Source organism: Mixophyes fleayi, chromosome 4, assembly GCF_038048845.1.
Source record: "Mixophyes fleayi isolate aMixFle1 chromosome 4, aMixFle1.hap1, whole genome shotgun sequence".
Lineage (NCBI taxonomy): Eukaryota > Metazoa > Chordata > Amphibia > Anura > Limnodynastidae > Mixophyes > Mixophyes fleayi.
This window is the reverse complement of record NC_134405.1, coordinates 39,656,506-39,800,684: the sequence shown is the minus strand read 5'-3', so window position 1 is coordinate 39,800,684 and position 144,179 is coordinate 39,656,506. Positions and strand designations below refer to the sequence as shown.

Here is a 144,179-nt window from a genome sequence, read left to right as displayed (position 1 = left end):
AGAGCGTTTAGCCTCTGTATAATATAATGCCGTCATTAGGTACACAGTACACCGTGCTGCAGGGAAGCTTTAAGGAATCGCAGGTGCAGCAATGGCGCTGAAGAGCGATAAGGGAGGATGATCGCTAGGTGGCCCGCTGCCAGCGGCATGAAGAAAGGGGGGCAGATAACGAAGTCCGTCCTATTTTGTTACCCCTGAGCAATGCAGGTAGCCATTCAGGGAAAGGAGGGGGAGAGACAGGGGGCAGGACAAGGTGAGGGTAGTTAAAGCAGAGGGGGGAAGGAAGTTTATTACACATAGCTTTTCAGTTTAAGTCTCTGTATAGTCTAATGCCGTCATTAGGTACACAGTACACCGTGCTGCAAGGAAGCTTTCAGGACACAATCCTAAAACGGTTAGAAGTGAGTACAAGGTTTTGTCTGTCCTTTTTAACAGGCAGTCTGTGTACGCAAGCCCTGACATGAGTGGGGCTATTGTTAGCATTGGGAGAAGCTGTAATGTGATGAAATCTTTCTGTAAAATGGTCAAACAATGGTGCTTGGATGGAGTCACAGAAGCAGCTACTTCATGGTATCCAGGCCCTGCGCTCCTGCAGGGCCAGATCCTAAGTTGTAAATTATGTGTTTGGCCTTCATCTTCGTTATGTGGCCATGTTTGTCTGTATTATTCTTCCCCAGCTCTTCTCTTTCTCACCCCTCTCGCCCATCCCTAGTTCTAATCTTTTTCCCTATTCTCCAGCATATCCCCAGCTCCCATCTTTATTGCTCTTCCAACTTTTTTTTCCTTCCTAAGTTCCCATTTCTCTCGTCTTTCCCCAGTTCCCATGTTTTTTCTTCCTCCCTACTTCCCATATCTCTTGCCATTTGCAGCTCCCAGTCCTTTTTACCATTTCCCAGTCTCTTACTTCCCCGGCTCTTAGCTTTCTTATAGATCCCCAGATCCCGTGCCTCCCATGACACAGCTCCAGTCTCTCTCACCCTCCATCCACCTTAGTCTCTCTCACTTGTCCTGAAGTCTGGTCTCTATTCCCTCAGCTTGTATCTCTTCTCACTCTTCTATAATTCCTGTCTCTTTTTCCCCAGCTCCTATCTATTTCACTCTTCACAACTACCATTTGTTCTCACCATTTCTCCAGCTCCAGTTTCTCTAACACATTCCACTGGACCAACCTCTCTGAGCCTTCCCAAGCTCCTCTCTCTTCCATGTTTTCCACATCTTTCATCACTGTTATTCTTACCAAGTTCTTGTCTGTCTTCAACTCCATCCGGCTTCTGCAACTCCTCTTTCACCTTTCCTCAAACCCCATCTTTTACACCTTAGTCCAGATGATTTCTCTAGTTCTAACCCTTCCTCATCTCTTTCACTCTTTCCCAACATCCTTGTCTCTCACTCTTACCTCCCAGCCCTCTCTCCTTTAACCAGCTTCTTTCTTTATCACTCTTTTCCCCAGCTCCTCTCTCTCTCTCTCTCTCTCTCTCTCTCTCTCTCTCTCTCTCAAACTCTCAGTTCCCCAGCTTCTGTATTTCTTTCAATTTCTCCTTTTCCCAGCTCATGTTGCTTCCTCTGTCCCCTTTCTCCATTTCCTGTCTGTTTCTCACCCCGCTCTCATGTTCCTCAACCTCCCCCAGCTCACATGTTCCTCACCCTTCCCCAGCTTCCATGTTCCTCACCCTTCCCCAGTTCACATTTTCCCCATCCTTCCCCAGCTCACATGTTTCTCACCCTTCCTCAGCTCACTTGTTCCTCACCCTTCCCCAGCTCCTATGTTCCTCACCCTTCCCCAGCTTCCATGTTCCTCCCCCTTCCCCAGTTCACATTTTCCCCATCCTTCCCCAGCTCACATGTTTCTCACCCTTCCCCAGCTCACTTGTTCCTCACCCTTCCCCAGCTCCTATGTCCCTCATCCTTCCCCAGCTCCCATGTTCCTCACCCTTCCCCAGCTCCCATGTTCCTCACCATTCCCCAGCTCCCATGTTCCTCACCCTTCCCCAGCTCCTATGTTCCTCACCCTTCCCCAGCTCTCTTGCTCAGTTCCCCAGCTTCTATCTCTCACCTCTATGTGACCTGCCTTTGTGTTGATTGCCAATCGCTGTCTGGGGTAAAGGGCTACATAGAAGTCTATATTCACCTTCATGCCGCCTACTCACTTGCTTATTACCCACACCAAACTACACACACATGTATTACTGATTCTGAGAGTGATTTTTTTTGTAAATAAATAAATGATTTGTTTTACTATATGGAAATCTCTTTTCTTTGACCTACGTGCAGAATGATAAATCAAATGCCACACTGCAAAAGTGTCAAAATCAAAAAGTTGCTTATGTGAGGATCTTCTCTAAGGTGATTATTTAATAACACAGGGCAGAGAGTGATGATGTGCTTTAATCTACAGCAACAAATCAGATATCAGCTTTCATTAGTCTGCCTACATTACACAGCTAAAAGTAGATATCTGATTGGTTGCTACAGGTTGCAACATATCAGCTGCATGTCCACCACCGTACATCCGTCCAATCACTGTGCTATTTAGATGAACTGTCCCTCGCCTTACAGTTCGGTCCTCTGAGTGTTACTGGCTGATCATATATGATCAGTGGAAGACCGTGCTCAGGAGCAGAGAGGAACATGAGGGTCTACATAATAAGACAAATAGGTAGAAATGCACCCCTTTGTCCTCCATGTTTGTCATAGTACATAGACTCCTAAGTGTTTACCACAAACCCCCATCCTTATAGATGGATGAAGCTTCTTCAACATTATTGGACAGTGTCCTAATGGGATCTGACAGAGACCAATTAACTGTTGTGACATCACTGACTCTGCCCTGTGTATGACTCCTCCAATTTATGAAGTGCGTTTCTACAAAGGAAGCTTGCCAAGATGTCACTCTAGGTCTGATTTATAGTTGCATGTTATGGTGAAACAAGGGGTTGAACTTTCCCTTCCTTTGATGTACGTCGATTCCCACCTTAATGGACCGTGGGTAAGATACTTCTTGCCCCTTTTGTGTTCCCCAATTGCTCTATGTCCAAGGAAAGCTGGGTACTGGAACCCCTCTCCTCTTCGCAGTCCCACTTATATCTGATCCTGCAAAGACTGTTCTGAGTACAACCTTGTCCAGAGGTGCCCTAGCTGCTGGCTCCTGACGATGTCAGTAGAGGGACTATGCCTTTCAAGGGCCAACTAGACTTCACCGCCAGTGATGGGCAGCCCGTAGCTCCCAATTCTGTAGAATGTCACAAACGGATTAATCCAGGGAGGACGCCATCACTAATGACATCTCCAGTGATTAGGCTTCTTTGTTGATAACTATTATTAGAACCCATTATTTGCAGACATTGTGGAGCCACGCAAGGCTAGCTGGCCTCATATAAATATGGATATGGGCAGTCCCTAGGAGATGACAGCCTCTAATTGCGGTGTCAGAAGTGAGAGTACCATCCTGAAGGATGGGAGCTGGAGACTGTATTAAAGGCTGTGTCCAGAGACCGGAGGGAGAATTCAGCATGAAAGATTGTGGCTGCTCAAAGACCAGAATGGCTGGGGGCAACGGCTCTTAATGGACTACAAGATCGGGAAGCTACAGAGAAGGTCCGTGAAGACCAGAACTCTTCTTCCTTCTACTTCATTCCTTGTGGGTCTTGAGGAAGTGTGTGCCCTCCGAAATCAGGGTGGCATTGAAGTTGGACCATTCCTATACTGGCAGCAAGAGGGAGTGTAGTTGTGTGTCCACCAGACTGCACCTGGAATGGATACACCCAGTCAATGGCTAAAGAGGCCGGTACTTGTATTGTTCCCCCCTGTATGTTGTTTTGTTTTGTATTGTAACTCTTTGTTTAAAAATGCTATAGCGCAAGTGGGGCATAGTTGGTGCAAGTGCTATAGTACTATCGGTGCTTGGATGTGAAAATCTTTTCCAACATCCAGGGGGAGCTGTGCGACAGTCTCAAAGGTAGGGCTGAGGGCTGACTTGGTGGGGGAATCACTGCTGATTAACTCCAGATACAGAAGATTGATGTTGCCCTAGAGCACAATTTTTAACTCTGACAATATATCTCAGTAATTTAAAACCCTTCTAAAACGTTGTGAAGGCCTCTGTCAGACCACCCCACTGTAAGTTAAAGTTGGTCCTCTGGCTGCAAGTAGGACGACCAATTACAATCCGTGATCAAGAGTTTGCAGCTTGTGATTGGCCCTCCCGTTCACACACCCCTCTGCCTCGCCATATAAAGATAGCAAGCTTTAATGATTTGCCAGTCCTGCATTACAGAACCTTCGGCTAGAGGGAAAGGCCACCTTATCGAAAAATATTTCCAAGTGCCAATGCAGCTTTAAGGCAAGATGCCACTTGGACAAAATGTAATCGTGATGGAATGACTTACAAAAAAAATTCCCTTGGCCGTCACTATACTGGTGCCTGAAATATCCACTTAGTTTTTGGACAGTGGATTTAGGTACATATCTTCGCTACTGCTTCATCTCAGAACAGTGGCCATGGCTACCCAGTCTATCTATATGAAATAGCAGAAGAGCGTAAAACGCATAAAAACATCAATTACATATCACACACAATACATAAACACTAGCTACATAGACAGGTAAGTGGACAAAAAGACAATGATGAGCAGGCCAAGGAGGCATTTGCCCAGGGGCCACCAGGAAAAAGGGCCAGAATAGTGTCTTCTATCTCAGCACCCTGGTGTCATGCAAAGACAAGCAACTACTTCCTCCCTTTTAAGCTTTTAAGGGAATAAGGTGATCTTTAGGTCTCTAAAATAAATTACAAAAATAAGACTAAACTTATGTTTAACCTAATAGATAATCATAATAGACTTAGCAGTAAGTGCTAAGTTTGCCCCTAATATTTACCCAAAGACTTTCGGCAAATATTGACTAAGTTTAATGGGATTCCGCTAAGGTGATCTTTGCCCTAGGCTAACTAATGTTTTATAGCCTTTTCAGTTTAATGCAAACAAAACAATATAGAATAGCCTAACTTGCCTTAACAGGGGAAATCAAATTCCATCTTGGCTCCATACCAGCAATCAATTATTTGATTTGAATCCTCCTCTGTATAATTAAAGTGATGCAATTGGTTTCAAAATAAGTACACACACGTTTCCATGACACCCAGGTGAGGTTGTCTCCCACCTGATAGAAACTGTGTTCTAAAATGATGGGATAGAGGTCAAAAAGCTGACACTGCAGTATGTGTTATCACAGTTCCTGTCCTTGTCCACCAATTCACACAGTACATTTCTATAAAGCAAGTGTGGCAACTGGTCATCCCCTTTGTATCTGCTCTGCTAGAGAAGCGCCTCACTTCTAACATAGCAAACTGTTGCTGAGGATTGATAAAGAGCATGCTGGGCTTATTGAGTATAAATCATCCAGTTATTACATGTATATTTTGCAGCTCAGCATTTATTATATTAATATAAAATAGTGCTAAACCCTATGTAATCAATAATTGTCTGTTTTTTTATTGATTCAGTTAAAGCTTTAGTTTTTGTTATTTGACAATACAGAGTATTTTGTGTTGATCAGTGATAAGAATTCCCAAATAAGGGTGTGAATACTTTTTTTTCAAGCAACTGTAAACATTGGTTGCAATATAATATATAATAAGAGAGCACAAACAATACTACCTTAAAAAATGTATTAATAATACTTAAACAAAATGGAATCAGTCATCAATTAGTTAAGCTTCCTGAGTACATACAATAGTTTCAGCATATAATTAGCACGGTCCTATAAGGTAAGTCAGTAAGGTATATAGGTTAGTATTCCGCACATGTATATAGTTCCGGAATCCACAAAGCATTTATATTGTCCGCTATACTGAGAGCTAATTGGACAGTTCGATCTTCTCAGATCAAACGAGAACAGTTGGTCCACTTGTACAGCTGAATACTTTGCCATAGCTGCAAGTGAGTGTATTAATCAGCAACCTTTAGAAGGCTTCAGCAGTCAGGCAAATTGTTCTAATGTAATCCAGGCTGTATACTGAGATAAGGCATCCAAGGGGCCTCTATTGTGAAGTTAAATGTGTACTCAGGCCGCTGATCACAAAAGCACATTCGTTTCCTTGAACGTTTCTCCTCCGTGTCTATGAAGCGGTTTAGTCAGAGGTAAATTCCTCGTAAAATGAAAGCTTGACAAGATTGGTCATTTATTAACCCATATTGGCTGTGACTGATGGCATTATTTTCTACAATATATTATTTAATGTGATCTCTTAAGAACCCTTCAAATGCCTTATATACTATATGTTAAGAATAATGGACACAGGCCTTAATCACCTTTTGAACAGTAATGCCACTTTTCCTTTTTACTAATTCTTTCGAACATATTAGTTGGTAGTGAGTCTTTGAAAAATAGAAATAATGGTCTATAACTGAGCTAAGCTCTCCAAGGACCCGTGGATGTAAGTCTTCTGGCCTTGGTGGTTTGTTCACATTAATTATGTATAACATTTTTAGATCAAGCTTTTTGTCAACCACAGTTGTAAGTACGGTGTAATGAAGATTACTATAGAATATATTAACCCCAGCTTTTATTTTATTTATTGTACCCAGAGGAAAGGAAAATATTTACTATGTCTGGCTTCCCTCTGTCCCCCGACACCAACTTCCCATTTTATTTTTTAAAGACTAACATGCACAGTCCATATTTTTTAATGTTTTTTTTTTAATTTTGGGGACTAGCTTTTTGATTGCTGTTTAATTTTGCTTGCAGATTGTAACTTTTATATGAAGATCCAGCCCCGACTTGTCTGACTAGTAAATGTACCCATTAACGGATAATTATTTCACTAATAAAGTAAACCACAGTGGTTTTTAAACTACTATATTTTTGTACTCGTTCCCCACTGGAATTAATTGATAAGAACATTTTAATTAAACACATTTAAAAAAAAAATCCTTAGAGTCTATGGGCTGGTGGAAAGTAATAGATGCCAAAACTGTAGGTGTAAATTACGTACGTTTAAGATGTGTTATTTACTTACAATTCAGAGCCACTCGTATCTTTCAGTAACATAGGATTAAAGCATATCATTCACTAAGACAGAGAAATACTGTAGATAAAAATAAAACAGCTCTAGTACAGTAAGCCTAGGCTTTTACTGGCAAAATCGGGGGCACGAAAGCGTGGGGACCACTTGAAATTGCCATGGCCAACGGGGTAGAAGTCCCTTGGGGGATTGTGAAGCTAAAAAAAATAAGGACCCTCCCCCGAGCAAAAAACAGCACATAACTGATAGCACTAGGGCTCTTCCCACACCCCTGCCGGGGGGTTGAACTAATAAGTAACAAAAAAATTGTTGAACCAGTAAATTGCCCAGGCCGCCTTTGAGGAACCACAAGTCTCAGCTTCCTGTTCCCACAACGATCTGTAGTGCACCAGGTAAAAGTGTATATAAACATGATTGACCCAATTTATTTCCTCATCTAATCAGAAGGTTGGAATTGGAACCGTTTGTTATCTTCTTCTTTAAATAATCTGGTTTTGGCAAAATAAAAATCTCATGAGCCTCCGCACTACTAGCTCTGCTAAGAACTCTGCCGCACATCAGCTCCTAGCGGCTGTGCAGCAATATTTATAATATAATAAGTGAAGCAGTAAGCTGAGGGGTTTTTAAAATTATGTGTTGGGTCTCTGAATAGGCACTTACCATAAGGGGTTGAGTTTTCTTGCGTTTACATTAAGCCAACCAATAAGATGTCCCTGGGACGATTTATATACTCTTTATAAATTCAATGAGCAAGGAATGCTGGGTCTTTCTGTTCCTGATGGTCGCTGATAGCGCCCACCCACCCTACTTAGGTTTAGTAAGTTGTTCTAACATTTCTTCATTTATACAGAAGACGCGCAGTGGGCGTTAGATCTGTGCAGTCGGCGACTAGTCAAAGGTGCTACTCCTATTGGCCGCTCGTCACTGCCCCTTTCGAAGTAACGTGACTCTTGACCGTTTCTGAGTGGAGGGTCCCTTGACGTGCTTTGTGTGGCACGGAGATGTAGAGTCTAGAAGGGAGCAGTCACGGTGACGCCAGATTAGCACCGGTAAAGATGAGATTCTTGGTTAGTGGTTGAGCGATTGTCCCCCACGGTTTATTGTTTGAAGATTAGTTGTTAGCTGACTGCTACGCCCTTACCGCCACCATGAAGGTTTAATATTTAAATAAATTCCAAATATCTGTGTCTGATTTCAGGTTTACATGGTTACACACACTAAGCTAGGCTGGTATAGTGCAAAGTAAGAAAGACCTCGCACTATTATTTTTATTATATTTATAATAATTTTCCATGCTGTGAGGTTTTCGCTGGTCTAGACAAATTATAGATTGTATCATTGTTTTGATATACAGCTTTCCATTGGTAATATAGTTAAATGAGCATATGAGATCTGAATATAATGGCAGTAACACTTGGCCTAGGATTTATGAAGGTGCCGGTACATATTTTGTAGCGTTTAATCCATTGTTGTGGTTTTCCAGAAAGTCCCCACCCTTCAAAGCTGGGCCTTGCCACCGGTGATCACAGAATGTCTTTCAGGACAATGCTTTGGAACCACGCTAGGCTCTATAATAATAGGAGGACACCTACCTAGGCCCAAGCCACTGCCCCAGGTCTACCTGAGCTAGGCACCTAGTAGCAGCCTCTTCCAAATTCTATACCAAGCATCAGACAGCCTATATAGGAGTCACTGCATGTTTCAATATTCATGTCTGATAAGGTTCAAATATATTCTTCTTGTATGAGATTCACATCTCCAACATCTAATATCCATGGTCCATGTTCCAATTCAGAGAAATCTGTAAACTGTTGTTTGTGAATATGCCGTTCAATTCCGTTCATTGTTGCAGATTGGCTGGAACCCTTGAGAACGTTGACGCAATCTGATATATATTTCAACCTATCAGAGACTTTTCCGCACCATTCTCGAACTTTCACTCTACATTGATGTCCCTCACTGAGTCAGGAGGCCAAATTCTTGTTGACACCTGAGCCCTGGGTACAGTCCAAATTCCCTGACCTAACCAAAACTTCCGGGAGCCAGCCAGTGGAGAGGGGCGTGAGGGGGGCGGGACGTCCAAAATAGCGGCATTTTGGCCCCGCCCCCTGTGACGGCATGACGCAAACGCGTCATTTGACAGCGGGGTGCGGAGCCAAACGGGAATCGCGGCGTTTGGGATCTAATTCTGCCCACTTCACTAGGAAGTGGGGCTCTTCCTAGTGAAGAGGGCAGAATTCGAGAGATTGCCACACTCGCCCGGGAGTCCGGGAGACTCTCGCAAAATGCGGGAGTCTCCCGGACATTCCGGGAGAGTTGGCAAGTATGCTTTAACTATAACATTTTAAAGGTGGGCATCAGGTGACCCTAATAACCAGAATTATTTCACTCCCTTGCTTCCCTTTATAGTAATTCATGTGCAAGAGAGACAATAGTCTATGATTGGATGGTGATGTCTCCTCACCAACTTGACTAGACAGTCATAGTACAACCTACTGTTTAGGCTGTGAAAACCTTTATTCTAATGCTCTAATGCATTTATTAAATGATTGATAACAGGTCATTATTACCGTACTTTCAATGGTAATATACAGCCCCCCTTATGAGAAAAGGACCACTTGAAAATAATATCATGCTGCCCCAACTTTCATATTTAATTGTTACTTATCACAAAACATCTCATGATCAGTTGGAATTTCGTTGCTAGTTTCCATCCTGCCCACTAGAGGGAGCATTGCCCCTTACTAACTGCACTATACATTTCTTCAATGATAATTACAATTATTATAATTATTATTATTATTATTATTATTAATAACATGTATTTATACTGTACCCACATATTCCCAGTGCTTTACAATTGGAAATAAGCACAGTAATAAAACAACAGTGGGTATTAACAAGCAGACACAGATTACATATTGATCCTGCCAGACTGTAATGGGAAAAGTCAAGACCTAGGCATCATATATTATTATTATTGTAGATTTATAAGGCGCCATAGCGCTCTGCAGTCGTGAAAACAGGACATTTATAATACAGGGACATACATCAAACAAGGTCCTACATAAAACAGAGACATACAAGGCAGAAAAAATAAACGCACACATGAAAACAAAGGGTATGGAGGACCCTGCTCATTAGAGAGCTTATATTCTAAGTGGAGGAGGGCACAGCTGAAACAAGAGGAGCGAGTGTGGCTTAGATTGGAGATTGGGACAGGTGTGATGATGTATTAGTGTGAATAGTTTCATCAGGGATAAGGTAAGCTTTAAAATAAGAGATGACTTTTTAGAGAACGTCTAAATATTTGAAGGCTGTGGGAAAGCCTGATTGGGCGTGGTAGGGAATTCCATAAGTGGGGAGCAGCACAGAGAAGTCTTGTAGGTAGGAGTGAGAGGTGGTTACCAAAGACAAAACAAGGCGCAGGTCAGAGGTAGATCTAAGAGGACGGCAGGGAGAGGATTTTAAAATATAAGATTTGAGATATATGCAGGGGTAGCGGTGTTGAAGGCTTTGTAGGTAAAGCTGAGTAATTGGATTCTGGAGGACACTGGGAGCCAGTTTAGGGATTTGCAAAGTGGTGCAGCACATATGCAGCAGGGGGAGAGGAAGATCATTCTTGCTGCAGCATTTAGGATGGATTGAAGTGTGGATATATGGGTGTCAGGAATGTCATAGAGCAGGAGGTTGCAATAGTCAAGATGGGAGATGATGAGATAAGGTTTATCGTCATACAGAGATGTCAGCTAAGTAGCTCAGTTCTTGACAGATTGGGTTTGAGGTGGTGAAAGTCCAAAATATTTATTTTACAGATTTGTTGATATGCGGTTTTTTTTGCCTATTGTACATAGCACATGTCAAGGTCATTGGAACTGGCCATAGAAAATCAATCTACAGGTTTGTGGATACACCTAACAATGCTCATGGTGGAAACAGGGTAATCTTACTTCCCAGTACAATTTGCCAACACTTTAGGCCCAAAACCCTTTTAATCATTTAAACTTTTCAGTTTTTCTCCTAAAATTCTGCTCGATTTAGCCTCAATTAAGTGTTAAATTAATCATGAGAGTGAGGGTGACATTGGGAGTGTCTTAATGCATGTGGCACTTTTCTGTATTTGGAGGATTCTATGACATTGGCCAAAGTGCACTTAGAAACTCCTTATCCTACAGAAGTAAAACTGTAAGGTGCAAAATGTTCCGTATTAACAGAGTATGACAAGGCCAGATTACCTCACAGAAGTTTCTTCGTAAGAGCAAAAATGCTGAGGTCCCTCCCTTACAGCAGGGAACTCCTCCCTCAATGCGTCATCTCCGCCCCTTCCTCTAATTGAAATCGTCTTACCCTGCAGGGAAAAAAAAATCTTGTATTTGAATGTACACCCACTTATTGTACTAAGCCGTACCCAGCGAGAAACGGACCAAATGGTGTCTTCTTGGCCTACAAATCCATGCTCTTCTCTGTACAACCCGGTTCATTCAGGCAAATGTAGGCATACAACATAAAATAAGCATTTGCCCTGCAACCTTTCATAAATGAGGCTGTGTTGCGAACAGGGTCATGACAACAGGAGTGTAGGGTGTGTAGGGCCTGGAGATGCCGGCTCAGAGTGCAGGGCGACTTCCATATGTGCAATGGGCGCTATATTTTACTGTGCATGTGCAGTAATACAAAATGGATTTTTGCAGCCCGAACTTAGGTACAACTCTAAACCAGGACCTATGAATCTTTCAGTGGCTAAACAGATGTCAGGGTTCCGGGTGTTTATAGGTTAGTCTCACACACCAAAAGACAGAAAGTGTACCTTGGGTTAAGCGGCAGAGTCTCCTGCACCAAGTCAGCGCCCATCGGTCTACCTTTCAGCCAACCACTCGCTTCCAGTACCGCAGACGTGGGAAAGTATTTTCACACCCAAGCAAATATCTTAATTGAAAATGCTTCAGTTTATTAAACGCATTTCACCATCAGAGCTATAGAGCTTTTAGGAAAGGGTTATATCAATTTCCAGTGATTAGGCGCTTTTTATAAGATCCATTGTGGGAACTCGTAATCTGCTGATATCATGGAGCCGGCGGCTGGGGGGGTCCGAGAAGGAGATGGGTAGCACCTGTGTTTAGTCCCCGGGACATAAGAGCTTTCAATGAGGAAGACAGAATAGAGAGCACCGGTCCCGTACCTAGAAATAATCATTTTGGGAACTACAGCAGGAATAATGGGCCGTGTCTGGAGACCGGAGGGGAGATTCATCGTTGTGATTGTGGAAGCATCCTTGGTGGATTAAGCCATTGGTGGCATTCTGCAGATTTGCAAGCTCCTGGCTGACCAAGATTGCTAGTGTTGGTCAGCAAAGTCTGGTGGCTCCTCTGTATACTACGCCTCACCAATAGTGATGGGAGTTAGCACTTAGTGCACTCTTTCAGGGATATATTACACTATAAAACAGTTTAATCACTGTATAAATATTATATAAATAGGGGACAAACATGAGTATCTGAAGGAGAGAGGATGCCAGGGGACTTAACCTTTATTTCAAGGTGTCTGGAACCCACCAGGAGAATCTAAAGGGGTAATGAGGAGCAGCAAGGGTACGTCAATCTTCCATTTCACCAGCTCAGGTACAAATAATGTGAAAAGAAGTCCATGGTTTGAGCCCTGCCAAATGGTCCATGGTATTTTGTTTGGAGGTTTTATTTATAGCTCATTACTGCCCCTTCTAAAAGGACCACAATATATTTGATGGATTTCCCAGTAAAATGGTTTATTCTCACTTGGACAACTGTCTTTTGAGTAACTTACTTGATATCACCCACTAGTTTGCTCTAACTGACAGCAGGAAGCACAGAGAGCTTTTGGCACGAGATGACTGCCGTCACTGTGCTTGGGTGATGGGTACACTTTAATTCCTGGTTAAACAATCGTTCCTTTGTCAACTACAGAAACAAAAATATAGTTTAATTTCATAACAGGGCACCTGTTATGCAAAAATAGCTTGGAGTCATTGAGCGTTGGATAATTTCATACAGAGCTGCATTTGAAATCACAGTTTTCCTGCAGCAGTTGGACAGTCATCGAGTCTGACATCGGTACTCTATGATGCCGGGTTCCGTTCCTCCCACAATAATTATTTACTGTTATCTTTTATCATATTTTTCCTGGTGCTCAAATCAAAGTGTGTAACTTGCAATAAAGAAAAAATACTGCATTCAATTTATTGGTCTTTTTGTTGATGGAACTCTTGGACGGAGCGCTCTAAGATCTCTACTGAAGGTTATAAGTGCTCTTTTTACTCGATTGAAGGCTATAAGTGCTCTATGTACTCTATCGAAGGCTATAAGTGCTCTTTGTACTCTATGGAAGGTTATAAGTGCTCTATGTACTCTATCGAAGGCTATAAGTGCTCTTTGTACTCTATGGAAGGTTATAAGTGCTCTTTGTACTCTATCGAAGGTTATAAGCGCTCTATGTATTCTATAGAAGCCTATAAGCGATCTATGTACTCTATCAAAGGCTATAAGCTCTCTATGTACTTTTTCAAAGGCTATCAGCACTCTATGTACTCTTTGGAAAGGCTATATGCATTCTCTGTACTCTATCGAAGGTTACAAGCGTTGTATGTAATCTATCGAATGCTATAAGCGCTCTATGTACTCTATTGAAGCCTATAAGCAATCTATGTACTATATCAAAGGCTATAAACTCTCTATGTACTCTATCAAAGGCTATCAGCACTCTATGTACTCTTTGGAAAGGCTTTACGCATTCTCTGTACTCTATCGAAGGTTACAAGCGTTCTATGTAATCTATCGAATGCTATAAGCGCTCTATGTACTCTATTGAAAGTTATAAGCGCTCTATGTACTCTATCGAAGGCTATAAGCGCTCTATGTACTCTATCGAAGGCTATAAGCACTCTATGTACTCTATCGAAGGCTATAAGTGCTCTATGTACTCTATTGAAAATTATAAGCACTCTATGTACTCTATCGAAGGCTATAAGTGCTCTTTGTACTCTATGGAAGGTTATAAGCGCTCTATGTATTCTATAGAAGGCTATAAGTGCTCTATGTACTCTATTGAAGCCTATAAGCGATCTATGTACTCTATCAAAGGCTATAAGCTCTCTATGTACTTTTTCGAAGGCTATCAGCACTCTATGTACTCTTTGGAAAGGCTATATGCATTCTCTGTACTCTATCGAAGGTTACAAGCGTTGTATGTAATCTATCGAATGCTATAAGCGCTCTATGTACTCTAATGAAGCCTATAAGCGATCTATGTACTATATCAAAGGCTATAAACTGTCTATGTACTCTATCGAAGGCTATCAGCACTCTATGTACTCTTTGGAAAGGCTATACGCATTCTCTGTACTCTATCGAAGGTTACAAGCGTTCTATGTAATCTATCGAATGCTATAAGCGCTCTATGTACTCTATTGAAAGTTATAAGCGCTCTATGTACTCTATCGAAGGCTATAAGCGTTCTATGTACTCTATCGAAGGCTATAAGCACTCTATGTACTCTATCGAAAGTTATAAGCGCTCTATGTACTCTATCGAAGGCTATAAGCGCTCTATGTACTCTATGGAAGGTTATAAGCGCTTTATGTTCTCTATCGAAGGTTATAAGCGTTCTATATACTCTATCAAAGGCTATAAGCGCTCTATGCACTCTATTGAAAGTTATAAGTGCTCTATGTACTCTATCGAAGGCTATAAGCACTCTATGTACTCTATCGAAGGCTATAAGCGCTCTATGTACTCTATTGAAAGTTATAAGCGCTCTATGTACTCTATCGAAGGCTATAAGCGCTCTATGTACTCTATGGAAGGTTATAAGCGCTTTATGTTCTCTATCGAAGGTTATAAGCGTTCTATATACTCTATCAAAGGCTATAAGCGCTCTATGCACTCTATTGAAAGTTATAAGTGCTCTTTGTACTCTATCGAACGTTATAAGCGTTCTATGTATTCTATCGAAGGTTATAAGTGCTCAATTCCCTCCTTACTGGTCTTCCCAAAATCAGACTTGAACCCCATCAATCTATTTTTCATGCAGCGGCTAGATTGATTTTCCTTACTAACCGTTATTCCTCTGCTGAGCCACTCTGTCAGTCTCTACATTGGCTGCCTGTATATCAACGAATCCAATATAAAATTCTTCTACTAACATACAAGGCCATCAACAAAGTTGCACCGACATACATCTCCTCACTTATCTCAAAATATCTCCCTACTCGACACCTCCGCTCTGCACAAGATCTACGTCTCTCCTCCACTCTCATCATATCCTCCCATTCTCGGTTACAGGACTTTTTCCGGGCTGCACCCACTTTGTGGAATTCTCTCCCACGCACAGTAAGACTTTCCTCTAGTCTTCAAACCTTCAAGCGTTCACTGAAAACCCACCTCTTCAGACAAAGTTATGATATTCCTCAACCACCATCTTAATTTCCCTAGATTACCCTATTACCATCGTCTACACTACTAACGCAAGACAACAACCCTCTGACCAACATTGCAACACACACAGCCCACTCAATACTTTTACCTTTGCGTTCTAGCTGGTCCATTGTGCAATATGATGTAGCACATGCCCTTGTGTTTCTAACTCCCATTGTCCTATAGATTGTAAGCTTGCGAGCAGGGTTCTCTTACCTCTCTGTCTGTATGTATTACCCAGTATTGTCTTATCAGTGTTTGTTCCCAATTGTAAAGCTCTACGGAATTTGCTGGCGCTATATAAATAAATGTTGATGATGATGATAAGTGCTCTATGTACTCTATCGAAACCTATAAGTGCTCTATGTACTCTATCGAAGCCTATAAGCGCTCTATGTACTCTATGAAAGGCTATAAGCACTCTATGTACCCTATCGAAGGCTATAAGCTTTCTATGTACTCTTTCGAAGGCTATAAGCGCTCTATGTACACAATCAAAGGCTATAAGCCCGCTTTGTACTCCGTACTCCATCAAAGGCTAAGCACTCTATCATCATCATCATCAACATAAATAACATTTATTTATATAGCGCAAGCAAATTCCGTAGCTCTTTTCAATTGAAAACAAACAGCAATAAAACAATACTGGGTAACTCACACAGACAGAGAGGTAAGAGGGCCCTGCTCACAAAGTACGGGATGTACTCTATCAAAGGTTATAAGCTTGTTGGGGTTTATTTTACTTTTTATTAAAATACATTTTAGTTAAACGGTCAGAAAACAGAACATAATAACGTTCGGAAACAGTGATACATAACATTGAAATATGCAAGGACATTTAATCTACCTAAAAAGGAGTAAACAGTATTCAAAGACAATGTAGGTATCAAAGTAGAGAGACTGAGGGTTCTCATTATTATACACAAAGAGCAACGTAAGAGAAAGATGTGAGAGGGGGAAAAAAGAAGAGAGCGATCAGTAGAGAGAAGAGAAAGGAAACAAGAAGAAGAGTAGAATAAAGAAGGAAGAAAGAAGACGGCATGGTAGAGAACCACCAAGGAATAAGAGGGAAAGGGATGGGAGGGAAGGAAGGGGGGAGAATCTGGTATGTGATTTAAGTGAAGGGAGAATGGTAATGATGAAAGTGCAACCAGGGATCCCACCTTGTTGAAGGTTTTAGAGGTATTGTTAATAATACTAGTCATGAATGCCATATGATGGACTTGCCAAATCCTAGTCAAAGGCCAGTTTGTTCTGGTGTTTAGTAGCTGAGGGGAATCCAAGGGGCAGGAGGAAAAATTCTGGATAATGAATTCTATTAGTGAGATAATTTCGGGCAATCTCACCATATGTGAAGAAACGAGCTTTCGCCAGAGCATAAACGCCAACATCTGTAGGAGAAGTCGGGTAGCATTTTGTGGAGGCGAGCAGGGACGTAACACCAGTGAAACAAAATTTTGTATACATTTTCTTTTATCCGAACACAAATTGAGCAGGAAGAGGCTTTTCTCGAATTTCAGTCCCGTCATCGTCTAGGGTGTCTCCCAGGTCAAGTTCCCAAGCTAATTCGTGAGGGTCACGGGAAGAGTATGTCGGGGAGGTCAATTCAGAGTAGATGGTCAAGATCAGACCAGGGGTTGATGCTCGGCGCAGGCATAATGCCTCAACAGTGGTAAGGGGTGGAGAGATAAGGCGGGATTTGACTGCAGAATGGAAATTTCAGACCTGCAAATATTTATAAAAGTATTGTGATGGCAGCCCAAATGCTGATTGGATGTCGGAGAATTGGTGGAATAAGTAGGCACAAGCGATGTCATTCAGGTATCGGACACCTCGGGAGTACCACGGAGAGAATGCTGCGGGTTGTAAGCCTGGAGGGACCTCTGGAGAATTGAAGAGAGGGATTACTGGAGAGAAACCAAATTGTCTGGAAGATGAATCCCAGATAGCCAAGGAGTAGTAAACCAACCGTAGGATGGGTCAGGGCCTTTTTCGGATGACAAGTCTTTTGGAGCCAGAGGACTAAAGCAGGGGAAAGTAGTCCCAAACCCTCAGCCTCTATGAGTACCCAAAACCTAGAGGATGTGGGACCGTTCCACAGAACACACTGAGGGAGGTGAGCTGTTAGATAGTAACATTTGAAATTTGGGACACCAAGACCTCTGCCCCGGGAGGACCTCTGAAGCACCCGGAGCCGTATACGAGGGCGTCTGCCCGCCCAGATATTGGATGTTTCATATTTGAAGGAATTTGAAGACATAGAGAGGTATTCGGATGAGGAGGGTTTGGAAGAGGTATAGTAGTCGTGGGAGGATGTTCATTTTAACCGCATTGATGCAGCCTATCCAGGAAATGAAATGTTGGGACCAAGTGGATAAGTCAGATTTTATTCGGGACAGGGTGTGAGGGAAATTGGCTTGGAAGAGTTGGTGAAGGCTTTTGGTCAGGAGGAGACCTGGGTATTTTTATTTTCTGCAGTTGCCACGTGAACGGGAATGAGAGGGCTAAGATGGATTTATCAGTCTGCGTAATGTAGAAATTAAGGGTCTCAGTTTTGGCCGGGTTAATCTTGCATTCCGAATAGTAGCCGTAAGTGTCTGGTTCAGAGATTAGAGGAGGGAGAGAGGAAATCGGGTGGGATATGCTGATGAGGACATTGTCTGCATATAGGGAAATTTTGTTCTCCGTAGAACCAACACGAATGCCCGATGTGGCTTGATTGACCTGTATTCTGGTAGGTAGCGGTTCAATTATGAGGGCAAAGATTAGTGGGGAGAGGGGGCACCGCTGACGAGTGCCGCTGGCAATTGTAAATGGAGTACAGGTAAGGCCATTGGCCGAAACAGTAGTGGAGGGGGACCGATAAAGAGCCAGAACCCACCTTAAAAACCTGCCAGTGAAGCCCATCAAACCAAGCACACCACTCATGAACGGCCAGGAGATGCGGTCAAACGCCTTTTCAGTATCAAGCGTCATTATTAAAGAGGGAAGTTTTCCCTCATGAATGGAGTGGATCAGATCAATGGACCTCCTTGTATTATCAGGGACCTGTCTCCCTGGTATAAATCCAACCTGGTCAAGATGGATCAGGGATGGGAGGAGGGGATTAAGTCTTGTGGCTAAAATTTTAGTGTAGATTTTAAGGTCGACATCGGGAAGGGAAATTGACCTGTACCCCGAGCAGTGAAGGTGGTCTTTACCCAGGATAACAGCAATATTAGCCAGGGTGGTGGCAGGATCAAAGGATGCCCCCCTCGAGAATTTGGTTATAGAGGGCCGTCAGATGTGGGGTGAAGACAGCTGAAAATTTCTTATAATATTGGGTCAAAAAAGACATTCGGGCCTGGGGTCGAGGAGGATTTGAGGGATTTAATTGCTGCAGTTACTTCGTCTGAGGTAATGTCCTTATTTGGGGAGAGGAGATGAGGGAGAACAGAGCTAGCTAGATACGACTCCAAGGAGGGTTATACAAGTAAATAGCTGATCCTCAAGAAAGTGGAGGAGTTCAGTAACAGGGAGTCATCCAAGCGCCATCTGAAGTTGCGTGGGTATTGCTGTAAGAGGTCGAGATGGATGTATGCTCCCACATGATCAGTCCAAGAGAACGGCGTGATACCAGCTTGTGTAGTCATGGATGTCAAGGAGTGAGAAGCATGGATCTTGTCAATGCAGGAGTATAGCTGATGGGTTGCGGAGTAACGGGTGTAATCTTTTACATAGGAATTTTTGAAGTGCCAAGTATCGTAAAGGGAGTGTTGTTTTAATAATGCAGACAAGGTTAAAGAGTCCTTAAAAAGTGGAGGGGGTGATTTGTGAGAGGAGAGGGAGGATTTGTCTAATTAAGAATCTAAGATAACATTGAAGTCACCTCCTAGAATAATGTGACCTGGGGCAACTCGCTCAATGTGTTGGAACAGCTTAGTGAAGAATGCACCTTGACCGAAGTTAGGGGCATAAACTGAGGCTAGTGTGACCGTGATGGAGCGTAGAGTACCCAACACTAATAAAAAGCAGCCTTCCGGGTCCGACTAGGTGGAAGAGACCTGAAAGGGCACTTTATTGTGGATAAGAATTGCCACCCCCCTTTTTTTACAATTCGTTGAGGAAAAACCGTCTGGGAGAATTGCATACCCTGGAGTTGTTTGTGAATACCTTTAAGATGTGCCTCCTGAAAGAAGACCAAGTCCACCTTTTCCCTTCTGTAGGCTCCCAACACTATGGAACGTTTGCAAGGGGTATTGAGGCCATTAACATTAATGGAAAGGAGTTTTACAGCCAATCAGATTCTATCTGTCATTTATTTAGTACATTCTACAAAATGACAGATGAATCTCCACTTTTTCAAACCCGCAGCTTGATAAATTTACCCCCTGGTACTTCAGGAATGCAAATTCCCTGAGTGGCATTGCAGCTCACGCATGTCCAGTGGAATTGTTAGTCCATATTTGGGATTTAAGTTCCATTTGGTAAATAAAAAAATGAAAGAAAGTATAAAAAAACACACACACACACACACACATAAAAAAACCATATAATATATAGCTTATATTATACATAATGTTGTTTCTTAACTATATAAACATGAATTAATTTTTTTATAATGTTACTTAAACATTCCTACATACACAAATGAAGAATAAAGGCTTTAGTTTAATACTCTGGATCTGTTAACAATCATCCACAGGTGTTGTCAGCAGGTACTTTTGCATCATTAAATAGGCTTACGTATGAAATATAAAACATAGCGCCAGCAGAAACTCCTCTCCTGTATAGAGCTCCCAGTCTCCAGGTGATGTGGAACAACAAGTCCCAGCAGGTAAAGGGCACGCTGGGATTTGTTCCACTATAGCTAAGGTTTCCTTCCTCAGATTTACAAGCTGAATTATACACTGCCCACGCCTGCTGTTTGAATACATCATTTTATATAACCATATGTAACAAAAGCCACATAACAAGCCAATGACACAGGCTATTTTATTACATCTCATAAGGACAAGACCGTTAAAATATTTATTTGTATGTAACAATGGTTATAGAACAGTCACTAGCACCTCGCTCTATTCCTCCTCCCGGCACTCTACTCTAACTCTATTGACTTAGATTCTTTCTCTTATAACTCCAGTTTTTCCATGACCTACATCTCTCAATTCAGGTCAAACAAGCAGCATGTGACACAACTGAGCGCCAACTAAGTGGAGAACAGCTATCTTATAACAGCCAGGCACGTAATATACTGTGACATCTAGTCTGTAACACTGTACCTCTGTTGTATCTGTGCCCTCTGTGTATTAGAGTGTGAGCTCTGCAGAACAGCTATCTTATAACAGCCAGGCATATAATATACTGTAACATCTACCCTGTAACACTGTACCTCTGTTGTATCTGTGCCCTCTGTGTATTAGAGTGTGAGCTCCGCAGAACAGTTATATTATAACAGCCAAGTACATAATATACTGTAACATCTACCCTGTAACACTGGACCTCTGTTGTATCTGTATGCTCTGTGTATTAGAGTGTGAGCTCTGCAGAACAGTTATCTTATAACAGCCAGGCACGTAATATACTGTAACATCTACCCTGTAACACTGTACCTCTGTTGTATCTGTATGCTCTGTGTATTAGAGTGTGAGCTCTGCAGAACAGTTATTTTATAACAGCCAGGCAGGTAATATAATGTAACATCTACCCTGTAACACTGTACCTCTGTTGTATCTGTGACCTCTGTGTATTAGAGTGTGAGCTCTGCAGAACAGTTATCTTATAACAGCCAGGCACGTAATATACTGTAACATCTACCCTGTAACACTGTAGCTCTGTTGTATCTGTATGCTCTGTGTATTAGAGTGTGAGCTCTGCAGAACAGTTATCTTATAACAGCCAGGCACGTAATATACTGTAACATCTACCCTGTAACACTGTAGCTCTGTTGTATCTGTATGCTCTGTGTATTAGAGTGTGAGCTCTGCAGAACAGTTATCTTATAACAGCCAGGCAGGTAATATACTGTAACATCTACCCTGTAACACTGTACCTCTGTTGTATCTGTATGCTCTGTGTATTAGAGTGTGAGCTCTGCAGAACAGTTATCTTATAACAGCCAGGTACATAATATACTGTAACATCTACCCTGTAACACTGTACCTCTGTTGTATCTGTATGCTCTGTGTATTAGAGTGTGAGCTCTGCAGAACAGTTATCTTATAACAGCCAGGTACATAATATACTGTAACATCTACCCTGTAACACTGTACCTCTGTTGTATCTGTATGCTCTGTGTATTAGAGTGTGAGCTCTGCAGAACAGTTATCTTATAACAGCCAGGCACGTAATATACTGTAACATCTACCCTGTAACACTGTACCTCTGTTATATCTGTATGCTCTGTGTATTAGAGTGTGAGCTCTGCAGAACAGTTATCTTATAACAGCCAGGTACATAATATACTGTAACATCTACCCTGTAACACTGTACCTCTGTTATATCTGTATGCTCTGTGTATTAGAGTGTGAGCTCTGCAGAACAGTTATCTTATAACAGCCAGGTACATAATATACTGTAACATCTACCCTGTAACACTGTACCTCTGTTGTATCTGTATGCTCTGTGTATTAGAGTGTGAGCTCTGCAGAACAGTTATCTTATAACAGCCAGGCACGTAATATACTGTAACATCTACCCTGTAACACTGTACCTCTGTTATATCTGTATGCTCTGTGTATTAGAGTGTGAGCTCTGCAGAACAGTTATCTTATAACAGCCAGGTACATAATATACTGTAACATCTACCCTTTAACACTGTACCTCTGTTGTATCTGTATGCTCTGTGTATTAGAGTGTGAGCTCTGCAGAACAGTTATCTTATAACAGCCAGGCATGTAATATACTGTAACATCTACCCTGTAACACTGTACCTCTGTTGTATCTGTATGCTCTGTGTATTAGAGTGTGAGCTCTGCAGAACAGTTATCTTATAACAGCCAGGCACGTAATATACTGTAACATCTACCCTGTAACACTGTACCTCTGTTGTATCTGTGACCTCTGTGTATTAGAGTGTGAGCTCTGCAGAACAGTTATCTTATAACAGCCAGGCAGGTAATATACTGTAACATCTACCCTGTAACACTGTACCTCTGTTGTATCTGTATGCTCTGTGTATTAGAGTGTGAGCTCTGCAGAACAGCTGTCTTATAACAGCCAGGCACATAATATACTGTAACATCTACCCTGTAACACTGTACCTCTGTTGTATCTGTATGCTCTGTGTATTAGAGTGTGAGCTCTGCAGAACAGCTGTCTTATAACAGCCAGGCACGTAATATAATATGCAGCGTCTCAGGGCAGTAAGTCATTTTCCCAATAGTTCACCTCTCCCTCTATCACTAGTCGTGGTGGCCACATTTTGCCCAGGTTGGTCATTTGGTGTTCAGGCATCACAAGTCGAATAAACAGAGGCCTAGTTAACCCACTTGGTGGATAAAATAACACATTAAAAAAAAAAACATTAGTAGCAACGTCTACATTTAAAAGAAAAAAAGATATATAAAGTCTTAAAGATTTCCTGTAGCCTTGACAATGTGGTGGCAGCCATTTGTGGGCTAAGCCAACATTTAGCCTATCAATCCGCATACAACTAGTGACATCAGAGATTTCTTAGTGAACTGATAGGTTACAAGCTCAAAAAGATATTGGTTAAGATTGTAAAATGTCTGCCACCATTGTGGGTAAACAATGAGTACACATTAAAGTATAAAAAGTCTAACAAAAATGATAATGGGATGCCCCTGTCCCAAAGAGCATTAATGTTCTTTACACTAGAGTGTAAGCTCTGCAGGTCAGAATTTCTTTCTTCAAACTGCTCTTCCTCTTTCTCTCTGGAATGGATTTGAACACTAGAGTGTAAGAATGTCTCCTTGGTTCCTGCTTTTGCTGTGCTTAATCTGCATCCCTCTGTTTACTAGAGTGCAAGCTCTGCAGGCTAGTGAGCCTGAAGACAATAGTCTATTTTTAACAAGTCTATCCCTCCTTTCTTTAAGCTGTTGTTGCTCTCCTTTCCCTCCTCCCTCCCTCTCTCCTCAGCCCCCGTCAGACACACACAGATTGTGACGTTTGGTTATGCAATGTCTGACCCACTAACACACATTTTCTCAGAGCGAGAGGGGAGTGATGGCAGGAAAATAGAGCACACACACACAGGAGGAGGAGATAGAGAGAGACAGACAGCGAAAACAACACAGAGACACAGGCACAGAGCAGGCTCTCATCTATCTGGCAGGTAAGTACACCCACCCAGACACTACACTCTGCGCTACCTGTTGTGTGTGAGGTCTGCAAAACTATACAGGAGATGTTTCCCAACTTTGCCTATTGTGTGCAGCTACTCTGCTGTTGTGTGTGAACTGTGTACCTGTAGTATGTGAACTGTGTACCTGTTGTGTGTGAACTGTGTACCTGTTGTGTATGAACTGTGTACCTGTTGTGTGTGAACTGTGTACCTGTACTGTGTGAACTGTGTACCTGTTGTGTGTCACAGGCGTATTCACCAACTACTGCACAATGTGTTTGAGGTGTGTACCTACTTTGCAAGACCTGTAGATCCATTATTCCTGAGATGTATGCCAGATTGTAGGTGTACCAATGGTGTGAGGTGTAATCCAATTGTGTGGAAGGTGTATATGCCTGACAGGAGTTCCTGCTGGGTGACTGGTTAGGTGTGTACAATATGTGTGTAGGTGTTCTTCAATGGTGTACCAAATTGTTAGTGAGTGTAGTATGCACCAGCTGTGTGTTAGCTATACAGCAGTGTACCTGAGGTGTGTACCTAATGTGGATGAACTGTGTACTACACTGAGCATAGAATATGTACCAGCTATGCAGTCACTATTTACCAGCTGTACATAAGCTTAGCACCACCTGTGTGAGTAAACATGTGAGGTGCGTACTGTGGGAAGTGATAGCTGGACATATGTGAGGTACATGCTAAAAGCATAAGGACTGTACCAACTGTACTTAACGTGTATGTAGTTTGTGTGATATGTACACGGTACAGCAATCCAACACTTGAGGTGAGAGCTAAATGTGCATCAGCTGTACCAGTGGGCATACCAACATTTCTGTGATATGTACCAGTGTATGCCAGGTGTGTACCAACTGTGCACAAGGGAAATACCAACTATATTTAAGGTGAAAATAACCTGGGCTGAGATATGTACCAACTGCATGTAAGGTGTGCACTAACTGCATGTAAGGTGTGTACTAACTGCATGTAAGGTGTGTACTAACTGCGTGTAAGATGTGTACTAACTGCGTGTAAGGTGTGTACTAACTGCGTGTAAGATGTGTACTAACTGCGTGTAAGATTTGTACTAACTGCGTGTAAGGTGTGTACTAACTGCGTGTAAGATGTGTACTAACTGTGTGTAAGGTGTGTTCTAACTGCATGTAAGGTGTGTTCTAACTGCATGTAAGGTGTGTTCTAACTGCATGTAAGGTGTGTACTAACTGCATGTAAGGTGTGTTCTAACTGCATGTAAGGTGTGTTCTAACTGCATGTAAGGTGTGTACTAACTGCATGTAAGGTGTGTACTAACTGCATGTAAGGTGTGTTCTAACTGCATGTAAGGTGTGTTCTAACTGCATGTAAGGTGTGTTCTAACTGCATGTAAGATGTGTACCACCTGCATGTAAGATGTGTACCAACTGCATGTAAGATGTGTACCAACTGCATGTAAGATGTGTACTACCTGCATGTAAGATGTGTACCAAGTGCATGTAAGATGTGTACTACCTGCATGTAAGATGTGTACCAACTGCATGTAAGATGTGTACCAACTGCATGTAAGATGTGTACTACCTGCATGTAAGATGTGTACCAACTGCATGTAAGATGTGTACTACCTGCATGTAAGGTGTGTACCAAGTGCATGTAAGATGTGTACTACCTGCATGTAAGATGTGTACCAACTGCATGTAAGATGTGTACTACCTGCATGTGAGATGTGTACCGACTGCGTGTTAGGTATGTATCTACTAACTGTGTGAGATGTGTACCGACTGCGTGTTAGGTATGTACTACCTGTATGTGAGATGTGTACCGACTGCGTGTTAGGTATGTACTACCTGTATATGAGATGTGTACCGACTGCGTGTTAGGTATGTATCTACTAACTGTGTGAGATGTGTACCGACTGCGTGTTAGGTATGTATCTACTAACTGTGTGAGATGTGTACCGACTGCGTGTTAGGTATGTATCTACTAACTGTGTGAGATGTGTACCGACTGCGTGTTAGGTATGTATCTACTAACTGTGTGAGATGTGTACAGACTGCGTGTTAGGTATGTATCTACTAACTGTGTGAGATGTGTACCGACTGCGTGTTAGGTATGTATCTACTAACTGTGTGAGATGTGTACCGACTGCGTGTTAGGTATGTATCTACTAACTGTGTGAGATGTGTACCGACTGCGTGTTAGGTATGTATCTACTAACTGTGTGAGATGTGTACAGACTGCGTGTTAGGTATGTATCTACTAACTGTGTGAGATGTGTACCGACTGCGTGTTAGGTATGTATCTACTAACTGTGTGAGATGTGTACCGACTGCGTGTTAGGTATATATCTACTAACTGTGTGAGATGTGTACAGACTGCGTGTTAGGTATGTATCTACTAACTGTGTGAGATGTGTACCGACTGCGTGTTAGGTATGTATCTACTAACTGTGTGAGATGTGTACAGACTGCGTGTTAGGTATGTATCTACTAACTGTGTGAGATGTGTACCGACTGCGTGTTAGGTATGTATCTACTAACTGTGTGAGATGTGTACCGACTGCGTGTTAGGTATGTATCTACTAACTGTGTGAGATGTGTACCGACTGAAAACGAGATGTGTAACAACTGTTGTTTAGGGTTACACTACCTGTGCAGTTGTATGTCTGCATGTTATATAAGTATATAGAGAGATAGAGATGTGTACATGTCTGTGACAGGGAGTAATGTTGTGTGCAAGAAACACTTATATTTCCAATATTGGAATATTTGCCTTTAAAGAGCTTACAGTCAAAATACAATTATAAACGTACACATGTAGTTATTACCCAACACTTCCTGAAAATATGACTTACAGGAACAACAATTCCCGTGTAATTAGCAGACACACGTGCAGCTTGATGAGTGATCAGCCTCTCTCACCTCCGCCTTTGTTTAAAAATTCCCTTCCGACCGATGTCATGGTCCTGCCAGTCAGTTACAAAACCCACTAATCCATATAGAATAAACCTACATGACATAGCATGGGAATAATCGCTGAACAACCGCACTGTGTCTTCATTCTATAAACTGTACTCACATTTACATTATTAAGGAGTTTATCAGCTAAAGACCAACCTTATTGGTACTATTTATTTTACTCTATGCAATGTAGAGAAGAAGGACATGTACTGAGAATGGCATCCAGGGCACAGAATAGGAGAAGTGGTACTGGGCAGCTGTCTATACATGCAGAATAAGGACAGGTACTGAGAATGGCATCCAGTGCACAGAATAAGAGAAGTGGTACTGGGCAGCTGTCTATATCAATAAGGATAGATATTGAGAATAGCATCCAGCGCACAGAATAAGAGAAGTGGTACTGGGCAGCTGTCTATATCAATAAGGATAGATATTGAGAATGGCATCCAGTGCACAGAATAAGAGAAGTGGTACTGGGCAGCTGTCTATACCTGCAGAATAAAGATAAATATTGAGAATTGCATCCAGCGCACAGAATAAGAGAAGTGGTACTGGGCAGCTGTCTATACCTGCAGAATAAGGATAGATACTAAGAATAACACACAGAACAAGAGAACGTATACTGTGCGGTTATCTATACATGCAGAATAAAGATAGATACTATGGGTGGCATCCAGCACACAGAGAAGTGGTACTGTGCAGTTGTTTATTCCCTTGAATATTGGTTCAGCCTAAAACTCCGTCATGTAGGTGATGGTTGCACGTTATCTCCCAAGTATTACCGAGCTGGTATCATATGCAGGAAGATTCATGGCCTGTCTTATTGTTGTCCATGCGCTAATGTTGTAACCGTCAGTGAGAAATTCCTGTAAACATTTAGTTATGTTGCAAGTCCTGTAAGGGGAACCTGGCAAGAAAAGTGTTTCCGTCTGGGCTGTATTTACCGTACACGAAGTCCATGTCTAGGTCAGCAGCGATTAGGAGGTAGCATGGACATTTCATTTAATTCAATGTATTTGTATGGAGGGTGAGTGGCGGATAAAGGGACGTGAGTGTGAGCTGCACAGTGTGTAACTTACGTCATACTCACTACACATAAGGCAGTGTGGACTGTACATACAGTACGGCCTGATTTCTGTAACAGGCGATATCCGGGTGTGGAGGTCCCTTAAGAACGTCAAAATCTCAGGAGTCACAATAAATGCAGTTTGAGGGTTAAAAAATGAATCGGATACTGGGGCAGCAGAATCGTAGTCGTGACTAGGTGTCTGGCAGTGAATGGGTCTCTGGCATTGGAGGGCACTAGGTGTCTGGCAGTGAATGGGTCTCTGGTATTGGAGGGCACTAGGTGTCTGGCAGTGAATGGGTCTTTGGCATTGGAGGGCACTAGGTGTCTGGCAGTGAATGGGTCTCTGGCATTGGAGGGCACTAGGTGTCTGGCAGTCAATGGGTCTCTGGCATTGAAGGGCACTAGGTGTCTGGCAGTGAATGGGTCTCTGGCATTGGATGGCACTAGGTGTCTGCAGTGAATGGGTCTCTGGCATCGGATGGCACTAGGTGTCTGGCAGTGAATGGGTCTCTGGTATTGGAGGGCACTAGGTGTCTGGCAGTGAATGGGTCTTTGGCATTGGAGGGCACTAGGTGTCTGGCAGTGAATGGGTCTCTGGCATTGGAGGGCACTAGGTGTCTGGCAGTCAATGGGTCTCTGGCATTGAAGGGCACTAGGTGTCTGGCAGTGAATGGGTCTCTGGCATTGGATGGCACTAGGTGTCTGCAGTGAATGGGTCTCTGGCATCGGATGGCACTAGGTGTCTGGCAGTGACTGGGTCTCTGGCATTGGAGGGCACTAGGTGTCTGGCAGTGAATGGGTCTCTGGCATTGGAGGGCACTAGGTGTCTGGCAGTGAATGGGTCTCTGGTATTGGAGGGCACTAGGTGTCTGGCAGTGAATGGGTCTCTAGCATTGGAGGGCACTAGGTGTCTGGCAGTGAATGGGTCTCTGGCATTGGATGGCACTAGGTGTCTGGCAGTGAATGGGTCTCTGGCATTGGAGGGCACTAGGTGTCTGGCAGTGAATGGGTCTCTGGCATTGGATGGCACTAGGTGTCTGGCAGTCAATGGGTCTCTGGCATTGAAGGGCACTAGGTGTCTGGCAGTGAATGGGTCTCTGGCATTGGATGGCACTAGGTGTCTGCAGTGAATGGGTCTCTGGCATCGGATGGCACTAGGTGTCTGGCAGTGACTGGGTCTCTGGCATTGGAGGGCACTAGGTGTCTGGCAGTGAATGGGTCTCTGGCATTGGATGGCACTAGGTGTCTGCAGTGAATGGGTCTCTGGCATCGGATGGCACTAGGTGTCTGGCAGTGACTGGGTCTCTGGCATTGGAGGGCACTAGGTGTCTGGCAGTGAATGGGTCTCTGGCATTGGAGGGCACTAGGTGTCTGGCAGTGAATGGGTCTCTGGCATCGGATGGCACGAGGTGTCTGGCACTGAATGGGTTTCTGTCGGTACTGGTCACAGTCTCTGGCATGATGCCCTCAGGTCTGTTTATGAAAACCTGACCTAGTTTCCGTGCCTTGCGCTGGCTGGTCACATGGCAGCGAGATCAGGCACGTGTACAGGGGAAGAAGGGAGGGTGGAGTGTGCAGGGTGTGTACCCACATAGTAACACACTGACACACATACAGACAGGGGCAGGCTGCCAGGATTATGTCTGGGGGGCAGATAAAATCACTGTCCTAGATTTCCATCAGCCAGTAACCCTTCCTCTCCCACTGCATATACAGATTTAATTAGAAAAATAATAACCCACAGAAACTTAGAGAACAACTTTAATTTCCAATTGTTGGAAAGTAGAGCTGACTGTCATTATTTATGTTATTGCCATAAACACTTCATGGAAACGCTGCACAGTTTCAATTCCAAGAATCTGTGCTACAGCTGCAGCGGGAAATAATGTCTAAAAAAGTCCTTGTGCCTCTAAATAGGTTACTTAGTGCTTTGCTGGACAATCCATCTTCCCATAGCTACGAATGGAGCATGTTTCAAAGGCTTTGTCACGTCTGTTTCATAATTCTAAGTATTAACTGCAGACAACTGAATTGAACCACAGTAAATGGGCAGGACACACCTGAATGTATGTTTGTGTATATATAGCGCGGTGTAATAACACAACAGATTACACAACACAAATGATTGATGTAATTAACATGTGAGATAAACCAGGTCAAACGTGAGTCTGCGGTATGCCAATCTCTGCATATTATGTAAGGACTGTCGTGGGGCGTGGTAGCACAATATCACTTTCCTAATGTTTTTTTTTTCTCTCACTAGGCGTGTCTAGGTGAGTAAAACCTGGCAGAAGGAGAATCAAAGAATTATTACCTGCCAGGGAAATAAGAGAGAATCATCACCTTATACAAGAGAACAAGGCTCCCGGCAAAGCAGACTACAAACCGGGGCAGCCGGGCTCTCTGACTAATCTGAACGGAAGGGTCGATCCGATAGAGAGCTAGAACCAGCTTCCCTCGTTGACTGACAGAAGAGTAAGATGCCAACACTGCATGGAGAGGTCCACCAAGTGAATCGCTCTTCTATCTGTCATCTCAAGAGACAACGCTCCACCTAATTACCTCTCTCTACTAAAAAAACAAGCATCACTGCCGCACATAAAAAGGAGTATTGAGACCTACGAGAAGAAGACATTGGGACAACATGGAATCTTCTCTCGACGGTTACCCACAAAGCAGCGAGGAACAGAATGCCAGGAGCAGAGCTTCTGGTACCCAGATTGGAGCTGGAACTGGGCGTCGGAAACGGGAGTTCATCTCCAACGAAAAGAAGGATGCCAGTTACTGGGAGAAACGGAGAAAAAACAATGAAGCAGCCAAGAGGTCGAGAGAGAAAAGACGTTTTCATGACCTAGTGCTGGAAGGGAGGGTGGCAGCCCTCGACGAGGAAAACGAAAGGTTGAGGAATGAACTACTGCAACTGAAGCTCCGCTATGGGCTGATCTCAGCTGCCTCCTTCCTAGAGGCAGGGCATGGTCTAGGAGGCCGCAAAAGTGCAGACACGGAAGATTTACTGTGCGATGGTGGGAATTCAGCTTTCTCTTCCTCCTACTTGGGAATGAATTCAGACTCCTCGGAGGCGGATAGTGGAGGGGGTGCGGCAATGGACAGTTATTCCCCCCGAGGCTCCCTCTCTGACCTCTCAGATCAGTCTTCCAGGGGCAGCCCAGTGCCAACTTCATATGGCGAGGGCAGAGCGATGGACTGTGACTTTTCCAACTTGTACCCCGTGGACAACAATGCATCTACGAGATTATCAGTGCCACGTGGGGGGGTGATACTCTACAGAGTCGGAGGGCTCACTGTGGACCCCCAGTACAGACACAGTGCAGTCGGGGACCTTCCAGACCTGGAATCGTTGGACCACCAAGTTTCTGAGTGCAGTGTGGAACCCCTACGCTCCTCCATATTCGTACACGCAGAGAGCTTACAGACTCCATACCAGCAGATGGTGAGGGCAGCTGAAATGAAAGCCACGGGGGAGCTGGTGTCTCCCAAATCTTTCCATTCAGGTTATCAGAGTGAGGACAGTTGTGGTGAAGAGGGGGGATCTAGCAGTTGCCCCTCGGAGTGCTCTACCTACCAGGGACCCTCAGCTGGCGTCAAGCTGCCACATAAATTGAGACTGAAGTCTCGAGCACATGGACCAGAGGGTTGGACATTTGAATAGGGGCAGAACTGATATGTGACTGTATAATGACTGACGCCAAATCATGGGCATCAACCCAAAGGTGCCATACCTGTGACTATTGCATAAAAGACTTGCAGATGAGACATTTGTCATTGTTACTGCTGTAAGCCGTGGGGCACAGTGTTATAGGAGAGGAAAGCTGGCACCGTTACTGTATATATGTAATGTGAATAGTTCAATAAACTTGTATAAATATTTCATAGTTATTGTCTTAAGTAAAACTGAATGTGTTATATACTGTGATCTGTGTACGGGAAAGATGTTATATAGAGTAATAGGATGAGTTATAGGGAAAGATGTTATATGGAGTAATAGGAGGAGTTATAGGGAAATATGTTATATGGAGTAATAGGAGGAGTTATAGGGAGAGGTTATATGGAGTAATAGGAGGAGTTATAAGGAAAGATGTTATATGGAGTAATAGGAGGAGTTATAAGGAAAGATGTTATATGGAGTAATAGGAGGAGTTATAGGGAGAGGTTATATGGAGTAATAGGAGGAGTTATAAGGAAAGATGTTATATGGAGTAATAGAAGGAGTTATAGGGAGAGGTTATATGGAGTAATAGGAGGAGATATAGAGAGATGTTATATGGAGTAATAGGAGGAGTTATAGGGAGAGGTTATATGGAGTAATAGGAGGAGATATAGAGAGAGGTTATATGGAGTAATAGGAGGAGATATAGGTAGAGGTTATATGGAGTAATAGGAGGAGTTATAGGGAGAGGTTATATGGAGTAATAGGAGGAGTTATAGGGAGAGGTTATATGGAGTAATAGGAGGAGTTATAGGGAGAGGTTATATGGAGTAATAGGAGGAGTTATAGGGAGAGGTTATATGGAGTAATAAGACATCTCATAAGGTGGGGTTTTTATACTGAGACATCACGTGTTATATAAAATAATGGAGAGAGAGAGAGAGAGCGCTATAGACATTCTTTTCCTGGAAACTATATATATATATATATATATATATATAGCTTCCAGGAAAATAATATCTATATCCATCTATCTATTTATCTCTCTCTTTATATATATATATATATATATATATATATATATATATATATATATTTACATATATAGTTTCCAGGAAAAGGATATTTATAGCTATCTCTCTCTCTCTCTCTCTCTATATAGTATATATTTTTTTATCTGGAAACCAGTTGTCCAGAGTGTAGAGAAAAAGAGAAAAAAAGAATGACAGAAATAGTGACCAGGTTTCACTAACTACAGTCACCGTGAGGAGCACTGCTATACTGCCATATTACTGTGAGTGAGGCAGAGAATGCCAGGGACAGTGATGGGAAACACAAGGATCATTTCTTAAACATAATTGAATATATGTTGGATATGGTGCTACAAATTACTGAAACATCCATAAGTCCCTAGCATTGTGGATAAAAGACCCCATTCCTGCAGAAGTAGCTGCTTTCATACATGTGACTGATTTTGGTGGAAGGCAGAGGATCCTGCCACATCCTGGTGACTGGGGGTCGCCCCCCTCCCTGGCATGGAAAAAATAGGTGCAGAGATGATCATATTTGTTTAATGTGGGTGCACCAGGCTAGCTGTAAGTTTCCTCCCCAGTCTCCCTGTGTTCCCCATGCCAGCATCCCAGCATTAGTAGGTCAGGTATAAGTGGGTCAGATTCCCGTCCAGCTGGCAGGGGGCCTGGTGGAGAGTGCCAGAGGCGGGCAGCTCCCAGTATATACAAAGATATAAAACAGAGAATAACCTGTGCAGGATTATACAAGTAAACAATACAGCTACACACTGACATTGTTACTTCCTTCACTCTGTCCTCTCCTCTCTATTAACCTAATTCCCCAAGACAACGTCTCCGCTTTATGGAAAGGTTATGTAACACAATGTTACGCAATGCAGCTTACTGGAACAACGCGCACTTGAAACGGGCTAGAGAAATAACACATAAACGTTAGAAAAAGGAGCGAGATGATCAAGCGCTTCAAAAATGAATCTTGACCTGCGGAGCTTACACTCTAACCTATATGGGAACACAGAAAAAGAAAGGTAAAGACAGAACCATTGAGATATGTGAATTCCTGAAGAGCTTACACTCTGATATACAAGTGAACACATTTATTTATTTTTTTAATTTGAAAAGTTGGGACAGTGCTTTCTTCACCCAAGTGCCCCAAAAAAAGTGTAAAAACACAAAAATCTATACAGGGGTGCGGTCTACTAAAGAGAAAGGGCCCCTATGTCCCCAACCCCCCCAGAACCATATAGTCCCGTAGGGGCCAAGTGTTTTTAGCCCCCCCCCCCCCCCCCCTCTTACTGCAAGGCTAGGGGAGACGCTCTTGCCATGGGTTCTGACGGAACTTTCCACAGAGAATCAAATCTTCCCCCCCCCCCCGGCTAATGCTTGCCAGCCCTCTCCTTCCCAAGATTATTGGATCATGGGACCCAAGTGAACACATGTACAAGAAGGATAGACAGGTCTACTGAATGAGAGAAGTTCTGTCCTGCCTAGCTCCCAAAGGGGTCTATTTATCAAGGATTTTTCCTGTGTTAAACACCCGAAAACTGTTGTTTACCGTGAAATTGCTATGTATTATTGAAGCATCGCAGCAGATATCTCAGATATCTGCTGCTTTGCATTTGCTATCGTTTTTCTGAGCACTCCCCATAACAGTGTATGGGAAGTGCTCAGAACCGCTATGTATGAAAGTCTATTTAGAGAAACTTTTCTCTTTTTTTACATGTTAATGTACGCCATCTGAAGCTGGCGCCATCTGAAGCTGGCGTACATTAACATATCTGAAAACTTTCGCGCTGTCCAGCTGGACAGCGCATGTGTGGAGGGATCATTTGATCCCTCCCTGTCAATCACCCTGCAGTTTGCCGTCCAGGATGCTAGTGTGCATGCACCAACTTTTCAGTCGGTACATGCGCACTAACAAAAAAGGAAAAAAAAGAGAAAAAAAAGAAGAGAAGATCACCGCAGCCTTTAAACTTGAGAAAAGACTGCGATGATCGGGTGAGTCACTTCTCAGGGACAGCAGTCTATCGGCACTGCTGTCCCTAAGAAGTTTTTTAATACATAGCCGTTACTTTTCAATCCTTATCAAGGAGATTAGGATTGAAAAGTATCAAGTGAAAAAAATGAAGGGTCATAAATAGACCCCTTACTTACGTCTATTATACAAAGGAACACGCATAAAATGCAGGAGACAGAAAAACGTTTTCGAAAGGAAATCCTGCCCTGCAGAGCTTACGCTTCAATATTCACTGCAAGATGCAGAGGAACCCAGACACAACACAGGTAGGGCTCTCATAACGTTGAATGAAAAACCAGGACGTTTATTTGACCTGAAGTTTGCTGAAGACATACAATCCAGCCCTTATTCTCCTTTGTATTCCAAATACAGTACAACAATTACAATTATATATTCCCGGCTTGTTCAGCAAACATGGGTGTATCTGGTTTGAGATGTGGGAAAATAAGCAGAGTGATTGAAGGTTTCTATTAAAGAAAAAAGGGGGAGTGTCCTGGGACAACCTAAATAAAGGGAGACCAGGAACTAGTGAGAGAAGATAATCCTGTTTTTCAGAGCTTCCATGTTATCTCAAAGTAGAAGGAAAAGTGTGCAGCAAGCAATTGTGGAATACTACGATTTACAGAGTGGAAGAATGTCTACTATGATTTATTTAGGAGTAGGCAACCCCTTAGCACTGCAGCATCCGTGGAACTACAAGTTCCACCATGCACAGTCTAGCTACAGGAAGGCAACCTGGCTGGCATAGCATGCTAGCTCTTGTAGTTCCACAGTGTGACACTAACTGGCCATCTACAGGTTACCAACCTCCGTTGTAATATATAGAGGGATACAGGTACAATTTAAGACAGAGCTAGTCAGTGTTAGAAATAATTTCCGCCCTGCAGAGCTTACAATCTAGCGGAGAGAGGCGCGGTATACATACTGCACGTGTGCTTGCCCCAGCCAGCTAGGTCACTGCTGTGGTAAAGCAGTGATGATTTGATTATTCACAGATCCAGTCTTAGCTGGATATTAATAACCTCCTCGCCCTCTCTCCCTGACGGAGGGAGGAAACCAGAGCCAGAAAGCACCTAATACCTACTAACTGACTGACCTGCACCTTAATCCACAGGTCACCACAAGCAGGTTAAATGAAGGGAGTGGGAGAAGGATTTGGGATCAGTGGAAGGAGACACTGGGAGATATTTATTAAAACCGGTGCAAAGGAAGAAGGTGCTGGAAGCCGTAGCAACGGACCAACTTGCCTCTGCCAATTGTTGCAGTGCAGTTTAATAAAAAAATATGAAAGCTAACATTTTATCGGTTGTCGGTGGTTACAGAACCTTTTCCCCGTGCAGCAGTATTCACAAAGGAGAAAACAAAATTTGCATTTTTTTTTTTATTTGCTATTTAGCAGTTGTGTTTGTGTTTAATTACTTCTTATATCGAAGATGCAACTTTAGCATTTTTGGATAGCTTCTCTCTTGACACTTCATTACATTATTATATTGTGTAGAAATAGGGTAAAGTGACATTACTTCTACCACCGTCCATCTGTACGCCACCGCTATGCCCTCATGGAGTGTAAGCAGACACACTTGTTGCGCCAGACGTATGCCACAGTCGCGTACTGAATATACGCACGCAAATGCGCTTTGGTTTTTCTTGTGTGTTGTCTTTTCCAAGTACATTTGAGGTACAAAAAGGTCCACTTCTAAATGACACCCTGGGGCTAGATATACTAAGCTGCGGGTTTGAAAAAGTGGGGATGTTGCCTATAGCAACCAATCAGATTCTAGCTTTCATTAATTTAGTACCTTCTACAAAATGACAGCTTGAATCTGATTGGTTGCTATAGGCGACATCCCCACTTTTTCAGATCTAGCCCCTTATTTCATTAAAAAATAACGGTGACAGCAATTGATTACCTCCACTCCTGTTAGGCTGGGGACACACTCTAAAAAAAAATTCCCCGATGGGACATCTTTAACGATTTTACCACCGATTAAAAAAAAAAAAAAAGTCCCCCGCTCAGTGCGCCGATTCCTGTGTACGTGGAGATAAAAAACAGAAGCATAATATTATCACACAATAGAAATGGGTCAAGTTGGCAGGTCTGGACTGGAGTAAAGAAAACAGGAGCTATTTACAGGAAGAAAGACGTGAGTGTTACATGCACTCTGCCTGAGGCAACCTCTGGCTGTTACACAATTCTTGGCCAGCGTTCAGCGCTTAGAACACGAGACCGGCATGTCACCTGTTGCAGGTAACTGCATCAACCAGCACCCAGAATGCACTGCGAAGCGCTGAACTTTAACAGCAAAACTGCCATCCACAGAAGACAGTGCAAACACAGAGATAATGAGATGCTTGGAGTTTAAGGTGGGCGGACTGGTTCCCCGAGGTTCAGGACCGTCCTGTTTTAAGGGGGACAGCCCAGATTTGAGGGCTCTGTCCAGTGGTGGGATTCAAATAAATTAACAACCAGTTCTCTGCCCTAATGACTGTCTAAAGTATACAAAAATATATATACCGAAAGGTAATCTAATGTTTCATGCATTTAATACTCAAATAAGAACAATAAAATAGATACCCAAAACTACATTGTTATAAGAAAGGCATTTTAAAATATTGAAGAAAAGATATTAAAGAATACCTTACCTGACAAAAATCTGCTATTTAACATATTTCCATATTGCTTCTTGATTGGCGTCCTCACTTGCAATTTTCCTCGCTTTTATCCGAACATCATCGGCTGTGTGATTTATCCTTAACCATCTTTTCACTGTAGGACGTAAATGTAAATGCCCCCAGTTCATATTAGGCCAGAGTAAAATGCCCCCAGATCATATTAGGCCACAATAAAATGCCCCCAGATCATATTAGGCCACAGTAAAATGTCCCCAGATTATATTAGGCCACAGTAAAATGCCCCCAGAACATATTAGGCCACAGTAAAATGTCCCCAGATTATATTAGGCCACAGTAAAATGTCCCCAGATTATATTAGGCCACAGTAAAATGTCCCCAGAACATATTAGGCCACAGTAAAATGCCCCCAGAACATATTAGGCCACAGTAAAATGCACCCAGATCATATTAGGCCAGAGTAAAATGCCCCAGATCATATTAGGCCACAGTAAAATGCACCCAGATCATATTAGGCCAGAGTAAAATGCCCCCAGAACATATTAGGCCACAGTAAAATGCACCCAGATCATATTAGGCCACAGTAAAATGCCCCCAGATCATATTAGGCCACAGTAAAATGCCCCCAGATCATATTAGGCCACAGTAAAATGCACCCAGATCATATTAGGATTGTGGCTGCATTCTCAAGAATACTATCACACTCTATTATGCCTCCTTCCTTTGATCTCCCTTGCTCCGTTTCTTCACTTACCTTCTCTGTCAGCTCTTTTCTTTACTTTTTTCTTTTCTTTTCTCTTCTTTTCTTTTCTTCTCTTCTCTTTTCATCTCTTCTCTTCTTGTCTTCTGTCGTCTTCTTCTTCTTCTTGCTTGCTAGCCGCCGCCTCCTCTCTGCGCCGCTCCTCACGGAACGACAGGCGTGACGTGAAGACATCACGCCCAACATTCAGTGCGGACGGAGCAGAGAGGAGGAGGTGCCGACGCCGCGGAGAGGTGAGGTTTTTTGGGTTTTTTTAAGGAGTCTGCCTGCTCCCCCCACCAAAGCAATGGTGGACTCAGCCTCTAGTCACCGCTTCGCCGAACCAAGACTCAAATTAGGTATCGGTTGTGGCGAACCGGTGAGAAACAGCTGAATCCCACCACTGGCTCTGTCCCGCCGTCCTGATTGGGACTTCTTTATAGCTCATAAAAGTTTATTGACCTAGGAAAAAAGGGAAGTGGACCATACGGGCCGCCTCAGACACAGGAAGGCCAGGAACGGCCGAGGTGGCTTCTGTGCATGGGGGGCGGGGGTTTAATTTATTCCTTATAATGCAACAGTGATGACATCAAGACTTATCCATTATATATGTCTGCTTAGCCACACTCATATAAATCATGACAGTGGACGGTTGAATCTATTTTCATTAACTCTTTCAAACAAGGTTGTGGCATTTTCAGGGTAACGGCTGTAATCACCCCAGTAGCCGGGGGAATGCTGAACGTACCCCCAAACATTCTCCCAAATCTGGATCACAAGGCTGCAGGAGATTAGTATCCTGCAGATTGCACCAGCGCTGGTCTTGTAACAGCTTAAGGCAGTGCCCGATTCTCAGCAAGGCACACGTGAGGACAAGTCTCGTGTACCCAGCAACACCTAGACCTGCTTATTACATGATAACCAGACAAGGAAGTAGGCCTGAGGTATAGAGCAGCAGGCGGAGGGAGGGGAGGAAGCTGGAGACTGCGACACCAAGATGATTAATAGACAAGAGAATTAGTGAGGGGGGGAGAGATGAGGGACGGGAGGTTACAGGGATTTAGTGAAGGTGGCAGAAAAATGAACCTGACACGTAACAGAAGAAAGGTTTATGTTGAAAAGGAAAATAATATAAAATAAGGAACACACAAAAGGGGAGCAAGCATGAGCAACCTCATTAATATGCCCCCTAGTGGTCAGGGATGGTGCTTGCTGAGGGCAGAGAGGGCATTTGCCCCAGGCTGCCATGATCGGAAGCTCAATTCTATATTGTTTAACTGCTTTAGTCAATGATGTTTTATTTTATAATGGGGTTAGCAATTTAAAGTTGTTTTAACCTATGAGAGTTTTGTCATGTAACCCAGATTCTCAGAGCTCTAAAAAGTCCTAAAATGTTTGTTGCAACTGCCTGATATCAGCTGCAATATGGCAGCAGGTGCGGCCAGTGATAAAGACAGGCTGCTCGTCTCCTTTACACACCGGAAGCAGCCATTTTATGGGCGGATCCCATATTAAAGTGGAATGCAGCCAATCAGTTCACTGGAAGCTGGTGACATCACTGAGAATTTATTTGCAGCCAATCACTTTCTCAAATGAACCAATACTCGAGATTCAGGGGTCTGTTTACTAAGCTGCCATGAGCCAAATATATGGAGAAAATAGGTGTTATCTCCGTAGAATGGCCATGACAGGTTTTCTTTTAATTTATCAAGGGGTTAAAGCAGGATAAATCAGAGATTTCTCCTGCCTTAACCTGTTTAAGGCTGGTCAATGCAGTCCTCGTACGGGGACTGCGATGACAAGCTTTGCCTGTCACTATCAGCCTTTAAAAACTTAAGATGACGTTAGCTTACCTTTTTTAATGGAGTCCTAAGGACTCCATCTCTGCCGGACTAGCCGGTCCTCATCCATCCCTGGGTGTCATCGCTATGCTAACGCACGACTCTAGCTGCCATTGCGCTATAGCCACACAGCGGTCAGATCCACCATAACCTGGCAGCGTTAGGCTACCAGTGCTTTTAGTTAGTTTAGGAGATTAGGAGGGGGAGTTTGCCAGGGCTCGCCAATGAGCCCTGACTTTATATATTCAGGCTGCAGTACATTACAAAATGATTCTTACTGCCGCCCACTAACCACCAATGATAAATAGGCCCTTTAAATATCAGGAAAATCCAATTAATTTTCTACATTTTACCACTCATAACTATATCATAAAAGGTGTCATTTTATAGCTTTGTTCTCTGTTTTTATTTCGCCATATCGTCATCTAACATGTTGTTATTGCAGACAATGTATAGCAAGTTGTATGCTACTCATGCTGCCTATGCTACAATGATTCTTCAACTCCTTATAATTCAAATACAGTAGGGGGAACAAGATTGTTTAAATAGTTTTGCTTCTACAAAAAAAATCCTTTACTAAATTGCACATTATTTCCTTCTGTTCTATTTGTTTAGTATTATGATGTTACAACCTTTTATTAAACCTCCAAAGTTCCATTTGCTAAAGTACACTTGTCACCTGCACAGTGGGGCTGATTTACAAAGCATACTGGCTTCATTCTATCTGCACACAACCCGCGCATGCTCACAGCAGGGGGACGGAGCAGCATCACCTCTGTGCTCTGTGCCACCACACCCCCTGCGACAGGGCCGTCTTTCCCATTGGGCACAATGGGCAGGTGCCCGGGGGCCCTGCAGCCCGGGGGGGCCCGTCGGAGGCAGCTCAAAAAAAAAAACTGAAAAAAAAAGAAGAAAATACTTACCTTGCGGTCAGCTGGCGATCCGGATTCCTCCCTGGTCTCCTCCTCCGGGCGGCGCTCGCAGTGCATGTAGGGCGTGACGTCATCGTATGGCGAGAGTAGGGTACTGGGTGTATTGAAAATACAGGTTAAGCCAACTTGGCATCCCCTCTTGCCCAATACTGTTTTACATGCCACTGAATGTATATGTTTTTTAAAGTGTAGTGCTTTTATATTCTTAAATGTTGCCAGGTGTGTTCTTTAGATAACACTAGATTTTCCAACAACATGTCCCACGAGCTATCTTCATTTTCAGCCATATTGAGACGGAAGTGCCAGTCTGCTGTGGAACCACTTGCCCAAAAAGACAATCATGGGTTAATTCAGTCATCTTTTATGGCAAAACAAATGGGTGCCCTTTGTTCTTGTCCAACTTTAGCCAGACTTATATATACTTATACACGGATCAGCCACAACATTAACACCACCTGCCTAATATACTGGTGGTAGTCATTTTACCGACATACCACACACCGACACTACTTATCCCAACATAGTTATTACAAAAGTGGGATCCGCGACATGTTGATGTTTCCGACTGTTTAAAAAGCTGACTTCTAAGAATTTGTACAGATTCACAGCCCGGCACACACAATTATGTCACTTGTGAACGCGACACTATCACTGCTGGTCTTAAGGGGGCTCTGTAGCTAGGAGCCGGCTGGAGAATGTAGAAGGATTAGAAAAAGGCATTGTCCAGCCGGCTCCTAGTTTTAGTGCCCCCTTAAGACCAGCAGTGATAGTGTCGCGTTCACAAGTGACATAATTGTGTGTGCCGGGTTGTGAAGTTGGAGAAATTCTTAAAAGTCAGTTTTTCTAACAGTCGGGAAGATCAACATGTCGCAGATCCCACTTTCGTTATAACTATGTCAGGTAAGCACTGTCGGTGTGTTGAACACCGTAATTTAGTACCCAACCCAATATAGTGTAGGTGCCCCTCATGCCACCAAAACAGCTCTGACCCATTGAGGCATAGACTGCACAGACCTCTGAAGGTGTCTTGTGGTATCTGGCACCAAGACATTAGCAGCAGATCCTTTAAGTCCTGTAAGTTGTGAGCTGGGGCCTCCATGACTCGGACTTGTTTTTCCAACACATCCCACAGATGCTCGATGGGATTGAGATCTGGGGAATTTGGAGGCCATGTCAACACCTTGAACTCTTTGTCATGTTCCTATGCAGTGTAGCAGGGCGCAATATCCTGCTGAAAGAGGCCACTGCCATCAGGGAATACCGCTGCCATGAAGGGGTGTACATGGTCTGCAACAATATTTAGGTAGGTTGTACGTGTCAAAGAATCATCGACATGAATGCCAGAACCCAATGTTTCCCAGCAGAACATTGACCAGAGCATCACACTGCCTCTGCCAGCTTGGCTTCTTCCCATAGTGCATTCCAGAGCTATCTCTTCCCCAGTTATACGACGCACACACACCCACGTGATGTAAATAAAATGTGATTCATCAGACCAGGCCACCTTCTTCCGTTGGTCCATGGTCCAGGTCTGGCACTCACATGCCCATTGTTGGCACTTTCAACGGTGGATAGGGGTCAGCATGGGCACTCTTATTGGTCTGTGGCTAGGCAGCCCCATACGCAGCAAGCTGCGATGCACTCTGTGTTCTTACATCTTTCCATCACAGCCAGCATTAACTTTTTCAACAATTTGTGCTACAGTATCTCTTCTGTGGGATTGGACTAGATGGACTAGGCTTTGCACCCCACACACATCAATGACCCTTGGGCACCCATGACCCTGTCGCCGGTTCACTGGTTGTCTTTCCTTGGACCACTTTTGGTAGGTACTAACCACTGCATACCGGGAACACACCACAAGACCTGCTGTTTTGTGTAGGAAAAGGTGGGATAATTACTGACCCAGCCAAATAGATTAACTCACCTGTGATTAAAGACAACTTGAAAATATGAATTGTTGGTAGCTATTGAGGACTTAGTTTGGGCACCTCTGCTATACAGTAGCCTGAAATTTTGCCAGCAGAATTTCTCTTTTCTCTGGTGTAATTTGGCCTTAAGCACTCTGTGCGGATTCCCCCTTTCATTCAAACCCCACCACAAAGCAGAATGAATTGACAGTCATCTATTGCATTGCAACATCACACAAATCTGCTTTACACCACAACAAACCTAACGTAGGCATAACAACGTAATACAGCCATCTGCTGGGAAATCGGAAACATTGCAACATGCATTGTGTCATTTTCAATGTTGTAAAAATAGTTATAGCTACATGTGTCCAAATGTATTTGCCGGAAATTGCCTGCTTAAACCACAAAAACACACTGGGCCTGAGTTGTTAAGGTGGGCAATGCAAAAAAATTTGATTACTGGCATGAAAGGAAAATTCTGGCTGCTTTTTCATGTAGCACACAAATACCTGATAGCTTTATTTTTACACTGAAATTTAAAGTCGATCTAGGACTTGCCCTACACCAAATATAAATGTGTACCTACATTTTAAAGTTTCATCCCCCTCCAATGCAACCAGGGCCGTCTCTTCCATTGGGCACGATGGGCAGGTGCCCGGGGGCCCTGCAGGCAAGGGGGGCCCAGCGGTGATCCGGCTCCCTCCCTGGTCCCCTCATCTGTGCTGTGCTCGTAGTGAATGCTGGGCGTGATGTCACGCCCAGCATTCACTGCAACCACAGCACGGAAGAGGGCAGAAGAGACTCAGCGGCGCGGGAAAAAAAAGAGGATCGGACTTAAGGTAAGTTAAGGGGGCCCCTATATACTACTTCTGATGAAGTTCTTTGAATGAACGAAACGCGTTGAGCCCCTACACCATATCTGGAAGACTACTGGTTATACTGCTGCACCCTGAGACACATACCATTAGAATATCCTGCACTGAGCTTCTGTGTGGAGCCTGCTGAGAGACTTCTATCACCTAAAGGGACGAGACTGCAGACCAGTCACTTACAGATAAGCCTATTTTAAGCATATATATTGTGAGTTTGCACTCTAAATGCTATAATTTAATAAAATGTTTATATAAAATACTACACCATATGGCTTTTTATATACTTCTTTTTATGATGAGCGGATACGTTTGGTGTCGCGGTTGTTTTAGAACATACATTTTATCCATCGTTAAGGAGAATTGGCTGCAGATCATACTCAGGGATCCCTAAGGAGCTACTATACAGATAAGCGGTTTGATTTTATATATCTGGTACGCACACCACTTCTATTAATCTGCACGATCAATCATAGATCACCTTTATCCTGTTTTACAGTGTTTATGAGTTACCTGCGGTGCATCTATTCAGACAGCATTCTGTTTAACTCCTCTGGACTATTTTGTGTACATCTGTGCTTATATGTTTATATACACTGTATACACCTGAAGGCGCCGCCCTTTACCATATATATCCTCATATATATATATATATATATATATGTAAAAAAAGAGTGATTATATATATAATCACGTTTTTTTTTACATTCATACATATTTTTTTTTACACACACACACACACATTATATATATATATATATATATATATATATATATATATATTTTTTTTTTTTAGGGGCCCGGTACACTGCATTGCCCGGGGGCCCATAAAGTTGTTAAGGTGGCCCTGAATGCAACATGGTTTTGCCAAGGTGCAAAGTTGCTCCTTTTTTTTTTTGCTTTGCTCTCCTTAGTGACTCAGGCCCACTGCTGCTGCCATTTGACAGATAGTGAGTGTGACTGGATCACTTGTAAATAACTTATGATATAAATTTATTTAAAGGAAATAGCGCAGGGCGCTTATTTATATAATTGCCAATGCACTTATTTTTGATATTGTGTATATTTTGGAAAGGGAAATCTTTAACTTCTGAGACCAGAGGGAGAAAATTAGTTTTTTTCCCTTTTAACATTTCTAGAGGAAATGCCTTATTTCTGATGTATATATCTGATACAGTAAGCCTTTGTTTTGAAAGCCTTTTGTATAGCTTGGTGTAAGAAAATGTCTTGTTTGGGGTTTACAACTTTTCCTGGGCAATTCTTTTCTTTGGAGGAAATGTGTATTCTGCAACTGTTGGAAGAACGGACTCATGCTAATCTCATGCTAATTAGACCTTTTTATGTGTGAGGTTCATAGAAAGATGTAATTAGACTTGCTGTCCACTGTAAGATGCTGGATATCACAGCAAGGTTTTAAGATATCACAGATAAGCGTAAATATTGTTAGCTTTGCAATGCATGTAAATCCATGTTTGTGTAAACACATGGCAACCTGAATCTAAAAATAGCCTGTGTCCAAATCAGTATAAAAAGCACTGTCTTGTACACTGAAATGTATCATTCTGATGTTCCATCTGATCTGATCACCTGGTACCTTCAACCAGTGTGAGAGCAAATAAACATCACTTTGCTTCAAAGACCTGCTTGAAAACATCTTCAATATTGCTGTATTCCTGTGACCTGCAGATTAGACCCTAACTAATCAGTCCTCCAGCTGTTTCTGAGGTTTGGACCCAGCTCTCCAGTACCACCGCTCTGCCCGCTACCCAGCAGCCCTGGTCAGTGTGATAGGCCAGGAGGATCCATCCAGAGCATCCTGATCCATAGTAAGCGGTCAGGAGTACCAGCCCAAGTGTACCAGCACGGAAGTACACTAGCAGCGTCAGTTACCCAGAAGAAACATGGTTCTGGGTGCCATAAAGGAGCCCAGTGGTGTCAGCAGACTCCTCCTACTGCGGCAGGAGTAGGAATAGGAACGGAAGGGGACAGTGACAAATTAACCCAGGCGGTTCCCAGCAACAACAGACAGGGTGGCATACGCGGTCCATCCTGTCACAGTTAGTAACAGACCTTCCTTAGCAGAGTCTGCAACCATGGAAACAATCAGTGCAGTCCACAGCTTTCTTTTTACATATTTACAGGTGTTGCTAAGGAAAATCAATAATTATTTATCAAAAATGGCAGCATCAGGTTGGTTTCTGAGATTTCAACTGGTTGGCTATAGGCTGGCACCTAAAACACTGAATGAGTTACATAATGTAATTTAAGTGTTCTTATTTAACTAGCGAACCCCCAACCCCCACCCCTCACAGGGCACCACACACTGACAGCTTCTCACCTGTGAAGCTGAAAAAATATGGGGCTCCTCCATGTTGGTAATGGGCAGTGACTGTGGTGTTTGGTTATGATGTTACAGACCAGCCCCACACTCCTGGGGCTAGATTTACTAAGCTGTGGGTTTGAAAACGTGGGGATGTTGCCTATAGCAACCAATCAGATTCTAGCTTTCATTTATTTAGTACCTCCTACATAATGACAGCTAGAATCCGATTGGTTGCTATAGGCAACATCCCCACTTTTTCAAACCCGCAGCTTAGTAAATCTAGCCCCTGGTCTCAAGAGCAGAAGATGCCAGCCCCATGCTCCATACAAGGCAAGAAGAGGGGTAGTACCAGAGCGGGGGGGGGGCTTGCCGGAGAAAGGATGAAGTCTGTAAATGGGCGCTACCTGCCGCTACCCATGCAGCAAACTTTAAAATGCAAACAGGAGCTCAGGTTTGTGACCTAATCACTATGCAGTATCTTATATCCTTCTGTTTCAGTAGATAACTACATTCTGAGAGTTGCCCCTTGCCTCTCTGGGTGGACATTCTTGGACTTTCATTTAATAAATCGGAGTATGCATGGAAATATTTATGGAGAGCCTTCGGAGTGCTTGCAAAAGATGTGTGTTGTTTTTGCATAGTTACTATGAACAGTTTTCAATCCTTCGCTAATGGAAAACAGTTTAAACTAAACTATTGATTGTAATAGTAGATTTGTGGTTTATCTGCTCTATTGTTCATGTAATATTCAATATATAGGCCGAGGCATAGGCTCTTTAAAAAGAAGGGTTTTAAACCAATTTACCACACATGAATTATATAGGCACTTTATTTAGTCATCAATCTTATCTAAAGTTTGTGAAATGTCAGGGAATTGAAGCTGATATATTAGGACACAGAGGAGGCAATCATTTAAATCTGGTTCGTAAAAGGTAAACATTTTAGATATATACTGTGTGTTTATATATATATATATATATATATTTATATATATATATATATATACATATATATATTGTGAGAAAGTACAGCATTCACAGGAATCCGACAAAGGTATGCTGAACCATTTAACTGTTTATTAGCAGTTGTCAGGATGGTAAAACAGTTCCAACGCTGGTTCAGCAGTCATATCCAGTAACAGTACACAAAAATCACCGCCACCTACATCTGGCTAGACATAACTCCCCTGTCTGCAAGCCGGCCACTTACTGGCATCGGTGGTCCCACCCACACATACAGACAGTGTCTTTATCCTCCACTCCAAGCACTACAAACAAATCACAGCAAACCAATCACACCAATGTGGTACACGCGTGTGTGTGTGTGTGTGTGTGTGTGCTCAAAAAGGAACCTAGGGAACCTTTAACCCTGTCTGCAGCCTGCTCCTGCAGACTGACTGTTTTTAACAGTTCCATTATAGGGGAACTGTGGCAAATATGCCGCAATATATATATATATATATATATATATATATATATATATATATACATATACATATATATACATATATATACATATATACATACATATATATATATATATATATATATATATATATATATATATATTACAGATATTATAATTCCAAAACGATTTAATGATTGTTATGACATAATTTTTTTCCTATGATATATGTAATTCTATCTTATTGCTATTTGAACGCTATTCTGTTGCAATAACGTTACTTTAAAATGTATTTAATTGTAGTGATTCCAGTATGTTTTAAATTATGATTTTTAATGTACCCCTGACACACAGGTTCACGTATATGTATATAAGGATGTCCTTCTCCTTCTTATTCACTATTATTCCCTTAAACCTAAAGAAAGTAGCCTGTGATAATGAAACGCGTTGCTGTGGAATTATACCTTGCTTGTATATAACTGGGGTTTGCACTCCTCTCTTCATATGAATGATTTTCTTATATGTGGATGTGGTTCACAGATATAGTGAGTACAATTATTACTCTTTCAGTTTTTAATATTAAAAATCTGCTTCATCGCTTGAAGCTTCTTTCTTTTTCTGAATATATGAATTAATCCTACACCTGTGTGGAAGTCTTCTGGAGTATGATCCTCAGTATTCGTGCACCTGTCCATTTACTTTGAACTGAAAGGGTGGTTCTTATAATTAACAAACTGTAAGAACACAAACATTTTTAATTTGATCTGAGTGCAAGGGAAGTTGTATTTGGTTCCTAATATAGGTCCAAAACTGTTCGCTCTGGTATCTGCCCGTCAAGGGCAAAGTAGTGTGAGATCCTCAACTGCTAGTACCGCTTTGCGAGATGTTCAACTTTAGCAGACCCCTTTCCGAGGAACTTGTCATGTTCCACAGTACTTAGGACTTTAGGCTTGGATAGTAGCAGTTGTTGGTCTAGCACCTAGCCAGTTGAAAGAACAGGTAGTTAGTCAGAGGTAGTCTGGCACTTGTCTGATGGAGTGGACAGCTCATAGGAACAGGTAGTGAGAAACCAGAGCCAGAGTCAGACAGGCAGGGATCAGGAGTAGAGAAGACAGCAAAAGCCTTTAAACAAGCCAGGGGTCAGGGCAGGTAGAAATATGAGAGCAAATCCATTTAACAAAGCCAAGAGTCAGGAGTCGAGAAGACAGCAATTCCTATGAACAATCCGGGTCACATACAGAGAACAGAACAGGTCAGGATATAAGGCACACTAGGTCAAGCAGGAACTATTACCAGCATTGGTATGCTGCCAGGAAGAGGTTTTTATAGAGGTAGTAGCACCAATCAGAACTGCAGGATGATTAGCTACATGAGTGTGGTAGGTGATTGCACACCTGAGGCTGCCAGACTGAGAGCTGAATGAAGCTTGTAACTATTTACCGAGCAACCAGCTGAATCAATGAACTACAGAAATGATCCTACACATAGTAGTAGCAGTATTTGCACAGATGATAGATCAAACAAACAGGAGAGCTCCGATTTCTTACACTGCCATTACTTAACTGAAGGAATTTCCTGGTTTGCCTAAAATAGGTTAAGTTGCCACCTGGCAGAAGCTTACAGCAAGGTGGATAATAGAACAGGAAAAGGGAAAGTACAGTTTTCTCTTCCATCACCGACTTTGGTAAGACAGTGTGGTATACTATAGCTGCATGTCTCCATGTACATCAATGATGTCTATGTGAGCTTCCGTATCCCCTCCATACAGCTGTCAATAATGGAATGGAGGAGAAACTGAATTTATTAATGCCCAAATACACAGACCCTTGGCCACCTTTTATGTAAACAACTTGTACACCTGTACTTTACACAAGAAAGTAATTAGTACTAAATCCCAAATATGACATCCCAGAACATTCAGCTTCTTGAGCTTATCTTGAAGAAATATTAACTTGCCCTTTATATTAATAGTGGAACAGCAATGGGGTCCAATGTCACACCATTATATGTGTTTATGAGCTGTTATTAACACCTCCATCTCTATTTCAATATTTATATTTCCCAATTTTCTGAATATTTTCCTTTTGCAGCAAGCATTTATGCTATCCATGTGACGCCTCTTTATGACTCCTCCGTCCTGGCTGTTGATAGGCTCCCGGAAAGCTTGGTTGCTCTGATTGGGTTTGCCAAATGTCTGCAATTCTCCAGTTACACTGTGGGGAGGGGCTCGATCCTGATGGAGCAATCTGATTGGCTCTCATAAGTTTAAATAGCAAATAGGGCTGCTGGTGATTTGTTCATGCCCTGCATTTTCCTGAAGCCTGATGTGATGCTGAAACCTTTCCTGCTGTTGATTACTTGTTGCCTGACCTTGCCCATCTCGACCCTGACCTTCTGGTTTGACCTTGGGATCCTTGTTTTGCTGCCTGCCTCGACCATTTGCTTTCTCTCTTATTTCTCCTGAATCTACCACTCAGTGTTCCTGTACCCAGTCTGCCAGCTTTTGCCAGTCTCTATACCTCATTGCTACCCGGTACCTAAGATATAATCTTGCTACTCTGAGTACAAGTCCTGGGGGCATCTGAGTACCTGTGAGAATATTGCCCTCTAGGGGAAAGACTGCTTCCTACAGGCAAAGATCTCTCACACACCCTGTTCTAAAAGTCTATCTAGGTTTCCAGTTGGAGCCGTTAGTAATAGCAATATTTTTTTTACAGAGTTCTTCAAGATTGTAAATTTTAAGGTTCGAAATTCGAAATTGGCTAATGCTTGGTTAAAGCTCAACCTACTGTAAACAAGTTGACACACGAAAATCCTGAGTGGTATGAAATAAAAACAGACGCACTACAGTGAAATGTGCATAGACATAAGAATTTGTTTGGATTATCGGGCTGTGCCCTAAAGACCAACCGTAAATTGTGGCATTGATTTATATTCATAGACATGTACTTTCTGTTTTATTCTCTTATACCATGCAGCACTCTTTGTTCGATTTGCATAACATAATCGGATTATTTGTTATCTTTGTTGTATAGCACCACTGATTGAGACCATTCTATTTTGATTTTGAACAACTGTTGCTATGTACAGGCATCACTGTAGAATTTACTGTTTAGTCGAGTCTATTATTTTTCCAATTCTGTGGTAACTGCCGTCTTGGAGGCTTATTCAATTGTGCGATGTGACTGGTATACAATCGTATCTCTCAACTGTCCCAATTTGGAACAGGACAGTCCCGATTTGAGGGCATTGTCCCGCCATCCCAATCAGGACAGGTTTGTCCCGCGGGTGGGAAATTTGTCCGGCATGTCTTATTTACTGCTGAACGAAGAATGGGGGCCGTCTGCACAATCAATTGTGTTTGGAGGGGAGGGGAGGCACTCCCCAGGGGGTGGGGCCATGCCCCCTTCGTGAGGAGGCCAGGCCCCTTGTCCCGATGCTGGATGCCAAAATGTTGATTGGTATGTACAACACATTGCACCAATATGCAAGCCGTTTGGCCCATATGCACACAGGCATTTCCATCTCTCCTTAGCTCAGTTTTTTCCTGGGAGAGTGGAGATGCAAGTATCCTATTCTTTCCCGTTCTCCTGCAAAAACTTGGAATGGATGAGAGATGGCAATAAGAAGAGTTATGTCCATGTGGCATTAGTAAAACCTCTGGCAGTCCTTTATTTTGTGTATTACTGTATAGTATCAAATATTTGAGCACACAACTTCTGTCTACAGTGAGGGCTGACCTAGTGCTTTATGATTATATATAATATACTATATTAGTACAGTAATATGTAGTAGAGCTTATTATTAAACAACAAACCAAAAAGTATTTCCATTTAATTATTAACTTATAAGAAACATTTACACATAAGCATTGGAAAAAAACATATGGGTATAGGCGTTCAGTGTACAGAATTCATATTCTATGTTCATAATTTGCATGTATTGCTATGTGTACAAGCAGCCATGGTCTCTGATGGGCCAGGATATCAACTATACAGAATTCTGCCTCTCCTGGTCAAATGTTGGAACATATAGTTGGCTATAGTATGCCATAATATTTGAATAAAACATCTATTAAGCATAGATATAGAAATAACCTTCTTTATTTAGCGTGAAAATATAATGGAAATAATATAAAGATATTGTAAAAGATAAGAATATTAGAAGTACAGATGCTCGAGCTCTGAGAACTGAGCCTACCCGAGCTTCGCCAATTTGTGAGCCCTTAGAAGTGAAAACGAGGCAAAATGTCATCGTTGTGTCATCGGATCTCGCAAGTTTTGGATTCTATAAGCACCGCCCTCCACAGAGATCCAGCGCCATTTCACAGAGAGACGCAGAAGGGGTAACAGGGTTATTGGCAGTCTCCAGTGCAGTTTGGCAGTGTCATTAATGAAAGAGAACGAGGAGGGGTGGCAGTGCTGTTGGCAGTCTCCAGTGACATTGTACTGTGACATACTGTAGCTCACACAGAAACAGGAGAGGTAGCAGTTTTCAGTGCTATAACAGAAATTATAAAAATAGGGCTGGCAGTGTTATTTAAAGTCTACAGTCACATTGTACTGTGTCATCAAAATGGATTCACAGCAGTACACAGAAGACCAGGAGCACCAAGCAGCTGCTGGCACCAGCCATGATGATAGTAATCCCTCTACGTCATCTGCTGAAGCCTATGTTAAACTGCATAGTGTTTTTAAGTCAGGGACACAAAAGTGTAAAAAAAAACACATTTTACCTTGTTAAAGAAAAAAACACCTGTAATCCAGGCAAAGTTAAATGCTGAAAAAATAAAATTGCCAACATGCCATTCTACATACGCAGTGACAAGGAAAGAATCAGGCCTTCGTCTTTATCTATGAGTGCTAGTTCTGCAACTGTCACTGAGGCATCTTCTTGTAAAGTCAGTCATGACGATACAAGACCTTGTCATTCAGGCTCAAAAAGTGGTGCCCAAATACTTTTAAGCGTAAAAGCCAAGCTGGAAGAAAACAGTAAGTCATTAGAAGAAACAGAATGTTCAGATTCAGAAATGACACAAATCCCTGAGGAGAGTCTATCCATAGTGCTATGTGTAAGCCTGACCTTTCTGATACCATACTCATAAAGAAGCCTCCTATCAGCATTTCTGCAGATGTGTGGATGAGCAGCCCAAGTGTAGCCAGTGATACACCAATTGAGGATGCAACTTTGGAATTGCAACAGGATGATGGGAATATTTGTGTAGCTGACGACGGCGCTAATGAGGATGTTGATGAGGATGATGTTGTTTTTGTCAGTCCTGCACCAGTGGAAGCAGTTCTTGCACGTGAAAAGAAGGCCATTGTCATGCCTGGGCATAAGACCAAAAAAAGCATCTCTTATGTGTGGAATTATTTTTACCCAAATCCTGACAACAGTTGTCTAGCCATTTGTAGCGTTTGTAAAGCCACAGTCAGTAGAGGTAGGGACTTAATCATCTAGGAACCTCATCCATGTTACGCCATTTGAAACGAGTTCATAGAAAGCTGTTGGGAAAATCTCAAATTTATGCTGAAAAAAACAACAACAAGCAGTCCAGCATCAGCTAGCTCCCTTCTCTCACCTAGATCCTGGCACCTGCAATGTACATCCACGACATCGTCCTTATCAATATCCCCTGTAGCGATCAGAGTCAGTTCTACAACCAAGTTGCTAAGGCTAGATGACTGCTCCACTATCCTTGAATACTCTAAAGAATTATTGAGCGTTAGTCCCGCTGCTGCTGTTGCTGCTGCTGCTGCTGGGGGTGGATCTTCAACCCAGAAGCAGACCAAGAAGAAGACTACTAGTAGTTTACAACAATTGACTGTTAAACAATCCTTTGCAAGAGGAAGCAAGAATGAAAGCTGTCACCCAGTCTCAAAGCGGATCACAGACACATTGTCGATTATGTTCCTATTAGAACTGCGTCCAATATCCACTATTAATGCAGCTGGTTGTAGACAGTTAATTGAGGTCTTGTGTCCCCGTTACCAAATTCCATCACGACACCATTTTACAAGAAAAGCTATTCCTCACCTGTAAAAGAAGGTTCGTAAAAATTTAATAATTGGGCTACAAAATGCCATTCTACCCACTGTACTCTTAACCACAGATATGTGAACAAGCGGAACTGGGCAAAGTAAAGATTACATGACTGTGGCAGCCCACTGGGTTGATGATTCGCCTTCACCAGCAGGAACAGCAGCAGCATGTACCCAACTACGCCACATTGTTCAGAGGCAGGCTACTCTGTGTATCACCGGCTTCACTAAGAGGCATGCAGCTAACAATCTGTTACAAAAACTAAGGGATTTCATTGCAATATGGCTTATTCTGCTTGGACTCTCTGCAGGATATGTCATTTTTTTATAACGCCACCAATATTGTAAGAGCATTACAGCTGGGTGAATTCCATCACATTCCCTGTTTTGCTCACACAATCAACTTGGTGGTGGAGAGCTTTTTGAAAAATGACAGGGACGTGCAGGAGATGCTGTCTGTGGCCCGTAAAATATCTGGATATTTCCGCTATTCTGCAACAGCTTGTAGGAGATTGCAGCAGCTACAAGAACAATTTAATTTGCCTTGCCATCAATTGAAGCAAGAGGTGGTAACAAGGTGGAACTCCACCCTTTATATGCTTCAGAGGATGGAGGAACAGCGAAAAGCCACCCACGCTTACTCCACAAGCCATGACATTGGGAAAGGAGGGGGAATGTATTTTACTCAAGCGCAGTGGAGAATACTTTCTGTGTTGTGCAAGGTGCTGAAACCATTTGAAGTGGTCACCTGTGAAGTGAGTTCAGACACTGTTAGCTTGAGCCATGTGATTCCCTTAATTAGAATTTTAGAAAAACAGCTTGAGAAACCGAAGAAGGAGATGAAACAAAGCTATTACGCTAAGTATGTCGGACTTGTAGATCAAGTACTTTATTTGCTTTGCCAGGATCCAAGAGTTATAAATATCTTGAAATCAGATAACTACATTTTGGCGACTGTGCTTGATCCTAGGTTTAAGAGCTATGTCTTCTCTTTGTTTCCAACTGGCCCAGATCTCAAGAGATGCAAGGAGCTCCTGGTGAGCAGGATGACAGCTCAAGTGTTACGTGCCAGGACGGCGTCTCGTCCTCCAGTTTCTTAGTCAACTGCTGCTAGGAAAAACGAAGCTTTCCCAAGTGATCCAGGGATGCTGCAGATGACTCAGCACAACATTTTGACATCTGGTCTGGTCTAAAAGAATTGACCATATACCGTAACTCCACCTGATCCTACTATTTGACATCCAAAGAAAGGTGGAGGATTAATTTAACGAAGCATAGAAATAGACACGTCAGATAGTCCCTTTACATACTGGGAGGAAAACAATTCAATTTAAAGCCCCATGTATCAACTCGCTTTGCAATACCTAAGCTGCCTACCCTGAAGTGTTTACTCGGAAAGAGGTTTCAGCACAGCCGGGAACCTTGTCAGCGATCGGCGTAGGAGGCTACTTCCTCAAAATGCGGAAAAGATGACGTTCATCAAAATGAACTACAATTTCCACGAGGAAGGCCTTTACCGCCAATTACATCAAAGTACAGAGACTTCTGTAATGGTGGATTCCAGCAGGGATGAATATTGTGTGAAAATGATATACACACTGATGAGGGTAAGGATGAGGCTAAGGATGATGACAACATCTTACCACTGTAGAGTTCATAAACAGCACTGTTACCTTAGGTGCCTTAAGTCCATTTTTAGCTTGGTTTGTGGGGGCCCAAAAAAACCAAGCACTTCAGCCACAAAAGTGGCACTCCCAGTCACTGAAGTGCTTGGTTTGTTATAGTGTGCATGTCCTTTTTAAGATCTAACATAAGGCTGGGTGGGAGGGCCCAAGGACAATTCCATCTAGCATCACTTCTCCTTTCAGCTACCGCTGGGTGCCAATGTTACCTGCATGTGCTATAAACTGTTGTGTGCATTGCAAAACTTAGCTTTTCCAAGACACCCATTGATGATGCAGATGACTCAGCACAACATTTTAACATCTGGTCTGGTCTACTCTAAAAGAATTGTCCAAAATTCGTGACACAGCTGCTGTAACTCCACCTTATCCTACTGTCAACATGCAAAGAATGGTGGAGGATTATTTTTTTTATTTTTTTAACGGTATAAAGACAACAGTTTTATTAACAAGGAACAACGTTGCTTGCAGAAGTAATGTAAGCATGGATGTCTAAATAGACGTACATATGTATTACTCAAACCTTCCACTTTACTGCTCTTTCATCAGTATTGCACAAAGTGTTTGTAATCTGCACTTTACGTCAAAGGTACCTAGCTATATTTAAATTTTTGGGGGATTGGGGACGATTCGAAGCTCAGTGATGACCTTGCTTTTTGCTGTGAATGTCAGTGGCTCTTTTTAGTGCATTGTCTGGAACAAGATCCGATATACTCATGTCAGAGTGATCACAGACAATTTTTGGACACCTGGCGGATTTACCCTTCTGAAGTTAGTTTTCAATCATCAGTTCAATTGCTTCTCTCTCGTACGTGTGACCACATACTTTGTTTTTCACTGGGTTCGCCATCTCCAACTGTGTTATAGGCGTGCTCTGGGTGACGGCGATCTCCTTGTCTTCATCTTCCAAATATTAGTCTGCAGGGATCGGTGACACATCCATTTGTTCTCTCAGGTCTCTTAGCTGTTCTTTAAACTGGACATATTTATCATCCTACCTCAGGGTCTCCCCTGTATTATTCTTCTGAAGCGCAGTGTATCTCTCATGTACAAGCTCTCTTAAATCCGGGATCTCATCCGGTGGGTCACGTTTTAACTTAAGTACGGTGTCCTCAACTGCGTCTATATATTGGTTTAAATCTCTGTTCAGTGCAGCGTATTCCAAGATGACAGATTCCATGCTGCCCACATGTTCCGTGTCACAGTCTGTCTGAAGCAGATGTAATGCCACTCCAGTTGTAGTATCCACTCCTGTGTCTATATAAGTTTGGCAGTTCTTCACGGATGAGAGGAAGGGATCCACAAAGGAGAAGGAGATTACAGATGCAGCACGATCAGACATGGTTTATTAATGTAAAGTTCATTGACAGCACTGTTGGGCGTAAGGCAGCTAAGCTATTGGCAGCTTGTTTTGTGGGGGCCCAAACAAACCAAGCACTTCAGCCACAAAAGTGGCACTCCTTGTCGCTGGAGTGCTTGGTTTGTTAAACTGTACATGTCCTATTCAATATCTTACATAAGGGTGGGTGGGAGGGCCAAAGACAATTCCATCTTGTACCACTTTTCTTTTCTGCCACTGCTGTGTGGAAATGTTTCCTAGATGTGCTATGAACTGCCGTGTGTCTGTGTCATTGCTCTGTCGCTTAGCATCCAGCCAGCTCGCTGCAGTCTTTGTTTGAAAGTGTATGAAAATAATATTGTGACCTGTGAGGTGGTCAAAAATAATGTAGGAACAAAAAAGGAGCTAAATTATGTGATTTTAGCATATTTTAGCAATTTTTTAAAAAAAATACAGATCCAAAACCAAAACACGCAAAGGCGGTTTTGCCAAAACCAAAACACAAAGTTCATCCAGATCCAAAACCAAACCAATATCTCTTTATGTCCTCCCTAGCACTTAAAATGCACAGATGGAAGGAGATGAACAGATTTAGTATTTCCTTGACGCACTCAATCCCCATCATGACACCGAATTAGGTTATGGTGTAATTTTATTTCATATTAAATACACCAGTTTAATAGACATTCAATTATAGGGAATAAGAATAGGTAGTGGGAATTGCATGCAGTACACAGATAAGGGGGAATTGGACTGTGCATTTGGTTAATGCTCAGTATTGAGAGACAGAAACACAAAAAAATTTCAGGAAATCTTATAAACCCGGAGCTTTTCTTAAACATTAGAGGCAGTGGGCACCTGACAAACATATTTACAGACCTGTAGGACTAAAAATAGGACTCTAATGTTATTAGCAGGTCAGACACACAGCAGATATGGGAAGGCCGATAAGGTGATAACAGACGCAAGGAAGTGTTTGTCCGTCTCTCGCATCAAATATCCGCAACAGTCATGTGTGTGGCTTTATTCGATCAGGCACAGGTGAATTCAAAGTAAAAAAAATATCATCATAAATATCAGACATGGAGTCTGAAGTGACAAGTTATTCATTAATTATAGTCATGTATTGTATATTTTAACATCCTCTAAAACTTGCCAACCTAGGTTCGGGCTAGCTTCTACCCTGTTGACTAGGAACTACGGAACTTGTAAACAACCCCTAACCAGGGTTATTAGATGAGCCATATATGTTATCTGTAAATATATTTACATTTTAAATAGGTCACATTTTGTTGGAAACAGTGGTCGAAGTGGAAATTTGGAAGTGGCAAATGAAAATGTAACAGGGATACAAGTGAATGGAATGTGATAGTATTACAATGCAGTAGGGGAAGTGGTGGTGGTATGACATACCCCCTTATACACCCCACGTCTACCACTGGTTAAAAATATAATATCATATTGGTGTTTCAAACCATAATCTTTCCGTACAAGTGTGACGTGAGCCTGACATTAATACTCAATGAATGTGCTGTTCGTTTTACAATATAACTCACAGTCTGTGGCTTACTGCTCACCTCCATTCCTTCCTCACATGATGACACTGATCACATGATAAAGCCCTGTCTTTACTAATACAATCACACAAGTAATCAGGTCACCGCCTCCAAATAGCAGAACACTATTCTGCTGAAATACTCTGGTCTGCTGTGGACATGCATATGATCTGGTTCATTGCCGATTGTTCTATTTCCACACATTTCAAAGTAGTTGATGAGCAAGCAAAGAAGAATGAAAACAGGAGCTCTGCTATACTTCAGAAAAACTTCTGTGGTGGTAGCAATTTTGTGGGCTGAACCTATATTCTTGCCTATAAATTCACAAGGAACTTTGTCACGATGCGGGGTCAATGTGACCCGATTTGCGGTAAATCGTGTCATGGAGGGAAGCACAGTGGCTTAGTGGTTAGCACTTCTGCCTCACAGCCCTGTGGTCATGTTCTTGATTACCGACCATGGCCTTATCTGTGTGGAGTTTGTATGTTCTCCCCGTGTTTGCGTGGGCTTCCTCAAGGTACTCCGGTTTCCTCCCACACACCAAAAACATACTAGTAAGTTAATGGGCTGCTGACAAAATTAACCCTAGTCTGTGTGTACTGTAGGGAATTTAGACTGTAAGATCATACTTGCCAACCTTTGAACATTGAATTCCAGGAGATCTCGGGCAGGGGTGTGTGGTCGGAGGGCGGGAGGGGGCGTAGCGCGGCCAATCGCGATGACGCAATTCACCGCGAATAGCGTCATTTTGGCCAGTAAATTGCAGTATGCAGGATACTTGCCTGCTCTCCCGGGAGACCTACCCGGATTTCGGGAGTCTCCTGGACATTCCGGGTGAGTTGGCAAGTATGTGTAAGGTCCAATGGGGGTAGAGACGGATATGAATGGCAAATATTCTCTGTACAGTGCTGCGGAATCTGTGGCGCTAAATAAATAAATAAATAAATAATGATGATAATGAATGACCACATCTTGCCCGCTTCAATAGTTAGAGGGCAGGGGGTGGGATAGTCTTCCATTTCAAGCTAATATCTGTTTTTAGCACACATTTTCTTTTTCAAATAAGATATTTAATACGCTGCTATACAACAGTGTTTCATATCAGCACTTCTCCATACTGCTCATCACTTGTTAATCCTTTGTCACAAATTTGTCTCCAATGCAGAAGCCATAGTGGGTGAGCTATTTACATAGACCCCAGTACATTTTGGTCTTCTAAAAAATGGCTGCCAACCAATATAACTCATACTGTAAGATAGTGGGGACATCCTGTAAGCTAGTGGTCAAATCAGCCATATTCTGAGTAAAGGTCTGTTTGGGAACTTAACAGAGTGAAGAAAACCTGGAGTTCTGTTTATTTATTCCACAAGCCATACTCATACTTACCAACTTTCTGTTGGTGAAATCCGGGAGCCTGCAGAGGAGGTGGGCGTGACGGGGGGGGGGGGGGGGGGGGGGGGCTCCAAGTGACGTCATTTTGGACCTGCCCCCATGACGTGATGACGCAAAATGCGTCATTTGACAGCGGGGGGCGGGGCCAAACGCCGCGATTCACCGGGAATCGCGGCGTTTGGGACTTAATTCTGCCCACTTCACTAGGAAGTGGGCAGAATTATCCAGATGCGGGGGATTGCCACACTCGCCCGGGAGCCCGGGAGACTCTCGCAAAATGCGGGAGTCTCCCGGATATTTCGGGAGAGTTGGCAAGTCTGGCCATACTCAGAGTTCATCTCAGAACACAAGCAGGTAAACATTTTACAACTTAAGTAATACAGCCAGATCTTGTGTGTGTTTACCATTGTGTGTGTGTGTGTTTACTATAGTGTATGTGTGTGCATAAGAGACACAGAGTGGATAGCTTTGTATCACTATATCTTTGTTTTTTTTATCTAAATAGTATTAAAAAGCAGCTACAATTAGAGCTAAAATAAAATTTACCAAAAGCTTTGCGGGAAAGTTACATTATCATACCGCCACTTCTAAATGTCTACTTCGACCACTGGGTTCTACTACATGATAGGTACTATGACTGAGAAAACAGGACTCACAAATCAAGACATGTTATGGTAACCCCCTCAATTTCAAAATATTCTAGAATATGTGCTATAATTATTAAACTTGACTTGCGTTTTTGTAAAAAATTCAGGTAAATTAAAGCTCATTTCTTTTTCATTGATTACGGTTGTAACTCTTTCCCAAATTTCTCTACTTTTCTCTCATAATTTTGATTGGATTTGGCATTTTACTGCAGTCTACAAGTATGTGATCTATTATCTGGAACACTTGGAAGTTCAGGTTTTTCATTCAAGGGGTTTTCCCATCATTTGGATTACTATACCTTACATATACAGGTATTCCTCACTTAACGACCTAGTTCCGTTCCAACGACTAGGTCGTTAAGCGAATTGGTCACTAAGTGAGTACAGTACTGTATACATATGCATGGCAATAAAAAATCAGCATGTGCATATGCAGTTTTATATTCCTCCCTTTAGTAAAAAGATGTTATGTTTAGTTAATGTCCTTGCAGTATTACTTCAGAACCAAGTGCTTTCAAGTACTGTAGAGCTAACTTACCGCACGATGGAGACTGCAAGGGTATCAGGTGCGTCTTGTCTTGTCTTCTTCAGCTCAGAAAGAAACTATGCGGGTACTACGGGCGTGGTTACGTCCCGTCGCAAGGGTACAGGTCATTTATTTCCCCTATTGCTGAGCGGCGGAGCCGGACGTAACAACGGGTCGTAAGTCCGAATGGTCGCTAAATAGGTCGGTCGTTAAGTGAGGAATACCTGTACTAAATTATATCTAAAAATTACCAGGCTTTCCCAACACTGTCATTGATATTCCCTTCCTCACTACTTTGTGTAGCAGAGCTCCTCACAGTAACGGTAGGAGGGAATACTTGGTTTATGTGTATCTGCGTAGATAACATTTCTCTCCTCATTGCGTATCCGAGCTCCTCATGGTGACTGTAGGGCCTAGAGTTGAAGATAAAGATGCCACGTTTGCTTCTGCACTTGCATATTAACTCCCCTGATCCACCTCTCCAAGCACAAGGGCTAAATACATGCAACTCTAAATACAGATGCAATTTGTGCACATGCGGAGTGCGGCAATTTTCCACCAGAAAGCTTTGTTAATTCTTTATATCGTGCAAAAGTAGCAGTGCTCTCATAGTGTCTGTAGGAGAATGCACTTTGTGATCAAGTCTGCCTGTCTGACATTCCCCTCATCTTTTGTAGCAGTACTCCTAGTCAGTAGAGGAGGCCCTAAATGATCATGTCTTTGTGCATGATATTCCCCTCCTCATTAGCTTGTGTACAGTGCTCCTCATAGTGATTGGAGAAGTGTATCATGTCTGTGTATAACATTATCTTGTATAGCTGCACTCCGCACATTGACTTTTGGAGGAGATGCTCTGTGTTTATATCTCGGTGTATGACACTATGACATTCCCATCCTCATTACCTTGTGTGTCAGTGCTCGTCACAGTGACTGCAGTAGGAAACACTTGGAGATGACAGTACCATTCTCATTACCAAGAACAAGTGCTCCTCAAAGCGACTATAGAAAGAGTTACTTGGTAAAAATTTCTGTCAGTGTAACATTATAATCGAGCAAACGCAAATACTCATTTCATTTACTGTCTGGCTTTCTGCAAAACAGAATTTCAGATAAAAGATCTGGTAACTGTAATGTATGATAACTGGATATTGTACAGGTCACACTGTCTGGTAATATTCAGCATGAGACGATTATTTTCATACACTAGCGGTCTGTGAGAATTATTTCTTCAACAAAATACCCAGTAATAACATTGCAATTTACCATCCCAATTTTCTCTTGCCCTTTGGTCTGTAAAGTAGGCAATTATGATGTAAGGCGTATCAATGTGCCTAATGAACGCTAGTCGTGATGTGCCCCAGTGATGTCACTAATTCCTAGCGAATTGATTGGCTGCTTTCTTGTGAATATTGGTTCATCACATACAATGGCTGCCTCCACTGCGTGCAGGTAACAGGTGCATATGAGTATGATATTTCTTGCACATGAGTGCTGTAACACAGGGGGGTGAATGTCTTAAAGTGCGTTTTTTGTCAAAACGCAGATTTTCAGAGATTTTGACGGCCATATTTAGAAAGGCAATTTTATTAAAGGCAAAACTTGCTGGGTTTTGCCTTTTGAAAATATTGCCATTTTAAATATGGCCGTCAAAATCTGCGATTTGAAAAAAACTGCAGTTTAATACATTTACCCCAACATAGTGTCCCATTGAAATCAGTGTTATTTTAGCTCATACTTGCCCACTTTCCCGAAATGTTTGTGAGACTACCGAATTTGCGGTAGGGGGGCCTCGAAGACGCAATTCTTGTCATTTTGGCCCTAGTGACGAAATCACATCATTTTGTTGCAGAGGGGGAGCCAAAATGAGGCAACTTGCGTCACCCTGCCCCCCTCTGCTCTTGTAATTCACCTCCCCTCCTGGAACAACCAGAGGGGTTATACCTAAACACTATGCAAGTGAATTATCTATCTATACATATATATATATATATATATATATATATACACACATATATATACATATATGTATACATATATACAAATATATACATATAAATATACACATATATATATATATATATATATATATATACACACACATATATATATATATATATATATATAGTTACTTTTCACATATATTGAGTATATATTTCTTTCATTGTGTTGCTAATTGATCCACCATGAATAAAGGAAGATGGGGAGATTATTATTTTGGGGGGACTGTGAGGTTAGAGGGGCACAGCTTTATTGATTTTAAAAAATACACAAAAGTAAATAAATAATAAAAAAAAAATTACAATAGTTCACAACTTAACCCCTGCAGTGCCAACGGTGAACCAGAGCGGCCAGCCGGTAACTGACAGGGTTAAATTTACCATAAATCTTCTTGCATAGAAATAGTGGAGCCCCAGAGACAATATATTTATATATTTATATAGATCTATATATATAGTGCGTCCAGATAAATATATTCCATATGTATAGACGTATGTTTCTATATGTAGGTAAGACAAGGCATTGGCAGGACATCACCAGACGTGGCACAGGCTTATGACATCATAGGCTGGGAGGGGATGTCACAGGTTAGGAGGATTTGGAGCACAGAATGAGGTCTCGGGAAAGGGTAATGGTGATGGCAGTGATGTCATGCAGGGGGGTGTGTTAGCAACCTGCAGATCATTACTTTGTTACCCCTCCCCTTCCTTTTGATCTGTTAAGGAGGATCTGCCACCTACATACAGTGAGAGGAGCCATTTTGTGGCCTGACGCAATATTCAACTCACATTGAGGCACGAGCCGCTTTGTGCCTCATGCCTTAGCAATGGCAAAAGCTCCTGGTGAATTGATAGTCTAAACCTTGTTCAGCTCACAAAATGGCTCCTTGCGATCAGGTGACAGATCCATTTTAAGTGTCACTCACTAGCTCAACCTCGACCTGCTGAATGTCACTCCGTTATCTCTTTAGTTTCTAGCGCTAAATGTGTGTGTGTGCGGTAACTTTTCCCAACTAATTAACAAATAAGGCACAGCACAAACACACGGATACACAGACACACACACAGACACACACATACACGCCTGTGCAGCCCCCACTTCCCTTAAGAGACTGCAGGGGGGGAGGGGGCAATAAGGCTCATTTCAAGAATCCATTGGTGGGCAACTACTACATCTAGCCCCTATTTCTTCATCCCTTTTAGTGGGTCAGACCCATAATATCATTAACATCGTAATTCTCTCGCTCACCCTGACGTAGACAAGGAACCTCTTCCCTCTTTAGGAAGGGTGCTGACTCGTGATTGTGGTTACGGCCTGGGAACTGGGAGATTTCAAAGGAGCAGAAAGCCCACCCTGGCTGTCACTCTGAATTCCGCTAACTCTAACAGGTACAGGCGACTCCTTAGGCTGTTCTTTATCTGTGACCTTCGCAGCAGTTGTGGACACCTTGTCCTGCTTGCTGTCAACTTCAATGCTCCTAGTAAGAGTTTTGGCCAAACTTATTGGGTCGCCCTCTGCTCCAGTGACAGGTTTATTAATCAATGGAGAAGAAGGAACCGATTGCTTTACCTGGTTGCTCTCAGCTGTAGTTCCTTTATCATAACTTGGAGAAATTATGTTTATTTTAGACTGATCACTCGGAATCCTGCTGACACTATCTGATGGATCAGTGGTCATCTTTACCTGGCTGCTTATTTCTTCACCACCTCTATGGGTATTCGACGCACCAGTGGTCAACCTTGTTTTCTCATTTTCTGTTCCAAAAAGCATATCAATAACTGGGATGCTATTGGTAATCTTTCCCCGTACAGCTTCTGTACAACCTACTCTATTACTAGTTGAGGGAGCTGTGATCACCTTCGTCTTGTCACTCTCTGGTCCATTTTGCTTGCTTATAATTGTTGTGGTATTGCTTATTGTTATGTGACTTCTTTCGGTTCCGGTTATATTCGGTGTGGTGGCTTGGGCATGAGCGACCACCACTTCACCTGCTTCTGCTTTACTCACTTTATTGATAGTTGGGACAACTTTGGTCTCCTTAGTCTTATCGACTTCTGCCCCAGATATTGTAATAAAATTTGTCGCAGTGGTAGTCACTTTTATTTGTTCACTTTCAGCTTTACTTATATGTTTACTTATCGGAGGAACCGCCGGTAGACCAGGCAGAAGTAGCTGAGAGTCCTCAATGGCGACGCCATTTCCTTTCACTTTTTCTGCGGTGGACACAGAGGAAAAAAGGGATTTTGTGAGTTCAACTTTCGTGTCGCTGCACTTATTGGTTGATAAATTAGTGGCCGGAGTAGGTTCAGGCTTTACACCATTTGAGCCGGAGGTAGAATCCTTTAAAGGATCAATTTTCATTTCATTTAATCTAATAGGATGGGAGGAAGCTGACTGGAAGGTTTCCGGATGCTTGGCATTAGTTTGGGAAAGAGAAGGACATTTTTGAATGTCAGTAATGGCCTTGTCATCCTTAATACTGTAGGAGGGATCACATTTTGTAGTGGCGGGGGCTGGCTGTTTCACGTCAGCTTGCTGATAAGGAGTCTTGGGAGTTTTAGGAGCAGCTGCCTTTATAGAAGCAGCCCCTAAGCCCTTGTCTTTTGTAGAGTGCAACTCAGACTGCAGATGTTGAAGGCCAACGAGTGTACACTTTGCGTGGTCAACCTCTACACTCCTAGGTTTAATGGATTGTGAACATATTTGAGAGTGGTGGGAGTCTGTGAGGTTGGACGGGGCACTTTTTATGGTAGCATGGGGTGTATTTTTACCCACTGTGGTCAACTCTTCAACCACTTCTAAATACCAGCGTTCCCTCATGGTCCCACTCTTTTCTTCATACTCTTCTCCCTTTTCTTCCTTTTTTCCTTCACCCTCCCCTACTCCTTCTTCTCCTTCACCTCTTCTTCCTTCATGTTCCTGTACAGGGCTTAGTGTTTTCACCTGGCATCTTCCCACCATAGCATGGGAAGGTTCACCTTGTGTTGGGAGAGCAGCCGTTGAAGTAGATGGAGGCTCCTGGGATGAAAATGTGGCTGGACTTCGCACTACTGTACCTATTTTGCCTACTACCTGAACTTTCCCATCAGCACTTTTATGTCCCTCTGCCTGCTGTGATACACCTGTCCCCAACTCACTTTCCAATCTCTCTAAGCTGTCCACTAAGAGATCTCCTGCACATAAGCTTCGAGGGGACTCCTGTCTACCAACTCTCCTAACTGCTTGTGTTCTGCCTCCGAGGGTTTCTCCCACATCTCCATCTGGAGCTCCACCACCACCTCCTGGCTCCTGTTTCCTGGGTGATCCGCCACTCCCACCTCCACCCAACTTTTCTGCTGACTGCACTCTCTTCAGTAGAGGAGAGCGCGGGGGTTCCGCACTCTTAGGACGTGGACGGGAAATGGGAGGGGAAGGGTGTAACTTGGGAGGGAAGCTCTGTGTGGTCAGGCTGCTGCCTACACTATGGCCAGGAATCAGAGGAGGAGAGGCTGTAGTGGGTGATGGAGTGTGAGCTAGGGGAGAAAGCGGCATGTTACCAGCGGACTTGCAGCGTGCAGAGCGGTACTGGCGGTGCAATTTGGGGGACAGGCCATGAAGTGTGCTAGGACGAATGTGGGGAGAGGGTGGAGCTTGAGAAGAAGAGGAGGAAGATGTAGAGGCACAGGATGTGGAGGAAGACGGAGGAGGTGGGGCAGGGGAATTAGGAGTACTGGAAGAGGGGGAACTGCCTTGTGAAGAGGCACCTGAAGGGGAAAAAAGACAGAGAAATTGAATATTAGTATGCCGAATTTCATCCTATTAAGTCCCCCAATGAGTTACATAACCTCCTCTAAATTGTCTCTTTAAGTGACGTCATGCTTTCTTTCCTTAATATCTTTTCTGGAAACAGCAGAACTTCACTCAATTATCCCCCAGCAGGTATTGTAGAGAATTATCCCTACCTAGATAGGCAGAATCCATTGACCGATAACTGTGGGTTGGAGAGCGTGCAGAGAGGCTGTGAGTGGGAGATCCTGGCAGACTGTCACTAGAGGAGAGAGAGCGGCTGAGAGAAGAAAGAGATCGACTGGTATGCAGTAGATTGGACTGCTTGGTGATCTTACGAAAGAGAGAACTGCGCTTCTTACTGTTAGGGGAAGAAAAGAGACAGAAAAGCAAGAAGAAAGAATGGAAAAAAGAGAAGAAATAGCAGATGGCCCATTACCCCAATTCAACACCTACGCGTTTCACATTATTCAGCTCCGGCCTACTATATCCACAACAAAACTATATTCCCACCTTACTCCAACCAGCACAGCTTTCTTTATTATCTCCATCAATGTATCTAACCCATCAATATGCCTCCCAGTACACGTGACCATCTCTCCCATCTTCTCATTTCTCCACATAGCCTCCTTCTGTTTTTCTTCTGTGCCCGCAAGGTGCCAATGAACCCTTTCACGTCTGTCAACTATCTTCCTATTTGCTTTTACTCCCCTTGTTTTACTCCACATCATCTCAAGAGCCTTTCCTCTCTCATTCACGTAATCCAATCCCTCTCTCTTACCACTCTTGCCCTTCTCTCCCCATGCTCCTTTTGCTTCTTCTGGCCATCCTAGACCTGTAGCTGCTTCTCCTGGCTGGGCCGGTTCTGATTGATGTGTTCTCAAAAGGCGTCGTGGTGACTAGTACCTTGTTGCCACTCTGTGGAAAGATCGTGAACAATCAGTACACCTTGTCAAAAGCTAGAGACCAACGTTGACCAATGTATTTGACTTCTTCAAGGAGTTACGGAAAGTCTCACCTTCAGAATCAGCTCAACCACCTCAGTGTGCACCAGACCGTGCACAGGTTCCCCGTTAACATGGGTAATGAGATCACCAGCGCACAGTCCTGCCTCATGAGCGGGACCGCCATCCTCAACATGCTGTGGAAAAGAGAGAGCAAAAGACGTTTACTTTGTGGCAAGAGGAAAAGGGGAAATGTTGCCGTAAAATAGGGAGTAGATAAGATAAGTGCACAATTCTATCCTGCATAGTCAATAAAATCATTGACCATCTCTCCGCACTCAATCAATGCTCCTTTGGATTTTCAACATTTACACGCGTCCTCCATTGACAAGGGGCAAAGAACATCACCTTGACCGGAAAATACATTTGTTTATTGGATCGGGCAATTGTCTTGGGTCCAACCAAACTTTTTGGGCTAATTTGTTCCACATTGGCAAGCGTAATTCCCGCATGTGAGAATCACTTTGCTTTTAGCTTTTTCTAACATAAAATTAGTCCTATTCTAGGTGTAATTAGTCTGTCTCTCTTCCTGTGGTTGGTAATGATCTGTATCTCAGTGGGGTGCATTGGAATTCAAAGTGTGATCATTGTAACTGCAAGCTACTTGGATGCTTAATTTGCGCTATTTTCTAAGATATTAGCCCCAGCAGTGAAGGTAGTAGACAAAAGGGTTTTATGAGTTTTATGAGGCAGGTCTTATTTTCATAAGTTTTTTTGCTTTGTGTTATTCTTATTTTCTAAAACAATAGCAAATCTGCAAACACATAGTTTAGTATTGAAAGAGCAGTGGCTATGATGTCCTTATTCAGACCACAATATATGGAAATGCACATTAGTTATTTTATTGATGGAAGTAGCATGTGGCTATTGTATAATGAACACCCATTGTTATCTAAATTAAAAAAAGAAACACAAGTAAAGCAATGTGAACATTTTTGTTTTTATTCACGCTTACAAACACCTTCACACTTAGCATGCACAATACCTGTGCTCTCTTGTGTGCATCTACCATTGCGAACTAACATTTTATCATTTAATAGCATCTAAAAACTAGTTATATATTATGCATAGAATTTCATAGAAGTTCTACATTTGCAGTAATTTATTTATTCATCTCAGTCTGCATCTGCCATTCCTTGAAATCTTGAAAATCCTGTGTTTGACCCAGTGATAGTTCAGATTTCCTTATACTTTTATATTTACTGGGTAATGCACCCACTAAAATTCTAAACAATATTCATGACAATGCGGCTTATCAATTCACTAGGAATTAGTGACATCACTTCCTGTCCCAGTGATGTCATTACTTCGTAGTGAACCGCTAGGCTGGGAATATCCCTTAAAGAAAGACTAAAAAAAAGGTTTTATCCCCTCCACCTGTGACTGTGGAGAGGATAAAACAATAATTAGAGCTGTACCTTCGTCATTTTATCACAGCTCAATGGACAAATCCTTTATCAGCATTTTAAAGGACGTCAAGGGGGAGGTTTATTAAAGTGTGGATTTGCTAAACCTCGTGGTTTGATTTTTGCGCTTTGATGTGCGGGTTGTAAACCATTTGCAAACCGAACCGCACATCAAAGTGCAATATTTTTTACATGAACGGCATTCAAACTGCTCCATATATTAAGCGGTGGCTTGCCAAGCTACGTGGTTGCCGGAAAAAATAAAATTAAGTCATAAAAAATGTCCCCTCCCGTGCATTTATTAAAATACCAGCCTACTCAGCACTGCATACGGTCCTCTAGAAAGGGGGTCTGAAAAAGTGATCGGTCCACTGCACCTAGAGTACCAGACCAATGCTGACTAGCCCTTGGTACAGGGTAATAAAAATATAGAGGAACACTACAAGTGCCAGCATGCACTAACAGCCCATGACCGGCGCCTGGAGTACTAGTACTCTCCTGACTTACCCAAACAATATGTTGGACACTGTAAACATCACTCTCCCCCATGTACACACGAATGGCCCTCAAGGTGAAGCCATACTTCTTCCCCGATCTTTGGATGGAGATGGGGGAACGGAGACTGCTGACTGCTGGGGTGTAATCACGACTGGGCGAAGAGTCCCGTGAGGAAGGATTGGACGAGAGAGAGCGGGGAGACATTGGACTGACCAGAGGTGAGCTACTGTGCTGTTCAACTGGGGGGGGGGAAAGAGGGAAATTACTGTAGTAATATACACAGAGACAACACCTTAATCAAGGGGCCAAAGTGCCTAAAATTACTACTGGCTTATAACTTTTTAGACAGCTTTTATTGATTGCAATGTATGCAGATCAGACCAGATTTACCAGCCATCCCAGACAACATCGGAACGATGCAATGAGATGTTCATTGGGATTGGTAAAATTTTGCGCCCCAAAAATAACACGATGACAATATATAATACAAAAAACAATGTAATTATAATAAAGTAAGGTGACAGAAGAATTGCTTTCAGATACATATATCCCTCCGGTTGGGCTCAGCAACCAGACCATATCATGTGCTTGTGTTCAGGATAAAACAATTTAATTGGTTCTGCTACAAGTACAAAGCATTCTTATTTCATTGTCCAATGAAACCTGAACTTTAGAGTAAAGAAGTAATGAGCGTCACCTGTTGGAATCATGACAGAGAGAGCCGTGGTGGACGCGGACTTGATAACCTTCCCTCCGGTTCTCCGTCGGTCGCTGTCCCCAGAGAGGTGCTGGTGACGCGCTCTGCGCAGTACAAGGTCATTGGTAGCGCGAGGGGAGGAGTCAGTGTCTTGCGGAAGCTGAGATTCTGAAGACTTGTCAGCTGGTGGAGAGAGACAGGCAGGTAAAGAGTGACTTAGTATCTAGGTATAGAGACAGAAGAGGATCACATATTAACCCAGTCAGCCTTTGTATGTGGTCATTTACCAACTCTACTGACAGGCCCCAATTTTGTTAGTAATTGACTGCTCAGCCCGAGGGGCCCAAATGTCCTCTAGGATCTCATCTAGTAAGGCCACCTAGGTGTACGGGGGAATTAGTGCTGGTTAAAGCACAGGATGATGATGGAGAATACAGACGTAAAGCACAAGTAATAAATAAGGCATACACAATTAAATGCAACTATAAAAGTCTAGAGTTATACAGGAGTACCTGTTAAAGCAGCAATCCCCCATATTTGTTTATTTTTTTTCTTCTTTAAATAGCAATTTAAGTACCTTTTTAACATTTTTAGCTATCTTCCGACACATTATTATCTGCTGTTCAAAAGCTCTCTGTTTGGCAAACAAAAATGGCTGACAGACACAGGCTTACAGTCTTCATCATGTCATGTGATGGTAGAGGAAAAGAAGGATGTCACAGTGCTGACAGAGCACAGAGGGGCGTTCCAAAGCCTCTCCGCTCTTTATATCATGTGACATGGGACTGTGGTTGCCATGGTAGTCAAGAATCATAAATTATTAATAGCAGCCTTATGGAAAAATAAATAGAAATTGGTAATTACCAACATTCTTATTATAGCCTGCCACAGTGATTTGTTGATGGGATTGCTGCTTACACTGATTATGTCATCAGATGACCTCATAGATTCATGCAATGACATCATCACTCACCTGGTTCTAGCTCCCCCAGTGGGATTTTGCTTTGAAAGTGCTGGCCACCACTGCTGCCCTTCACTCTGCTTTCCCCTTCCCCCTCTAGAGGAGCGACAAAGCGAGCAGTATCCACCAGCGCGGAGAAACGGCGCCTTGCAGCTAACGGGGGGCTGGAGTCAGCATCCACAGAGTCCGAGAAATGCTTCCTGCAACAACAGGATTCCATGTGGTACTTCTGTTTTATACTGTGGTCTAGTCCTAGTGACAAACACTCTCAGTTTCAATGGTATTTAACATAAACCAACCATCATGGGGGTAAATTGTTTTCATATGCACAGCAGAATTCCTCTTATTAAACCTAATGAAGGAGATAGACAGATGGGGCCTGATTCATTAAGGACCTTTATCAAACCAGCCCTACATATGTAATACCCTGCAAATCACAGGTATATTACTGTATGCACTCATTCAGAAAACTACAGTTCCCCAGAGAGCCTCTGGGAAGTTAAATGCAATTTGCGATGACCATTTTGGGGTGGGTAAACTGCAGTGAATGAACTCGAAGGTTCCAGAAGATTCTTGGGGTAAAGGGGAGGAGCCAGAAACAGACTGGCTAGTGAGAGAAGTGATGTGTGACTGCTGACTGAACTAACGTAGGATGTTCCCACCAAGAGCCACTGAATGCTATGGCTGAATTGTTGCCCTGAGGGATGTTTGCAGCACCTTGCAATTTTTATTTTTTTCCCAAAAGTGAAATCAGTGCTTAAAGTGACACAGTTTGAGTCAGTTGATGCTGTAAAGAAGAAAACAGCAGATATGTTGAAACAAGTGACAGAAATTGATTTGCTCCATGCCTCCGACCAGTGGAAAACAAGACGACAGCGACGTATTAGTGCAAATGGGGAGTATATTGAAGGGGACACACATTAAATTTGTAATACCAATAAATAAAGAGTTATTTAAGCAGTCTTGTTATTTAATAGACATACCTCGTATTTATATATATATATATATATATATATATATATATATATATATATATATATATATGTGTATATATATGTATATATATATATATATGTATATGTGTATATATATATATATATATATATATATATATATATATATATATATATGTATATGTGTATATACATGTATATATATGTACATGTGTGTGTGTGTGTGTATATATATATATATATATATATATATATATATATGTATATATATATATATATATATATATATATATAGGTGCCCCTGATGCTGGGATGCAGGCTTAAATGTTTTGGTCAAAATATGAAGTAATACCTCATGTTTTCATTTTGCTAGATACACACAGATATGCAGTGTAAAGGATAAGCGCTGACAACTGTATTTTTTGTTTTGTGTACATATATGGCCATTCATATTGCCACGCATTTGGTACCATATATAATATGGGATATTCTCTCTCTCTCTCTCCATTTTGACATTAGTGAGGTAAATGTTCCAATTCCATATAATCAAAGCTTTTTTTCTGTTGGTGGTACTGAAATTAGTGTGCTTTTTACAATGAATGGCATCTTAGAATCCATGAAATAAGGTCATTGTTTTCAATTTACAATTTATTTATTAAAGTGTAAAACAGTTGATTTTTCTCTATTGAAAGAATTGGGTAAAATAAAATGTTAGTGGCAACTAATAGCAGAAAATGTAACTGCAGGCAATCATCCCGATCATCCTTTTCCGTGATCTCCCTTTAGTACATCCCTCAGAAGTTTGATTCTGTTGTGAAACTGCCTAAAATGGTTGCTGGTGAGAGAATTGCAAGTTGTTTAACCCTACAGTTGCTGGGAGAGAGCTGCTTATTCCATTAGACGGATTGCTAAGGAAATCGTTTATTGTGCAGAATTGCTATTCTTTACGGAGCACAGGAGTCACACATGCGTCAAGTTAATTACTGATTTCACCTTATATAAGCAAATAAGCTTCATGTGTCAGCTGAAACTTCACTTAAACCTGTGGATTATAATGTATCCCCTTGGGTTTTCTATATCATAAAGTGACCCTAGTCTACAGTCATTTCTTCTAAAGCATCTAACCTGAACCAGCAAGATTACTCCTTGTTGCATCTCTACTGATTTTTGTGTGATAAGTATGATCTGTATAATTGCACTAAAAGTATTGTGATTTGTTGGTCTATATTATTTGCTGCCACAGCATTTAGTGTCATGGTCTAATTAACTTGTAGCAGCCAGTTGTCTCCTATAGTACCTAGCCACTGAAATCCATTTCACTGAAGCACGGTGCCTAAATTTAAAATGGGATATATTTATTCAGTGAGCTATGTGTTGTGTTGATTTATATTTGCATATTGCTGAACCAAGATTCCTAAAAGGTTATTTATTTTGTGACATGTTGAATACCATTGCAGGTTGATGGTATTGTGGTATTACTTGCTTACACTACCGCTACTTATCTGCTGCTGTGGTAAAGCCTTATGCCACATGCAAAGAGAATATACCCATGAGTTTATGCAGTTTTAGCCCTGTGTTCCTTGTTTTATTCCAACACTACTGGGGGTATCTTCGCCTCTCTACCATACCACTGTGCCTGTATAATGCTTCCTTACACTACTTTTGGGGTGCAAACATCCGCCTCGTTACACATACGGCTGATGCATCTTGCTCATATCACCGCACTCACATGGTGAAATTGGGGAACCATTAGTACAGGCGAGCTGTGTATCTGTCTGGTGAGGGCTATCCTTGCACACTTACATTTCAGGAGACACGGTCCTCCAGCAGCGGTCTCTCAGGGTGACTCCGCCAAGGGTCTCTCTCTTGCCTGTCCTCTCAGATCTGTCCTGTTTGTTGGTGTCTAGGGAAGGAGTGAGGGGCTTCTGCTCCAGCTGGGACAGCTGCTCCATGCTGCTGTACACCTGCATATGTTACAATAGTGACAGAGTGTACAATAATACAAATACACCTTTGTAAAATAAGGTAAGCATTAATATATTTTTTACATATTAACTCACACCCCCACTTCTGGGAGTTTGGGAATAAAACTAGTGCTAGTCAGCAATGAGCTGGTTAATCTTAGGGAAATGTCTGCATTTTATTTGTGGGCACCTTTCCTTCTAGGGAATCCAGCGCTGACCGGCTGGTTGTTACTATGGCAAGGGGACCCTAAGCTAAGGGCACCTGCCCTGGCAGGGGAAGCCTGGTGCTGGTACTGGTAATTTCAGGAGACACATTGTTTTGTAATGTCTCTACATTGGTTGCCTGTTTTCTACCGAATCCAATATAAAATACATTTACTAACCTATCAGGCCGTCAACAAAGCTGCACCAACATACATCTCCTCACTTGTCTCAAAATATCTCCTAACTCGGCAACTCCGTTCTGCACTAGATCTGCGTCTCTCATGCACCCTCATTACATCTTCCCATTCCCGGTTACAGGACTTTTTTCGGGATGCAGCCGCTCTATGGAATTCACTCCCTCGAACAATAAGACTCTCCTCTGGTCTACAAACTTTCAAGCGTTCTCTGAAAATCCACCTCTTCAGACAAGCTTATAATATTCCTCAACCACCCTATTAACCTCACTACATTACCCTATAACCACCCGTTACACAATTTCACACAAGACAACTACTACCTGACCAACATTGTTGTGTGTCGGGATTATTTAGCTTATGAGTCTCTTTTACCTTTGCAGTCTGGCTTGACCGAAATGCAAAATGTAGACTTAACCTCATATATCAAACTCCCATTGTCCCATAGATTGTAAGCTTGCGAGCAGGGCCTTCTCACCTCTTTGTCTGTTTTACCCAGTTTGTTTCTTACTGTATTTGTCCCCAATTGTAAAGCGCTACGGAATATGTTGGCGCTATACAAAATAAATGATGAAGATGATGATGTTTTGTGCCCCCTGATTTTAGCAGTAACAGCGGCTCTGAATGCACACTAACCTACGCAATTTATGCTTACATTGTAAGTGCAAATTGTGTCCAGCTCTACACAGGGCCTGGGTGAGCAATTTTGAGACTAACCAAGGAGGTCCCTATGGCACAATCATCCTTTGTCTCTCATTGCTTGCTGGTGGTTTTCAGTAAAGGTGTCACATATAACTTATATGGAGCGTACTTAATTAGTAATATAAATATATGACTTAAAGTGATACAGGGTATTCAATATATCATTGCACCTATCCCCCCAAAAAGAAGATGGTCTAGTCTGTCTATGATACATGTCTGTAACAAAGACTCACCTTACTGAACCTTGGAGTGCAAGACGAAAACTGCCTAATTTCTACAGAATCTTCATCATTCGTATCATCTTCTTCATAAGAGTTAATATGCTGATACCGGTCTGATCGTGCTGAAAAGAGGCAAATTAATTATCTTTTATATTCAGTAACAGTAATCCAGTTCCCAAGTATCTTATTACAGTATCCCAGGTACGTGTCTTATTACCTCTGTAACATCTTATTACAGTAACCCAGCTCCTGAGCGTCTTATTACCCCTGTAACATCTTATTACAGTACCCCGCTCCTGAGTGTCTTATTACCCCTGTAACATCTTATTACAGTAACCCAGCTCCTGAGTGTCTTATTACCCATGTAACATCTTATATAGTAACCCAGCTCCTGAGTGTCTTATTACCCGGTAACATCTTATTACAGTAACCCAGCTCCTGAGTGTCTTATTACCCCGTAACATCTTATTACAGTAACCCAGCTCCTGAGTGTCTTATTACCCCTGTAACATCTTATTACAGTAACCCAGCTCCTGAGTGTCTTATTACCCCTGTAACAACTTATTACAGTAACCCAGCTCCCGAGTGTCTTATTATCCCTGTAACATCTTATTACAGTAACCCAGCTCCTGAGTGTCTTATTACCCCTGTTACATCTTATTACAGTAACCCAGCTCCTGAGTGTCTTATTACCCCTGTAACATCTTATTACAGTAAACCAGCTCCTGAGTGTCTTATTACCTCTGTAACATCTTATTACAGTAACCCAGCTCCTCAGTGTCTTATTACCCCTGTAACATCTTATTACAGTAACCCAGCTCCTGAGTGTCTTATTACCCCTGTAAAATCCTATTACAGTAACCCAGCTCCTAAGTGTCTTATTACCCCATGTAACATCTTATTACAGTAACCCAGCTTCTGAGTGTCTTATTACCCCATAACATCTTATTATAGTAACCCAGCTCCTGAGTGTCTTATTACCCCTGTAACATCTTATTACAGTAACCCAGCTCCTGAGTGTCTTATTACCCCTGTAACATCTTATTACAGTAACCCAGCTCCTGAGTGTCTTATTACCCCTGTAAAATCCTATTACAGTAACCCAGCTCCTAAGTGTCTTATTACCCCATGTAACATCTTATTACAGTAACCCAGCTTCTGAGTGTCTTATTACCCCATAACATCTTATTATAGTAACCCAGCTCCTGAGTGTCTTATTACCCCTGTAACATCTTATTACAGTAACCCAGCTCCTGAGTGTCTTATTACCCCTGTAACATCTTATTACAGTAACCCAGCTCCTGAGTGTCTTATTACCCCTGTAACATCTTATTACAGTAACCCAGCTCCTGAGTGTCTTATTACCCCATGTAACATCTTATTACAGTAACCCAGCTCCTGAGTGTCTTATTACCCCTGAAACATCTTATTACAGTAACCCAGCTCCTGAGTGTCTTATTACCCCTGTAACATCTTATTACAGTAACCCAGCTCCTGAGTGTCTTATTACCCCTGTAACATCTTATTACAGTAACCCAGCTCCTGAGTGTCCTATTACCCCTGTAACATCTTATTACAGTAACCCAGCTCCTGAGTGTCTTATTACCCCTGTAACATCTTATTACAGTAACCCAGCTCCTGAGTGTCTTATTACCCCTGTAACATCATATTACAGTAACCCAGCTCCTGAGTGTCTTATTACCCCATGTAACATCTTATTACAGTAACCCTGCTCCTGAGATATAATCTGATTACAGTAACCTATGGGATAATGTTTTGTCCATATTACACTTACTGTCAAAGTAGCTGGTATCATCTTCAGCCTCCAGATGTGGAATAAATTCCGCCTTCTGTCTCAGTAACCCATTCCAGTCCAGATCTGTGAAAAAGTTGTGAGCTTTCACCTCAATAGCTCCCCCTAGGAGAATAGAGCAGGAATGACAAATAAGTGGAGAGAACACCTTACGCCAGTGGATTCCAAACTTTTTCAGTTCAAGGCACCCCTTAGGGCCTCCATAATTTTTTAAAGGCACCCCTAAGCCACAATAATTACCAAGTAGTCCCCCGCTTTGCTTACCACTGGGCCTGACCGAGGCACCCTTGTGATATTGCCGAGGCACTCCAGGGAGCCTATGCACACAGTTTGGGAACCACTGCCTTACGCTGATATTTTTTGTTAATGTTTTATAATGTAATGACAGCGCTGTTTGGATTTCGTTTTGGTCATTGTGAATTCACCAATTTTCGAAAACATGTTGCTGTGCAGGTTACCTCATATCAGAATCATTTCATGCAAGTTAAGCAGATATTAAACGCTGCATCCACTGTACATCATATGGCCATTGACATGATTTTGTTTTTCTTCCATTATTGTACACTACATCTACCAAACATGACCCGACCACTGGACATGATCATAATAGACTTCTATTACACTCTATACAGACATAGGACACTACATCCCCCAACATGACCTGACCACTGGACATGATCATAATACACTTCTATTACACTCTATACAGACATAGGACACTACACCCCCAACATGACCTGACCACTGGACATGATCATAATACAATTCTATTACACTCTATACAGACATAGGACACTACATCCCCAACATGACCTGATCACTGGACATGATCATAATACACTTCTATTACACTCTATACAGACATAGGACACTACACCCCCAACATGACCTGACCACTGGACATGATCATAATACAATTCTATTACACTCTATACAGACATAGGACACTACATCCCCAACATGACCTGATCACTGGACATGATCATAATACACTTCTATTACACACTATACAGACATAGGACACTACACCCCCAACATGACCTGACCACTGGACATGGCCATAATACAATTCTATTACACTCTATACAGACATAGGACACTACATCCCCAACATGACCTGACCACTGGACATGATCATAATACACTTCTATTACACTCTATACAGACATAGGACACTACACCCCCAACATGACCTGACCACTGGACATGGCCATAATACAATTCTATTACACTCTATACAGACATAGGACACTACCTCCCCAACATCACCTGGCCACTGGACATGATCATACTACAATTCTATTACACTCTATATAGACATAGGACACTACATCCCCAACATGACCTGACCACTGGACATGATCATAATACAATTCTATTACACTCTATACAGATATAGGACACTACACCTCCAACATGACCTGACCATAATACAATTCTATTACACTGTATACAGACATAGGACACTACACGTCCAACATGACCTGACCACTGGACATGATCATAATACAATTCTATTACACTCTATACAGACATAGGACACTACACCCCAACATGACCTGACCACTGGACATGATCATAATACAATTCTATTACACTCTATACAGACATAGGACACTACACCTCCAACATGACCTGACCACTGGACATGATCATAATACAATTCTATTACACTCTATACAGACATAGGACACTACACTCCCAACATGACATGACCACTGGACATGATCATAATACAATTCTATTACACTCTATACAGACATAGGACACTACACCTCCAACATGACCTGACCACTGGACATGATCATAATACACTTCTATTACACTCTATACAGACATAGGACACTACACCCCAACATGACCCGACAAACCTGAATATAATAAAATTCTTTTACACGACATACAGATCTATTTGTTATTGTTGGACGAGAAGACCTTGCTCGCAGTTGAAGTTCCAATTCATCCCAAAGGTGTTTAATGAGGTTGAGGTCAAGTCTCTGTGCCTGCCAGTCATGTTCTTCCACAACAATCTCAGAAAACCATGTTTTGATGGACCTGCTTTGCCGGCATTGCCATGCTGAAACAGGATAGGGCCTTCCCCAAACTGTTTCTAAAAAGTCCGAATCACCCAATTTTCTAGACTGTCACGGTATACTGTAGCATTAAGATTTCCCTTTAATGGCGGTGTGCTTTACTCTAGTCTGGCATTGAGTGTGCTGATCTCATGTCTAGTGGTCAGGTCATGTTGGACCCTTGCAGTGGAACTGAATGCCCAAACGGGACACCACAACGCATGCACTAGTCCCCACACATGTTCAGAAGAGAGTGGGACTCTCCAGAGTGGATAAACACTCTTTGCCTGGCACCCCTCCCCCCACCACCCACCACCACCAGGCCCCTTTGCAGCCGCATCTGCTGCCATGGAAATTACTCCCCTGATAAGGACCTGTTTTAGAGAAAAAGTTAATAGATCCATGGAATAGTCTCCCAGCAGTTCCAAAACAGAGCAGGCTAGATGAGCGTGTAGGTATTTCATCATGACAATGACAATGGTATTTCTCACCTGTCCCCAGTCTGAGTAAGGGGTCTGTCTGCAAGAGGCTGGAGATGAGAATTTGGGCATCGGCAGGTAAAGCTTCCTCCCCCTCTGGCCAAACAATGTCATCTGAAAGAGAGTACACAGATGCAGGTGGGAGACAATAGCAGATAGCAGGGCCGGTCTGGGACAGTGGGAAGGACCAAGCAGGATAAATAAGAAGACATAAGACTGGTCAGCAGAGGGATGAACAGATTATGTAAATATCAATATAACCTGACACAGCAAGGAGAAGAAACATCACAGGCTGATCATCATATACTCACCACTAATCACCTGTCCAAACAGCTCTTCTGGGGTGTCCCCAAAGAATGGGACACAGCCCACCAGGAACTCGTACAGGATAATGCCCATTGCCCACCAGTCCACGGGCTTTCCGTACCCCTGCCGCAGGATTACCTCTGGCGCAATGTACTCTGGGGTTCCGCACACCTGGCAAATTCACACAAGAAGAACTAAGAATGTCTTCTTTACTCTGCATAATACAAGTAACTAGGGAGGCCCAGACAGGAGGGATCTATGTGACATGGAGTCTGCCCCTCCCACCACAGGGTGACACATACAGGAAGGAGCTATGTGACGTGGAGTCTGTCCCTTCCACCACAGGGTGACACAGACAGGAGGGAGCTATGTGACATGGAGTCTGTCCCTCCCACCACAGGGTGACACAGACAGGAAGGAACTATGTGACGTGGAGTCTGTCCCTCCCACCACAGGGTGACACAGACAGGAGGGAGCTATGTGACATGGAGTCTGTCCCTCCCACCATAGGGTGACACAGACAGGAGGGATCTATGTGACATGGAGTCTGCCCCTCCCACCACAGGGTGACACATACAGGAAGGAGCTATGTGACGTGGAGTCTGTCCCTCCCACCACAGGGTGACACAGACAGGAGGGAGCTATGTGACATGGAGTCTGTCCCTCCCACCACAGGGTGACACAGACAGGAGGGAGCTATGTGACGTGGAGTCTGTCCCCCCCACCACAGGGTGACACAGACAGGAGGGAGCTATGTGACATGGAGTCTGTCCCTCCCACCACAGGGTGACACAGACAGGAGGGATCTATGTGACATGGAGTCTGTCCCTCCCACCACAGGGTGACACAGACAGAAGGGAGCTATGTGACATGTAGTCTGTCCCTCCCACCACAGGGTGACACAGACAGGAGGGAGCTATGTGACATGGAGTCTGTCCCTCCCACCACAGGGTGACACAGACAGGAGGGAGCTATGTGACTTGGAGTCTGTCCCTCCCACCACAGGGTGACACAGACAGGAGGGAGCTATGTGATATGGAGTTTGTCCCTCCCACCACGGGGTGACACAGGCACACAGCACACCCTAATCACCTGTTTATCCAGGAACTCTCTGGCCTCACTTTCGATATGCCCTTCGTATAAATTAGTGGTAAGATTCATAAGTCCCATTTTAGACAGGCCAAAATCAGTCAGTTTGACGTGACCCATTGAAGTAATTAGGAGACTGAGGGGAGGTAAGAAGGAGAAGCGGGGAGAGAATCATCCAGGAAACAAAACAATATGAGTAAGAGTGTGAAGGAGAACGAGAGAACATACAGACATACACATTTATACATGTATGGTACAGAGTATAAGCACAGACTGCTCCTTACTTGTCCGGTTTCAGATCACGGTGAACGATGCCATAATTGTGCAGGTACTCCAGAGCGAGGACCGTCTCGGCAAAGTATAATCGCGCCATCTCCAGAGGGAGAGCACCAATGTGCTTCAGAAGAGTGGCACAGTCACCCCCTACCCGGGATAGACAGACTGATTAGCAACATATAAAGATACATGGAACTTAGGGAGACAATTATGAAAACTGTTCCACAGATAACTGTGTAGAAATGTTGGTGTTGCCCATAGCAACCAAGCAGATTACATAAATGCCCCCTTTAGAATACTGAGAACAATGAAGGAACCAACTGTCCGCCCTTGGTTTTCCCATATCAATGTTAAGGTTAATTCTCAGGACAAATCTCTGCATACTCCTACCCTGCTCATTTATTGCTGTTTTTCCAACAACATCTGGTAGAGGTTTGTTCAAAGCATCTACTAATCTTTCAGCACAATACCACTTTATTTAAGCTTCAGTCATCCTACATGAAAGCTTTGTGCTTAGAATTCTTTTTCGGCTTTCCATCGATCTCCTCGAGTTTATCAACATTCTTCTGAAGGTGAGGTCTCCATAACAACAAGCAATAATGTGTGAGGTCTAACTGGAATTATAATGTGGAATCAAGACTTCTCTACTTAGATTGCTAGTCCCTCTCTGCCTATTCAGCCCAAAATTCTGCTATAATTACAGATAAGGCTGCACATCATGTGAGTCTAGTGTGTTTAATTTCTCACCTTCCACGTACTCCATGACCATGCAGAGGTGTCTGCGCGTCTGGAAGGAACAGAACATGCTGACCACAAATGGGTTCTGTGCAAAAGTCAGGATGTCCCGTTCTACAAAGGCCTGGTGAACCTGGTTCCTCAGCAGTAAGTTCTGCTTGTTGATCTTCTTCATGGCAAAGCGCTGGCGGGTCTCACGGTGTCGTACCAGGTACACCGCTCTGTTGGGGGAGAGAGGATTCCGAGTTACAGGAATTCAGGACAAATGGTTCTCACCAAAATTGTGCATAGCACTCTGCCCTGGCAATGGCGCAAACAAAAAGCTCTGCAGTGCCATCTGCTGAGCAGTGTGGCACTTCAACTCTCCTGCTGCTTAAAGCAGTGCTCTCCAACTTCTCAGTATGGAGGGCCACATTTTTTGGGACCTACATGGTGGAGGGTGCAGTATTGCAAGAAACTAAACTGCCTGTGTGGGATGTAACTAAGAAATAAATAATTACTGTACATGGATTGGAAAGTAACTACAATGCATAGCAAACCCATGGCCACTATGTACATTACTGTACCCTGTATAACAGTATAACAGCCTCATGTATGTCATCCTCATGCCCACAGTACAGCATAACAGTCCCATGCCCACTATATACTGTGCTATGTCCAGTATAACAGCCTAATGCCCACCATATGTCTGTGCCCAGTATATCCTCAAATCTACCATAATTCTATGCAGACTATCTACCGCATTTTACCCAGCATGACAGCCCTCATGCCCACCACATCCTATGTCCAATGTATACTGCCAGTGCTCATCTTTAAAGCTCCATGCCCAATACAGCCTACTTTCTGCCAACCACCGCCATGTGCCAAACACAGGACAATGCCAACCACTGCCCCATCTGAAATACACCCATGGCTGTCCCCACACCTTAATTATCCCATCGTCATTGGTGGTTTCAGCCAATGAAACCATCTTGTTGCAGAGACTTGTCAGGGTGAAGCCAAGTGGTCAGTGTTACAGCCGCAAGGTGTGACCTTGTGGGCCGAAAGATGGCATAGTGCTATCTTCAAAAAGGGGAGTTCAGGAAAATAGCAAGTGCACCATAAAATAAATATCTGGATAGGAATGAGCTGGTATCCTCGTGCACATCAGCCGCTCTGGCCAGAAATGCTAGCTTGCCAGTCTAGGCCTGGATGCATGTGTCCATGGCAGAGTGTACTTCCATGTACATGACTGTGTGTCAATGTCTGAGTATATATCCATGCCTTAAATGTAGACATGGAAGGTCTGTGGTGGAGAATGAAGGGCTTCTGAACCCAGTTCCAGCAGTTTTTGTCCTAGATGACTCACCCATAGGCGCCATTGCTGATGAGCTTAATGTTTTCAAAGTCACTTTCCTCAGGTGGTCTTATTGGCTTAGAAACTGCTCCTCCTTTTCCCTAAATAAATGAAGAGGGATTGGTTAGACACATGTGTGTAGGAAGGGTAAGGAGATTGAGTACAACTTTGATGGTCCTCTCACCTCTCCGGTGTCATCGCTCTCTGGTGTGTGTGTCTCCACAGCAACCGGCTCCTCAGCAGATAACTCCTCTGTAGAGGGACAATGATAGGTCAATGCTTAGACCTTCTGCTGGATAGAAGGGGCTGTAACCAAGAGTGTACAAAGCAAATTACCTGGGAAAGGGTCTCTTGTCAGTCCCAGCTGCCTCAGGATATACTGAGGTATATCTGTCTTCAGGTTCCCTTCCTTTACTTGGTCCTCAGCCACCTCCAACAAGTGATAAAACTCCTCAGGATTAAACTCCTACAAATGGAATGGAAGGCATAATGTAGGCTGTAGAAGCAACACATGACACTGTGTTTTGCAGAATTCTAGCCAGGATTTCCCCTACAAATACCAAAACTCTTCAAAAAATCACCAGTATGCAAAGGTTATTTAGTACTGTTTTTAAACTGGGGCCAAAGAAACTCTTTAGGAGTACAGCAAAGGCCATTGTCCAAGCAGGTGTACTACATATCAGACCCAAAAGAGGGATCATTTGAAAAGCAAAAGGGTCAGTGTGATTTTAATCCAAGTAAGGAGATGTCCCTATTAAAAAGGACAGATGGGCGAGATGCCATTACTCTTTATCTAATGCAATGAACGTAAATGTACAACATGTGAGGATATACAAATACTTTGGTACCATTACAAGGCAACAGTAATCAACACACCAGGCACTCTAGCAAACGGGCTGGTCGAGAGATGATAATGAGCAGATTTTTCATCAGCTGTGCGATGAAGGCCACCTCTGACCCTTCCGAGCGTTCCACTGCCTGTGGAGGGGAGAGAAGATTACCTATTGTCTAGAGAATTCCTGGATCACAATGCCTTCAAGAACGTTCGTAAGGTTTTCTTTCTTTCCTCTTACCATATGCTCAACTCTTGTTTCTCTTTCTTTCACCAATTTACAGTCATTCTTTTCACCAGTTTCCTCAACTTACTAATTACCTGTTCCCTTGATCTTTCTGTCTGGCTAGCACTCTACATCTCATGTCACTGCCGTGGGTTCTATCTTCTCAATATCTCTTTCTAAACTTTTTTCATACTTTTCTCTTTCCCACCACTCTCATACTTTCCATTTCTGTCTCTTCTCATCCAACTTTTCTTTTTATCTTGCCCTCTTTGTTTCGTTGACATTTCTTCTTCCATTTATTTCAAGGGGAAATCCACATTTTATTATATTGGTTTTTTTTTGCAATAAATCCCCCTCACCACCAGTTGGCAGGGGTTAACATGCTTAGGAGTAGCTCACTCCTGCCAGTGTCAGTAGACCGTTGATGCTCTAGTGCCCATATCCTGGAATCTGAAAGCAGCACCTGTCGGAGCTTTCACTCAAACTCCAGGCTGTAGCCCTGGAACATCATAAGGCTGCATTTGAAGTCAGGAGTGAGTTCCTCGTGGACTGAGCAGGTCCCTTATGTGACCACCATACAATTCTGCTACTTGGAGGAAGTTTATTGCAAAAATAAGAGTTCTTCATACAAATCACTGCTCCCTTCTCCCGCCCTCTGTCTCCCGTTCTTGCCCCTGGTCCTCACGTCCAGCAGCAGCTTGTCCAGGTTATCCTGAAGCTGGTAAAAGTAGGTACTGGTGATCATGCCCTCAGTGCTCCGTGTCAGGCAGTCTCTGGCCAGCTCCACAATCTGGTGGTGGATAAAGTTCAAGACGCCATCGGCTAGAGGCAGGACATTTTCTGGAGAAAAGTTGGAGATGAACAGCCGGAGCCTGTCCTCCATCTGTGCTGTGGCCTGTAGGGCACAAAGATATTTACTTGTTATTGGACCTTGGTGGTTTGGCATCAAACCTAAATGTAGTTACACAAGAACAGTCATGTCAAGTTGCAATGTAATCAATGATATTCATTTTTATAGGTAAATGGTTGGGGTAGTTTGGGGTTGGGGGTTAGTTTGGCATTATAGTCCAAAGCCCAAGGGCAAGATATCATGTGAATTACATATTGCAAGATCAAGCTACTGAAGAAACCTGTTTTTATTAAGCTACAGAACTACAGGAAAAGCTTTGTGTTATGGCAGCCATGGGATAATGATACCATGACGTGATCAACTGTGCCTAGCGAGGTGTCGATTGGAAAAGATAAAGTAGGTCTTTAGGCCTTTGAATGGTAAATATATCAAACTTTCTAAAAAAGAAAAAGTGAAAGTGTTCTCCATAGCAACCATTCAGATTCTAGCTATCATTTATCTACTACATTCTAGAACACGATAGCTAGAATCCGATTGGTTGCTATGGGCAACACCTCCACTTTATCGTTTTAGAAGGTTTGATACATTTACACCTCAGTGTGATTTTAAACTGATTTTTGCGCTTGTCGTGTGAAGGCAGGAGGCCATTAGCAGGGGCTATTTGTTACTGCATGCCAGACAGGAATAGGATTTAATTTTCAGTTATTCTATGTTGTCATTTTCAGCATAATATCTGTGGCCACATGGTGAAAATAAAATATATGGTATAACGTGCGCATAATTTAAAAAGGAAATTGTTAGTCTGCAAAGTGTTCTGTGCTCACACTAATCTACAATAATTCCTTATATTATATAAATGTTCCTAAACAATACTGACACACTGACGTGGCTACCACTTACACAGACATTATTTGCAATATTGTATTGACTATTTATTACCGTCACAACGATATTTTAATAAAATGTCCCCCTCCCACACCGTTATATTTTCTAGCCTGCATCTACAAATCATGGAGGTTATTCTGTAATAAACCACAGTAACAAATAATAGGGTAATAGAGGGTGATGACAGTCCGTTGGACTTGGCCGTTATTATCGAGTACTGTGTTCTGCATATTCTTTTCTGAATAGATACTAAAAAAAATCTGCCTTACCTTCGGGAATCTCTCTTTGTACACATGGTTCATCATGACTATCTCATTGTCATAAGAGGAAGGAGAACGTCCAGGGCTGTGGAAAGAAGACAATGTCACCAGGGCCGTCGTCAGAGAATGCTCTCCACTAAATCACAATGAATGACGTTGCTGTGTCTTAGTAACTATACACCCTACTGGCTAATTCTATGCTATCAGATACCTCCTGCATGGATTTGACTGGATAGATAGTTGTCCCTCAAAGTGTTGCGCTAAGCAGATGCCTCTCTTGCCTTATTCCATATTTAGTAAACATCATCATCATCATCATCATAATTTATTTATATAGTGCCCCCAATTCCGCAGCGCTGTACTCACTCACATCAGTCCCTGCTCCATTGGGTCTTACAGTCTAAATTCCCTAACACACACACACATACACAGACAGACTAGGGTCATTTTTGTTAGCAGCCAATTAACCTACCAGTATGTTTTTGGAGTGTGGGAGGAAACCGGAGCACCCGGAGGAAACCCACGCAAACACGGGGAGAACATACAAACTCCTCACAGATAAGGCCATGGTCAGGAATTGAACTCATGACCCCAGTGCTGTAAGTCAGAAAGGCTAACCACTACGCAACCGTGCTGCCTAAAGTCTAGAGTATGAGACGCTGCGTGACCGTCTGTTGAACCTGTGTGTGTGTGTCACCTCTGTAGACATTGACTGGGATAGAAAACCCAGTTTAGTCTGTCCTCTATATGGACCATGTGACGCTAATAAAATGGTAATTGCCAGTAGGTAAAGTCACCAACGCTGAGATCAGTCTCCACTACTTGTTGTGCAATGAGGTCAACTAACCTTAAACTTCGAGACCGTGGTCTAACTGCCGGTGACCTTCTCCCACAATCATCATCGGGGATACTCTCCGTGCTGCCGAAGTGTTTGGAGAGGAAGTGAAGCTCGTCCAAGGTGGGCTGGAAGGGGAGCTGGTGTAAGCGTTCCTGAGAAGAGGAGGAGGACTACGAGGAAGAGGGCGGCGGGAACAAAAGTTTAGAATCAATAGGACAACAAAAGCATAATGTGGATTAGAAAGAGAAAAAAAGTGGAAATTGAAAGAAACAGAAAGAATTAGAGGATGATGTAGGAAAATGATTCCATGGAAAGGGGCGGAACAATAAGAAAGGGACAGGTGGAGAGAATTGAAACATACAGAAGATAATAGATGGGCAAGTAGAGGGTAGACGTTAAAGATCCGGCAATGACAAGAACACGAGAGATGAGGTGAAACGAAGGTAGAAGTAGTGAAGTGAGAAGACAGAAAGAAAGATGATCAGAATTAAGGAAGATAACCAGTCACATATTTTTAAGACTGAAAGCCCTCCGTACCCTTTCAAGTAGAACACAGACATTCCATATGGGAGGTTCTTACCCTCCTTGGCATCTATACTCGGTATTCACTACTTATAACCAGGTCATTGATAACCATGATCTGGTTATCAATTGAGGCTGATTGGATGGCTCCTGAGGCTTGTCCAATCAGGCTTAGTCAACACCAGACCAGACTAAATATGACTATATAGTACAGCGGCTACCTGGACATCTAAATGAATTAAAGGGAAGAAGAAGAATATAATAATGGTCTGTTTCACCTAGCTGTTTTCATTCCCCATTAGAGGGTTTATCACTCACCGACACAGTGGAACTTGGTGTATTTGTCCCATATCCAGATGATGGAAGGGATGCAAGAGACCAGCGGCGGCCATCTGTCCTGCTGAAAGGTTAAGAGCACTTATCCATACAACATAATTGTGTGGCAATCTGGATACCTAAATTTATATCACGACAAACACATCCATCTAGCCCCCCCATATTATTAATTTTATTTCTATACAGCAAACAATAAACCAGATAGAGAGGCAAAAAACACGAATCTAATTACAAACAAAAACATTTTTTAAGATTTATCTTTAAAGTGCCCTTCATTGTATTTACACATACGGTATAAGTTGCTTAACAAGAAACGTCTTTGTAGTTGATTCTGTGGGACATGGACCTCAGACAATCATAGCCACCAGCTGGTTCTTTACCTCTTTTTTGGAGACCACCAGGCACCTCAGACATGTTGGTAAATATATTAAAGCTTATATTATACCAGGCACATCAGATATGTCAGTGGATATAGTGTAGCTTATATTATACCAGGCGCCTCGGATATGTCAGTGGATATAGTGTAGCTTATATTATACCAGGCACCTCGGACATGTCAGTGCATATACTGTAGCTTATATTATACCAGGCACCTCGGACATGTCAGTGGATATAGTGTAGCTTATATTATACCAGGCACCTCGGACATGTCAGTGGATATAGTGTAGCTTATATTATACCAGGCACCTCGGACATGTCAGTGGATATAGTGTAGCTTATATTATACCTGGCACCTCGGACATGTCAGTGGATATAGTGTAGCTTATATTATACCAGGCGCCTCGGACATGTCAGTGGATATAGTGTAGCTTATATTATACCAGGCACCTCGGACATGTCAGTGGATATAGTGTAGCTTATATTATACCAGGCACCTCGGACATGTCAGTGGATATAGTGTAGCTTATATTATACCAGGCACCTCGGACATGTCAGTGGATATAGTGTAGCTTATATTCTACCAGGCACCTCGGACATGTCAGTGGATATAGTGTAGCTTATATTATACCAGGCACCTCGGACATGTCAGTGGATATAGTGTAGCTTATATTATACCAGGCGCCTCGGACATGTCAGTGGATAAAGTGTAGCTTATATTATATCAGGCACCTCGGACATGTCAGTGGATATAGTGTAGCTTATATTATACCAGGCACCTCGGACATGTCAGTGGATATAGTGTAGCTTATATTATATCAGGCACCTCGGACATGTCAGTGGATATAGTGTAGCTTATATTATATCAGGCACCTCGGACATGTCAGTGGATATAGTGTAGCTTATATTATATCAGGCATTGCCGAATTGAATCTGCCCCTTATAGTGATCACACTTTTACACATTGCTCCTCCTCAGATTTGTCCACCTCTCTGTACACCTAGGTACATTTCTAGTTTGCGGAGATGATGTACACAGGGCAGACCACTCAGCACATCAGTGCACTTTACAGGGTGAGTATTGTTATTGCACACACATATTATACATCCTCTATTTACCTGCGTGATGATGCAAATGAGAAATGAGCAGCCGCACTAGGAGAAAAATTCCGAGGACTATCCATAGGGCTTCCCCCTAAACAGAGACAGGACGGAGTGTTATGTGTAGTCATCACACCTCACAGAACCAAACATTACTCTGTCACATCCCCATGTACATGGAACAGACCATTCCTCACCTTCTCCAGCTTACTGGAGCTCCCTCTACTGTTCATTATACAGCTGCTGTTATAATAACCAATAGGAAGCTGCCTGCGCTGTTATCCAATCACAGGCCTCTTTTGGCTATGACAGTAACCATGGACTGTGCAATAGATGGAGCTTCAGTAAGCTGAAGAGGGGAGCTGCTTCCATTGCTACCCTGTCAGTCCACTCCCTAACTTCAATATGTATACTATTGGTCCTATTGTATGTAAATGTTATACCCTGAAGTGGGAGGGACATCTTAATGGTTTCTCTGTGTCACCCACTCTGAGAGCTCCAAATCTCATTGGTAACACGGTGTCACCATGCATGGGGCGGCTAGACTTCCAGCTTGTTGGTCCATTTGTGTCACCCTGCAGTGGGAGGGTCAGGCTCCACATCTCACTAATCTGTCTGTGTCACCCTATAGTGGGAGGGTCAGGCTCCATGTCTCATTAGTCTGTTTGTGTCACCCTGTAGTGGGAGGGTCAGGCTCCACATTTCACTAACCTGTCTGGGTCACCCTATAGTGGGAGGATCAGGCTCCATGTCTCATTAGTCTGTTTGTGTCACCCTGTAGTGGGAGGGTCAGGCTCCACATCTCACTAACCTGTCTGGGTCACCCTATAGTGGGAGGATCAGGCTCCATGTCTCATTAGTCTGTGTCACCCTATAGTGGGAGGGTCAGGCTCCATGTCTCATTAGTCTGTGTCACCTTGTAGTGGGAGGGTCAGGCTCAGGGGCGGACTGGCCATCTGGCACTTCTGGCATTTGCCAGAAGGGCCGATGGTCAGTTGGGCCGGTCCGTTCCCCTGCGCAGCGATCATGTGAGCATTTGTATACTCACATGATCGCGTCCAGGGCAGTCAGAGTCGTACAGCCTGTCACTGACAGGCTTCCTGGTGGCTGGCTCCTCCCCAGGAACCAGCCACCAGAGGAAATGTGTCGCGCGCAGCGCTACATGTCCTGGCCGGGTCCTGCAGCTGTCAGAGGAGCGGACAGCAGAAAAAGGCAGACGACAGCGGAAACGAGTAGAGACATGCAGGTGAGTACAATAAAGGGGGGGAGGAGGATTGTACATAGAAAATGGGGAGAAGTGAAAGGATGCCACGGTGGGGGAAATAAGAGACAAGACAGTATGCCACTGGGGGGGGGGGGATAATAAGAAACAGTATGCCACTGGAAGGGGAGGGAATAAGAGACATGACAGTATGTCACTCGGGGAGGGGGGGGGGAATAATAAGAAACAGTATGTCACTGGGGGGGAAATGAGACACAAGACAGTATGCCACTTGGGGGGGGGGATAATAAGAAACAGTATGCCACTGGGGGGGGGAATAAGAGACATGACAGTATGCCACTGGGGGGGGGGGATAAGAGACATGACAGTATGCCACTCGGGGAAGGGGGGAATAATAAGAAACAGTATGCCACTGGGGGGGGAAATAAGAGACAAATATCATTTGGGCGTACTATTGTACGAACTGGGGCACTATTGTGGCATAATATGTTTTGGGGGCTATTAATTGAAAGTGGGGCTGTTTGGGAAAAAAATAATGTCTATTTTTAAATGTGAATAGGAATTATTTAATGACAGTGATGGTTGTGGGAAATAGGTATATTTCTTAAACGTAAATGCGATTTAATTTATTGTTGGGGTTGTTTGGAGGGAGGTATATAGGTTTATTAAACGTGAATGCTAGTATTTTAATGTTTAGTCTGGAGGGAGGCCTAATTATAAAACATGGGTTGCATTGATTAAACACCGGGGGGTAAATGTGTCATACCCCGGTTTTCTCAACTCGCGGGAGATCGGCATCTTCGCAGCTTAAATTTAAAGCGGCGCTGCCTTGTAAAGGGAAACCTCCCTTTACAAGGCAGCGCCGCTTTAAATTTAAGCTGCGAAGACTACGATCTCCCGCGAGTTGAGAAAACCGGGGTATGATACATTTACCCCCAGGGCTGGTTGGAGGTTTCTAAATTACATGTACCCATTTTTTTTTTCAAAATAGGGCCTCCAGCATTCGAGGATCCAGACAAGCAGCTACTAAAGACACCAGCAGCCACAGGTGGTGAAAGTGACAAGAACACTGGTGGGGAATTCCCAAATTTTGGTGACTGTCTCGTTTAGTGAGATTTGGTCCGACTACAAGGACAGTTGGGAGGTAAGTCCCACTTCACACTGTACTGCTTGTGAAGGCAAAGCTGCGTGCAACTAACAGTATTGCACACAGTATTGCCTGTGTATTTGTCTAACATTTTGTCTAATATGATAACCATGTTACATAATAGGGACCCCCTGTCTTAAATACCCCGTGCCCACCGAGCGTTAATCCAGCTCTGGTTAGGAGGAATGAGCGGATAGCTGCTCCCAGTCCCTGGACAGGACACAGCCTGCAGAGCAAGCCAAGGAGCTCTAAGTCTCACAAGATGTGGTAATCTCCTGAGACTAAGAGCTTCCCTGCTCACTCTATGCTGATGGATGTCAGCAGCACCAGAAGCATAGATAAGTACAGTGGGCTGGGGGTGTCATAATGTGTCTGGGGAGATGGCGTGATGTGGATGGGAGGGTGTGATAAATGTAATGTTTTATTATAATGTATGTATCAATGCCCCATGTTGGCCACACCCACACCACAATGTGGCCACGCCCTTTTCGGCGCCGCCGCTGTGCGGCGGCACACAATTTCTTTCCTGCTGGGCCTCAGGTGGGCCTGTGTAATTTAAATGCCAGGGCTGATTCTTAGTCCCAGTCCGGCCCTGGTCAGGCTCCACATCTCACTAAGCTGTCTGGGTCACCCTATAGTGGGAGGGTCAGGCTCCATGTCTCATTAGTCTGTGTCACCGTGTAGTGGGAGGATCAGACTCTCATTGTTCACTCTATTCATGTATCAGGTGTGCCCCAGTTTCAGAACACTTACCTATGTGCCCCGGGAGAGGCGAGTGTGGCCGGGGAAGGGTGGGAGAGCTACTGCTTGTGAGGATCAAGCTCTTCCTGTTGCTGCTTCTGCAACTGCAAGAGAAAGCTGTGGTTTGTATGATTGCATCTTTATTCCATGCTAATAAGTATGATTTATGTATGCAGGAACAAAGGCCCTGGAAACACATCTGACTGACACACAGCGCTGGGAGATGAGCACAGACAGTAAGTCTGGAATCTCAGACTAGACAGCTCAGCTGGCAGATACGAGTCACAGCGCGCCATCCCCAGGGAGATCCGCTACATACTTACACACACACACACACACACACGTGCTACGCTCAATACACACAATCAGAGACAGTCATGAATAAAATATGCCTTTCAGTGCTGAACATGCACTCTATTCTGCCTAACAAACTCTGTACATCAATATCTTCTACTGTATTAGAGTGTAAGCTCCACTGGACAGGCTCCCCAATCCCAACGGCATCGCCTCTGAATGTGTTCTATATGTGCTGTACATTCAAGTGTAGTTTCTGCAGAACAGAATTTCCTTCTCCCAATGATTATTTATATGTCTTGTACTGTATCCACGGTATGTTAGTGTTATCCATCCTTTCCATGTATTATACTATGTCCTCTGTATGTTAGAGTGTTCTGCAGCACAAAATTCACTTTTTCCCTCATAACATTATCTAAGTGTCAGCTCTTCAGACAAGTTTCACCTTCTCAAAATGGTTCCTCTGCCCTCCGCAGTGCATTGGTCTGGAAGGCTTCTGAATATCCACACACACACACACAAAGTACTACTGTAAACATGCACAAATACTTGCCTATATCTACAGAGTATATACATATGTCTAGATTAAGCTGACATGGACACATATTACATAAATCAACCTATATTATGCTGTAGCTACAAGATATTACTCTAACTGAACATAGAGCAACGTCATCACAAGCACTAACACAAAGAGTCATCACTGCACCGGTTCCCCCATGGCTGGGAGGTACACAGAGCAGATATATTTCTATTTCTTTTCGCCCTTGTTAATTTACCCAACTACCCCCCCCCCCTTGTCTCCCCTTTCCTGTGGCAGCAGAGTTACCTCTTGGTGCGTCTGAACATGGCTGGTGAGGGTAGGTGACCTCGGCCAGGTGAGTAGATGTGTCACAGATGGAGGAGAGTGGCATAGGGTAATCAAGGAGAGTCCAGGAGAGGTATTATGGTTATGAGAGACTGAGGGGGAAATGGATATTGAGAAGAGGGTGACAGGACAAAATAGGGAGGGGGGTTAATATAGGAGAGGGTGAGATTTGATGGGTGCAAGGAGGGAGAGCCGGAAAACGGGATAGTCAGAGAAGGGAGAGAGAAAGCCAAAGATGGATCAGGAGAGGGTAATGGTTATGGACAAAAGGACGGGAGAGATAAAGCAGCTTGGGCACAGATCAGAAGGAAGCTGTGATGTAAAGGTAGAGAGAGCAAGGGAAGGTGATGGGGAGGATAAAAGACAGAGAGAGAGGAGGGATTTACATCCTCAGGATATGATAAGAGAGGGAGGGAAAGGAGAGAGAGACAAAGACGTACCTTAGTAGACAGGAGGGGAAGAGACCTGGGGGAAGAAGTGAGGGACGGGTGGAGAGAGAGAGAGAGATGACAAGGATATTATGAGGACGAGTAGAGGGAAAAGGAAGCAGAGAGATCCGCAGACAGGAGGGGGGGGGAGCAGATGGGAATATGGAGATGTATGTGGCTGCAGATGTGTGTTTCACTGCTTGTATGTTTCTCAGCGTGCATCTGCATGTATGTTACAGATCTGTTACACGTGTGGACACACCTGCCTCCATGTTTTTATCATGTCTGTTAGTAAACATTAGTGCAAGTAATACTAATTAGTACAGATTTCCCAGTTATATTTAGAATTGCATTACCTCAATATGAAGCTGAATCTGTGTCTCTAACTAAACGAGTATAGCAGTTTGTGAGAATACAATCCTATGATATATGTGTGCACGTGTGTATGTGTATCAGTCATCTCTACCTCAAGGTGTACCAAGCTCTGGATTCTCCATATTCAGCTTTGTATTACTCGTATTTGCTTCTTGAGCTCCTCAGATCTGTATTCCACATGTCCAACTCTAGACATTCTAAGTTCTATATCCCCCATGTCCAATTCTAGGACATGTTATGGTGCATATGACCATGTCTATCTCATCGTAACATTCTAAACACTGTACGTCACAAATCCTACTCTACTCTCCTCCAATACTACCTTTCTACAATACAATACATACAGGGGAGGGCTGGCATATTTGAGCCCGGGGGGCAAGACTCAACTCAGCAGCCTATTAGGAACATGTTAAAGGAAAAAAATGCAGATGGCCAAGTGACCCAGCCAAAGGTAGCCCACTAAGGGATCCGGCCCAGGGGGGTGCCAGTCCCATAGTGGGAGGTCCCAGTCTCCCCTGACTACATACCACATTCTAAATTCCAATACCTACTTAGAGGATCCTTATTAGAGGTTCTATCGGTTATAAAAAGGGTGAACTTTGCTATTATTATACTAGCGCTTTGCACTTTATTTATTACATACCATTTTCTAGCCCCAAGAGAGGGCATTTTATGGTTTATCCATAGCGCTTCACTAATGTATCTTATGCTTCCTACAAGATATATTCTATATCTCTGTAATTCCAATCAGAGGAAATCAATCCAATATCTATGCTAAATTAATAAGAGGATTTTTATTATTTTTTAAGTTTCCACTGTCCAAGGAAGGTGCAATTTTGTCTAGCGCTTTGTATCCTATTCACTATAATTTCTAGCCCTTAGAGTTATTAGTGAGGCAATGCAATTTATTTGCATTTTTAATCACTTTTTATACATACTTTTTTAACCATATTTCGCTCATTTCTTTCCATTAGTTCTTTTCTTTTTATGTTAATTTATTAAACGTTAGATACACTACTTTTTTCTTTCTCTCTTTCTATTCATATTTGATTTTTTTGTGTGGGGTGCACCCTTCAAGAGGGTATTTATTTATTTTGAATACTACTTATTTCAGGAATTATTGAAGGGTAGAGTTCATTAATTACACCCAGTGCGGTTTTTCTACCTTTTTCTACATTCTAAATTCTGTGTTCTCATGTCCAGCGGTAGGCATCATACGCCCTGTGTGCCCTATGTCCAACTGTAGACATGCTAAGTTCTGCATCACAATTTATAGGCCTAGACATGCTTTGCTTTGTAGCCTTGCTTTGTGTTCTATAGAGGTGTTAAGTTCTGTATTACCCATGACAAGCCCTAGAGCTGGACTTTCACAGTACACAGGTTAGACCTCAATGGCTGGTCATGGGTAATTCTTAGTTTCATAGATAATACAGAGTTTAGCATCTGGTCATGAGTAATACAGAGTTTACCACCTCTAGGGCTTGTCATGGATAATACAGAATTTATCATCTCTAGGACTGGTCATGAGTAACACAGCGTTTAGCACCTCTAGGTCTGGTCATGAGTAACACAGCGTTTAGCATCACTAGGGATGGTCATGAGTAACACAGCGTTTAGCATCACTAGGGCTGGTCATCAGTAACACAGCGTTTAGCATCACTAGGGATGGTCATGAGTAACACAGCGTTTAGCATCACTAGGGCTGGTCATCAGTAACACAGCGTTTAGCATCTCTAGGGATGGTCATGAGTAACACATTGTTTAGCATCTCTAGGGATGGTCATCAGTAACACAGCGTTTAGCACCTCTAGGGCTGGTCATGAGTAACACAGTGTTTAGCACCTCTAGGGCTGGTCATGAGTAACACAGCGTTTAGCATCTCTAGGGATGGTCATGAGTAACACAGCGTTTAGCATCTCTAGGGCTGGTCATGAGTAACACAGCGTTTAGCATCTCTAGGGCTGGTCATGAGTAACACAGCGTTTAGCATCACTAGGTCTGGTCATGAGTAGCACAGCGTTTAGCATCTCTAGAGCTGGTCATGAGTAACACAGCGTTTAGCACCTCTAGGTCTGGTCATGAGTAGCACAGCGTTTAGCATCTCTAGAGCTGGTCATGAGTAACACAGCGTTTAGCACCTCTAGGTCTGGTCATGAGTAGCACAGGGTTTAACAGCTCTAGGGCTGGTCATGAGTAACACAGCGTTTAGCACCTCTAGGTCTGGTCATGAGTAACACAGCGTTTAGCACCTCTAGGGCTGGTCATGAGTAACACAGCGTTTAGCACCTCTAGGGCTGGGCATGAGTAACACAGCGTTTAGCATCTCTAGGGATGGTCATGAGTAAAACAACATTTAGCATCTCTAGTTGCTGGTTATGGATAATACAGAGTTTAGCACCTGGAGGTACTACGCTCTATATTTGCCATTACTATTCATAGAGGTTCTAAGCTCTATATTCCCTATGTGCAGCTCTAGACATTCTAAATTCTGTATACCCTGCCTGCTCTAGATATGTTACGTTCTGTATCCCGATGTACAGCTCTAGACATTCTATGGTCTGTATTGTCTATGTCCCACTATTTACAAGCTATGTTCTCCTATTGACTGGCACTAGAGGTGCTGAGCTCTGTATTCCCCATATCTGACCTTAGACATCATGAAAATTGAATCCCCCTTATCCAAAAATAGAGGTGCTAAAATATGTATTCCCGACCTTTGTCTGTACAGGAGCTTAACTCTGTATTTCCCATGTCTAACCCTAGAGGAGCTAAAACTTCTACTCGTACTGACTGGCCCTAGCTGTGCCAAAGTCTATATTCCCTATGTTTGTCTCTAGAGGCACTAAATGCTGTTTTCCCATATTTGCCCCACTGTATCCTTCATATCCAGCGCTAGACAACCTAAGCTCTGTGTCCCCATGTCCAGCTAGATAGCCTAAGCTCTGTATCCCCATGTCCAGCTAAATAGCCTAAGCTCTGTTTCCCTCATTTACAGCTATATAACCTAAGCTCTGTATCTCCCATGTCCAGCTAGACAACTATCTTACTCTATGCTAAATTCAGTATCGCCATGCTTGCTATAGATAAACTAAGCTCTGTATTCCCCATGACCACACCTAGAGGTGCTAAGCTTTGTATCTATCATGTCCCGCTCTAGGTATTCTAAGCTCTGTATCAAAAAAAAGCAAAACTTTCTATCCCAATGTAATAACGGTGTTCCCCTTGTCCAGCCATAAGGGTGCTATAATCTGTCTTGTGTATGGCACTGGAATTTTATCTGTATTCCCATTGATAGATGGTTCACATGTCACTATCCTGCACCCAGCCATAGAGGACTCTGCCCTACTAAACATTGCCATCCTTTCCTCACCCACTTCCCCCGTGCCCACATGACCCCAGTGTACTCACCCGCTGCTCTTTCTTGGCAGTGGCAGATCCTTCTGAAACAAATGAAATAGATCAAGAGAAAGCCCAGCAACCTATAGGAATACATCTATAACCAATCATATCGCAATAACATCATCAGTAATTATAGCAAAATCATTTACAGACAATATGATATCAGTTTATAGGGGCAGTGTGACATCATCCATTCACAGCGCTAGTCATTTATGAAACGCAAAACAGCTGAGGCGCAAGTCCTCTTTGGTGCACCTCAATTTGCGCAGTTGCTGCAGGATTTCCATTAAAACGCGTGGGTTGACAGAACAAGCTGGCAGTCATTGTGGAGCAGCAGAAATTTGATTTGATTGTAAAGTTTTTCTGCCTCCCTGCAAACAAAGACAAACACTTATAGCTTGCAGAGGCGTTTCCTAAACGCAGAGAGTAGGCATCTTGAAGGACGCTGATGAACCAACCAGGCACATCTGTGGTCACCAAGCTTGGATTTACAACCTATACCTTGTCTGCCTGTAATAAAAACAGTCTGTGTATTCCCTCAACTTCATAATTAATTTAAGACATAAATGAGGCAAAACCAAGCAGTATTTTAGGAGAAATACAATTAGTGACTCTACAGGTGTCAAGGAACTACAACTCCAAGCATGCCTTCACAGTCAGAGTTTGTGGATCTATCTCGCTGTTGCTGCACTACAAGCCTCAGGGGTGGTAGATCTTGTGACGGCAGCATGAGAGCCGTGGGTAGCTGTGACAATACAATAAATATCACTGTTTACTTGCAATTCTAGAACATATATGGCATAAGGATGGTGGTACCAACCTGCACACGTGATGGCAGGGTAAATCACTCCTGCTGCTTCACCAGCCCCCTCTCCATATGCCACAGCCTTCCCACTAATCTTTGTACTAACTTCCATTAAATGTAACTAAATAACATAACGATAATAAATAGAGATGGGCGGGCTCGGTTACCCGAGATCCGAATCCTACCAAATTTAGCCTATCTGAGTAGCGAGCCGAGCAGGCTCGGTACTCTCCCGCCCATTCGGAATCGAAATCGAGGCAAAACGTCATCGCAACGTATTCGTATTTCTGAGCTCGGTTCTCGTGAGATTTGAAAAGCATAAATACCAGCCTCCACAGCAATCCATCGCCATTTGACAGAGGGAGAGAGCAGGGTTAGGTCACACTGGCTATATCAGCGCAGGGACAGATCAGTATTTGGACACATTATTGTTTCTATTCAATACCATTCTAATCTTAATACCAGTTGTTACAGCAGTAAGAGGAGAATAGAGGAGCGTTTTTGTTCAATTTCTGGCACTCCAAGTGCTTTTGGGGTGTTCCCCATTCTTTTGCATTAATTGTTCTGGCTGTCAAAAGTCAGATTTGTCAGCAGTATAAAAAACAATTTGTAGCACTCCAAGTGCTTTTGGGGTGTTCCCCATTCTTTTGCATTATTTTTTATGGCTGTCAAAAGTCAGATTTGTCAGCAGTCTAAAAAAAAATATTTAGCAGTCCAAGTGCTTTTGGGGTGTTTCCAATTCTTTTGCATTAATTGTTCTGGCTGTCAAAAGTCAGATTTGTCAGCAGTCTAAAAAAAAAATATTTAGCAGTCCAAGTGCTTTTGGGATGTTTCCAATTTTTTTTGCAATTAATTGTTCTGGCTGTCAAAAGTCAGATTTATCAGCAGTATAAAAAACAATTTGTAGCACTACAAGTGCTTTGGTCTCATTATAATGGATTCAAAGCAGTCCACATATGAGCATAATCAGCAACCAGGTTCTGTCACCAGTCCTGATGGTAGTGTTCCCAGTACGTCATCTGGGAAAGGCGATGTCAAACTACATAGTCTTTTGAAATCAGGCAAAAATAGCACACACCAAAAAAAAAAAATCTGTGTTGAAACAAAAAAGAAGTGTAACTGAGGAAAAGTTAACTACCGATAAAAAATAATTTGCCAACATGCCATTCTACACACGCAGTGGCAAAGAAAGAATGAGGTCTTCGCCTTTCTTTATTAGTTTCAGAGCCAAAAATGTTGCCGAGCCTACAAGTGGTGCACAACTACTGTTACGCGTCAAAGCCGAGCTGCAAGAAAACAGTAAGGCATTAGAGGATAATGTTTGTTCTGAATCAGAAATTACACCAATCCCTATGGAGAGTCCATCCAACAGTGGTATGTGTAATCATGGGCATTCTGTTAGTGTACCCATAAAGAGGGGCCCTTTCAGCAGTTCTGCTGATGTGTGCCTGAACATCCCGAGTGTAGCGGTGATACACAAATTGAGGATAACAATTTGGAACTAGAAGAGGATGAGGGGGAGATTTGTGTAGGCGACGAGGGCGCTAATGAGGATGTTGATGAGAATGAGGTTGTTTGTGTAAGTCCTGCACCAGTGGCAGCAGTTCTGGCACGTGACAAGAAAAAGGCCATTGTCATGCCTGGCCATAAAACAAAAAAATCCACCTCTTATGTGTGGAATTATTTCTACCCCAATCTAGACAACAATTGTATAGCCATTTGTAGTGTATGTCAAGCCACAGTCAGTCGAGGGAGTGACCTTAATCATCTTGAAACCTCGTCTATGTTACGCCATTTAACTAGAGTTCATGGCAAAGTGTTGGGAAAAGCTGAAAGTTCTTCCCAAAAAAATACCAGCACTCCATCATCAGCTAGGACCCTCTGGTCACCGACATCCCGACGGCTACAAAATACACCCACCACACCATCCTCATCAATATCCTCAGTAGCGCTCGGAGTTAGCCCTGCATCCCACTTATTAAGGCTGGATGACTCCTGCACTATAATTGATTCCTCTGAAGAACGTATTACTCCCACTGCTGCTGCTGTTGCTGCTGCTAGGGGTGAATCGTCAGCCCAGAGGCAGGCCAAGAAAATGAGCAGTCCTACATTTCAGCAATTAACTGTGAAACAATCATTTCCTAGGGGAAGCAAATATGACAGCAGTCACCCAGTCGCCAAGCGAATCACAGACGCCATGGCTGCCATGTTAGTGTTAATTGAGGTTTTGTGTCCGCGTTACAGAATTCCATCGCAACACCATTTTTCCCGTAAAGCTATTCCACAACTATACCAAAAAGTGTGTACAAATGTAGAGATTGCGCTGAAAAATGCCATTCTGCCCACTGTACACTTAACCACAGATATGTGGACAAGTGGAAGTGGGCAAACCAAAGACTATATGACTGTGACAGCCGACTGGGTTGGTCATTCACCTTCACCAGCAGCAGCAATTACACCACTATGTAACATTTGTCACAGGCAGGCCACTCTTTGTATCACCGGCTTCACTAACAGGCATACAGCTGACAATTTGTTACGCAAACTAAGAGATGTGATTGATACATAGCTTATCCCACTTGGACTCTCCCCAGGATATGTCATTTCTGATAACGCCAACAATATAGTGCGAGCATTACAGCTGGGTGATTTCCAGCACATTCCCTGTTTTGCTCACACCATCAACTTGGTGGTGCAGAGCTTCCTACGAAATAACCGTGAGGTGCAGGAGATGCTTTCGGTGGACCTGTAAAATTTCAGGCCATTTCAGGCATTCAGCCACAGCATGTAGGAGATTGCAGCATCTCCAAGAGCAGTTTAACTTGCCCTGCCACCAACTTAAGCAAGAGGTGGTAACTAGGTGGAATTCCACCCTGTACATGCTTCAGAGGATGGAGGAACAGCGCAAAGCCATCCAAGCGTATTGCGCAAGCCATGACATTGGGAAAGGAGGGGGGATGTATTTCACTCTGGCACAGTGGGGAATACTTTCAATGCTGTGCAAGGTGCTGAAACCATTTGAAGTTGTGACGTGTGAAGTGAGTGCAGACTCTGCTAGTTTGAGCCAAGTCATTCCTTTAATTAGACTATTGGAAAAGCAGCTTGAGAAACTGGAGGAGATGAAAGCAAGCAATTCAGCAAAGTATGTTGGCCTTGTCGATCAAGTACTTAATTCGCTTCACAATGATCCTCGAGTTATTAAGATCTTGAACTCGGATTAGTACGTTTTGGCCACTGTGCTTGATCCAAGGTTTAAGACCTACATTGAGTCTTTACTTGTAAATGAGCGAGATGTGAACTTTTGCAAGGAGCTATTGCTCAGCAAGTTGGACGCTGAACTGGGCCTCGGCTTGACGACGTGTCCTCCTTCACTTTCTCAAGCTGCTGCTGCTCGTAAAAAATTAAATTTCCCAAAAAGAAGCAGGGGGAAGACCAGAAAAATTTAACATCTGGGCTGGTTTGAAGGATTTTTCAAAAAAATGTGTCACCTTGCCCATAACTCCATCCAATATGAGTATAAACATGCAAAGGATGGTGGAGGATTATTTTCAAGAGGTAATTGATATGGAAATGTCAGACAGTCCTTTTCCTTACTGGGAGGAAAAGCAGACCATTTGGAAACCCACGTACAAACTTGCTTTGCAATATCTTAGATGCCCACCCTCCAGTGTGTACTCTGAACGAGTGTTCAGCACAGCCGGGAACTTAGTCAGTGATCGCCGTAGAAGGTTACTTCCCAAAAATGTGGAGAAAATGATGTTTATAAAAATGAATTACATCTTCCACGAGGAAGGCCTTCACCATCCAAGACATCCAAGCACTGACTGTTCTCTAATGGTGGATTCAAGCGGCGATGAATTGATAGTCTGTTATGATGACGTACACACTGATGAGGGTGAGGATGAAGCTCCAGATGATGACGATAACATCTTTTTAAAACTTTCTATTTAAGTCTAGGGTGCAATCTACCCCCAAAGAGGAAAGGGACTTGGGGCATTTCCATATTACGTACCATCTTGAAAGGTTGCTGTTTTAGCAATTTCTCATTATGGGTAGGGTGTCATACACAGACTGACCCCAAACTGCCTTTGTCCATTTCAATTAATATTGTAGAGTCTATAATGGCTGATTTTTTTTGTATTTTCTACAAGTGGAGGGGGGCCTATAGAGACAGAAACCAAACTGCCTTTGTCCATTTCTTTACATATTTAACTATAAGTGTAGGGTGTAATATACACCTATAGACGATGGCTGCATCGCCAATATGCATAGATGGAGAGGAAGACAGTCTGGTTTGTGTGTAGAATTAATAAAGGCCTACCAGGAATTAAACTGTTTTTTTTTTATAATTTATTAGCTTTACAATTACATTACTTATCCAAGAAACAGGTGGAGCACTAAATTTGGTTATTTTAGGCCCAAAAACAACAAAATAGCAAAACAAAAAATAGCAAAACAAAACCAAACAAAACCAAAAGACGCAATGGCGGTTTTGCAAAACCAAAACACGACGGTAATCCATCATCATCATCATTTATTTATATAGCGCCAACATATTCCGTAGCGCTTTACAATTGGGGACAAACATAATAAACTAATAAACAAACTGGGTGAAACAGACAAAGAGGTGAGAGGGCCCTGCTCGCAAGCTTACAATCTATGGAATCCAGATCCAAAACCAAAACCAAAACACAGAGGTCAGTGAGCATCTCTAATAATAATAACCCCCGACCGATGTATACATGTATTAAAAAAAACCATAATAAAAATGTGTCTAATTGACTTTATTATAAAAACAAATATTGTACATAGGGGTCTATTTATTAAGCTAGTGCAGTGACAAGCTGCAATTATCTGGCATCTCTATGCCTGCTGACAATACAACAATAAACTCTTACCCCTCAATCCTACCGCCTCGTGTCATCTGTTAATCCTAAATTGTCCTTTGTTTCCCACATCCAGCCTGTACCCAAATCCTGTTACAGACATGGGAGAAACATTTCCAGGATGCAAACGTACCCAAGGGAGGGCTGGAAAATTTTAGCCCAGGGGGGCAAGTCTGAACTCAGCAGCCTATTTTAAAGGGAAAAAAATGCAGATGACCCAGTGAGCCGCTGGGGTAGATGCCCCCCAGCCCAGCCTGCCCCTGCACGTACCTCCCACAGGACTCAAAACCTTACTTCATGCACTCATAACCTCCTGCATTGCAGTCCGGTCCAAATTCTGATAATGCCATTCTGAGACGGGGATAATGGTACAGATATCACAGCGGATAAACATAGTTTAAGGAAAATATGGAGGAAACCAAAGGGAATCCATCGCTGGTGATACTTAACACCTGACTACAGGCCCTATCGACCTTGGTTTAAATAATGACAATGGAGGGACATCTCCAATAGCAAGTAAATGAGCCAAAAACTGCATGCAATTAACCTGTGGAGAGAGAAAAAAAAACATTTCCGTGACTTCTCTACTAGTACATTGGCCCACAAACCAGTCGCTAGTCTATCTTTGGTGTCCGCTGATTGACAGATATGTAAAACATTCTAATGGGTACTGGCCTTTGGGGTGTTGCTCAACAATGGCGCAGATAATTGATGTTTCAGCCAGAAAAACAGCTTTGAACGCCACTGAGATAGCACTAAAGTGTTAGAAGCCTTCTTGGATGGACGATTTTACATTTATTAAAATATGTCCATGATAGAGCATTTAATTAGCCTGTTTTACAGTGGGGGAATATTACAATGCAGAGTCCTGCAGGTGGCAGCACTGAGCATACTGCTGATTCAGGCCCGGTGTGCAGCAACACAAGGGGCATGAGCTCACCAGCTATACAGGCTATGTTGCTGATAGGGCATGCTGGGACTTGTAGTTCCATAGCAGTATACAGTATAATTAAGTATTAACATATACTACAATATAGTCGTCACTGCTTGTGGAGGAATTATGTTAAATCCTATCCAGATATTTATGAACCCACAATAACATGGTATCATATCCATGATGATAAGAAGCGTTGTATATGTCATTATATACAAATAGAAAGCTCTATGCACACTGCACTCTAATGCTAAATTCTGTAATAGTCCCTTATTCCCAAACCTCACTGCATTGGAGCTCAGTTACTACGGAGACAGAGACACCAGCATGTAAAAAAAAAAAAGCTGAGATACTCTGGAGAGAAAACGGGGACAAGCGCAGAGCCAAGAAAATGTGTTAATCATATCAGAATAATCTTCTGTAATTTGGACATGATGAGATACTGCATACGTGCCAACATGTGCTCCAGCTTTGTGAGAGGAAAACGACTAGTGATGTCATGATGATGATGTCACGGCAGTGTTGCTAAAAAGCATACACATACCTCAAAACCGTACTGATTTAGGTGGGACAGTCCCAATTAGAGGCTAGCCCATACTTGCCTACTCTCCCAGAGTTCCCGGGAGGATCCCGAATTTCGGGGAGTCCTCCCGGAAGAGTAGGCAAGCTCCCGTTTTCGTTGAAATTCGCGCCATTGAATGGCGGCGGCGGGGCTTAATCGCGTCATTAAGCCCTGACCCCGCTACTCAATGCTGTGAATTCCGGCATTTTATAGTGGGGGCAGGACGATGGTGATGCGATGAAGTCACCACGCCCCCTCCTACCCCCTGTCACATGACTTCTCCCCTGGATCTCCCGGGGGAGGATTTTAAAAGTCGGCATGTATGGGCAAGTCATTCCAATAGTCGGCACTCTTGCCTCCACTCCCGGAAAATTGGGAGGTATGACCCTGTTGTGAGTGGTAATTCAAGGCTCTTTTAGTGTAAAGCGCGTGGCACACCTTACATGGCCACGCCTGCGAACCCGTGTCCCAGTTTCCAGAAGGCCACTGTTGAGAGATAACCGTACGCACATTGGAGGCAGCCATTTTGCGACCTGAACCAATATTCACGTGAAACAGCCTATCGGTTCACTAATAATTAGTTGCCTTGTGCCTGGGTGATGGGATTCGTTTAAGGCTGGATATTGGTTTGGCCCACAAAAGAGCTGCGGTAGTTTTAGCAAATAGGGGGGAAAACACGAGTATAATCCCCTAAATTTTACTTGCTTAAAAGTAGGAGAAGAACAAAGTTTTTTTTTTCCCTTCAAATAGTCCTTAAAAAAAAACAAAAAACAGTTGCAATGAACATCAAAATATTTTATTTATACTTACAGGAGGGCATGAATTAAAAGCGGACATTTAGATAAAAAAAAAAAAAAAAAAGAGCATTATAGTATTTATGCTGTTGAAAAAAATAATGTAAAAAAAATAAGGTATTTTGCAGTGAGAACGTAGCCTATCAGTTATCTGGGAATGAATCATACTTGCCAACTCTCCCGGAATGTCAGGTAGACTCCCGCATTTTGTAATATTCCAACGTGTTCATCATCATCATCATGAAAGAAGAACACATTGCTCACCACACATCTAACAAAGCAGCAGGAACTATTTATTGAGACACAGGAGAGGACGGCGTCGGCAGTCACTTTCTCTTCACTAGTTGAGCAGGGTGATGTTCATAAAATTAGTTTTGCATCAGTTACGGAAGTGAATCTGAGTATCATCATCACCATTTATTTATATAGCGCCACTGATTCCGCAGCGCTCTACAGAGAACTCATTCACATCAGTCCCTGCCCCATTGGAGCTTACAAGTCTAAATTCCCTAATATACACACACACACACACACAGACAGGGACTAGGGTCAATTTTAGCAGCCAATTAACCTACTAGTATGTTTTTGCAGTGTAGGGGAAACCGGAGCACCCGAAGGAAACTCAAGCAAACACGGGGAGAACATACAAACTCCACACAGATAAGGCCATGGTAGGGAATTGAACGCATGACCCCAGCGCTGTGAGGTAGAAGTGCTAACCACTTAGCCACCAAGCTGCCATATGAGCTGGATCTGCGGAGACTAAATGGTGCGACAATGGTCAACAGACTTTAGCGATGCTGACAGAAACAAAATGGGTTGGTAATGCCAGGACCACCATGCCTGCTGTGGCATTACGAAAGAGGGAACAGATATTTTGTTGTGTGATACCAAAGTGGCAGATTTTACTATATGCCGCGTGAAAGCAAGTAGACGGGCTTGCCACGCCATTTATGACATCAAATGGGCAGGGCAAGCCATATATATTTGCGCTAATTTGGTCATCACACCTCTGCCTGCAGAGTGTTCCCTGAAGCCGATGGGGATTGATGACACAATGTGTGTCGTCAGAGCATGTCCCTATCCATCCTGCTCTCCCAGTAGTCCCAGAGATCTAACCCTAATCCGAGTGTCTCGCAGCCATTTTGGGAGAGAAGCCAACTATGGATCTATTACTTTGACCATAACAGTAAAAACATTAAAACAATCTCTTACAACCTTCATTGGTCAGTTCCAAATGTTTAAAATCTGGTGCCAGGTTATTATTTTGTCATGTGCGTGTAGGCTCTAATATTACCAGGAACCAGGTACATCAAAAAAGGATTAGGCACAAAATGAAAGCAGCCATTTTGTGGGGGTGAACCAATGACATAAACAGACTATCAACTCAGTAGGAACCGGTGACATGTCTGAGGTAATCTGTGTGTCACTTTGTCCCGAAGTGGCTGGGGCAGTGAAGTGACGGCGAAATTCAACGGAAATCATGCCATCATGGCTCCGCCCCCTGCTGCACGATAACGCAAATTGCGGTTATGGCCACGATGACGCAAAAGGCAACATCACTGTATTATCACACTCCTGCCACTCTGCAATTATGTGTTTGCCCCACCTACCACCCACAAACCCCATTATAAAACCCTGTCCACCTCTTTTCCTACTCTACTTTGCCTCTGGATGTTCCAGAATCAATGAAGTTAAATTAGGAAAATATGCCAGGGATTTCTTTTTATACTTTAATGATCAAACCAATTTTAAAATGTATGTTTCATTTAACGTGTAATTCTGAAGCTAATTAATGCCCTTGTAATTTTTAATTATGAGCCCAGAAAAACCTTTTGTAGAATAATCTGTGAATTCTAGTATTATGACTTTATGTCTCGTCAACATACGGTTCAAGTGAGCAGTAAATCACTCCAACCATGATGCACCTAATGCATTACAGCAGTACTAAGCAGTATCTGTCACTACCCAGTGATAACGTCACCAAGCTGCAAGCATTATGGTTACCAGCTGATGGCTGAATCCTGCACACACACACAACTAAAACCTGCAGAGAAGGTAACACAGAATGAAGTGTGAAGTGGGAGGAGCACAGCAGACAGACCTACGGCTGCACAGCAATGTCTGTTACCTAGGGCATCCGAACTAGACAATATTACTACACAGGAGTCTGTGTGTTCTAAACTATAGCTCACAAGTGCCATACTGTACCGGAAAACATGTGTTTGGGTTTAATACATTCTTGCTAACTTCGACCGTCTGGCAATCTCCCTGAAGCCGAACCACAGACAGAAACAGTGTTTGTATGTAAGTACACTCAGCAGTGCACAATTAGTGTACAGCTAACCTACAGGAGCTGTCCTGTACAGAAGATTTCAGAAGAGGAGCCAATCATAACACTTTTCATCCTGCAGAAGGATATAGTTGTCTGTTCATTGCCACGCTACCCAACATTTTTAAGTAAAATATTTGGACAATATTATTGCTAGCAATCCCCTGGATAACACACACACACACCTATATACTGTGTATGTATTTGATGTATATACTGGTATCATACTGGTCATCATCATCATTGTTTATTTCTACCGTGCCACAGAATACGTAGCTCCGGACATAATCATACAGATAAGAGAGACAATGGGTACAGATAAGCAGAATATCATGGATGCAATTAACAGAACAATGCACATGCCATAGAAAAACAAACATAAGACATGACAGGGACAAGCAAGGAAGACAGGGAATGGACAGACATGAGATATAGGATTCTAAAGGGAGGTGGTAATGAGAGACGGTAGGAAAGAATGGCACCATAGGCTTAATGGTGCGGAGGGCTGCAAGATGCTGAGGCCAGGTTGGTGTAGAGACCTGGATGATACAGAGACCTATTATTATTATTATTATTATTATTATTATTATTATTATTATTATTATCTTTGACTTATAAGGCGCCACAAAGGGTCCGCAGCACCGTACAGTACATATACAGAAAACAGAACCAAGACACAACATGATACACAAATATATACAAACACAGGTGACAGGGTAAAGCAAACCAGATTATATCTGACAGATAGTGAAAGGGATAGTAGAAATCAGCAAGAAGATTAATAAAACAGGGAAAACAGGGATAGCAAAGCAGGCCAAGAGGTACAGAGGGTGAAGGAACAGTAGAAGGAGCACACAAGGAAAGAGGGCCCTGCTCATGAGAGCTAACAACCTAAAGGGAAGGGGGAGACACATAAAGGGTGGTACTAACTAGGGGAGAGAGTCAGGACAAGAAAGTTGGAGGACTGATAGACCTAGGGCTAGATTTACTAAACTGCGGATTTGGAAAAGTGGAGATGTTGCCTATAACAACCAATCAGATTATAGTTATCATTTAATTAGTACATTCTACAAAATGACAGCTAGAATCTGATTGGTTACTATAGGCAACATCTCCACTTCTTCAAACCTGCAGTTTAGCAAATATACCCTCTAGTTGGGGCAGTGATGGTGCAGTGGCCTAGATGGTACACAGTCCTGGGAGGTCCTGATGGTGCAGAAACCTAGTTGGGGCAGAGACCAAAATGGAGCTGAAGGTGCAGGGACCTAGAGGGTGCAGAAAGTGCAAAGGGTAGAATCCATGGCGGTGTATAGGCCAAGATGGTGTCCAGGAGGGCCTCTGTACCACAGTGACCTCTAGTGCGGAGTCCTCCTAATGCATGCAGACTGCAGGCCCCCGAGCACGGAGCTCCGGGAAGACACTGGACGGGACATATATAAAGCATATGGCATCAGCGCTGTCTAGAGGTCTGCACTCATGTGCTGATCCTGAGTTGTGCGACCTGCACCTTTCACCAAATCCAATGCTTTATCAGCTTGGCTATCTTTTATGCACTGTAATCACATATTTGCCCCATCAGGCCATGTTGTACATTGTGTTGCCCTGGGATATGATACAGTTCTGTTGTGGTCTCTGTATCAGTATCAGGAGGCCAGCTCCGTGTCTTTCCCAAGGGAAATTAACCAGATGATATAAAAACAAGACTGAACAGCATGGCAGGAGACTTTTGGGAGGGGGGCAAGAATATATTTGGAATCTACAAGACAATTAATGAAAGTAACCTGGAAATGGACAAACCCTTTAAAAATGTTAATTTGCATGATTGCCCATTGATTAATAAAAAAGCAGGAAGATTTGTCTCTCATTCACCTGGGATGGCCCAGATAGCCGGTGGTTCACGTACGGGCATACTGAGGCGCACAGACAAGAACAATATCGACATTATTAGTGAATTAGTCACAACACAGACACCTCGTTTGGCTGCTCCCTGGTAAATTGAGCTGATCAAATAAAACAGAAACAAACAGAATTTGGCAGCAAGCGATATGTGTCTGCTGCCCAAAAATTAGGAAGGCACAGCACAGGCGGATTGTGTATCACAGGAGAGAGGTGAAGCTGATTAAATCCAGGATTCAGGAAAATGTGCTGACGTACAGTATATCATACTTGCCTCCTTTTAAAACCTCCCCGTTGGGAGATCCCGGAGGGAAGGTCAGGTGACAAGAGCAGTAGAGTGTGTCACCACAGCTCCGCCCCTACTATGAAATACCGAAATTTCAGCCATTGCATAGCGGGGGAGGCGGGTCTTGACAGCGTCATTAAGCCCCGCCTCCACTAAGACACGGAAGAATGCTTACTCTTACGGGAGTCTGGGATGACTACCTGAAATTCGTGGACTACCCTAAATTCGGGAGCCTCCCGGAAATTATGGGAGAGTAAGCAAGTATGATATATATCCTCATAAATCTTTCCTACACATGTCTCTCGACTGCCTCAATTTCAGGCCTCTATCCCGCTAACCCATATTTGCCAACTTTCCTGGAATGTCCAGGAGACTCCCGAAATTCACATAAGTGTCCCGGACTCTCGGGAGAGCAGGCAAGTAACACACATGCTGGAATTTACTTGCCAAAATGTCGTGATTCGCGCTGAATCGCGTCATTTTGTCCCCGCCCCAAGACAAAATGACGTTTTTGTTGCGTGGCTGGGGCTAAAATGACGCGATTGACTGCGCCCCAACCCATCCCGCCCACAAACCACACCCCCTGCCAGGGATCTCCCGGAATTCACTATTCAAAGATTGGCAAGTATGCGCTAACCCGATCGGGGCCTTGCACACCTGCCACTGGTGCGTTCAGCACTAAAGGGTAGTTTTTAGGGGAGGGCTGGTCATGCACCAGTGACACATAAAGGTAAGCACCAGACACACGTCCTGATTCCCTAAATTAAAACTTGCCAGGTATCCATACACACAGTGGTGGAAGCCATTTTATGGGCGGAACTAATACGAGAAGCCTATCAATGCCCTAGTAATAGCATGCCCCAGTGATGTCATTAGTTTCTAGTGAATTAATAGGCCAGATATTACTTTGGCCACATGATGACTTAACTAATGGGAGGAACACATTGGAGCATATAAGTGTCAGTGGGCGACAAGTAGCGTAGTGGCAGAAAAATAAAAGTTTCGTTTTCCTTCATATTTTGCATCGGGCGCTCTGCCATGAACACCAGAATCTTTCATTTATACTTAAAAGTGGGAAATAATTAAAACGTGCCGTTTAAATTTTTATGGCAATAAAAACTTGTGTTTAAAAATTTAAATATCAAAATGGGAAAGGCAAAAGTATTTTGGAAAGAAATTGTGTCGCGAAAATTTGTTTGATGTTATGAAAGGGACTTTTTTCACTATATGTTGCAATTGGTGGTATCCAATTATTCTAAAAATACTATCTGCCAACGTGTCTGACTGAGTCTCTTGTCTGGAATTCCATGGAGAATAGCACTTTTCGAAACATCATTTTGCACCTCACGTGACCCATGTACAATTCAACTGCCTTAGATTTACCAATACATGGTGCAGAAAGTATTCTAGTAATCGATATACATGCAGAGAGTGATAGACAGTACAATTCAGAGAGCATTCTAGTGACCCATATCCAATACAGAGAGCATTCTAGTGACCTATATACAATACAGAAAGCATTCTAGTTACCTATATACAATACAGAAAGCATTCTAGTGACCTATATACAATACAGGAAGCATTCTAGTGACATATATACAATACAGAAAGCATTCTAGGGACCCATATCCAATACAGAGAGCATTCTAGAGACCCATATACAATACAGAGAGCAATTTGGTGATCAATATACGATACAGGAGCAGTCTAGTGACCTATATACAATACAGAGAACATTCTAGTGACCCATATCCAATACAAAGAGCATTATAGAGACTCATACACAATACAGAGAGCAATCTGGTGATCAATATACGATACAGGAGCAGTCTAGTAAATATATAGAAAGCTGAGATCATCCAAGTGACTAACATACAATGCAGAACACATTACATAGACCAATATGCAATATTACAAGAAGCATTGTAGGGACCACTATACAATACAGTAAGAGTTTCAGTAGCCCATATACAATACAGAGACCGTTCTAGTGACCTCTATACAATACAGAGACCGTTCTAGTGACCCATATCCAATACAAAGAGCATTATAGAGACTCATACACAATACAGAGAGCAATCTGGTGATCAATATACGATACAGGAGCAGTCTAGTAAATATATAGAAAGCTGAGATCATCCAAGTGACTAACATACAATGCAGAACACATTACATAGACCAATATGCAATATTACAAGAAGCATTGTAGGGACCACTATACAATACAGTAAGAGTTTCAGTAGCCCATATACAATACAGAGACCGTTCTAGTGACCTCTATACAATACAGAGACCGTTCTAGTGAACTCTATACAATACAGAGAGACATCTAGTGAGAGATGTACAATAAAGAAAACCTCCTAGTCATCTCTATATAATACAGAGCATTACAGAGACCAATATAAAATGCAGAGATCATTCTAGGGACCCATATACAGGGCCAGACACAGGCATGGTTGAACCATCGGTCTGGTCCCTAAGAAAACAGGAAATGAGGGAAGCGAGACCATGTCTCCAGAAGCGCTGTGTGCAAATCTATTCACAGCATTTACACTCATTAGGAGACTGCAAGCTGGACACAAATGGTTTAGGGGGCAGGGCTTGACAAATCGTGTAATTTTGGCCCTGCCCCCGCGACATAATGACAGGAACGAGTCATTTTACAGCAACGGGCGGGGCCAAAATGACGCAAATGGCTCTAATATGGCCCACTTCACTAGGAAGTGGGCAGATGCAGGAGAATGCCCTACTCTCCCGGGTGTCCGGGAGATCTAGCCAGAATTCAGGAGTCTCCCGGACATTCCAGGAGTGTTGGCCCCACTTTATGTAAAGCCTGCCCCCCATGGCCCATATATTTATCTCCCTGACCTCAGGGCTGTGTCCCTCCTTGTCTCTCAGCTGCCCACCGTTACTTACTATATGCTTTTTGTCAGCTCTCTCCTGTGAGAGTGAATATCTGACAGTCACACTAGGCCTATTCAGCTGCTTGAGGAGGCTTTCATGTGGTACGGTTCACTGCCCAGTGACGTCATCATGCAGCAATCCTGCAATAATTCTTTATAGAAGAGACTTTTATTGCAACGGAGCAGGAGCTCCTGTGAAAAGCAGCCCCAGCAAGTAGCTTGTGTCCCAATAGTGAGTGCAGCGGCCTGAGCCCCATGGGGCATTGTCTCAACAGCTTCAACCCCTCTTCCTATGTCCGGGCCAGTCAGGGAAAAACAGAGGTCAGTAAAAATCTGAGATATAAAGTTATTCTAAACACCAAGTTGTATTATACAGTGATGTGAACTTATATTCTCTCAACGCTTCTACTTTTGCAGGAATTTTATTACAACATAGCAGTGTATTAGTAGAATGTGCACATTTTAATACACTTGTCAGTAACAAAAATATTTGTCCGCAAATACAGGCCCTGGAACTGCCCCCGTAACACCAACCTGAGCCTAACTGTGCAGATTTGCAGACCGCCCCCCTAAAACTGTGCATGGTAGAAAGAGTCAGACATCACTTCAATGTCCAACCTATTAACAGGTCAGGACCACCCCTTTCATTCAGTGAAACATTTCCAATAATCTGCCCAGTGTAACCTTATCTATGTGAGTGAGGGAACAATGGGACCATCTTATTACATCTCATTTCTGTGTGTTTTTTTAAATTGGTTGAAGTACTCAGTAAAGAACGGCCCCCGATCCACCCAATTCCTTCGGACTGTCCAAGCTTGTGTGTCCCTGATGGTGCTGCTATCTTAACCCACAAATCCACACGGTGACACACATGTCCAAAATAACCACGTGCCGTCACAAAGGAGTATATGCACTGCAGTTTTTGCACTTTTTTAAGACTCACAGTAACATTTTTACGACTTTGAAGCCCAGGATTAATATTTATGAGTAAGTGCTCTTAACCACTGAGCCAGCTTCTTCCTTTTGATTCCTATCTCCCTATAGAAAATTTTCAGTGACATTCTCCATGGCTAATTTGTTAAACTGCAGAAGGATACCTATTACCATCCCACCATATATGCCTGCGGTGTTATATACAATAATATGCTTTTAAAGTGCACCTAAAATGAATGTGTAACTTTTTATATGTTATAATTAAATATGCGCTCGCTTTCTCATGAATTTCAAAATTTCTCATGAAGATCAAAATGAAACATTAGTTGGCACATCACATATTGCTGCATATAGTTTACACTGGATTTATTAGTGCTGATCATTAGGATCTTCTCATTATGGTCTCTTTCCACCCTACAATAATATGTGCTATGGGCAGGAGGTGGGTAAAAATATGGGCAACTAACTGACTGACTTTACTGTTTCTTCTGTCCAATCAGGTAATGTACTGATTACACACCCCCAGCCGAGGCTTGATAGCTGCACCTCCTATTTGTACCATTGGCTGCAATGAGGTGCCCAGGGTGCTGATGACCAATCAGAAGCTCTACATAAAGAACGGAACCCAGAGCTACTGATTCTGTTCTTAAGGAAATTGGACATCATTGGACCATTGCAGGCATCAGCAGACCCCCCCCCCCCGCCACCCTGCTTGAGGTCCCACAGGTAAGTAATAATCACTGTTATTATTTAACTTAAATGATCCATTAATTGTACATCGACAACAGGTTGTCAATTCATTCCAAAAATGTTTAGACTTCTCTGTTTCTTCTCTGTTTCTTCCTTTGTTATCATTGTCATTCTATGCCAATGAAAAGACCTAGGGGTTTATTTACTAAACTGCGGGTTTGAAAAAGTGAACATGTTGCCTACAGCAACCAATCAGATTCTAGCTTTTATTTATTTATTTAGTGCATTCTACAAAATGACAGCTAGAATCTGATTGGTTGCTATAGGCAACATCTCCACTTTTTCAAGCCCGCAGTTTAGCAAATATACCGCCTAGACTCCCTTGGGGCTTGGATTCACCAAACACTCGCATAGTTGAAAACTATGCAAAATAAAATGGACTTACAACAGCTTTCTATTTTAAACACACTGTAAACTATCCAAATCCTGACTTGGTGTTTTGTAGACACCCAATGCTGATCCACGTAGATCCAACTTATTATCATAGATTGAAGAACGCCGCAGTCTTCTCAGTAAACATCTTTATCACTTTGTTATCACCCATAATGTAATGTTTATATTAGGGATGAGCGCACTCGGATTTATGAAATCCGAGCCCACCCGAACGTTGCGGATCCGAGTCGGATCCGAGACAGATCCGGGTATTGGCGCCAAATTCAAAAGTGAAACTGAGGCTCTGACTCATAATCCCGTTGTCGGATCTCGCGATACTCGGATCCTATAAATTCCCCGCTAGTCGCCGCCATCTTCACTCGGGCATTGATCAGGGTAGAGGGAGGGTGTGTTAGGTGGTCCTCTGTGCTGTTTAGTTCTGTGCTGTGCTGTGCTGTGCTGTGCTGTGCTGTGCTGTGCTGTGCTGTGTTCTGCAGTATCAGTCCAGTGGTGCTGTGTGCTGTGCTCTGTCCTTCTGAGGTCAGTGGTGCTGCTGGGTCCTGTGCTGTGTCCTGTTCAGTCCAGTGGTGCTGTGTCCTGTGCTCTGTGCTTCTAAGGGCATAGTTATTTCCCCAATATTCCCCTGTGTTTAAAAAAATAAAAAAAAGTTTTTTTAAAAAATACCAAAAACTACTTTAATTTTTTTTAATTACCACAAAATTTGCACAACCAATCCTGCAGTATAAGCCCATTGGTACTGCAATATTACCAAGTTCACACATTCAGCAGTAAAAGTCCAGTGGTACTGCAATATTACAAAGTTTACACATTCTGCAGTATCAGTCCAGTGGTGCTGTGTCCTATGCTCTGTCCTGCTGAGTTCCGTAGTGCTGCTGGGTCCTGTGCCGTGTCCTGTTCAGTCCAGTGGTGCTGTGTCCTGTGCTCTGTGCTTCTAAGGGCATAGTTATTTCCCCATTATTCCCAAGTTTTTAAAAAATAAAAAAAAAGTAAAAAAAAATAAAAAATTTAAAAAAAAAAAAAAATATATAATAATTATAACCAAATTTGCAAAACCAATCCAGCAGTATAAGTCCATTGGTACTGCAATATTACCAAGTTCACACATTCTGCAGTATCAGTCCAGTGGTGCTGTGTCCTGTGCTCTGTCCTGCTGAGTTCCGTAGTGCTGCTGGGTCCTGTGCCGTGTCCTGTTCAGTCCAGTGGTGCTGTGTCCTGTGCTCTGTGCTTCTAAGGGCATAGTTATTTCCCCACTATTCCCAAGTTTTTTAAAAATAAAAAAAAAGTAAAAAAAAATAAAAAATTTAAAAAAAAAAAAATATATAATAATTATAACCAAATTTGCAAAACCAATCCAGCAGTATAAGTCCATTGGTACTGCAATATTACCAAGTTCACACATTCTGCAGTATCTTGTGCTACATATAATGGAGACCAAAAATTTGGAGGATAAAGTAGGGAAAGATCAAGACCCACTTCCTCCTAATGCTGAAGCTGCTGCCACTAGTCATGACATAGATGATGAAATGCCATCAACGTCGTCTTCCAAGCCCGATGCCCAATCTCGTAGTACCGGGCATGTAAAATCCAAAAAGCCCAAGTTAAGAAAAAGTAGCAAAAAGAGAAACTTTAAATCATCTGAGGAGAAACGTAAAGTTGCCAATATGTAATTTACGACACGGAGTGGCAAGGAACGGCTTAGGCCCTGGCCCGTGTTCATGACTAGTGGTTCAGCTTCACCCACGGATCTTAGCCCTCCTCCTCCTCCCCCCCCCTACAAAAAATTGAAGAGAGTTATGCTGTCAGCAACAAAACAGCAAACAACTCTGCCTTCTAAAGAGAAATTATCACAAATCCACAAGGCGAGTCCAAGGATGTTTGTGGTTGTCAAGCCTGACCTTCCCATCACTGTACGTGAAGAGGTGGCTCGGGAGGAGGCTATTGATGATGTAGCTGGCGCTGTGGAGGAACTTGATGATGAGGATGGTGATGTGGTTATTGTAAATGAGGCACCAGGGGGGGAAACAGCTGATGTCCATGGGATGAAAAAGCCCATCGTCATGCCTGGTCAGAAGACCAAAAAATGCACCTCTTCGGTCTGGAGTTATTTTTATCCAAATCCAGACAACCAATGTATGGCCATATGTAGCTTATGTAAAGCTCAAATAAGCAGGGGTAAGGATCTTGCCCACCTAGGAACATCCTCCCTTATACGTCACCTGAATAACCTTCATAGTTCAGTGGTTAGTTCAGGAACTGGGGCTAGGACCCTCATCGGTACAGGGACACCTAAATCCCGTGGTCCAGTTGGATACACACCAGCAACACCCCCCTCGTCAACTTCCTCCACAATCTCCATCAGATTCAGTCCTGCAGCCCAAGTCAGCAGCCAGACTGAGTCCTCCTCAATACGGGATTCATCCGAGGAATCCTGCAGCGGTACGCCTACTACTGCCACTGCTGCTGTTGCTGCTGTTAGTCGGTCATCCTCCCAGAGGGGAAGTCGTAAGACCGCTAAGTCTTTCACAAAACAATTGACCGTCCAACAGTCGTTTGCCATGACCACAAAATACGATAGTAGTCACCCTATTGCAAAGCGTATAACTGCGGCTGTAACTGCAATGTTGGTGTTAGACGTGCGCCCGGTGTCCGCCATCAGTGGAGTGGGATATAGAGGGTTGATGGAGGTATTGTGTCCCCGGTACCAAATCCCCTCGAGATTCCACTTCACTAGGCAGGCGATACCAAAAATGTACAGAGAAGTACGATCAAGTGTCCTCAGTGCTCTTCAAAATGCGGTTGTACCCACTGTCCACTGTCCACTTAACCACGGACATGTGGACAAGTGGTTCTGGGCAAACGAAGGACTATATGACTGTGACAGCCCACTGGGTAGATGCATCCCCTTCCGCAGCAACAGCAACAGCTGCATCAGTAGCAGCATCTACAAAATGGCTGCTCATGCAAAGGCAGGCAACATTGTGTATTACAGGCTTTAATAAGAGGCACAACGCTGACAACATATTAGAGAAAATGAGGGAAATTATCTCCCAGTGGCTTACCCCACTTAGACTCTCATGGGGATTTGTGGTGTCAGACAATGCCAGTAACATTGTGCGGGCATTAAATATGGGCAATTTCCAGCACGTCCCATGTTTTGCCCACACCATTAATTTGGTGGTGCAGCATTACCTCAAGAGTGACAGGGGTGTGCAGGAGATGCTTGCGGTGGCGCGCAAAATTGCTGGACACTTTCGGCATTCAGCCAGTGCCTACCAAAGACTAGAGGCACATCAAAAAAGCATGAACCTGCCCTGCCATCACCTCAAACAAGAGGTTGTGACGCGCTGGAACTCCACCCTCTATATGCTGCAGAGGATGGAGGAGCAGCAAAAGGCCATTCAGGCCTACACAGCCACCTACGACATAGGCAAAGGAGTGGGGATGCGCCTGAGTCAAGCGCAGTGGAGACCGATTTCCGTGTTGTGCAAGGTTCTGCAGCCATTTGAACTTGCCACACGAGAAGTCAGTTCCGACACTGCCAGCTTGAGTCAGGTCATTCCCCTGATCAGGCTGTTGCAGAAGCAGCTGGAGAAAGTGAGGGAGGAGCTGGTAAGCCATTGCGATTACACCAAGCATGTAGCTCTTGTGGATGTAGCCCTTCGTACGCTTTGCCAGGATCCGAGGGTGGTCACTCTTTTAAAGTCAGAGGAATACATTCTGGCCACCGTGCTCGATCCTCGGTTTAAAGTGTATGTTGTGTCTCTGTTTCCGGCGGACACAAGTCTACAGCGATGCAAAGACCTGCTGGTCAGGAGATTGTCCTCTGAAGAGGACCGTGACATGCCAACAGCTCCACCCTCATTTTCTTCCACATCTATGGCTGCGAGGAAAAAGCTCAGTTTTCCCAAAAGAGGCACTGGCGGGGATGCTGATAACATCTAGTCCTGACTGAAGGACCTGCCAACCATTGCAGACATGTCTACTCTCGCTGCATTGGATGCTGTCACAATAGAAAAAATTGTGGATGATTACTTTGCTGACACCATCCAAGTAGACATGTCAGACAGTCCATATTGTTACTGGCAGGAAAAAAAGGCAGTTTGGAAGCCCCTGTACAAACTGGCTCTATTTTACCTGAGTTGTCCCCCCTCCAGTGTGTACTCGGAAAGAGTTTTTAGTGCAGCGGGGAACCTGGTCAGTGAGCGGCGAAGGAGGTTGCTTCCTCACAACGTTGAAAAAATGATGTTTATAAAAATGAATAATCAATTCCTCAATGAAGTACAGCACTGCCCTCCAGATACTACAGAGGGACCTGTGGTTGTGGAGTCCAGCGGGGACGAATTGATAATGTGTGATGAGGAGGAAGTACACACTGTAGGGGGAGAGGAATCAGAGGTTGAGGATGAGGACGACATCTTGCCTCAGTAGAGCCTGTTTAGTCTGTACAGGGAGAGATGAATAGCTTTTTTGGTGTGGGGGCCCAAACAAACCAATCATTTCAGCCAAAGTTGTTTGGTAGGCCCTGTCGCTGAAATGATTGGTTTGTTAAAGTGTGCATGTCCTATTTAAACAACATAAGGGTGGGTGTGAGGGCCCAAGGACAATTCCATCTTGGACCTTTTTTTTTTGCATTATATGACCAATCAACAGTCGTTTGCCATGTTCAAAAAGTAAAACCAAATTTAAAAAAATACAAGAAATTAAACCAAAAGTAAAATGCCGTGTCATAATTTAAAACAAGAGGTATTGACGTGCTCTAAAACTACTGTATTGTTGTTTATATTTTATAAACACTACACTTGAAAGCTTGAGTCTTTCAATAAAAAAGTAACTGTCCATTGCACGAATATTTGCAACAGGGACAATTTTAGGGTTAAGAAAGTCAACTAATAACACTTCGACGCTGTCTGTCTTTATAAACACTACACTTGGAAGTTGGAGGAGGTATTGTGGCCCCGGCACCAAATTTACTACCGGGGCCACTCCACTGTGCAGTCCATATTTAGGTGTATCAGATATTAAACAACGGTGACAGTTGATGCCCAATTTTTTAATTATATTGTGGCCTCGGTACCAAATTGTGTACCGGGGCCACCACACTACGCAGTCCAGATACTTGTTTGGTGGAATTCAGACCAGTTGAGGGTTTTATTATTATTATATTGTGTGGACCACTCTATCTATACCACACTACAACTCTATATACCACTCTATTTCATACTTTAATTCTATTTCATACTTTAATTCTATTTAATACTTTAATTCTATTTCATACTTTAATTCTATTTCATACTTTAATTCTATTACTAATTACCATAAAGAGGAACAAAATAAACCAATTTTACCAAAAGTATAATATGACTTAGACTTACAAACACTACACTTGAAAGATCGTGCCTTTAAATGAAAAAGTCAGTCTTCATTGCACGACTATGTGCAACAGGGACAGTTTTTTGGGTTTACAAAGTCAAACAATAACACTTTGACCCTGTCTGTCTGGGATCTCAATGACGAATTGTCTGTACCATGTTTGGAGGAGGTATTGTGGCCCCGGTATCAAATTGGGTACCGGGGCCACCCCACTATGCAGTCCAGATACTTGTTTGGTGGAATTCTGACACGTGGAGGGTTTTTTAATTATATTGTGGCCTCGGTACCAAATTGTGTACCGGGGCCACCACACTACGCAGTCAAGATAGATAGATGCGTATCATAGATAAAGTACATTCAGTGGTGTGGGGCAAATTGAAAAATATTCAAAATGCACTGACATTATCAAAAACAAGAGGTTGTCACACGCTAAAACTCCAACATGTATATGATGGAGAGGATGGAGGAGCAGCCGTATGTGTAGTGTAATGCAGACCTGTTGAAGGTTTTTTATATATTTTATTGTGGTGCCCAGTGCCCACTCCTCTACGCAGTCCAGGTACATTTATTGGTGCGATTCATAAAAGTTCTGGGTTTTTAAGATATTGTGGTGACCCACTCCTCTACGCAGTCCAGGTACATTTATTGGTGCGAATCATAAAAGTTCAGGGTTTTTAATATATATTGTGGTGACCCACTCCTCTACGCAGTCCAGGTACATTTATTGGTGCGATTCATAAAAGTTCAGGGTTTTTAAGATATTGTGGTGACCCACTCCTCTACGCAGTCCAGGTACATTTATTGGTGCGATTCATAAAAGTTCAGGGTTTTTAATATATATTGTGGTGACCCACTCCTCTACGCAGTCCAGGTACATTTATTGGTGCGATTCATAAAAGTTCAGGGTTTTTAATATATATTGTGGTGACCCACTCCTCTACGCAGTCCAGGTACATTTATTGGTGCGATTCATAAAAGTTCAGCATTTTTAATATATATTGTGGTGACCCACTCCTCTACGCAGTCCAGAAAGATACCTTGTTGCAACGTTTTGGACTAATAACTATATTGTGAGGTGTTCAGAATACACTGTAAATTAGTGGAAATGCTTGTTATTGAATGTTATTGAGGTTAATAATAGCCTAGGAGTGAAAATAAGCCCAAAAACTTGATTTTTAAACTTTTTATGTTTTTTTGCAAAAAAATCCGAATCCAAAACCTTAAATCCGAACCGAGACCTTTCGTCAAGTGTTTTGCGAGACAAATCCGAACCTCAAAAATAACGAAAATCCGGATCCAAAACACAAAACACGAGACCTCAAAAGTCGCCGGTGCACATCCCTAGTTTATATGCAATTCTCTATATTAATGTTAGGTACAATTTATTACGCAATTTCAGTATCATTTCTAAGCTTGCCTAATGAAGGGTTCTCAAGCGTCACCGAAAGTTGCAATATAATTTCCTTGATCACCATTAAGGCTACGCACACACGGACGTTGGAAATCGCTGCTCACTGAAGCGTAGGTAATGTGACCTCGCTTCGGGGAAGCTTTGAGTCTTGTCCTTAAACGTGTCTTAAAACAACACAGGTGTACTACAGTGCTTTTACATGCCCGAAATGAACATTCCCACAGAACCCCGTTATATTTTACGTTAATGATTGCGAACATCTGGACTGACGCAGCACAACGCAAACACTTCTCGCAAAGTGCATGTGTACCGGTCCATAGATGTCAGAACGCGTTTGTGTTGTTAGGTTTTGTTGACACACAATAAACACACTTTGAGCACTGGATTTTGATATTCAATTTTTTCGAAACACAAAGGTATCCACTACCACAAGGAACAGAAAAATAAATTAATAACGGTAAAATAATAAATCTTTGTAATTATGTCATTAATACCACAAACAGAAAGAAATCTAATTTGTCTATATATCCGACACTTATGCAGAGCTCTGACTTTAGGTTTCCGATGCTGCAGCTGCTGGTGCAGGTTTTAGAACACATATATCTGACACCAGCAGCTGCCTGGTTAGGTGTATTGTATGTTGTGAACATAGGAGTTTACAGCAATAAATAAATAAATAAATATTAACCTTTGTATTTGCAATCATAGGATAAAAAGAAAACAACAAGAGCAAAATAGAGACAAGCTGTTATGATTTATTTTTCTTTATACTAGGTTTACTCAATGCTCTTCCCAGATATCTAAAGCATCCAGTATTTGCTACAAGCTTTACCTAGGCATTGCATGCCATCACTTACATGCCATCTAACATGAGGTATGCTTCCGCTTTCTCCTTCTACTACTTATTTTCCAATCAACTGGGTTTAATTCGCCAACAATGAAGGTGTTAATTTGCAGTAAAACACAGAGCCGCCCGTGTAATATAAAATGTCTCTCTTTTAGTGCGTAGGACAAATGTATTACACAGTTCATAATAAGCTCATACCACAGGCGACGTCACAAGGCTGTGAAAACTGGATTGAAACCACTCTGAGGCACATCAGTCTGCAGAAACTAACCATTACCCAGAATGCATTGTTAAAAAAAAGATGGATCTTCATAATGCAGACTAACAAGATGAATATTGTGGTGGTATCATCCCACAAAATGCTGTTATTATTTCAACACAAGCACAGTGACATCATCTGCTACAATTCTGCACTTATATTTACATAATTATAAGGTAGATTGCATTTCACAAGCCATAGGATATCAATACCCAGAATGCATTGCAAACAAACATAAACAGCGGACCCAGAGGTCAGACATGCATCAAATATCAGAATCACAGAGAAACACAGAGATAGAAGAGCATAGAAAAGTGCATTGTAAATGCAGAGGTATGGATGAAGACAGTCCCATCATCCTTTGCACACCATGAGAGCACTAAGGACTATAAGACCCAGAATGCAAAGCAGCAGGCTGGGACCTCTCTCCAGGTTAGACGTGATGATGTGGTGGTATCCTAGCAACAGATACAGGATGAAGGGAGATGCTATGTTTATGTAAATGATGTGTAAATGTGTGTTTATCATATCTCTGTTATAATAACACCTGCATTAAAGATAGGAATCATAGCAAGTAGTTATATGAGGAACGCATGTAAAGAAAAGTTATATGGAGTAATAGGAGGAGTCAGTGGTCGGAGTGGAAACTTAGAAGTGGTGCAATAAAGACAGTAAGAGAAGTGGCAGTATGACATATTACTATATACACCCCACTTCCACCACTGGGTGTAGTATTAGGGAGAGGTTATATGGAGTAATAGGAAGAGATATAGGGAGAGGTTATATGGAGTAATAAGATGAGATATAGGGAGAAGTTATATAGAGTAAATGATTAGATATAAAGAGAGGTTTTATGGAGTAATAGGAGGAGATATAGTTGAGATGTTATATGGAGTAATAAGAGGAGTTATAGGGAGGGGTTATATGGAGTAATAGGAGTTATAGGGAGATGTTATATGGGGTAATAGGAGGAGTTATAGGGAGATGTTATATGGAGTAATAGGAGGAGATATAGGGAGAGGTTATATGGAGTAATAGGAGGAGTTATAGGGAGATGTTATATGGAGTAATAGGAGGAGATATAGGGAGAGGTTATATGGAGTAATAGGAGGAGATATAGGGAGAGGTTATATGGAGTAATAGGAGGAGATATAGGGAGAGGTTATATGGAGTAATAGAAGGAGTTATAAGGAGAGGTTATATGGAGTAATAGGAGGAGTTATAGGGAGAGGTTATATGGAGTAATAGGAGGAGATATAGGGAGAGGTTATATGGAGTAATAGGAGGAGATATAGGGAGAGCTTATATGGAGTAATAGGAGGAGATATAGGGAGAGGTTTTATGGAGTAATAGGAGGAGTTATAGGGAGAGGTTATATGGAGTAATAGGAGGAGATATAGGGAGAAGTTATATAGAGTAAATGATTAGATATAAAGAGAGGTTTTATGGAGTAATAGGAGGAGATATAGTTGAGATGTTATATGGGGTAATAGAAGGAGTTATAGGGAGAGGTTATATGGAGTAATAGGAGGAGTTATAGGGAGATGTTATATGGGGTAATAGGAGTAGTTATAGGGAGAGGTTATATGGAGTAATAGAAGGAGTTATAGGGAGAGGTTATATGGAGTAATAGGAGGAGATATAGGGAGAGGTTATATGGAGTAATAGGAGGAGGTTATATGGAGTAATAGGATGAGATATAGGGAGAAGTTATATAGAGTAAATGATTAGATATAAAGAGAGGTTTTATGGAGTAATAGGAGGAGATATAGTTGAGATGTTATATGGAGTAATAGAAGGAGTTATAGGGAGAGGTTATATGGAGTAATAGGAAGAGTTATAGGGAGAGGTTATATGGAGTAATAGGAGGAGTTATAGGGAGAGGTTATATGGAGTAATAGGAGGAGATATAGGGAGAGGTTATATGGAGTAATAGGAGGAGATATAGGGAGAGGTTATATGGAGTAATAGGAGGAGATATAGGGAGAGGTTTTATGGCGCAATAGGAGGAGATATAGGGAGAAGTTATATAGAGTAATGATTAGTTATAAAGAGGTTATATGGAGTAATAGGAGGAGTTATAGGGAGAGGTTATATGGAGTAATAAGAGGAGATATAGGGAGAGGTTATATGGAGTAATAGGAGGAGATATAGGGAGAGGTTTTATGGAGTAATAGGAGGAGATATAGGGAGAGGTTATATGGAGTAATAGGAGGAGTTATAGAGAGAGGTTATATGGAGTAATAGGAGGAGATATAGGGAGAGGTTATATGGAGTAATAGGAGGAGTTATAGAGAGAGGTTATATGGAGTAATAGGAGGAGATATAGGGAGATGTTATATGGAGTAATAGGAGGAGTTATAGAGAGAGGTTATATGGAGTAATAGGAGGAGATATAGGGAGAGGTTTTATGGAGTAATAGGAGGAGATATAGGGAGAGGTTATATGGAGTAATAGGAGGAGTTATAGAGAGAGGTTATATGGAGTAATAGGAGGAGATATAGGGAGAGGTTTTATGGAGTAATAGGAGGAGATATAGGGAGAGCTTATATGGAGTAATAGGAAGAGTTATAGAGAGAGGTTATATAGAGTAATAGGAGGTATAGGGAGATGATATAAGGAGTAATAGGAGGAGTTATAGGGAGAGGTTAGAAGGAGTAATAGGATGTATGTGGTGGCAGAAGCTATGTGGGTACATATTCTATGTTATATTATATATAGGTATAAGCAGTGACAGGAGCAGTGAGAGAGGGAGGGGGAGGCAGCAGAAGGCAGGAAGAGGGTAGTGTTATACAGTGGCAGTGAAGACATGCCGTGAGAGAGAAGCGATGGAGATTACAGAAAATCCACCAAGAGACGTAAGACTGGATGAAGAAAGGGGCTGTGAAAATCAGTGAGAGAAGAGACTGTAGAACAAGCACTGTACCTGCAGCCTTCTACGCCTGATGATGGCAGAATCATCCATGTCATATGGAGAGTGCGGAACAGAGAGAATGAGACAGGGAGGGGGAGAGAGATACAGGCAGGGAAGGAGAGAGAGAGAGAGAGGGAGGAGAAGGGAGGGAGGGAGGGGAGGGAGGCTGGCAGACAGCTATACTTTAGTACATCAACACAAAGGCTCAGCTACCTTTTACTAGCACAGAGGGAGGGCAGAGGGCGCACACTCACCAAACCCACAGGGCAATTAGAGAAATATGCTGCAGGTAAAGAGGGAGTTGGGTTATAAGGAGAATATTGAGGAGTGGGAGATACGTTGGTCAGGCAGGAAAATGGGGGGAGAGAAGGTGGAGGTTGGGGGAGGTTCTGTAGATCAACGGAGAGCTGAGTCCAGTAGTGACTGACAGAACAGGGTGTGAATAGCTGGCGGATGCAAAGAAATACAAAGCTACCAAACAAAACAGACAATACATCTAAGATTGCTATGCATTCACTGTACACGTGTATAGAAGAGCTGTATTCTATCAGTATAAAAATATCTCCCGTCAGTCCCACACCCTGCTGGCTACAGGATCCTGGACATCTGCTAAGTGGCTGCAGCAGTATGGATTATGTAGGGTGATAGGGTCAGCGGCTCACTTAGCGAACACAACAGAGACAAGAGGAACCTTTGGGATAAAAGAATGCCTGCACTCTACATATATGGAATGGGGAATCCTATCCTGGAAGGCTTACACTCTAATTAACAATAGAATGTGGCATAAAACATGCCGATAATGATCCATTGAGAGGTGTGCACTCGTATAGACTTTAGTAAAATACATGCAGATAATGCACCATGGAAAGTACAACCCTGGCCCACAGAGCTTACACTTTGCTACGCAAATTGCTTTACTATGATGCATACAGATGAAAATGTATAAGAGAACTGTAGGGTTTGTGATATAATATACTGAATCATTTATTACCACAAATGCAGATGATGAAACATGAGAAAAGTCAGCACTGTTCTTCAGAGCTTACACTCTACAACAAAGTATACTCTAGAAGAATGCAGGGAGATAGAGAGAAAAGAGAATCATGTAATGTAGCTTACACTCTAAAATATTATAGGCTCTTCTATACAGCAATTGAGTGAATTGAGAAACCACTAGAAAAAATGGGATATTGACATGCAGACCCTAGACTGTAAGAAACGAATATATAAGAGAGAAAAGAATCCTAATCTGCAGAGCTTACACTTTAATATGCAGATGATACACATAACACAGATATGTGATGAATAATTAGACAGCACCAAGGAGCTTACAATAACGCTGCCCTCTGTTGACCCTCACACGTGAAATGCAATACAAGCTTGACGGACATGTGATTACTGTGTGACCATGAGGTCATGTGCCCTCTGCCGTGTGCATTATCTCTCTGCATAGCTGGAAGGGTCACTGACATGGACAGAAAGGGGCCTGCATGGCTGTGTCTTGCCTAATACAGCACTGATACCACTAAAGGTTCACACCCTACCTGTCAAATGCTATATAATGCTGACGTTAAGCGGTTCTCAGTGAAATATCTGTGACATTAAACATGTAACCAACATACACCCAGCATGATCACAGTGTACATGTATTGCACATATAACAGCTAGCAGCGTTCTCCCTTCAGTCTGTGCCTCAGTACATGACTGGCTGAGCTGTCCGTGGTGCTGAACACTAGTCCTGACTGCAGCGTTCAATGTGAAGATCAGAGACCTGTATGGTGAGAGACCTGACACTGATAAACAGTATTGTATAGTAATACTGAGTAACTACACACTGATAGTAATCACACTGTATTGTACAGTAACAATGAGTAACTAAACACTGATAGTAATCACATTGTATTGTATAGTAACACTGAGTAACTACAGACTGATAGTAATCACACTGTATTGTATAGTGATACTGAGTAACTACACACTGATAGTAATCACACTGTATTGTACAGTAACAATGAGTAACTAAACACTGATAGTAATCACACTGTATTGTACAGTAATACTGAGTAACTACACACTGATAGTAATCACACTGTATTGTACAGTAACAATGAGTAACTAAACACTGATAGTAATCACATTGTATTGTATAGTAACACTGAGTAAATACAGACTGATAGTAATCACACTGTATTGTATAGTGATACTAAGTAACTACACACTGATAGTAATCACACTGTATTGTATAGTAATACTGAGTACCTAAACACTGATAGTAATCACACTGTATTGTACAGTAACATTGAGTAACTAAACACTGATAGTAATCACACTGTATTGTATAGTAACAATGAGTAACTAAACACTGATAGTAATCACATTGTATTGTATAGTAACACTGAGTAACTACAGACTGATAGTAATCACACTGTATTGTATAGTGATACTGAGTAACTACACACTGATAGTTATCACACTGTATTGTATAGTAATACTGAGTACCTAAACACTGATAGTAATCACACTGTATTGTACAGTAACATTGAGTAACTAAACACTGATAGTAATCACATTGTATTGTATAGTAACACTGAGTAACTACACACTGATAGTAATCACACTGTATTGTATAGTAATGCTGAGTAACTACACACTGATAGTAATCACACTGTATTGTATAGTAATGCTGAGTAACTACACACTGATAGTAATCACACTGTATTGTATAGTAATGCTGAGTAACTACACACTGATAGTAATCACATTGTATTGTATAGTAACACTGAGTAACTACAGACTGATAGTAATCACACTGTATTGTATAGTAACAATGAGTAACTAAACACTGATAGTAATCACATTGTATTGTATAGTAACACTGAGTAACTACAGACTGATAGTAATCACACTGTATTGTATAGTAATACTGAGTAACTACACACTGATAGTAATCACACTGTATTGTATAGTAATACTGAATAATGTGAATATCTATACACTGATAGTAATCACACTGTATTGTATAGTAACATTGAGTAACTACACACTGATAGTAATCAAACTGTATTGGATAGTAATACTGAGTACCTACACACTGATAGTAATCACACAGTATTGAATAGTAACACTGAGTAACTACACACTGATAGTAATCACACTGTATTGTATAGTAACATTGAGTAACTACACACTGATAGTAATCACACTGTATTGTATAGTAATGCTGAGTAACTACACACTGATAGTAATCACACTGTATTGTATAGTAATGCTGAGTAACTACACACTGATAGTAATCACACTGTATTGTATAGTAATGCTGAGTAACTACACACTGATAGTAATCACACTGTATTGTATAGTAATGCTGAGTAACTACACACTGATAGTAATCACACTGTATTGTATAGTAATGCTGAGTAACTACACACTGATAGTAATCACACTGTATTGTACAGTAACATTGAGTAACTACACACTGATAGTAATCACATTGCATTGTATAGTAACACTGAGTAACTACAGACTGATAGTAATCACACTGCATTGTATAGTAATACTGAGTAACTACACACTGATAGTAATCACACTGTATTGTATAGTAATACTGAGTAATGTGAATATCTATACACTGATAGTAATCACACTGTATTGTATAGTAACATTGAGTAACTACACACTGATAGTAATCACACTGTATTGGATAGTAATACTGAGTAACTACACACTGATAGTAATCACACTGTATTGATGGTAATGCTGAGTAACTACACACTGATAGTAATCACACTGTATTGTATAGTAATACTGAGTTACTACACACTGATAGTAATCACACTGTACTGTATAGTAATACTGAGTAACTACACACTGATAGTAATCACACTGTATTGTTTAGTAACAATGAGTAACTAAACACTGATAGTAATCACATTGTATTGTATAGTAACACTGAGTAACTACAGACTGATAGTAATCACACTGCATTGTATAGTAATACTGAGTAACTACACACTGATAGTAATCACACTGTATTGTATAGTAATACTGAGTAATGTGAATATCTATACACTGATAGTAATCACACTGTATTTTATAGTAACATTGAGTAACTACACACTGATAGTAATCACACTCTATTGGATAGTAATACTGAGTAACTACACACTGATAGTAATCACACTGTATTGATAGTAATGCTGAGTAATTACACACTGATAGTAATCACACTGTATTGTATAGTAATTCTGAGTAACTACACACTGATAGTAATCACACTGTATTGTATAGTGATACTGAGTAACTACACACTGATAGTAATCACACTGTATTGTATAGTAATACTGAGTACCTACACACTGATAGTAATCACACAGTATTGAATAGTAAAACTGAGTAACTACACACTGATAGTAATCACACTGTATTGTATAGTAACATTGAGTAACTACACACTGATAGTAATCACACTGTATTGTATAGTAATGCTGAGTAACTACACACTGATAGTAATCACACTGTATTGTATAGTAATGCTGAGTAACTACACACTGATAGTAATCACACTGTATTGTATAGTAACATTGAGTAACTACACACTGATAGTAATCACACTGTGTTGTATAGTAATGCTGCGTAACTACACACTGATAGTAATCACACTGTATTGTACAGTAACATTGAGTAACTACACACTGATAGTAATCACACTGTATTGTATAGTAACATTGAGTAACTACACACTGATAGTAATCACATTGTATTGTATAGTAATACTGAGTAACTACACACTGATAGTAATCACACTGTACTGTATAGTAATACTGAGTAACTACACACTGATAGTAATCACACTGTATTGTATAGTAACATTGAGTAATGTGAATATCTATACACTGATAGTAATCACACTGTATTGTATAGTAATACTGAGTAACTACACACTGATAGTAAACACACTGTATTGTATAGTAATACTGAGTAACTACACACTGATAGTAATCACACTGTATTGATAGTAATGCTGAGTAACTACACACTGATAGTAATCACACTGTATTGTATAGTAATACTGAGTAACTACACACTGATAGTAATCACACTGTATTGTATAGTGATACTGAGTAACTACACACTGATAGTAATCACACTGTATTGTATAGTGATACTGAGTAACTACACACTGATAGTAATCACACTGTATTGTATAGTAATACTGAGTAACTACACACTGATAGTAATCACACTGTATTGTATAGTGATACTGAGTAACTACACACTGATAGTAATCACACTGTATTGTATAGTGATACTGAGTAACTACACACTGATAGTAATCACACTGTATTGTATAGTAATACTGAGTACCTACACACTGATAGTAATCACACAGTATTGAATAGTAACACTGAGTAACTACACAATGCTGAGTAACTACACACTGATAGTAATCACACTGTATTGTATAGTAATGCTGAGTAACTACACACTGATAGTAATCACACTGTATTGTATAGTAACATTGAGTAACTACACACTGATAGTAATCACACTGTGTTGTATAGTAATGCTGAGTAACTACACACTGATAGTAATCACACTGTATTGTACAGTAACATTGAGTAACTACACACTGATAGTAATCACACTGTATTGTATAGTAACATTGAGTAACTAAACACTGATAGTAATCACACTGTATTGTACAGTAACATTGAGTAACTAAACACTGATAGTAATCACATTGTATTGTATAGTAATACTGAGTAACTACACACTGATAGTAATCACACTGTGTTGTATAGTAATGCTGAGTAACTACACACTGATAGTAATCACACTGTATTGTATAGTAATACTGAGTAACTACACACTGATAGTAATCACACTGTATTGTATAGTAATACTGAGTAACTACACACTAATAGTAATCACACTGTACTGTATAGTAATACTGAGTAACTACACACTGATAGTAATCACACTGTATTGTATAGTAATACTGAGTAATGTGAATATCTATACACTGATAGTAATCACACTGTATTATATAGTAACATTGAGTACCTACACACTGATAGTAATCACACTGTATTGTATAGTAACATTGAGTAACTACACAATGATAGTAATCACACTGTATTGTATAGTAATGCTGAGTAACTACACACTGATAGTAATCACACTGTATTGTATAGTAATACTGAGTAACTACACACTGATAGTAATCACACTGTATTGTATAGTAACATTGAGTAATGTGAATATCTATACACTGATAGTAATCACACTGTATTGTATAGTAATACTGAGTAACTACACACTGATCGTAATTACACTGTATTGTATAGTAACACTGAGTAACTACACACTGATAGTAATCACACTGTATTGTACAGTAACAATGAGTAACTAAACACTGATAGTAATCACACTGTATTGTACAGTAATACTGAGTAACTACACACTGATAGTAATCACACTGTATTGTATAGTAACATTGAGTAACTACACAATGATAGTAATCACATTGTACTGTATAGTAATACTGAGTAATACTGAGTAACTACACACTGATAGTAATCACACTGTATTGTATAGTAACATTGAGTAATGTGAATATCTATACACTGATAGTAATCACACTGTATTGTATAGTAATGCTGAGTTACTACACACTGATAGTAATCACACAGTATTGTATAGTAATACTGAGTAACTACACACTGATAGTAATCACACTGTATTGTATAGTAATATTGAGTAACTACACACTGATCGTAATTACACTGTATTGTATAGTAATACTGAGTAACTACACACTGATAGTAATCACACTGTATTGTATAGTAATACTGAGTACCTACACACTGATAGTAATCACACTGTATTGTATAGTAACACTGAGTACCTACACACTGATAGTAATCACACTGTATTGTATAGTAACACTGAGTAACTACACACTGATAGTAATCACACTGTATTGTATAGTAACATTGAGTAATGTGAATATCTATACACTGATAGTAATCACACTGTATTGTATAGTAATGCTGAGTAACTACACACTGATAGTAATCACACTGTATTGTATAGTAATGCTGAGTTACTACACACTGATAGTAATCACACAGTATTGTATAGTAATACTGAGTAACTACACACTGATAGTAATCACACTGTATTGTATAGTAATACTGAGTAACTACACACTGATCGTAATTACACTGTATTGTATAGTAATACTGAGTAACTACACACTGATAGTAATCACACAGTATTGAATAGTAACACTGAGTAACTACACACTGATAGTAATCACACTGTATTGTATAGTAATACTGAGTAACTACACACTGATAATAATGACACTAGTGATCATGAGTATCATTATACTGATAATAATAACACTGCCCTGTGTAGTATTATAAGTGTTTCTATACTGATGATGATCAAATCACATTGTTATGTAGTCTATTTGTTCAATGATAATGATTTTACTGCACGTATAATAATCCCAAGTATCTATAAGGTACTTGGATGCCCCCAGGACTTAGCTCAATGAAGTAAACCCTTATGAGCAGTAATCAGTAGCACAGAGGTAAGAGCACTCCCCCCACGTCCACTCAGAAGGCAGCAATAATTTAATTTAAAAAGCCGCACACCCCGGCTGACGGTTACTAGCCGGGACGTAGCGGCAGTGTGAGGCGTCCAAGTTGCCCTGGCATCAGAGTGAGTACACCCCTTCTTGGGGACCACCTCTACTGCTAGTCTCAGGCAGTCCCCTTTACCCTGGGGATGGATGAAGCTTACCACGGGGCAGTGATTTTTCCACCCTCCATCCCACATAAGTATTTATGGGTCCCCTAGTTTAATCCAGAAGGGCAGCATTACGGCACAGAGCATATAAGGCTGCTATTAAATTGACCTTAGTCTCTCTCGGTCTGTGTGTGTGTATGTGTTAGGGAATTTAGACTGTAAGCTCCAATGAGGCAGGGACTGATGTGAGTGAGTTCTCTGTACAGTCCTGAAGAATTAGTGGCACTAAATCGTTGCTGATGATGATATTAGGGAAACAAGGTAGGAAAGCCCTGCTCTTGGCTACCAATGAATGCTCTGGTAATACACTGTGTGCCTAATCTTTACATTTTTGTAGTATGGGTGCAGGACAACTACATTTATATACTTTATAAAATGTCTAACTCTAGTCATTCATACTAGTGTCCATCCAATAACCTGTGCCTGTTAATTTAATTACAGCCGTGTGCCCTGGCTGCCTGTCACTAGCCGGGACGCAGACCCAGTATAAGGCGTCAAGGTTGCCCTGTCGTCACATTGAGTACGCCCCTTCTTGGGGACCACCCAAGTCTCGCTCAGTCCCCGTTACCCTGGGGTTGGACAAAGCTTACCCCCGGAAAATTATTTTTCTGCCCTCCCTTCCACATAAATGTTTACGAGTTCCCTGGTTTGATTCAGAAGGACAATGCCATCTTTGCTTGCACCATTTAACATTGTGCCCTCTCATCATCTTTTGAATGTCTACTAATGTCGTTGTCCGTAGTTGTCCACTGTTGTCTTTAATGAAGCATTTTGAAAATCTGCCACCGATGCATTTGCTTTCCCCAATTCAATTCTAAAAATAATTAAGCACACTTTACGGTTCTCTAACTCCATCACATAGCGTAAATCATCATCCATCATATCTCCATCTATACATGTATTCTTTGCCGGGTCCAAAGCCTGTCCTGCTAATTTCTCAGAATGTGGACTTTCAATTGCATTGTAAGGACATGTTTTGGGCAACCAAATCTGCATGAAAGTGAGTATTATACATACTTGCATGTGTGGGAAGGGCGACTATTGGCCAATCTGAACTGTCTCTATAACATATTTCTTACCTGTCACTAATAGGATATATAAATATAATTTATATACATTCCATATTTATATACATGGGTCCTGGGCAGCCCCCTTTACCCCGGGGTTGGACGAAGCTTACCCCGGGGGAATGAGTTTTCCTTCCTTCCACCCCATAAATATACACGAGTCCCCTGGTTTGATTCTGAAGGGCAGTATTATGTCACAGAGCATATAAGTAAATCAAGGTAATGAAAGCCATGCTCCTGGTAACCCAAGAATACTCTGGCAATGTATTGTGTGGCTAATCTTTGAATTGTTGCAGTAGGGTTGCAGGCGACATTAGGTAGCTCTTTACAATTGGGTACCTACTTGTGTAAATATCTACTGATACCTCTGGCCATCTAATGACATCTGATTGTTACTGCCTCTTCACTCTCCATGATGCCTGGATAAAGTTTCAAATTTAGTGTGTGCGTAGCGTTTCAACATTTTTATTTCTTGCACCTTACACTGATTTTTTGGGTTATTTAATTTATCCAATGGGCTTGCTTCAGTTGGTGGCATAGCAGATGACATTTTGTTTTGCAGCCGCTGCAATGTTCTATATGAGGTCACTGAATGTCCAAAATACACAGAATAAACTCTCTAACAAAAACTCCCTTTTTTAAATAAAGATTTCACTAACCGACCCTTCCAGAATATAAATGTATTGAAAAATAGAAAAGATTACAACATGTATCGTTTTTTGGGGGGGTCCAGCTGCATGCTGACCATAACAAACAGCATTGTTTAAATATAGATTTCACTCAATGACCCTTCCAAAATATAAATGTATTGAAAAATAGAAAAGATTAGAATATATATTGTTTTTTGGGGGGGATCTGTCCTGCTGCGTGCTCACTATAAGCTTTCATTAAATATAGATTTCACTGAATGACCCTTACAAAATATAAATGTATTGAAAAATAGAAAAGATTAGAATATAATAATATATAGTCTTTTTTCAGGTGTACAGCTGCTGTTGAATCTCACACACAAACAGGGCCGCCGAGAGGGGAGGGGGGGAGCGGGTACTAATTACCTGGGCCCGGGCATGCCAGGGGGCCCGGCCCAGGCCCTCGCGCCGACAATTTTTTTTTGCACAAAACTAAAATGTTTTTATTTATTTTTATTTTTGCGGCGGGGGCTCGGTCGTTGGTGGGGGAAGCAGGGTAGTTAAAAAAAATAAACATACTCACGTGATCGCGGCGCTGGCGTCCCTCCTCTCTGCTCCCCTCTGCTCCATTCAGACTGAATGCCGGGCGTGACGTTATCATGTCACACCCAGCATTCAGTTTGTATGGAGCAGAGAGGAGCAGAAAAGACCAAGAAAGAAGAGAGAAGAAAAGGTAAGTAAAGGGAGGAAAACGGGGGGGTTAAAATACGGGGGGGCAGCATGACACAGAGGGGTTAAAAAATGGGGGGGAGCATGACACAGAGGGGTTAAAAAATGGGGGGGACATGGCACAGAGGTGTTAAAAAACAAGGGAATGGCACAGAGGGGTTAAAAAATGGGGGGGGGGGACAGGGCACAAAGGGGTTAAAAAACGGAGGCAGCATGACACAGAGGGGTTAAAAAACAGGGGGGAGCATCTCACAGTGGGGTTAAAAAACAGGGGGGCAGCATGGTACAGAGGGGTTAAAAAACGGGGGCAACGCGGCACAGTGGAGTTAAAAAACGGAGCAGCATGGCACAGTGGGGTTAAAAAACAGGGGGGGGGCATGTCACAGTGGGGTTAAAAAACAGGGGGGCAGCATGGCACAGTGGGGTTAAAAAACAGGGAGGCAGCATGGCACAGTTTGGTTAAAAAACAGGGGGGAGCATGTCACAGTGGGGTTAAAAACGGGGGGCAGCATGGCACGGTGGGGGTTAAAAAATGGGGGGGCAGCATGGCACAGTGGGGTTAAAAAGGGGGGGAGGCATGGCACAGTGGGATTAAAAAAGGGGGGAGCAGCATAGTATAGTGTGATGAAGGGGAGCCAGGTGAAGGGGCAAAAGCAGCATGAAGGGCGCAGTGTGATCATAAGGCATGGCGATGATGAAGGGGCACATTGTTGTAATGTTGGAGCTGGAGGAAGGCCTAATTATAAATCGTGGGTGGTATTGATTTAACACCAGGGTTGTTTGGATTTATCTAAATGAAGCCATTTTTTTCCAAATAGGGCCCCTAGCACTCCAGGATCCAGACAAGCCGCAACTCAAGAAACCTGCAGCCACAGGTGGTGAAAGTGAGGTAGGAGAGAGCAGGACAGTATGTGAAATGTTGTGATTCTAGTAGGGACAATGCCAATTTTTGGTGAGTGTTCTGCCCAATGTAAGGTGTAGGCCAAGACTGAACTCTTTGTGTACACACTGCATTCTTTCTATACTACACTGTGGTGTCCTGAAAGTCAGGAGTGCTTGGACATATGTGACGCTCTGGCAAATTCAGAGCCTAGTGATTTTGATGTGTTAGCCACGCCCCAATGGCGCATTTGCCACGCCCCCAAATGCATGAGCACACCTCAGATTTTTTTTTTTAGCATACTCGACTATAAGGGGGGCCCCATGAATTTGTTGTGCCGGGGCCCTGAATTCCTTTTGGCGGCCCTGCACACAAACACCCAGTTTTTTTCTAAATTATTTCACTTGTCACTGCCACACACAAGATTACTTTCACTAGAAAAAACTTTCAAGTTTAAAAGAAAGAAATCTGTTTGTTTTTTTGGATTCTGCTGATAATAGTCTGGCAGCAAAAGCACACTGTTTTTCTCAAACAATATAGTAGTAATATACTGTCTAGTACTATTAGATATATGCAAACCAATGCATTAACAACAACCAGTAGCCACTAGTCTGTGTAAAGAGTATTTAAGATCGAAAGCAATTGATCAGCAAAACTATTGTAGCTGTCTATTCTCTACAGAACTGCTTTACAATAATGACAGGATTATATTGATTTCCTATGTCCCTGGTTCATCCTGAGCACTATTTTATCAGCAGAGCACCGCAGCTGACCTCCTCCCTACTCTACAATGGCAATAGAGAAAGCGAGGAATGACTGTGTGTGTGTGTGTGTGTGTGTGTGTGTGTGTATATATATATATATATATATATATATAGCGCCAGTGGTGGGATTCAGACGGTTCTCATCAGTTCGCCAGAACCGATACCTAATTTTAGGTTCAGTTCGGCGAACCAGTAACTACTTACTAAGTCCACCCTCTTCGTTGGTGGGGGGAGCAGAGTCCTTTAAAAAAAAAAAAAAATACTCTGTTCGCGGCATCGGCACTCCTTTCTGCTCCGTCCGCACTGAATGTCGGACGTGACATCATCACGCCCGACGTTCAGTGAGGAGCGGTGCAGAGAGGAGTCAGCAAGCAAGAACAGAAGATAAGATAGTAAAGAAGCTGATAGAAAAGGTAAGTGAAGGGGGAGCAAAAGCAGCATGGCAGAGTGTGAAGGGGGAGCAAAGGCAGCGTCGAAGTCGTATAATTGGATGAACGAAAGTATATTGGTTAATATTGTTTTGCCGTGCGATTGCGATCCGTACGCCACATAACACAGATCCGTACGCCACGTAACACGTGGCATGGTGCGATCGCACGGTAAAATACGCACGTAAACACTCGCATTACAACATTTAGTTATTTATATAATTCATATTTATAGATTCCATTCCAATGTGATTTATGAACAGATAGTATTTGTTTATTATTAGTCTATATATAGTATGATTATATGTACACTTCAGTGATATTCAAGGTTCAGGTTATAGGAAAGGTGTCATGCCTAGTATTATATTAAAACCCTATTCATCAGCAGCTGTCCGGTTCCATCGCCGAAGAGATCGCATATTGCATACTCTAGTTATTGATGTTAGGGAATAAACCTTTGTATGATGCTGGCTATGAAATGCTAATTGACTAAGATGAAACTGGAGCATTGGCGGGAAGAAAGGAGCTCATCCCCGGGAGAGACGACCCCCACATTTGGATTCCTTAGATTGAATCAACCTATGACCTGTTTAGCCTGGACCCATCTGATGTCTGGACCTATAGAAGCAAGCCACGTCATTTGCATTGTTCTCTGTAACACTGAATGTGTATATATGATCATAGCTGCGCACCCAGTCCTCAGTCTTCACTGACCACAGTATTCTAACAGATATACTGTTCACTGGGTCCCGTGGGAGCGCAGCGAGCGCATGCGATAGCAGCGGTATGTATTTATCTTTTGGTATTGGCTGTACTGTATTTTATCATAATATAATAATGTATTGAATTGTTGACTTTTTACATCTGCTAAAATAAATCACTTTGTGCGTTAGAAACACAATACAATCGCCTATGCAATGCTTATTTGAAAACGATACAATTACTTTAATAATTTGGGGGCTCTTGAGTTAGTAGGTTACGTTGCCGGAAGGTATGCAACGCTGACGGAATTCGGTTCCTCAACAAAGGGTGGATATTGACGGACGCGTCTCATACGGGAAAGAACGCAATGTGTTCAAAACCTGTTGTCCATTCTGTGTTGAGAAATCGAATGTCCGCAGTTGCGTAATCTGAAGGAATGCTAACTAGAATCTAGGGACAAGAAAGAAAAATGTTTCTTTTTATTGTCGTTTTGCGTTTTAAAAGGTATTGCATTGCATAGGGTATGCGTATTTCCTGCTCAGCATACGCTTACTTCCGGTATTGTTGCCACGTGGTTAAACAATTGTGTTCATTGTCTATTATATATGCATAGTGTAATCACTTGGTAAAATCTCTGAAAAGACAGTGCCATTGTTTGGGAAAGTTATTTTCTGTGCAGAAAACGGTGTATGTGTTTGGTGATTGTATGATTTTGAAGTGAAAGTTGATTTACTGTCAAAAAAGACAGGGATATCGGTTGCCGTTTGACGAGGCGGGCTGGACAACCGAGGTAGTATACAAGGCAGGTATACTGGCAGCAAAAGTCCTGTTTGAAAAGAGCACAGTTAAAAAGCTTTTGGAACTTTCTCCCCAAGAGTAATAGCAAAGTTTAGCGATAGTTAGTATCGCTAAGCGGTGCGATCGGACCGCATGGTTTATTGTGCAACCGTGCTTGTGACTTGGGTTGAACGGCTGGAGGAATTACGCTGGTACAAGCAGGTAAACTCCGATACTACCAGTTCAGTAATACTCAGCAGATTTTGTGGAGAGCCAGGATATCGAGGAGCTGATATTTCTGTTGTCCATAGTGATATTTCTGTGTTAGGAGGTGTGTGGGCGTAGCCTGTGAAACCGTCCACGGATAAAAATCTCTAGTAGGTTCTGTTTGAAAGGAGAAAAGGTAAAAAGTATTTTTGCGTAGCGTTAAGAAATAGGTTGTTTTCACAATGGGTGCTAAGCAAACGCTAGAGATGGTTGATGTTGTGCTGCTTAAGGAAGGACCAATTGATTCGGCAACTTTCCGTATGTTTAATAAATATGGTGCGTATGCAATGGCATACTGCGATAAATGGGTCAAGATGACCCGGGAGTGTGTGAAACCTTTCCCAAACATAGGTAGTTTCGAGGTAGAGGTGTTAAATAATGTTAGAGATAAAGTGTGGTTGATCAAATCAACGAAAACGAGAACTAGAAATGATGATTGTTTAAAATGGTGGCAAATGGAAGGTAGCATGTGGCAGAGCAGCGAATGCACAGTGGAAGTAAGTGTGGCGAAAAGTGTGCGCACAGCGGAAATCAGCGTTCCGGAAGTGTGCGTTGCAAAGCGTGGAGAACTGAGCGCAAGCGCGCCCCTGACAAATTAGGTCGGGGCGGAAAGTACAGCCAATACCAAAAATGTGAAAACTGTAACTAGTAACTTGTATGTTGTTTTAAGTAATGTTAAGAGTAATGTTAAGAGTAAGGTTTCAGAAGAAAGAAATGTACCCACCGTCATTTCGGCCATTGCTCATGCTGGTAATGTGAAAGGGGCAGCGGCTGAAATTGGTGAGAATAATATGGAAATTAATAGAAATGGGGACATTCATTGTACTGCAACAGCTATTCCAGCAACTAGTTCAGGATTTAGTGATTTGAAAAGTCTGCATCCTGTCCTCACAACAGCAGTTCCCAATGGGAAGGCGGACAGCGATGATGAAGTTCCTTTAAAACATGTAGCAAAGCATGATCCATGCACTAGGTCTGAAATAGTTTCAATTTTGTCTGATTTCCCTGATCCTAGAAAAGATTTGGCCAAATGTCAGAAGTTTGTTAGATATTATGGTAATGTGTACGAGCCAACTAATAACGATTGACGAGTATTATTGAAGACCTGTCTTCCTCTCAATACTGATATACAAAAGTTCATTAAGGATTGTATGTTGGAGGAGGATGAATCCTTAACCGAGGATGATAATCAGGACAGTATTAGACATATAATCACACAGTTGGCCATATATTTTCCAGTGATAGTGGACTGGAGTAAAATTTTTACTATCAAGCAAAAAGATAGTGAAAATGCAACAGACTATTTTTGCAGGGCTCTGATAGCGATGGCCAAATATACTGGGGTATCAGACATAAATGATAATGTACACTACAGAGAGGTTGCTGTTAAAGTTCTAATGGATGGCCTCAGGGAAAATTTGAAAAACAGAGTACAAACTTCATTACCACACTGGAAAGGAATCACTGTAAATGTTCTCAGGGAGTCAGCCATAGGACATAATCAGAATATAAATAAACAGAAAGTGACACTAAGTGATAGGGTAATGATGGTAAGTATCCCAGCATTAGAGGGACTGCACACACGACCACTGGGTTAAGGAAAAGAAACAACATAAGTTGAGGAAGTGTTTCCAATGCAATAAAATAGGACACCTAGCAAAAGATTGTGCAGACATGACAAGGACGTGTTTTTACTGAAAAAGGGATACCTGAGTTGGAAATCACATAGACACCCACAAAGGAGGCGTACACAAGTCTCAGAGGTTCCCAAACAATTGATTGCACACCCTGCATTAACTAATACTTTGGGGGAGAACTATAGCCAAATCTAGAGTACAGGTCAGACCTGTAGTCCTACAATCAGGCGTGGTAAATGTTAAATCGGTGGTAAGTATTAATGTGCAAAGTTTAGAAAAAAAACTGATTTACAAGGTAATCTTTGTTGATGTTGCTTGTTTGTTTTATGTTGTCACATGTTTGCTTTCCTAAATCGCTGGCCGATGGTAAAGAATGAGAATGTTTGGTTTGTTTGTTGTTTAAAGATAACTATCTTGTCTTTTCTTCACAGATAAAGGTAGACAAAAGAAGTATAGACTTAGTGTTTACAGGGGTGGGATAGAGAAATAGAAAGATTACTCTTGAAAGACTAATTAACAATGGCTCATTGGAACACTCTTTGTTTCAGGCTGCAGTGACTCATGATAATTTGTTTAGCTGAGAATCAATATCCAAAAATGAAGTATGTACATACTTTTCTCCAAAAATATTGTTTTATGTATCTCAGATGAGTCATTCAGAGTTAACTTCTATATTTCTCTGCCATAAGTTAGAAAGTCCGTTGAAAAGGTATGTAGTCAATGTGATACCGAGTTCTTAATGAACAAATGACGGACGACACTGGATTGCACGTTTGGTTTAAGACCCCCTAGTCAAGTATTGGGAGGGGTCATAGTTTAGCAAATAGCTAAGGGGATTAGTGGAATGAATACAGCCATTTTCCCATAGAGTCCAATCCAGCTATCATTTTTTTTTTTTGTTGTAGAATCTCCCTTTCTGCATGTATGTTTGTTTTCAAACCTTTGTATTCCAATCTTTGTATTCCTATTATTCATTGCTTTCTTATTTCTCATTCTTTACATCTATTCTCGTCTCTCTCTGCTCTGATAGAGATAAAAAAACAGACACAGTCTCATCAATGGGGCTAAGACATATTTTTATTTTTTTACATAAGACAAATTCAGGGATACACACACTAGATTGACATGAGTCACAGAAACAGTCAGGGGTTTTGTTTTCATGCGTATAGAAACTGCTGATTTTAAGCAGAAAGGTTCTATTGTGGAAATACGATTCATGTTTTATAGATTGCATATCTGTTTTGTTTTTTTGTTTTTGTGGTTCGTGCCTCCTGTACAAAAACGTGCCTTTATATGGATGCACAAAGGGTGGAGACAGGAGATTGCTAGAGGAGAGGCATACAGATATGCATCTCTGTATAGAACATTGGAGTAGGATTTTTACCACAAGATACGACATAATGTGAAACCCTAGAAAATGTAGAATTTTCGTGTTTTATATTTTTTCACTGTTAGACAGACATGTACTGGATACTGTAATATTTGAAGAAAGTGTTATAGAAATAGACCCCTTTGTCTTTCTCACATAGTCAAGTAGCTGAATGTGAGGTACTGAGAATGGCATGTGAGTTGGTAGAGGGAAAATCGATTGATATACATTGATCTTCAGCATACATTGATCTTCAGCATTTTTCTAGTCTAGGGGGCGATGTTGAGGTGACTGAGAAATCTTTTTATAGCAATACCAGCACATGATTAGGACACTACATAGAGGACTTTATACAGTGACACAGCTACCAACTGAAGTAACTGCTAGTAAAGTCCACACTTACACACACGACCATACATGGCTGTCACACCAGGGCGAACATAGCTGTCAAATAGACAGCAGGGTTTTATGTGACAGCTAACAAATCTATGTTTTGTTTTGTTTTTCGTTGTATTGTTTTAATTTTAAAATGTGAACACACACACACACATGCACACATACACATATTGGTTAATATATGAAGATTTGTCTTACCTGAGGAATAAACTGTCTGGAAGGTGAAGAGATGTGGTGAGGAGTCTTGTGGACTCTGGAGAGATGGACAAGGTAGACCAGTAGCTCCCAGAGTGCATCACCCAGACTTAGAGGAGGCAGCAAATTGTCTGGCTCAGCTGGGTACAGAAGGTATGTGCAAGCTGGTAAGAGTATATTGGGGTGCACCACGCATTTCGTCTCAAGCTAGTAGGACGGCAACGTCCTATCTTGATTAAGAGAATGTCAGGAAAATGATACCAATAGAGCCATCCCATAACCCTCCTGCTGATGGGTTTTCCTCCAGGTAAAACAAATCCACCTCATCCAATTACCACCATGCAGGATCCTCAAGTATACACTGGTGTACCGATAAAATATGTCTGGGTAAAGGTGTATTGAAATGTGTCTAATGTATTACTGTGTCATACTCAAAGCTTTTGTTATTCAATGTGATAGTCCTAGAGTTATAATAGATGATAGGGGTATTCATGTTATTGATAACAGATGTATAATGTATGAGTAGTGGTAACAAATCACATACTTTCAATTAGCCATAAAC

The 144,179-nt window shown here is 42.3% G+C and overlaps 3 protein-coding genes across 6 annotated transcripts in view; 2 read left to right on the top strand and 1 right to left on the bottom strand.

Moving 5' to 3' along the window:
• The window catches only part of LOC142151244 (uncharacterized), a 6,614-nt gene extending 4,374 nt beyond the window's left edge, over positions 1–2,240 (top strand). The window contains exon 2 of the mRNA XM_075206658.1: positions 1–2,240. This exon is cut by the window's left edge and continues 1,977 nt beyond it. The gene's annotated coding sequence lies outside the window, so the exon portion shown is untranslated.
• Positions 2,241–23,599: 21,359 nt separating this feature from the next.
• LOC142151243 (uncharacterized) lies at positions 23,600–31,654 on the top strand. Its single transcript, XM_075206657.1, has 2 exons — positions 23,600–23,737; positions 30,027–31,654. Exon 2 carries the CDS (start codon positions 30,408–30,410, stop codon positions 31,431–31,433), a length of 1,026 nt encoding a protein of 341 aa, XP_075062758.1. The 5' UTR covers positions 23,600–23,737; positions 30,027–30,407; the 3' UTR covers positions 31,434–31,654.
• Positions 31,655–62,541: 30,887 nt separating this feature from the next.
• MAST1 (microtubule associated serine/threonine kinase 1) lies at positions 62,542–126,286 on the bottom strand. Of its 4 annotated transcripts, none has more exons than XM_075206683.1 (27): positions 125,972–126,286; positions 97,694–97,722; positions 92,333–92,424; positions 89,229–89,304; positions 87,715–87,796; positions 86,884–87,044; positions 86,046–86,121; positions 84,727–84,936; positions 83,860–83,961; positions 83,320–83,449; positions 83,168–83,235; positions 82,996–83,084; positions 81,660–81,868; positions 80,921–81,059; positions 80,640–80,772; positions 79,553–79,718; positions 79,254–79,355; positions 76,673–76,795; positions 74,890–74,999; positions 73,396–73,556; positions 70,652–70,839; positions 69,679–69,861; positions 68,991–69,220; positions 67,092–67,214; positions 66,855–66,991; positions 66,250–66,434; positions 62,542–66,051 (listed from the first exon to the last, which is right to left on the bottom strand). In XM_075206683.1, exons 1-27 carry the CDS (start codon positions 126,008–126,010, stop codon positions 63,587–63,589), a joined length of 5,808 nt encoding a protein of 1,935 aa, XP_075062784.1. In that variant the 5' UTR covers positions 126,011–126,286; the 3' UTR covers positions 62,542–63,586. The 4 variants fall into 4 exon arrangements, with proteins under 4 accessions (XP_075062784.1, XP_075062785.1, XP_075062786.1 ...); XM_075206684.1 differs by having other exon boundaries at positions 87,715–87,793; XM_075206685.1 differs by lacking the exons at positions 97,694–97,722; positions 125,972–126,286 and adding an exon at positions 93,444–94,009.
• Between the last annotated feature and the right edge of the window lie 17,893 nt (positions 126,287–144,179).

Excerpts from the sequence above, each read along its gene's own strand:
- MAST1 (XM_075206683.1), bottom strand. The coding sequence starts at position 126,010 with ATGGATGATTCTGCCATCATCAGGCGTAGAAGGCTGCAG. Across the intron at positions 79,356-79,552 it reads GTTTGGACAGGTGATTAGTG|ATGACATTGTTTGGCCAGAG; the intron begins GTGAGTATATGA and ends ACTCTCTTTCAG. Across the intron at positions 73,557-74,889 it reads GCACTCCAAGGTTCAGTAAG|GTGTACAGCAGCATGGAGCA; the intron begins GTGAGTCTTTGT and ends TAACATATGCAG.
- LOC142151243 (XM_075206657.1), top strand. The coding sequence starts at position 30,408 with ATGGAATCTTCTCTCGACGGTTACCCACAAAGCAGCGAGGAACAGAAT.